Source organism: Syngnathus leptorhynchus, chromosome 14, assembly GCF_054491065.1.
Source record: "Syngnathus leptorhynchus isolate UIUO chromosome 14, UIUO_Slep, whole genome shotgun sequence".
Lineage (NCBI taxonomy): Eukaryota > Metazoa > Chordata > Actinopteri > Syngnathiformes > Syngnathidae > Syngnathus > Syngnathus leptorhynchus.
This window is the reverse complement of record NC_141208.1, coordinates 8,701,454-8,806,025: the sequence shown is the minus strand read 5'-3', so window position 1 is coordinate 8,806,025 and position 104,572 is coordinate 8,701,454. Positions and strand designations below refer to the sequence as shown.

General features: G+C 40.7%; 11 protein-coding genes and 1 non-coding gene across 18 annotated transcripts; 4 read left to right on the top strand and 8 right to left on the bottom strand.

The window, feature by feature from the left end:
- The first annotated feature begins 2,541 nt into the window (after positions 1 to 2,541).
- On the top strand, positions 2,542 to 8,505 carry angptl4 (angiopoietin-like 4). Its single transcript, XM_085929817.1, has 7 exons — positions 2,542 to 3,140; positions 3,956 to 4,066; positions 4,464 to 4,548; positions 6,159 to 6,272; positions 6,362 to 6,457; positions 6,577 to 6,858; positions 7,135 to 8,505. The coding sequence occupies exons 1-7, from the start codon at positions 2,655 to 2,657 to the stop codon at positions 7,317 to 7,319; spliced, it is 1,359 nt and encodes a 452-aa protein (XP_085785943.1). The 5' UTR covers positions 2,542 to 2,654; the 3' UTR covers positions 7,320 to 8,505.
- Positions 8,506 to 9,716: 1,211 nt separating this feature from the next.
- LOC147046479 (dipeptidyl peptidase 9-like) lies at positions 9,717 to 20,320 on the bottom strand. 2 transcript variants are annotated; one of them, XM_085929815.1, is made up of 21 exons: positions 20,085 to 20,320; positions 18,139 to 18,220; positions 17,321 to 17,559; positions 16,983 to 17,095; positions 16,215 to 16,388; positions 15,882 to 16,050; positions 15,444 to 15,554; positions 15,197 to 15,325; positions 15,047 to 15,108; positions 14,860 to 14,960; positions 14,089 to 14,266; positions 13,481 to 13,640; positions 13,310 to 13,389; positions 12,986 to 13,138; positions 12,765 to 12,900; positions 12,213 to 12,358; positions 11,980 to 12,126; positions 11,712 to 11,864; positions 10,942 to 11,084; positions 10,696 to 10,807; positions 9,717 to 10,617 (listed from the first exon to the last, which is right to left on the bottom strand). In XM_085929815.1, the coding sequence occupies exons 2-21, from the start codon at positions 18,192 to 18,194 to the stop codon at positions 10,525 to 10,527; spliced, it is 2,655 nt and encodes an 884-aa protein (XP_085785941.1). In that variant the 5' UTR covers positions 18,195 to 18,220; positions 20,085 to 20,320; the 3' UTR covers positions 9,717 to 10,524. The 2 variants fall into 2 exon arrangements, with proteins under 2 accessions (XP_085785941.1, XP_085785940.1); XM_085929814.1 differs by having other exon boundaries at positions 15,882 to 16,053; positions 20,085 to 20,318.
- Positions 20,321 to 20,675: 355 nt separating this feature from the next.
- On the bottom strand, positions 20,676 to 22,272 carry rps15 (ribosomal protein S15). The gene is made up of 4 exons (XM_085929974.1): positions 22,181 to 22,272; positions 21,751 to 21,836; positions 20,982 to 21,216; positions 20,676 to 20,840 (listed from the first exon to the last, which is right to left on the bottom strand). The coding sequence occupies exons 1-4, from the start codon at positions 22,181 to 22,183 to the stop codon at positions 20,727 to 20,729; spliced, it is 438 nt and encodes a 145-aa protein (XP_085786100.1). The 5' UTR covers positions 22,184 to 22,272; the 3' UTR covers positions 20,676 to 20,726.
- A 1,101-nt stretch (positions 22,273 to 23,373) lies between these two features.
- On the bottom strand, positions 23,374 to 29,527 carry cnn2 (calponin 2). The gene is made up of 7 exons (XM_085930391.1): positions 29,384 to 29,527; positions 26,923 to 27,044; positions 26,779 to 26,845; positions 26,175 to 26,312; positions 25,943 to 26,059; positions 25,341 to 25,487; positions 23,374 to 24,722 (listed from the first exon to the last, which is right to left on the bottom strand). Exons 1-7 carry the CDS (start codon positions 29,435 to 29,437, stop codon positions 24,423 to 24,425), a joined length of 945 nt encoding a protein of 314 aa, XP_085786517.1. The 5' UTR covers positions 29,438 to 29,527; the 3' UTR covers positions 23,374 to 24,422.
- Positions 29,528 to 33,753: 4,226 nt separating this feature from the next.
- On the bottom strand, positions 33,754 to 40,842 carry crsp7 (cofactor required for Sp1 transcriptional activation, subunit 7). 4 transcript variants are annotated; one of them, XM_085930078.1, is made up of 5 exons: positions 40,733 to 40,842; positions 40,539 to 40,591; positions 37,701 to 37,884; positions 36,551 to 36,625; positions 33,754 to 35,637 (listed from the first exon to the last, which is right to left on the bottom strand). In XM_085930078.1, the coding sequence occupies exons 3-5, from the start codon at positions 37,770 to 37,772 to the stop codon at positions 33,967 to 33,969; spliced, it is 1,818 nt and encodes a 605-aa protein (XP_085786204.1). In that variant the 5' UTR covers positions 37,773 to 37,884; positions 40,539 to 40,591; positions 40,733 to 40,842; the 3' UTR covers positions 33,754 to 33,966. The 4 variants fall into 4 exon arrangements, with proteins under 4 accessions (XP_085786204.1, XP_085786206.1, XP_085786205.1 ...); XM_085930080.1 differs by lacking the exon at positions 40,539 to 40,591 and having other exon boundaries at positions 40,733 to 40,749; XM_085930079.1 differs by lacking the exons at positions 40,539 to 40,591; positions 40,733 to 40,842 and adding an exon at positions 38,034 to 38,187.
- LOC147046474 (homer protein homolog 3-like) lies at positions 40,058 to 48,731 on the top strand. The gene is made up of 11 exons (XM_085930081.1): positions 40,058 to 40,090; positions 41,613 to 41,940; positions 42,039 to 42,087; positions 43,271 to 43,427; positions 44,591 to 44,722; positions 44,819 to 44,923; positions 45,897 to 46,030; positions 46,130 to 46,286; positions 47,115 to 47,222; positions 47,303 to 47,383; positions 47,549 to 48,731. The coding sequence occupies exons 3-11, from the start codon at positions 42,065 to 42,067 to the stop codon at positions 47,732 to 47,734; spliced, it is 1,083 nt and encodes a 360-aa protein (XP_085786207.1). The 5' UTR covers positions 40,058 to 40,090; positions 41,613 to 41,940; positions 42,039 to 42,064; the 3' UTR covers positions 47,735 to 48,731.
- Positions 41,092 to 41,165, top strand: trnan-guu (transfer RNA asparagine (anticodon GUU)). Its single transcript has one exon. It is a non-coding gene; the product is annotated as a tRNA-Asn (tRNA).
- Positions 48,732 to 49,645: 914 nt separating the features above from the next.
- Positions 49,646 to 52,081, bottom strand: LOC147046473 (pyroglutamyl-peptidase 1-like). Its single transcript, XM_085930060.1, has 5 exons — positions 51,944 to 52,081; positions 51,637 to 51,689; positions 51,390 to 51,506; positions 50,854 to 51,086; positions 49,646 to 50,623 (listed from the first exon to the last, which is right to left on the bottom strand). Exons 1-5 carry the CDS (start codon positions 51,972 to 51,974, stop codon positions 50,407 to 50,409), a joined length of 651 nt encoding a protein of 216 aa, XP_085786186.1. The 5' UTR covers positions 51,975 to 52,081; the 3' UTR covers positions 49,646 to 50,406.
- A 2,498-nt stretch (positions 52,082 to 54,579) lies between these two features.
- On the top strand, positions 54,580 to 56,343 carry LOC147046472 (transcription factor JunD-like). Its single transcript, XM_085930707.1, has one exon. The coding sequence runs from the start codon at positions 54,949 to 54,951 to the stop codon at positions 55,822 to 55,824; it is 876 nt and encodes a 291-aa protein (XP_085786833.1). The 5' UTR covers positions 54,580 to 54,948; the 3' UTR covers positions 55,825 to 56,343.
- A 932-nt stretch (positions 56,344 to 57,275) lies between these two features.
- On the bottom strand, positions 57,276 to 64,080 carry LOC147046471 (ras-related protein Rab-3A-like). Its single transcript, XM_085930479.1, has 5 exons — positions 63,980 to 64,080; positions 61,489 to 61,713; positions 61,192 to 61,310; positions 60,534 to 60,658; positions 57,276 to 60,163 (listed from the first exon to the last, which is right to left on the bottom strand). The coding sequence occupies exons 2-5, from the start codon at positions 61,711 to 61,713 to the stop codon at positions 59,973 to 59,975; spliced, it is 660 nt and encodes a 219-aa protein (XP_085786605.1). The 5' UTR covers positions 63,980 to 64,080; the 3' UTR covers positions 57,276 to 59,972.
- A 276-nt stretch (positions 64,081 to 64,356) lies between these two features.
- pde4ca (phosphodiesterase 4C, cAMP-specific a) lies at positions 64,357 to 97,629 on the bottom strand. Of its 2 annotated transcripts, XM_085929512.1 has the most exons (18): positions 97,561 to 97,629; positions 96,463 to 96,517; positions 96,309 to 96,373; positions 95,533 to 95,750; positions 73,761 to 73,955; positions 72,688 to 72,724; positions 72,449 to 72,522; positions 72,335 to 72,387; positions 71,960 to 72,072; positions 69,868 to 69,961; positions 69,581 to 69,750; positions 69,407 to 69,505; positions 68,990 to 69,154; positions 68,794 to 68,893; positions 68,571 to 68,725; positions 68,365 to 68,487; positions 67,860 to 68,042; positions 64,357 to 67,743 (listed from the first exon to the last, which is right to left on the bottom strand). In XM_085929512.1, exons 3-18 carry the CDS (start codon positions 96,348 to 96,350, stop codon positions 67,270 to 67,272), a joined length of 2,295 nt encoding a protein of 764 aa, XP_085785638.1. In that variant the 5' UTR covers positions 96,351 to 96,373; positions 96,463 to 96,517; positions 97,561 to 97,629; the 3' UTR covers positions 64,357 to 67,269. The 2 variants fall into 2 exon arrangements, with proteins under 2 accessions (XP_085785638.1, XP_085785639.1); XM_085929513.1 differs by lacking the exons at positions 95,533 to 95,750; positions 96,309 to 96,373; positions 96,463 to 96,517; positions 97,561 to 97,629 and adding an exon at positions 83,223 to 83,724.
- Positions 96,464 to 100,189, bottom strand: ifi30a (IFI30 lysosomal thiol reductase a). 2 transcript variants are annotated; one of them, XM_085929515.1, is made up of 8 exons: positions 99,965 to 100,189; positions 99,270 to 99,458; positions 98,669 to 98,743; positions 98,466 to 98,552; positions 98,243 to 98,395; positions 97,733 to 97,801; positions 97,561 to 97,643; positions 96,464 to 96,517 (listed from the first exon to the last, which is right to left on the bottom strand). In XM_085929515.1, exons 1-8 carry the CDS (start codon positions 100,097 to 100,099, stop codon positions 96,505 to 96,507), a joined length of 804 nt encoding a protein of 267 aa, XP_085785641.1. In that variant the 5' UTR covers positions 100,100 to 100,189; the 3' UTR covers positions 96,464 to 96,504. The 2 variants fall into 2 exon arrangements, with proteins under 2 accessions (XP_085785641.1, XP_085785640.1); XM_085929514.1 differs by lacking the exon at positions 96,464 to 96,517 and having other exon boundaries at positions 96,721 to 97,643.
- Positions 100,190 to 104,572: the final 4,383 nt, after the last annotated feature.

Genomic DNA, 104,572 nt, shown 5'->3' with positions numbered 1-104,572 from the left:
GTGAACAAACACATCCCCACCACCTTTAAAAGTACCTCTGATTAACCCTAAATAAAGTTCAGGCGTTCCAGTAGGCTGTTTTGGGCGGTGCATCATTCATCATTATGCATCATCATACATCACTTTGCACTAATTGTACAAATATTCTGGCAGAATTTCAGATTATTACTTACCACCTAGCAACATGTAATTAATTCTTAATTATTTTAAACCCTTCTTTGTGCTGGTCTTTGTCTGCCTGTCTGTCAAAAGTAATCCAGATCTCTGCAGAGTCACGCTAATAAATCAATAGCATGTAATTAGCGCAAGTAACATAATCAACACTGCCTTTCATTCATATCGAGTAATAGGCGAGGATAAATGGGTCATTAATAGAAGGAAGGAAGCATGAAGATTTTGTAACAGAGGTTTTTAAGCAATGTCAAATAGTTGTTTTATAGCCATTTCACTTTTTGTTGTTTTTTGCCATTTTATCACCTTATTTCAGGTACTTCCTTACACTTAAACCATTATTTACACATTTCCTTGGCATGCTATTTTATTGCGTCGGGCCCCGCAGAGGCCTTGGCTGCCTCTGATTGAAGATACGACTTCTATTAATGTAATACGTTATATGTAATATTCATAAAATGGATAAGTTGTCTTTCACATGTTCTAGCACTCTTTTGTTCCACCCACTTTTCGTCCCCTGCTACATGACTAAGAAAAAGGGGGTGGGGGGTGCTGGGGATTTACAGATGTTCCTTGCTTGGAATCTGTGTAAAAGGTCAGCATGCCGGTTGCGATGGGAGCGGCCATTTTGGGAAATTGAATAAGCAGCTGTGCTGAGGTGTAGATCAGTCACTGATTATTAACCACGCCACAAAAATTCCTGACTATTTCCATTCACATTACTGAGGGTTTTTTTTTTTTAATACACTGTTCCTCAACCATGCTGATTCTTGAGATAAAACTTGGGATTCATAATGGATATTGATGATTCAATCCATGATGGAAGGATTGATCTGACCAATCAATACTTGACATTAGCCTCATTTCTATACGATTCGTTTGTTGGCTGGATCAAAAACGGCATTTTACAGATACGACAATGTATTTCCATTGGCAATTTTATCATAAAAACAAAACAAAAATAACCTTTTTCTCTAATTGGCTCATATGCATCAAATGTTTCTTGTAAATGGGTAAGAACAGAGAGAAGATTTTATTTTTCTGCCAGGAAATCAGCAGCTTTTAGCTATCCTGGCGGAAAAAAAACACACACGCTTTTCCGAGGCTTTTGTGAGCATAAAGTGTATTTATCACATTCCAGACACATAAGCAAGGGCCCTATAATTCCTCTGCTGCTCCGATTTTCCCCCGCAGGCACAGTCAGCAGTCAGCGGTTACCTTTCACCTACTTTGTCTGCTCAGTCTTTGTGCTGTGGTCCTGCATCACACAAAACTCCCAGCAGAGGTTGTGTAAAAAAAAAAGTGCGTGTAATGTGGCCCTAGCTTTTTTTGTGCTGTGAACTTTCCCCTAATTCTCACACTGGTTCAGCTTCCCAGCAGACTTTGTTTTAAACACATTAAAACTTAAAAGAAAGGGAATGTCATTCAAATATTCTCTCGAAGCAGCAAATTTTGTGTTTGTTTTTTTGGGTGTGAAACCCACTAATTGGAAAATGTTTTCCATTTCCATCATTGTTATCTTGATTTAAGTGGCAATCAATTGACGCAGATTTTTAAAAAATTCTCTTATTGGTTGATGACAATTGAATGTAATTTCTCTGGTGATAGAAGTTGAACAATTTGATTTTTTTTGTACGAGACTATAATGCAATGAAATTTTTCATCCCAGTGTACGACTCCCCAACCCTTGAACAACCTTTCTGTGTTGTTTGTTCTTGGTTGAGGCCTGTGAACAACTAACATTTTTTGTAACATTACGTAATGATTTTACTTTCCTTAAGAAATTTCAGTCCACTTGATCCAAAGTGTATTAGAAAGCAGAGCTAATCGGATGCAGCTATTAGTTTAGGGAATAGAAATTTACAGGGTGATTCCATAATTGTATTCCTCAAAATTGAATGATTCCATATTTAGTCTAAAAATGTAACTGTCCCTGACTACCACTTTTTTTTTAATTCCTGATTGTTAAAGGTAGAAAGTTGCCATTTGAAATTAGTTTTTTGTCATTTATATGATCTGCTGTTTTTTCTTCTTCTAATTGAAACACCTGAATGAACATCCTCTTAGAATGGACATGGCATAAGTGTTGCCAAGGATTGTACAACACTGAATTTGGTCTTCCTTGTATACTGTAAAAAAAAAAAAAAGCATATAGGACATATGAACTTTGAACTTCCCTGTAGATTTTGATACGGGTAAATCAATCCCACATTGTACAATGAACCTACAGGATATCTCTCACGAGACGATGGGTTCATACAATCATGATCCCCCTCCGCCTGGCTAACAGAGAGGTGGAGGAGGGACAGAAATCTGAGCGAGGGTGCGGCCCTCCTTCTCCTGAGGGAACCAATGACGAGCCGCTTGCAGCTTAGACACGAGGGCTGTGGAAGTATATAACATCTGAGCTTTGACTGTCCGGCCAGGAGCCACAGCTCGAACATCCAAAGCCAAAAGAGAGAAGAGACAGACACTTGGAGACAATGAAGACCACGCTAGCCACTCTGACTCTGTGCCTGGTGCTCATCATGGCCACGGGCTTTCCACTGGAGAAGAAAGGGAGCACGGAGAAGGAGAAACGTGTGTCGTTCGCAGCCTGGGACGATGTCAATGTCATTGCCCACGGCCTCCTGCAGCTGGGCCAGGGTCTCAAGGAGCATGTGGACAAAACCAAAGTCCAGATGAGGGACATCTTCACCAAGCTCAAGGTCTACAACCGCACCGTCGGCGAGCTGGGCAAGGAGAGCCAGAGGCTGAGGGCCGAGGGGGAGGCCCTGAAGGCTCGGGCCCGGGGGCTGGAGGACAGAGAGGGGCAGCTGCTCAATGTCACGGCCGAGCTGAGGGAGACCACGGACGAGATGCGGCAGGAGAGGGCGGCATTGAAGGACAGGTTGAGCCGGCTGGAGGAGAGTCTGGAAAATTCGGTACAGGGGGACATGAAGAATGGGACAGATGCACACAGCATCCAGGTAAGAAGACTTTTACCATTGAGAACTTTTCATAGACGGGACTCACAAGGTGCTTCACAAAATTCAATAAGGGAAAGCTACACAGTCCCTGTCGTGACACAGATAAAATTTGTGGAAAAATCTATGATATGACGTCACGTGCGCATAAAATACCCATTTGAGTGTTTAGTATTCTTCCAAACTCAGGACAGCTTGCCAAACAAATGAAGCGCACCTCCATTAGAACCAGGATGTCCTGCACGAAGGTGCGCTTGATTTGTTTACCTATTTGTCCAGGAATGATAAGAATACTATAAATTTTTTATTTTGTGAACACATTGCAATACTTGGCGGCTAATATTTACGAGTATTTTGTGTGCATGCTATATTCATCCATGGCTAGAATTGAATAACTTGTGGTTACAGATTATTAAATTGTGACCACAAAATATTTTGGGCACAAATGATCCATAATGTGGCTAGAAATATACGTGTGTAGAAGTGTAGAAGCGCTGGAGTGGGGGTTGGGTCTCCAGCGTCTCGCGATGTACGTGTTATACGTGTTGTACGTGCATGGAAACAAGGCAGTGTAGCCGACTGAAACTTTTCTAAGCAGTGTGTATTGGACACATCCGCACTCTCTATTACATAACCACCCGTGGGCCGGGTGGAGGGAAAATGGTACAGTTTCACTTTGTTGCAATGAACAAATGCCGGTGTCTGCAGATTAAGCCAATTTTACGCAAAGGTGCAATAAAAAAAATATAAAGGAAAAAGGCTTATTGATTATGATCAAATGCCAATTTTTGAATTAATGCATGTATTGTTTCTTTTAGATAATGCTGGAGGCTCAAAACAGACGCATCGACGATCTGATGGCACGAATGAAACTGCAGCAGGAGAAGCTCGACAAGCAGAACGTGCGCATTAGAACCCTGCAAAGTCAGGTGAGCACGTTGATGCCAGTTTAGCACTTTGCCTGCTAAATGTATCAATTTTTCCGACTACCCAAGCAACTTTCACACCATTAAAATTTATTGTATTATTATTGTATTGTTTTCACAAATAAAAACGTGATGATAAAAAAACTAATCTTCAAATTGATTAGTTAAATGGCAGCAAACTATTTCTGTCTAATTGAAGTTACTCAACTAATTTTAAAAGATTGTTGGCATCAAGATGCCACCAAATTGTGTACATAGACAGTAAATAAGTGAGTTTTCAAGGGCCCAAAAATAAATTGCACATTTGAAACTGTAATTACATTAAAAAAATTATATTATCACCTGGAAAGTAACAACACTGGGAGATCAAAATATCAAATGTGTGTTTTTTTCCTTCCAGATTCAACAGTCAAGGCAAAGGTCGTTCACCAACACCGAAGGCTTCATTCCAAGCGGCGGCGCAGAGCAACGCGACTCACCAGTCGGTAAGTAAAAGCCAAAAGGCGTCCGAAATCAGTTCTGACTCGCCGCCTTAAGTGGCACACAATCTGACGCCAAATGTGGCTGACCATCTGTTGAGTGAAGCCACCAAAGAAGCTTAAGTCACTCGCAATTACGATCAAGGAACAGAATCAATTTGAAAACACGCTCCTTTGCCCAGCTTGACTCCAACACTTGGCAGACCTAATTTGAGCGCCTTAATTAGGACAGGACAATAGAAGATTAAAAGAGGTTAAGCAAGTTTATTTTTGGAGCACCAGCAAACAAATACTACAACACGTTCAGTAATGACACTTGTGTATTTATTTTGTTCTCTTTTTATGTAATACAGTGCAGTGCAGTGCTATATTTCTTTGCTAAAAATCTCTCTGGCAAAATGTCAAGTGGGGGAAAGTTCTTCGGTCTCAAGAACAGTCATTCGGGGTCACGCACGGAAAGCGGATTATACTCCCGCTGATTATTGTATACAAGACTTCCCTGGAATACAATTTGTTCTTACGCCTGCCTGTACACATATCTGTGAACTTTGTACACATATCTTCAGTACATTATTGGCAACATCCCGCTTGCTATCATGTGCATCCCTGAACAACAAGCAACCTTTCACCCAGTTCTGTCAGGGAGTCAGACATCCCTCCTCCTCCTCCCCCATTCTCGCAAACAACACCCACCTCCTCCTCCTCCGGTGCTCTCATCTTAATGACTAAGAAGTATGCTAAAGTTCATAAGAACCCCCTGCCCTGAAGCGCCACACAGTCACAGCTCGCCAAGGGTTCATGCTTCTGGGGTAAAGGTCGATAAATGTAAATGAGGCCTGCACTTAAACAATAAACAAGAGGATAACCGAGACGATTGACATGTAATTGGATAGGCGCTTCGTATGTTGTGTCTGGTAACTTGAGACATGAAATCACATCAAGTACAAAACATGGAAATTAAGTAGGAATTAAACAATTAACATCAATTAATTTAAAAAATATAACAATTATTTTTATAAAAAGTTTTATAAGAAAAATAAATTGCATACCAATATAAGAGGTGAATGATACAAAGTTGTAAATTTCAATCAATGTATTGATTAGACACGTGACAGGCCTAAAAGACGCCTCACTACAAATACAACTGTAGGCCCATAACTCGCCGAGCATGCACAAAGCATGTGTCGGCCATGTACAAAGCATGCACCAGCCATGCACGCCTACGTCACCAACAGGCTGCTTCGCACGTGGAGAAGGCATTCCTGTGGGATGGGGGGGCGGGGGGAATTGCCTAGGATGGCGGTTCGAGGAATTTAAAGGAGAGTGGCAATTGACTTAGGGAAGCATGCTTGGGAACTGGGAGAAAGGTCATATTGATAGCCACGGGACAAGTTCTCACACAATCTCTGCAGTGGTTGTTACAGGGTCAAAGACCATGTCAGACATTGTGTTCTATTGCCAAGATAAGACAACTTGGAAGGATAGTTTTATTTGCCAACACTACTTTCAGTGACCTACTTATGAGTACAAAAAAAATATTATTATTTGATGTGTGTAAGAAGCATTTTGGAATTTAGTAAAAATTTATTGACCTGTTATTTTTCTCCCTCTTCCAGAGATGGCATCAGACTGCCATGAGCTGTTCCTGCGAGGGGAGACCACCAGCGGGGTCTATACCATCCAGCCAGAAAACATGGACCCCTTCCCAGTCTTCTGTGAGATGACAGCTGGTGAGTGGAGGGGGAACATTTATTGCGCTTAAGTTTCCAGTTGAAATTCTATGTTAGTCTTGAAAATGACACAATTTTTTTCTACCCAGATGGCGGATGGACTGTGGTCCAAAAGCGACAGGATGGTTCTGTGGATTTTGACCAGCTGTGGTCTGCCTATGAGAAAGGCTTTGGCAGCCTCAATGGTAAATTTGCACCTCGTCACATTTTCATTCCTGTGGTTCCTCAATCCTTAAAGTCTTAAAGCTGTGACGACCTTGGCTGCCATTCCACTGACCACCGTTTTTTTTGTTTGCTTTTTTAGGCGAGTTCTGGTTAGGATTGGAAAAGATCTACTCCATCGCCAAGAACGGCGGCTACATCCTGAAAATCAAGCTGTCCGACTGGGGGGATGACTTAGCGTCCATCCGCCTACCTTTCCAACTGGGTGGAGCGGAGAGCAAGTACTCGCTCCAGATCCAGGACGACACATTCAGTCCTCTAGAAAGCTCGCTGGGCTCCGACACCGCTTCCGGTCTGCCTTTCTCCACCCGCGACCATGACAACGACCAAAAAATGGACTCCAACTGCGCCAAGCATCTTTCCGGTGAGATTTTTGAAGGACACCTATGCTTGTTAATAGCAACAAAATGATATTTTTTTTTCATGCTGTTTATTGCCACTTCCAGTTAAAGTTTAAACATAAGATAAAGAAAATGACATTTGGTGTGTTTAGCTACCTCCACTAGCGTAATGCCAATGCAAAAGGCAATCGATGGGCTAAAAGACACTATCACTGATGCCAGTGCTGAACACAAACGGAGTAGCAACACGTGGACTTTCAGTTCTCATCTAACCTGCTTCCCCTTTTTTTCAATCGTAGGTGGCTGGTGGTTCAGTAGCTGTGGTCAGTCCAACCTCAATGGGCGATTCTTCCAGAGCCCGCCACCCAAACAGCGGCACCAGAGAAAGCAGGGAATCTTCTGGAAGACCTGGAGGGGGCGTTACTACCCTCTCAAATCCAGCATGATGATGATCGCCCCTGCTGTGATCGAGGGGAAATCTTAAAGCAAAAGACACATGGCAAGGTCAAGACAAAAGAGGGGGGAGAAAGATGTAGATTTGGGACTATTCTTTCTCTATTGTTAAACTTGGTTCATGTGGTGGAGGTTTTCACCCTCACTCCTCAGCCAAGGCCCTCAACATAGATGCGGGAAAAGAGGGCGCGTATTCCTTTCCCTGCATTCCCGAGTCACAGATGGGAAATCGGCAACAAGTGGGAAGGTTTTGACTACTGCGAGTCGCAGCACGTCCGCTGCACCGCCAACCCGACCAGAATTTCCCAACAAGTCAAAGCTCATCAGCAGTTGTTTGGAGGCTGAGAATCTGCAACGTTAATGCAAAGCCAGCTAAAAAAAAGCTGGTCTATAGTTTTTTTTCAGGCAAATTTAACCTATCTGGGCTTTTTAAGTACAATTTGCTTCCTTTTATTTTATTTTAGCTGTGTTACTGCAAAACATCCCAAGGATTGGAGGTATTTGTCTGATTTTCTGATTTCCAACTTCAGCTCTTTAATATATATATATATCAATAATGTACTGTACTGTTTACATCAAATTGAACCTTTTGGCTCAATCGTGGACACATTTGGCCAATGAAAACCCATGAAGATGAAAATGGGTTTTATTCTTGACTCTTGACAATTGCTGGGGTTGTTTATATTTTCCACCAGATTGCATCAGGCATTAGATCGCTATACAGATGATCAATTCCAGCAAGGAAATTTGTTTATTTTTTTAAGAGGCCAGTGATATGGACCAAGATGTGACTTTTTGATAACCAAAAAAGCACCCTCTTGCATGAACATGACGAAATAGAAGTATAGAAAACTATGATGTAAAGTTGAAATCACTGTACACTGACGCTTGATGATGTTTAAAGATGTTCTTCGCTTCCTTTATGAGCTTCACACAACGTCATTGAAAACCATTCCACCTACTCAATCACATAATGTATATTCTTCATTATTTTTAAGGGTGGAGATTTGCACAATTTTAAGTCATATTGACTTCTTTACCAATATTGTACCACAGTGTAACAAGGAATAATGTCATTTGTCTTATGTTACTTTTTCTTATTTAAATGCTGTCAAAAGAAAGATCTTATATTTGTAATTTATATTGTCTTGTTTAATCTGTGTTTTTTAAGAGACCTTTTTGGCCTTCAGTAGCCAATAAAATAGGGTTAAACCATTGCTGCCTTGTGTGTGTTATCTGAATATTTTCTTTTAAAACCAATTAACACTTCAAAAACAAAATTTCACAACTGGGACTGTTCGCCAATCAGTAAGGACGAATCACTTCAACTAACCTAACAATCATGGTCAGAGAGTAAATGTTAAATGTGATTTAAAAAGTCTACACTCTACACACATTTGTTCAAATGCCATTTTTTATATTATAAGATTAGACCAAGATACATTTTAATATTAATAATTTTAATAGATAACCCATCCATTTTAATTAATTGAATATAATTAACATTAGCGTGTCTTGTACAACTAAGATAGATAGATAGATAGATAGATAGATAGATAGATAGATAGATAGATAGATAGTACTGACAAATTTATTTAAGTACAGCAGAACAAAGTGTTTGTACTTAGCTCCTTTCGCCAATTACAACTAATTAACCTTGAAGTAAGCAACTTCTTAACTGTGTCTACTTGAATTTTCTTGATCTTGATCACCTCTACATCAAGTTTACGGTTAACATGCTTGGAGAGGGATCAACCTCTGCAACAGCTGATCTGAAGGCTCTCAGTTAACCTGGCAGGACACTTGGCACACCAGCGTCAAGTCCAGGCAGTCACGTGCCACATTTAATCGGACCTGGCCAGAGAAACTGAAGAGCACCGTGCTTACCTGAGCTGGTTAGCGATCAATGGATTTTGCTGCTCATATTCCATAAACACAATGTTACTGGGTTTAGACTAATAAGGGCGGATAGAACGTTTTTGACTTGAACTCCCCTTTAAAAGTTATACATAACTGCAAACTTGCACCTAAAAAAATAAATAAAATAAAACATTCAATAAATAAATTCATTTTAAATTTGATTGAATTTTATGTTTTAAATTGATATTTTATTTGTTATTGATCATCATAATTTCACTCCTTTGATCATAAAAGTGTCTCATCGTAAGAGTAGCACGCAGTTTACAGATGAGAGCAGCAGATTGCCTGCATTTGTATGCTTTTGTATTTGTAAGATCAACAGGTTGCCATGGCAACTGTCCTCTCCACAAGATAACAAACATCTGCGATGTGAATCGAGTGCTGAAAAGCCATTTTCTGAACAGGTGTTCACCGAGGTAGACAAGGTCATGAGTAAATACAATCTATTAAGTGGCATAGTTCAATAGTACACATATTTTAGACAACAGATTGTGATTGAAGCTTGTGATTGATTCATCCATTTATTTATTGTCATGTACAAATTGTATTCTGGTGGTACAAAGCTGTTTGTAAGCCTCCAGTGCTCAACCTTCTGCCGGCTGTATTGCAGTAAAAAAAAAAAAAAAAAAAAAAGCAAATACCGAATGATCAAAGTCAAAAGAAACTTTGGCCAATATAAATTATGTGTTGAGAAGGCAAGCAGATATCTTGAACGATGTAATGTAAGGGGACAAAAAACAGCAATGAGTTGGCCTCTGTCAGATTTCATTTAAAATAATAATAAAAATTCATAAAAATATTTTATTTTAAACACGCTTAAAACAAGTGGACATGGGAAGAGACTTTCTTCCGATTCTTGTTACATACACCGACTCACATTAGGTATGGAGATTTCTGCTCGTCTGCAATAAACTGTATTTAACACATATATTATGTACTGTATAAGGTGTGCAACTATGTATGTAGATTTCCATTTTAATATCCGTGAACTGCTCTTTCCTACTACTGACACAAGTGGGTAAAAGACACAATTTCAAAGCGGGCAGGGTGGCAAAGATGAGGAGGAAGAAGAAGAAGAGAGTGAATATGATCACTCTGTGTGACACAGTCTGCACATACAATTCCAAATGTCCTTGTTCACCAAATCGCTGCATTGGTGAACGACAGCATACACTGCACACGAAAGAGAAAAAAAGGTGAAACAGCAACAGACAAATGAGGGGTCACGGGATTTAAGTTTGTGATCTGAGAAGGCGGACAGCAAGTGTCCAGTCGGGCACTGAGCTGAAGAGAGGAGGAGGACATTTTGTATCATCTCAGAGGTATTGTTGTAGAAAGTGCAACAGCATTATCTCATAGTGTTCTCCAGACTCTGGGCAACGGATACTGTGTCGCTCGTTTGGGTAGACCTGCAATGCAGACAGGTACAAATAAGATATCATTCACGATTGTTCTATTGTCAATGTCTTAGTGTGTGTAATAGTTACCTGAAGTTGATAGGGCTTCCCAGCACGAATGATCTGTGACACCAAGAAATTGGTGTGGAAAAAGTGCACATTCTCATCTAGAAATCCGTGTAGAATCAGCAAACGGTTGGGCCTGGAATGACAGTAACGGTCAATAATGCTCAATTCGTATACACTATGTAAGTAAGATTTACAGTCACGTCAATCTTTGACATGCTGATTTAAAAAAGGACAGACATGAAGCGCTACAGAAACAATTAAACTGACTCGCTGGGCAGCTTGTCCACGTGCAGAGCCACAGAGCCTTCCTCGTAGCCCTGCTGGTTGTTTTCGGGCACGTCCATGTAGCGTTCCGTGTAGCCCGTGTCATACGCCATCCATACAGTCACCGGGGCACCTGCAATGGCCAGCTGACAGAGGCACCAAGCGGTACAAGAAATCAAATCAAATCAAGCAAAATGACTTTCTTATATAGCATAATGGTATGGGACAGCATGATTGTACATTTGGTGGTGCTCAGCTTCACAAACTCCTTGGCGTCTTCATTGGACTTTCCTGTGTTTCGATGCCTTGTCAAACACTGACACCATGTGGGCAGAAATTGAAACTACAACTATTCTAACATTCACTAATCAAAAAACTGGATATTGAGGGTGAAAGTTCAGAATGAACTTAATATTTACTCAAATCTTTAGAGTTCATTTGACCTGTTTCAAACTTTTGAAAGCACATCTTCAACTGTTCAATGTTTCAGAACGTTTTGCACAACTTCACCACAAAAAGCTGAATGGCAAAATTTATAACGGGTTTGGACATCCACATCTATGTGACTTTCAAAAGTAAATGACTTCTTGAAAAAAATCTTGAAAAGAGACGTTTTAGAGGCATCCTTCTCTTCAAAGTTACAACTTTAATCTTGTTTAATCTAATACTACTGTACTTGACACCCAACATGCAGACAAGCTGTGGTCTGCATTAAATTTTGTTGTTTTGTCTAGACAAAACAGCATCAGCACAAAATATTTAGGCCTTCTAACCTTGAATACGTTAGGTCGCTGGATGAGGCCCATGAGAGACAGGAAGCCGCCATAAGACCAACCATGGATGGCCACACGGCTGAGGTCTACAAAGTTAAACTTCTCGGCCACATACTGCAGGCCCTCCACCTGGTCTTCGATTTCCACTTGTCCCTGAGGAAAACAATTCATTGTGCTCCTTAAATTGGCATTAATGGCCACGAAGCTTACATTGGCAGTCCTAAAAAGTCGTAAAAAAAAAAAAAAAGTAACTTTAAATTTACGTTACCATTTTGTTTTTAAGAGCGCCTTCAAATTCAAGGCCCCTCTGACATGACCCCCTTCCATCAATGACAACTACAGCATAGCCCAATGAGGCCAGCGTGTTCAGGCGGAGGTACTTCATCCCCTTGAAGGAGTTGTTGACCAACTGCATCTGAGAAAACAAACACAACACAGCAGATCTACAGTAAGTGAGTGCGTGACGGCATGGCCCAACAAAGAACGCTTCTAGACACAAACCTGTGGGCCCCCATACACAAAGAGCACAGTCGGATGCTTCCTGCCGGGCTGCAGGTTGTGAGGCTTGTAAACCATGCCGTAAAGCCGGAAGCCAGACTTACTGGGAAAGTCAAAAATCTCAGGCGGGTTGTAATCTCCTGGGCAACCTGACAGACACACAAATGCACCGTCAAATGTCTGTTTCTGTAGTTGCGCCAGTGAATTACACAAACATCAACTTTGACACAAAGCACTCAATATGGTCCAAATTGTTTGCTGGGCGCTTATGAGACTAAAAATAGCTTTTCATAGTCCTTGATATAATCAACTACACTTTGCCCCAGTTGTAGTGATTGCTTTGAAATTTAAGTGACGAACTAGTACGCGACCTTCACACTTAACCAGACAGCTACTGAAGAAAATGTGTGAATATTTGAGTCTTGTCTATTGAGCGTACCACCAAACTGCAACCATGAAATATTCACATATTTATTGGATATTAAATCATAAAAGAAGTGGAAAAGTTCAAGTTTCTGAAACAGGGTGACTAAGTTGAAAGAAGCCATTATTTACCTGGCGACTCCATCATGCTGGCCCAGACTTCAGGTGTGGTGTGAAAGGAATCACCTTCTGGGCTGGTCAATTTGTAGACATGAACACAGGGAGGTGTACTCACATTACTGTAGTGGCTGACAAAAAAGTCAAAGTTCTGCCAAACGAGAGAGGAGATACAGCGGAGGAAGTCAGATAGGCAGCAACAAAGAACTCGGTTAATAATAACAATAATATCTCACTTGACTAACGGAGCAGCTATGAGAAAAGCCAGGCTTGGTTAGTCTGACCACATCCCCTGGTGAGTCATAGCTGACCACATACAGGTGATGCTCCAGTGGAGTGTCTCTGGTGCCTTGGAAATACACCAATTTTGTAATCTCATTTACCCAGATCTAATAAAGAGGGAAAACGTGGTAAACTCGAGTCAAACTCCAAATTAAAATGAAAAGAAAATTGCAGCCATAGTGGATTCTTTTTAGGAGAAAGTTGGATGGGTTCAGTCAATCAAACATGTGAAATTGTATTTGTATGTATCATACCAGGATGTATGTAGATTATTTTACCTTTGACCCATGCCGGGCAAGCACTTCCCATTCTCCGCAGGTCAACGCAACTTCCTCCTTGATCGCACATTTAAATTGTCCTAGTCATTAAAAACAAACAGACAAAAAAAAACCTTTTCAATAAAAGTTCCCGGCTTAACAATGAGCAAACACAGAAGCACTCATCCTCACCTTCTATGTGCTGGTAATCCTCTGTCCATTTGGAGCAACTAGGTTGTAACAGGGATGTGATTTTATACAGATGACTGAAACCCGTTTTAGTCTCATTAATCCAAATGAAACTAAACTCTTCATCTGACGTTTGAATTAATGAATAAAATGTATCATGGACCTGAAAAAAGAAAAAAAAAAATACACAAATGGTTCATTTACAGACATGGTAACATTTCAATAACAATCAAATATAATAAAAAAAAAAAAAAAAATAAAAGAGTCAAAGGGACACTTTAGCACTTTAACAGACATTTCTGAAAAAACTCACAATGCTACTATTAGGTCTAAAATGATGAATTCAATCAAATTAATCAAATAGTCACAGATATTAGTGTAAAAAGTTAAATTTGGGACCCCTAGTGAACAACAACAATACTTTCATCTCACGTGCACATTTTGTAGTTCATCACTGAATAAATTGTTATGCCAATTACTTGACTAATTGGTGGGATAACTGTTAGATAATTGATTCTAAAAATATTCATCTCTTTGCTTGTGCTACTTTTGTTCCGTATCTAAAGAAAAGCCTCACACAGAAGGTAAATATAAATACATAAAGGACGTACATTAATCCAGATGTCGGTGGTCTCTTCATAGACTATATATGGTTGTGCGTTAGCAGGGACTCCTTCCAGACTGGCCTGCCTCTGAGCTGGATCATCTGAAACCGGGATGAAGAGAGATGGAGGGAGCAGGACAAGCTGCAGTTTTCTCTGACTGCGGTCCAGCAAAACTGCCCAGCCACTAGGAGGAAGGAGGATATATCGTTAGGACTTCATTATAATCAAAATTATTTATAGCGTCATTATTTTCCCAAATGTAGAGAAAGAAAATCAACTTCATTTATTTCAGTTGTTTACTTAAAGAAGTGCAAGAATGTTGCTAAACACAAAACATATATATTTTGCAGAAGGACCATTCCTGGCTGATTTCTATTAAATTACTTTGATTACTTGTTATGTAACACTATCATTCCTTAAGATTAAGGGGTTTTGTTAGTTGCAAGCTATCATCACCAGTCATACAAAATTGTGACTCTATATAGTTTCACTTTTTGAAATCAATTACCAAAATAATTCGTTTTCCATGATTATCTAATCACCACGACCAAAATCAAAATATAGCAATACCTAAAAACTACATTTAATATGATTGGAAAAATGTAATAAAAATGGTTCGTAAATTTATTTTTGCAATTAACAGTTCTGAAGCTTGAAAATATTTAGTTTAAAAGTTAATACAACCGAACTGTACTTAGGTAGTGATTCTTTCACATACCACAAAAGGAAACCAGCGTACCACACTGAATCTCTTGATATAACAGAATCAACACCTACTATTTGCCGTCACTTGTCCATCCTACCCTGGCGATGTATTCTGTCCCTGGAAATAAGGAGGTGAAGGGGACGGCCAGCTCTTTATCTTGCATGCTCACAATCTGCAGATCCAAACAGATATACATTATTAGAAGTGCGTGGTGATGACATTGAAGAGAAGAGAATAACAAGTCACTCTCTGACTCACTCTGCCTTGACGGTCTGTCTTGATCTCTGCAAGTTTGAGTGTGGCCTGGGGATTTTTGCTACCTAAAAATCCCAAAATAAAAGATCAATTAAGTAACACTAAATACAGTTTGGTGTTGTACTCCATAGTTGTGTATATGACTGCAAGAACCTGTGCGGGGGTATCTGTATGCATCTGCTTTGCGCTCTTCCAGTGCTGGAGATGGCACATGAATAATTTCTACCTCCGTCTCGTCTACCTCCTCATACAGTAAATACACTGTTTTCACTCCGCTCGAATCTAGCAGGAAAAACAAAAAATCACATTGGACGTGTGCGACTTTTAAAGATAACATAAAAAAATACAAAAGATTAGCAACAAAAGACAAATGTTGCTGTCTGAACTTGAATGTGCTGACCTTCCTCTGCTGAGGGATTCCACCAGTAGCCAGTAAAACGATCAAACTCTTCTTGGATGACAAATGTTGCTACACCAGCTGACTTGGGGTCTTCTTTGACGTTATCCACACCTGGAGTTAGGGAAAGGGTAAATTAAGATGAGGATGATTGACACCTAAACAAGACCCTACATAAACACAAGATGATCAGAAGAGAACTGACCAAGACTTGCGTGCCCAAACTAAGAAAATTAGATTTAAGTGAGTGAAATTTGAATCAAGAGTGGGAATAAAAGTAAACACCCAAGAAAACCTTGGTTTCACCGGATCATAATTTGGATTCTTTCAAACGCGTGTGAAAATGTGTTCCGGTAACCATGACGAAAATGCTAGAGTGTCAAAACCCGTCCACTCGCAAATAGAGTCATGCTGTAAACAAAAATAAATGTCATTGTCCACCTTTGTGACAGTAGGTGAGTCTCTTTTCCTCTCCAGTCTTAATGTTAGCTATCCACAGGTCATTATTGTTAATGAACGCTATGAAGTCGGGGTTTCCCGGGCAGATCTTTGGATCCATCCGGGTGCCTGAGCACTGGGTCTTGATCTCCACGGGCTTTACAGGTGCGGACTGCTAAAACCAGAAGACAGGAAAAGAAGTGGGATATTTGAACGTGGAGATAAAGAAACGACAAAAATGAGTTTAGCCTGATTTGAAATGAACACCATTTCTGAATATCTTACAGGATAAATGAGATATTAAGGAAGATGTCAAACTGAATAACATCTACTCACAATGAGGCCATTGTTGCCTCCGTCGCGACAGTAAAACAGACTATTGCTAGCCTGGAAGAGGAACAGGCCCGTCTGTGTGTGGTAGTCATAAGAGGTGATTCCAAATGCGCCGAGGCGTTTACGCTCCCTCAGCAGTTCTTCTTCTCGTGAGTAGGCTCCTTGGTGTGGCGTCGCCTTCAAGCAACAGCATATGCTCAATTAATATCAACACAAAGACAGATTCCAAGTTGATATAAAATGCTCATGTTCAAATGCCAGTTTTTTGTGATTAAAAAAATGAGACAACTGGAGTTGTCACCATTGGATTTTTTTTCACAATCGATTACAGTATTCTATCGATTAATCAATAGAATCGATTAAGTAGATATCATTTTTCATTCAACTGTAGCACAAAACCATTTCTTCCGATTACTGTTTATCCACCAATTATTGTTGCTTATGTGAGGAGGGATTGATGCTGTACTCAACAACCTCTTTGACACTGGTTCAACGGATTCAGTCCTTGTTTTCCAAAGTAAAAGCAAATGTTTGCAAACTCCCCTGCGCACCATTTGTAACCTAGGGACTGTCGTAAACTTATAAACATGCATTTACAGTTCAACATTGACACACAAGTAGATACAAACATTATGCAGATTATAGTGGTGCCTTGAGATACAAGTGAGCCGACTTAAGAGTCTGTGAGTGGCCATAGAACGAATTATACTCATAATCAATATATCAGAATTGCTACCAATGCTAAACAAACCAAGTTTAGTAGGAACTCACCTGGAAATGATCAAGCATTTGCTTCCACGACAAGACTAAGAGCGCCTCTTTGCGGATCTTCTTTGGGATTTCTGAGTAGAGCAAAGAGTTCTCTCTGCTTCCGTAAGGCATTCCTGATAAAATACACAGAAAAAGACACTAAGGCTCTTTCAACTCAAAACAGAGACAAGGGGAATTTTAATGATGTGATTGTTTTCGTGTCATGAGTTCATATTTGTGCTGCACAGGGAGAGAGAAGAGCATGACTTGGGGTCAATAGGTTTAAAAAATAAAAATAAAAAAACAGCACAAGGGAGCAATTGAAAGAAAGCACAACTTAAAAACGGCATGAAACCAACCGAGGTAATATAACCGGTGGGAATGGGGAGCGTTTTCATCCTTCTTCTGCACAAACTGGAAGTCATGTGGAGCCTTGTTGGCGATCATGCCCGAGTACTTCCTGCTACAATGGATGATGTCACGGAGTCCTTCCCACGTGTGTTTCTCCACAAAGAACTGAGAGGGCACGTCCTCCATCTCCACCACCTCTGTGCTGTCCGATAGGCCGTCCACAGCCGTCATCTTAACTGTAACACAGCTGAACGTTCAACATGACACATTCAGGATTAGTGAGGCCCAAACTAATTTGAACTCACTTAATCTTTGTAATCAATCTCCTCCATATTTTGGTCCAAGGTGAAACTATCACCACCGTGAAATCTCTCGTCATTATTCTTTGCATTTGCATTGAGTAGTCAATAAAATAGATATGTAATTACTTGCATATGGAGCAGCCAGACCCTTTTCATATATAATAGGTTCTATTTATTATTTACAATTTACATTATATTTTGTTTGACTCCTGGGAAATATTTACTAGGGATGGGCGAGTACAGATACCAAGTGTTAGTATCAGGCCAATGGCGGCCTGATTTCAAGGTATTGAGTACTCGCAAAAGCAGCCGATAGCAGTCACTAATACTAGTCACTGGCACACCCTTGTGGCTTTACTACTATTCAGAAGTAAATGTCATGCATGTCTGACAAAGTGCTTTTCTAAATGATATACATTGTTAAACACCCAAAATTTTGAGTGCTTGTCTTTGGAGGTTCCACTGTAACTACATCAATTAGACCAACTATGTTCATCGGCATGAGTAAAAATGAGACACTATACCTTTTCCAGATACCCTCTTTAGTCTCGCAAATCTTGACCTTCTTGACTCTATGCATTCACCAGTCAACGCGCCTCCCGAAGCCTGCAAAATGTGAGCAGCAGGTACAGCTGTGTAATTCCTCAAATAGTATTCACAATCACACAATTGTCTGCTTTTTTTTTTTCCAAGTAGATAAGTCAAGCTTTTAAAAATAGCGTGTTTTTCCCCTGTTTGTTTTCTGCTACATCAGTCCAAAGAACATGCCTCGAACAAAAATGAAAGGCACAAAGTAAAGCCTTCACCAAGATTTTCTGCATCACAGTGGATCAGAAACAGTAAATATTGAGACTAAAAGTCATTTTCAAATAAGGTTATGAGACTAGAGTATTTGTCTTCAGCTTTGCTAGAAGCAAAGTACACTGTCAAGGCAATTCTCTGCATTCCTTTCTTCATAATCTGAGTTGGCAAAGGAATGGAATTAGTGAGAAAAACTGTAGAAAAAAATGTACTGAATACTCTGGAAAAGTGCATTAGCAAGTGTTAGCAAGGTGGTTCTCAAAATGTGAGACACAAAAGAATCACTTAATGAAATGTGCAAACTGTACATAATAAAATAAAAATAATTACATAATTGTTTAACCCAGGATGAAATATTTATATTGTTGTATTTAATACAATACATGTGTAGTTAATGCTTTAACTGTCAGTTTCAAACATTTACTTAGATGTGTTTTGCATAACTTGCACATGCAATGTATAGTTATTTACAGATATTTTCTAATATATGTTCAAATTGTATGTTTTGTTAAAGTATATTATTTTTATAACATAAATATGCCCGCTATCACATCACATGCTATCACTATTACATGCCCGCAGTTCAAAAAGATTCATTATGCAACATGCCATGATAGGTAAGTGATAGAAAGAATTACAGTGTCCTGTAGCCACTAGTTAATGCTGTAAACCAAAACGTGCAGCTCAGCCTCTGTCTAACAAAGGTCATGGCTGAGAATATGCTTTTGGGGCTATGTCAAACTAATTTCACATTCAGGTACTGTTTCATATCAAAAATGTTCTTAATTGTTTTCAACATCTTTAAAGGTGGGTAGGAAAATAAGGGTGCCAGGGTCACACTAGTCGAGATCCGTTGGTTGAAAGCCCGCTTTAAGAACAAAAAGTTTACCCTGTTTGTTTACCTATGTTTGTTGGATATTATGAAGATTATTAAAAGTCACTGTGCTGGGTTATGACAGTCTCTTCAATTGTGACGGGGTAATTTCAATATGTGCTATACCCAACATCAAATAACTCAAATTCTTTAATAAAACCGGTGAACAACCAAATGTTCACACCCAATGTCTATAAAAGGACCAAACGAATGAATGTACACCTGTACTATTACTTCACAACTTCTGATCAAATCACTTTCTACAATGTGTCATAGAATATTATGGTTAATATGAATGACAATAAACATGAACATCAAACGACAATCATCATTATTATAAACGCACGATTTTTTTTTCTTTACGTAGAACTAAATATTTGTGGTCAAATTGTCAAACCACTACTGGCGGTCCTAAATTGCAGCAATAATGCTAATTTGAGGAAGCTGTGGAGCAAATATCTTTGTTCTCTGGTTTTATTTACTGACACATCGGGAGAACACCGGTTAATTCAGATCCCGGTGTTGAACATTAGGCACTGGAAACAATCAGATTAATCTGGCAACGGGTGGTAAAACTGCAATTTGGTTTTAAAACGGAGTAGAGAATGAATCTCTGTTTCTTTTCCTTTGACATCGCCGTTCTCTTCTGTTATTTGCGCTACGAAGCTATCTTGCTAACGATCGCTTTAGCCCCAAGCTAGATGGCCGATTGCTAAAGCTAGCGGGTTCGGGTTTGCATTAAAATAAAACGTACACCGTCTGTTATGAAACAAACCATAAAATGTAATTACTTACCAAACCACCTACTGTTTGTTATGCAGAGTAGGAGGCTTTCCTAGCTTGTTGTCAATATTTTAAACCAGCTAAAGGTTGTGGCCATTGCCCAAAGTGGCCACACAAAATTGGAGCTTGCTTTCGGAGTGGAAATGGGGCGGAACCATGGGTGGGAATGGCACTGTACACACCCGGGACACTTTCAAGATAGACACTTTGCCACTCCCGACGGGTCATCATCGTCGGCGTTACTAATCCCACCCGTGACTCTTCATTCAATAGCTTCGCCGTGGCGCTACACCGTTTAGGACGTCAATTGAACAAATGTTCAGCGGCATTTAAAAAAAATGTTAAGTCTAACAGCAAAATTGGGAGTTTACCACTTGGGAGTTTACCACTCAGTCCGATGAACTGATTATTTAAAATGTGAGATAGCATGCAGCTGAATGACACCACAGTGCTTCAATTTGTGCACATTTAACATGTCAGATTATATGCAAAACATCTAGTTTGTTCCCAAGTATTTTTTTAAGGGTAGGGGGAATTCTCAAAAAAAGACAGGAAATCAATGAATATGTCAAACATCATGGATTAAAAAGTCAAGCAGACAGGTTTCATGGAGTACCCATTTTTGTTTTTATTTATACAAAGTGTACAGCCATTTTACTTCAGAGGGATGAAACGGGAAGAGTGTGTGGCTCCAATACCGGGACGACCGTGCTTGACTGGCTTGTAGGTGATGGAGAACTCACCCAAGTAGTGGCCACACATCTCAGGCTGTTGGCACAGAAAGCTTTATTTAGTAATGTGGCAAATGTCATATCAATGAACGTTTGCACAATACAATGTCATAAAACTAAACAAAGACCACGCAACCAGTTCTACGCATTTGCCCACTGCCGGTTGCCAAAAACTCACTTTGATTTCAACCTGGTTGAAGGTCTTTCCGTTGTAGACACCAACCATGGAGCCGACCATCTCGGGCAGGATGACCATGTCTCTCAGGTGGGTCTTCACCACCTCTGGCTTCTCCATGGGTGGAGCTTCCTTCTTAGCCTTGCGCAGACGCTTCAGGAGGGACTGCTGCTTACGGCGCAAGCCGCGGTTCAGTCTCCTCCTCTGGCGGGCGCAGTACAGCTGCATCAGCTGCTCACTACACAGGCAAAAAGAACTAGACTTTTACCATTTGTGCTTGTATTTAAAAAAAAAAATAATTGCATGGTCCTGCAAGTCACTGGTAAAACATTGTACTACTTGTCAAGACTATGTCCTGTAGTATTTGTGTTGTCAAATGTCAACAGAAGAGAATAAGCGTAAGAAATCAGGAGTCATTATTTTTGTTTTTTGGTGTAATGTGTTAGCAAAAAAAAAAAAAGGTATAATTTTAAACAGCTACTGTCAGCCAGGCCCTAGTATTGACAATCATAATGCAAAACCAATGCTTTGAGCATTGTAAGCAGAGTTTGCTGACATTGTCTAGTGCTATTTGTTTTCTCCAATTCTCACTGCAAATAAAATCCAGCGAGGGTAGCCTCACATTTCTTGGAAGTTTATCTATCTCTTCTTTCTTTCCATGGAGGAAATCATGCGGACACAGTTGGTCTAAAGGCCTAAATTGCAGCCGTGACACAAATCAAAACAAGCGAAGATAAATACAGAAAAAAAGTCCTTGCAGTGTCCAACTTACTAGGACATGTCCAGAAGCTGATCCAGATCAACACCCCTGTAGGTGAATTTCCTGAAGGTACGCTTCTTCTTGATTTCTGCATCCGCCTGGAAAGGCAAACACATGTATTGAAAATTTAGACATACAAGAAAATAATACAAGTAGCTGTTTCATTTATAGATTAAAGTAAGCTGGAAATGAAATGTAAACATAATGCGGATACATTACAGTTACAAACGATCGATGCTAGCACTTAGCCTAGCACAGCCCGTAACGTAACCACAGAGCCAGTGAACACATCTCGCCAATATGAATAATCAACATCTAGGACTGGGGGGTTGTCAACAGTAACAAACAACCGAACGCTACATTCGTTTGACCCCAACATTGTTAGAAAAGGTCAGATGCATTCAGATGGATTTTAGAAATTTAGCGGTGAGTTACTACCTACCATCTTGCCGAAGGTTCCGGGGGAAAGGGAGGCGCGAAATCTCGTTCGTCCTCATATCGCGCGATGTCAGTCACATGCGGCCGTCTTTTTTTTATGGTGGCTAAACCAGCAGGTGGCAGCAAAGCTCTATAAACAAAGTTGACATGGCAACGAATGTGCAATTTATTTATTATTATATAAATAAGGGGGGTTATTTATCGAACAGTGGTGTCTACAAAAGAATTGTACTGAGAATATATGTCTCTATCAATAGATGGAATAGAACTTTAATGGATATACATTTTACAGTGACAGTTTCATATACTAATGGCTGCATTGTATTGCAGTTAATATTTCTGTTGATGTTGTATTTTCAACTCAGCACTAATTATCCAAATGTTGCAGTAGCATTAGTAGACTAAACTTTTAATTTGCCATATGCCAATAAGCACTTCATGATCTGATTTTTCCATTGTTTAATGTCTTTAATTGCACCTGAAGGCTGCTGTTTGTTTGTACCTTGTCAATTCTACATTATTACAAGTCTATTTCCACATAAGATGAATAAAGTATATATTTATCAAATAAGAAGTCCATCCATCCATTTTCTGAACCGCTTCGTCCCCACGGGGGTCGCGGGCATGCTGGAGCCTATCCCAGCCATCATCGGGCAGTAGGCGGGGGACACCCTGAACTGGTTGCCAGCCAATCGCAGGTTACACAGAGACAAACAACCATTCGCACTCGCACTCACACCTAGGGCCTACCAAGCATGTTTTTGGGATGTGGGAGGAAACCGGAGTGCCCGGAGAAAACCCACGCGGACACGGGGAGAACATGCAAACTCCACACAGGGAGGGCCAGAGGTGGGATCGAACCCACACCCTCCTAACTGTGAGGCAGACGTGCTACCTCAAATAAGACGTGTAGTATAAAATTGACTGCAGTTTAAGAGCTCAAGTTCTTACAGAAGACATCTGACACATGCTGGACATTACAATCACTTAAGTGTTCATGTCTAAAAAAAGTAATTCGAATTTTGTCAAAGTGAGAACATATTTTGCTGTTTTCCAGTACAACTGTAACGTAGAATGCAACGACAACAAAAATGACTTGCAAGTCACTTCTGATAAGTATTACTGCAAGTTTCATGAGTCATGACTGAAGACCATTCCAATAGAAGAGTGATAAATAGTACACTAAACCACACTAGATAATGAATAATTATTTATTACATTGTATCAACAAAACAACTACACTTGCTAATTTATTCTGTACACTTAGGTAAAACTAAAAAGCATCATAATACAGGTTCAATTAACAGGAATTACAATGCTCATATTCTCTCAGATTTACTAAAACAATGAAAACAAATTAAGAGCTGTTGTAGTTTTGTTTTTGTTCTAGGTGTACTTTATAAATTAGCAGGTAAGTTCATAGGTCAATTAGTTTTTCCACCGGTAATAATAACTCGAGGTAAAACAAAACAACCATTTTATACTTCAAATGTTATTCAGAACATGTAGAAAAACAGGCCAGATTCAATTCACTATTGTGTATAAATAGCAGAACTGACCACTTGGTTTACACTCCAACCAATGTAAAAGGAATGTTTGAGCTGATATACAAAATATCCAGTAATTCATACTTGGAATGTTCAAAAAAATGGATTGATTCATATTCAATCACCACCCCCTTCTTTTGTCAAACAGGTTGGACTGGTTACATAGCCAATGAAAATGTATACTGTACTGTAATTTAAGAAAACTAAAACCGTGTGAACAAAAGCCCCATTTGTCTCTTAGAGAACTGATTACTGTCTGACATGACACCTGTAACATCTCTAGAAATATAATTTTGTAGGCGTTTTAATCTAAAGTACAGATATCCGAGAACAATATGGTGCCCTTAAAATTTCCCTAAACACAACTAAGATGTGGTACAACACTGGTGAAAAGGAAATTTGGCACATCAAAAAATTCCCTGCGATACAAAACTACTTACAAAGAGCCAAATTGGCTTTTGTAGTCACTTTCCAGATACAACTAAAATCACACAAATACAGTTAATTTTGATATGTGTAACAACCATGGGGTAAGAGAAACTCAAATACTATAAGGATATGACCACCATCCTTGGGATATAAAACTAAAAACATCTGCCTTAAGTATTTTTCCTTTCTTTCTTTTTTTTGCAGGGCATGACTCGGTTTACACGAACTCTCTCCCCCCCTTTTAGCAAACTTCTTCTTTCTCAACCCCCTTCAGTAATCAGTCCCGTCATCCCTGTACACCTGCTCCTCCTCATGGTAACCCTGGTAACCCTCATCTTGGTAATCTGGAATGTAGGCTCCGCTTGCTCCATTAGTTTCATCTGTGACGTCGCCGCCCTTGGTACAGTATTTGGCGTCATAAATCTGCCGGCCCAGGCCAAAGTTCTGGCCGCTCTGATTGGCTCCCTGGCTGTAGCCCATCTGGAGGGACATGGTGCTGTTGTCGCACTTATCCGTGGCCATTTTGTGGTCATAAATGGCGCGTCTTGTTCCCGGAGCGGTCATCCCGGCCTAGAAACAAACGCATCAGTAAGCTTCTCAAGAACACCAACGTCATTTTTTCCATTTCCTGGATTGTGTTGCTCACTGATGACAAGTGTGCGCTTCTCCCACCGCCCCAAAAAAAGCACATCTCTTTATTCAAGACCCAACATGACATCTACAGCTCATGGCAGAGGAATGACCGCCTCAGAGCATTTTCCAATTGCAGTCTCACAATTCTCTTTTTATGACATGCTGCGTCTTCTCTCCCAGTCAGTCACAAACAGAAGCACTGACCTACATTTACAAACTAACTTCTAATTTAGTGGACCAGGGTAGGACCAGGCTGGCCCGTAAATAGAAAAGAAAAAAAATTGCACGTATAACTGACGCCCATTGGGCGACAAAACTTGTTCCATCCATCTTCAACTAGCAAATACACATCCGTAGCTATCTACCTGCATTATTACATTAAATAAATCATAATCATGACATATTTTATTTACATGTTTTTGTGTTCATATTATTGGCTAAAAATAAATTCTGCTACAACTGTGGCAGTTTATATTGTATTTTTGCATAGCATTGATTGTTTCTATAATGATGGATTAACTTGGGGAAGTCGCCACCTACTGCATCTTTCCATACCTGGCTTGCCCCTTTGTTGGTTCCCATTTGCAGACTGATTGTAGTGTTGTCCATAGGGGGCAGCATTTGACTTTTGGGGTCATACAAATGCCTCCTGGTGCCATATGCATTCATACCTGCCTGGCTGGCACATTTGTTGGTCCCCATCTAAAAAGAACAAACAAAAATAGACATAAGTTTACCATGAAGGTTTTTCTAAAGTTAAGCTCAATATGAGCCTTGGCTCAAAAAAAAGTTAGGAACAGATTTCCGCAGTGTATACACATCACCTAAACTAAAAAAAAATATATATATATTTTTTCCTCTGTAAAAATGTCGGTCAGGTTTCACAGCATATCAAGTCCGGAGAGCCCTCTTACATGCTTCTTAGCGCCTAAAGCAATGATAACAAAGAAAGCCTTAAGAAGCAATACAATGAGGAGCTCTGACAGACAACTATGCAGTGACATGAGATCATGACGATCTGTGCTTTCGCAACAGTTTCACACATACGGGGAACATTTAATAGCTTGAACGCAGTGTTGGTGTTGTTGAAGGAATACTATATCAGTTGTTAGTATCGTAAACAGGAAAAAAAAAAAAGGTTATTAAATCATTTGTACCTGGAGGCCAATAACACACTGTCCAGCCTTCATCTTCTCCTCATCAAATGTCCTCTTCTGCTTGGCTGCATATTTTACGCCAATATCAACCCGGGACTGGGCGCCGTTGGTCTTGGCCTGTCCAAAGAAAACAAGGTCACGGTGCATCATTCAGCAAGTTATCGCTTCAGTTGTGTTGAGAATTGCTTGCCAGTATGGAATGTTGTTCCAATGTCAAAATGGCAACACTTACCATACTTGCCAGTGCCAGCAGTGTGGTCTGTAACTGCGTCTTATTGCCGTTCTCATACACATCGTTGGCCTCAAAGGTGTCATGCGGCTTAAGGCCGTACGCTTTGATCGCCGTGATGAAGTTGGTCAAGTTCTCGAGCTAAACAAAACAAAATCAAATTAAAGAAAAAAGATTAGTGAAAATGTTCCTCTATCATTTGGCACCCTTTAGATCCATGGGCGTTTCTAACCCATTTTTGGGGGGGGTGCTCAAGCGCCCCAAATTGAATCCCAGCTCTCCTAAAATTTAAGGGATTTGGTTCATTTTTTAATATATAATGCATCCTTTCAAAACAAGTGACAGAAGTGTATTACCACATAGTACAAAAGTAAAAGATTCATTGAAATATACTAATGCAAAGTTGGTGTAACAAAATGTGAGTTACCGCCAAAATGTTGATCCTATGACTTTATGAATATGTTTGTGGTCTTTTTTTTTTTTTTTTTTATCCTCCTTTAAAATAAAGAGAGTACAATGGTGCTCTAGATAGTTCCAGGTCACAAGACGCAATTATGTAATTAACATCATCGCACTGAATATAAAAATGCATCATACACCCGCTCACCTGGTGCCAGTTGTGAGACGAGTTGTTGATTGTTTTCACAGAACCAGGCCGGAGTTTGTTAATAAGCCTGTGAGAGAATGAAATAGCAGTTGAAGCATCTCAAAAGCCGGCGACGACAAGGGAGGTTTTGTCATCTCTGCTTACTGGCACAGAATGACTCCATTTTTGAGGCCATTATGGAAGTCAGGGCCAATGGTGGCCCCGGTCAGATCCTCAATCCAGATCCTCAGCTCCTCCTCCTTCTGGAGGTCGTATTTCAGTGCAATCTGTCCAGGAAGACGGGTCAAGAGGCCATTAGAATTCCTTGGGAAGTGATTCCCCCCCCCCCCTCTCTCCCTCATTTATAATTGTTTCTTGCCACTGAGTTGGTTTCCTATGTCAAGGCGGTCAAAAGGACGTATTTGATGTAATAAAAGTTTATTATGACTGAATATCGTGCTTCACGGTCATCTCCTCTATTCCCCTTAGCCTCAGTAACAGTATGCCTAAACATAGATTTGTCATTTTTTTAAGAGCTGAACATTAAAAAAAAAAAAGATAACCGTTGACGCACGCGCGCGCACGCGCACACGCGCGCACACGCGCACACGCGCGCACACGCGCACACACGCGCGCACACACGCGCACGCGCACGCGCACGCGCACGCGCACACGCACACGCACGCACACGCACACACACGCACACACACACACACACACACACACACACACACACACACACACACACACACACACACACACACACACACACACACACACACACACACACACACACACACACACACACACACAAGGATATCCTGTTTACGAAACTGCTAAACTCACCCCAGAGTAAAAGTAGAGAGGGTGTGTACGAATGGCTTCATAGTACACAAGGTTTTGTTTTTATTGCAAGTTAAAAGCAAAACGTGTTGTGTAGACATACGGGAGCAATTCAAGGGAAGCATTATAAACATAGAACAGGTATCCTTTTCTGCTTTCCACACCCACCTCTATAGTGAAGGATAAAACAAATGGTCAATTTCCCTCGGAGAACCAAAGTAAATGAAAGCATGAGCTAGAAAATAACCACAAAAGCACATATTTTGCTGCTTAAATTACAATTTACTAATCCCCTGAGAAGAAAACTAACATTGGTTATTTTAATTACACTCAAAAAGCCCTATAGATGTGATTTCCACAGACATGTTGAATGCCAAGAATGCAATCAACATGGGGTCCTAATAGCATTTTGAAGCTGTTGGAAACTTGTCAGAAGTGGCTTTAAGACAAAAAAAAAGCAGAAAGGGAGTATGGAAGAGTTGAATTCCTGACACTTTACAGCGTAGCTGCTATGTCATTGATGGCAGGAAATACCAAAGTCGGCGGCTATAGGCCTCCTCCCTTCAAGGTTGCCTGCCGTTTAAAGGTCTTTGAGTCTGTCCACATTTGGGGAGGACGCAAGATTTAGTTTCTCCAGCATGATGCACATAAGGAGTAAAATTGAATTTCTGTTTTGGATGAATTAAGTATTTAACTATATGCATTTAATCAAGACTTCAAGGAGTATAATTGAAATGATTTAAAATTGCCATTAATACACCCCCCCGTTGGGAGGGGGGGGGGGGGTAATTTTGTTAGTTGCTATTGATTGTGGCAACTAAATTGATCCAACGTATCTACTAAATGGTCTATTGATCTTTGTTATCTATAGTATTGATCCATCAACTGTATCTTGTAGATTATATTTATCTAGCCAAGGTACTGTATTGATCTTTTACCAACCATATCATTAGAGCCATCTTAAATGTATATGATCGGTATTATGCAGTAAGAACATATAACATATGGTGGTAAAGAAATATTATCTCCAGCATCAGGTTTGGTATTTTAAGTGGATCCGGATGGTCAGGGGGGAACTTTAGCACACTTTCTCCACACAAACGCACTATTTCACTCCAGAAGTTTCCAACAAGGAAGGTCACTTGGGAGACACATTCCACACCGGGCCTTCTTTGAAATGCGTGAGCCGAAGAGAAAAAAAAACAAGTAATCGAAAAGGACCAGGCTCTCCAAGAAAAGTAAAGAGTAGGACCTCTGAATGTGACATGGTAGAAGTTTTCATGTTTATTTCATATTTATTTAACAAATAAATAAATTGGTCATGTCTAATGGCTGAATTGCGCGATGCGCTAATAGGAGTCACAATGCGGACGTGCAATATGCAAACAGGTTCGAAAATGCTCAAAACTGATTTTAAATCTGCCACAGCGACACTTTTGCCAGAGACAACGCCCAAATGCTACTTTGTACACACTTCTGCGCGACTGATTTTTTTAGTTTAAGGGTACTATTTTAATGATAGATGCGTCATCAAATTGAATGAATTTTCCAACATATCCGCACATTTCTAGTCAACTACGTTTATAAGGGAATACTTTTTAATTGCGTGTAGACTTTAGTTTCCCATCTACCTCAACCAAAGACACGCATCAAAATGGAGGCTCCGCAGACGTACGTACGGAGAAAAGCGCAAAAAGAAAGAAGGTGCGCAAAAACTTTCATGCAATTCACACTGGTTTCATTTTTACAGCAAAAGAAAATAAAAAGCAACAACTTTACGCACCTTGTTTCTTACTTCCGCGGTTAAGCCGTAAGCAGGACCTTTGTTGAAGCTCATTGTGAGGGTTTATTTGTCAAACCGAGTCAAAACCGAGCCGTTTGCAATTTTTAAAGTGAAGAAAATAACTCGGCCGTGGCAGGAGGTTGGACTAAATACTTCCTTTCTTTTTGACGGCAGCCAATTAGAAACCGCTCATGGTTTCGTCCAAAGAGTAAGACTGAGCAACAAGAGAACTCCCCATTATGCTTAGACTTTTTGGCATTTTAGGAGGACAATTTCGGGACCAACTTTCTTTAAAAAAATAAAATAAAATAAAAAAAACAAATTATTCAATGATTTTATGTTTTTGTTTACAAGAAATATAGCCAATTTATCATCATCATCATCATCATCATCATCATCATCATCATCATCATCATCATCATATCATCATCATCATCATCATCATCATCATCATCATCATCATAATTTGATTCATCCAGCTCCCTTGATTTTACCCAGTAGTTCCAAAATATACTGCTGTCACTGTGAAATGAAGTTGCCTAAAGTGCAAGTGTCGATCCTGTGTAGTGATTACAGTTCATTTCACCGAGTTGTGGTAGGCTCATGTTTACTTTGTCATACCTCATATGACATGCATTTGGGAGACGGTGGTGTTTGCATTTGACACGAAGTGTGAAATGATCCCAAATTTTGGACATTCTCTTTCTTTCAAACACTAGCTTTGCGCTAACCGTGTGTGTGTGTGTGTGTGTGTGTGGGGGGGGGGGGGGGGGCTTTGGAAAACGCCACGATACAATATTTAATGTAATAACCGCAATACAGTTAAACCTCAAAACCGATAAACGTGCACGTACCTATCTTATCTTATCACATTGTCTTTGACAATCGATCCCAAACTCCTCCTATACCCCGCCCCCTTTCCATTCGTTAGGCGCCGATTGATATGAAAAAAGTCCATATATGGAAGGAAACTTTCCGAATTCCTGAAGGGTAGGAGTGCTCCAGGGGTCCTTCCCTGCATACCAGAAAGCACTATACCTTAGTCGACCCTTTTTTTTTGTCGCACGTTCTTGACTCACTGTTGTAAAAAAAAAAAAACAAGCGCGCCGAGCTACTGAGGTGACGTAATGTCGCCCCCCCACATCCCACACTACCCAAGTACATTATGCTACAAAATGACGACTTCCTTCACACAAGTCCGAACAAAAGTAACAAAGTACTTACAGTCTTACATTTGACTTATATGGAAGTACATCCACATACTTGCGTGAAAAAAGAAACAAGACTTGTAAAAATTGAAGTACTGAACTCCTGTACTTTGAATGATAACTGATAACTTTGCAAACTGGGGGAAAAAACGTAGCAATTATTACCTAAATTCCCTTGATTATTTTGACTGTTTATTTACAACAAATATGTATCCAGGCCAGAGGTGCAGCCCAAAAAAAAAAAATCAAGGTGATGGGTCGGGTGAGAATGATTTCCAGGAGTGGTCAACCTATTCAGAAAGCAGGACAAGGTCATTAATTAAAGATTTGCTAAGCACAGTTTTTCCCCGGGCACCTCTCCTTCCCGCCGTCCGTCAACATTTATTTTTAAGGGGTTTCTTACACTTGTGCTCACCCTGGGTATAAAATACTAACATTGCATTGCATACTGAACATATCTCTTTTCATCTGTCTTTGCTAGCTACATAGAGTGTCAGGCAGAGTTCAAACTCTCTCACTAAATGCCAGAAAGAACTTAATTAACCTGTTCATCAACCTTTGTGCTATTGTGCTTTGTTTACCTAACCCTAACCTCTGATGACTAAACAGGAACTGGTCTTTTTTTTTTTTTTTTTTATATCATGTTGCAAAATTACACATCATTACACATCAACACGTCAATGGTCTCGCATGAGTCGAGCTTCACTAAAAACTGCCTGTTGAAATGTTTATGTGCACACACAGCTGCTGGTGACATCACCCAGGTGTGCACAGACCTGATTCAGAGTAAACACCTGAGTGAAAATCACGACTCATCCTGCTGAGTGTCTGTGAGAAGGCGACGTCATTGACTAATTGACTAATAGCTGGGAGTGACACACAAGCAACTTTACATTCTGACTGCTGACATTTTGGATGGTGAAAGTAGCCTATAGACTCTGAAGTTGTGAAACCCAAATACTGGTCCAGTCTCATCCGTTCTAGAAAATTCTGAGTACTAGTGGAGCAACTGCCTTACTAGTAAAATGAATAAATAAATCACTACTCATGCCACTTTTGGCCTACTCGCTCAAAATCACATTACAACCTTTCACTCTTTAAGTACTCATCTAAAAGTACCCAATAGGTAACAATAAGGCACTAGAAGTACAAGTAATTACTGCACTATATTGTCTGATGACTGAGTACAAAGGTAAATGGATTTTAAGAGGGACAAAAAAAAATCAAAGTTTTATGGGTCATTTGACATCCTTGGTATTATCCAGCTTAAAGTCATAATAGGTCAAAAGCAGCACTAGTAATAAAAAGCCTTTCAGCTAGTGCAATCGTGTTACTAGCGAGGTCAAAGATCATAGTACTAGTAAAGAGACCTGATGCTGGGACCTCAAGGCTACCAATAAATGTTCAAACGGGCCAAGTGCACCCCCTTCTGGACGAGTTTATAACGACACTTTTCAGGAGAAAAAGTGATTCACAGAATCAATTCAATCAAGTAGCCGAGATTAAGAATTAGATCATTTTATTTGTCAAACAATTGAGAGATGTTAAACACTGAACAAAGATACCCCAGTCAAAACTCCTGAAAACATTCTTATCAACCAGTTGTAGCACTTTTATTGCCAGCTGTGGTGTGCACTTCTTCTGCCTTCCGCACTTGCACCCTCACAAAAATTCTGTGTACAAAAAAGAAAAAAAGAAAAGACAGAAAATAATGCATATACCAGCTTCATACTGATCACAGGATTTGGAGCTTTCTTGACAAACTACCCGGCCACGACGACAGGGCCTCACACGTGGAAGCAAATGCAGATTTACAATTTACCAAAGGCACATTGGTAGGGAAGAATGAGCAAGTGCACTATCCAATCTGACGTCTAGTGGGATGATGGTGACGGGTGAGCGGAAAGGAAACGCAAAATCAAAAATGCATGCTCACACAAAAATGATGTGACTGACACTGGGCTCTCTTCTCTGTGTCTCCAATTTGTTTGGCTTGACAATTGAAAAATACTAACGTTGAGTGAGTTGAAGTTGGAATCTCAAAAACTGAACAATCAGTAACTGTTTGTGTTGATTAACGTACCTCTGGAGCTTCTAAAAATAAAGAAATGGAATGGGCTCCGTATGAACCAATACACTGGTGCCTTGAAATTCTATCTTCCGATTGAAATGACTGGAAATGGCTCTTTGAACCACCGAAACCTACGCAAGACATTTTTTGCAATGTGTAAAATTGTACTTTATAGAAGCATCTTGAAATATAATGTATGGAATTTGTTTTTGTCAATCATGCTGCTCCTTCTGGTGTTAGCCTGGAGGTGATGGTATACTTGGAGAAGTCCAAAAACCTTCCAATAAAATTACCGAATTTTAAAAGAAATGGGTTAACACCTTAATCAACACGTAAATTGGGAACACTCGTCTCAAGGCACCAATGTACCGAAATTAGGATACATTACAATAACTGCAAAATACAGAACTAACTTTTGTGTAACACAGGATTACTATTCCAATTAGACTTTCATTTACACAGTTGGAGTTTTTGTTGTTTGAAATCCTCTTGAGCACACTTTTTATTTCTGGGTGTTGGAGACAATGCATTACGGTGAAGGACTATGGAATGTTAAATCCAAATGAATTTATGGAACAGGGCGAGGTGGGGGGGGGGGTCTTCTTGAAACATAAAAGTGAGACTGACAACAGTGACAACACAAAAAATGTTATGGAAGAAAAAAAACAAACAATCAAAGTCCTGTAAAATGTACTAGCCAAAATAAATAGATGTGTACATGACAAGAACTCTATAATTTACTCTTTTATAATTCACATAAAGCTTCTGGTAACCGCCAGTATTTCAGACTCATATAGTTGAACATGGCAGATGAACACCAGTATGACGGCCTGAACAGGACAGCTAAACACCAGCCCACCCTCATATTGAGCCATGTATCACAGGATTCAAAAAAGTAAAAAAAAAAAAAAAAAAAAAAAAAAAAAAAAAAAGTAGTATCAACCCTGTGAGCCTAAAATATTGGTGACCTTTTCTGCTAGCAGAACTTATTCTGCCCTCTTCTGACTGCTAGTAGCTGCGCTCTGCAACGTGGAGCCTCCATCCTTCCTGTGACTTTCAGCTTGAAAAATGAACACAAAATCAGCCCTTGGTATCACAAACTCAAATATTCTTTTTAATTTCTCATCTTTTTTTTAATACCAAAATCTCAATCACAGATAGAGGAGGCGGCACGGGAGGGATGAGGGAGTTTAGCAGGCCTGGATTTTGCAACAAACAAAATCCTATATGATCTTATCTGTGTGGGGAGACAGAAAAACAAAAAAACAACAAAAAACAGGAGGGGGGGGGGGGGGAACGAGCCCTCAGTCGAGGCAAACGTACGGCAGGATATTCAGCTTGCTTTCATCCCCGTGAGGGTCCAACGATATGCACTCTGTCCAGTCATACCAGGTGTCCTTGGTGTCCAAACACCCATTGACGCCGGGCCAGTGCTGGTTGTGTATCCTGTCCAGGTCCTCGTCATTGACGTCCCGACTCACGCCCGGTAAATCCAACGCCGGGCTATCAACCTGCAAAACGTGCATTTGCCTCAACTCTTTCACTTCGCGTTCTTCCCTTTTCAGATACTGGGACATGAAAAAGTGTGCGCTCGGGGCCTGCACCCCGGACGAGGTGAGCACGTTGCTCTGAAGGTTCAAGTAGGACTGGATGATTTCGTTTCTGGACAGCTCCTTCCAGTTTGTCTGGTGAAAAGGATTGGGATTGGCGACGACGGGGTTGGGCCCCGGCACCGTGGCCTGCGGGACACCCATTTCAGTTCTCTGCTTGGGCTCGACGGGCTCGGGAGTGGGGGCTTCCTCGGACTGAGAAGGCTCTTTATGTATGAGGGGCTTAATCTGACGAGTGACGGGGTCAAACGTTAGCCTGCGTTCTTTTAACCGTACTGGCTTAGTGGTGTCCTCTATTTTCTGGCCATCTAAGTTAACAGAATAGTCTCTAGAGCGGTACTTCCTCCTCTTACACTCCGAGGCCGAAGTCAGCGAGCTGTCCGTGTCGTCCCAAACAGCTGGGGCTGCTTCGGGCGCGGGCCGATGGAGTTCTGAATTGTTTTGCGGGCGAGGGGGCGTGGGGGAAACCGAGGGGGATTCCAGTGTCATGGATAAGTCTTGTGGGGGCCAATGGGAGGGGGCCTCTGGTGGGGTTGTCCACGGAGTTGAAGACCTATGAGAAGAGTGAGCGCTTTGAGCCAAGGGGGATGCAGGTCGGGGTAAAGGCAAGGGTGAATCCCTGGGCGAAGGGCTGGGGACAGATGTTAGCATTTGTGCATATACCCCAGAGCGCTTGGTCGCGGCGTCTTGTTTTGTGCTCCTTGGACTGGTGGAAAGGCCACGGGGACTTCTGGCTTGATAATGCCCGCCACCGCCGCCACCACCACCGTCATCCATTCTTGCCTGCTGCTGCATTACAGCAACCTTGATTAAAGACGAAGTGCTCGGGAGTTTGGCCACACCGGGGGAGCTGGGCCGAGGCTTGACGGCATTGACAGGAATTCTGTTGATTTTGTCGTTGTCAAGGTGCTCTATCCGAGATCGGTCGGGAGACGGGACGACCTCCTGGTCGAGCAGGGTGTCTGGACTGGCCGCGATCCCATTGGTGGGCGGCGGCGAAACAGAGTTATCGTAAGGAGACAACTTGGACATTTTTTCCGGTAAGTGTACTCCACTGTCTCTGTGTTCCGCCCGGCGCTTGCGGCTGCTTGATTTTTCAGCCTTTGGCGAATACGTGTTGTGAACGTCATTTCGGACTTTGACTTCGGGGACTCCCTTCGCCGGCAAAGAGATGTCAGGTGGCGAGGCTTCCGTCCTGCAGGGATGTGAGCTGCCATTGGTGGAACCGGGAGCGCTCGCGGCGACCGCTGGTCCAGGTTCAATCAGCTTTTGCCAGTTTCGCAAGAGCTTCTTGGCCCGCTTGGCGAGGTCTTCATCCTTGGTCTTCTTCCGTACATCGTTGATCAGCTTTCCGAGTCGGGTTTCCTAATGCAAACGTGTGTTAGGGAGAACTTAAATGCAAGAATGCCACTTTTCCACTGCACGGCCTCATCTCTCCTCATTTCAGTTTGGAGCTATATATTATTGCATCAGCTGGAACAAGGCATGCTAACAAACAACAATATAAGGTGAAAAAGAGTTAATTGGCAACTTTTTTTTAATCCAATGCATTTTTATGCTCTTCTAAAACACCAATGGTGCCATAAGATGGAGCCCTAATGTTTATAGACATTAGGCGAGTTTTTCCAAAGGGGAGGCCGGAGGAGGGTCTGGCGGAAGAAGCTTGTTAATTATAATGACAAACGAATCCCTGAAGATGGTGGCAATGCAGTGCATTTGGATTGGGTATTAGCACACCGAGTTTAGAATTTTTTAATTTCTTTTAAATTAGCTTTCATTTGTGTGGTGCTTTTCTAGTTTCAAAGTAATCAAATAGCTTTAACAGTCTCTTTATCCCCTTTTATGGTTTTAAGTATTCCAAAGACAAAAAATATTTGGTAGTTACACAGACAAAACAAAATACATTCAGCAGGTCTTGAAAGATGAGAATAAAGGGCTCTAAAACTGGCTGACTTATTGGGTCTTCTGGATAGTTGGCAGAGAATATAGGAATGCATACAACTTTGGGGACAATGTCAATTACTCACTGTGTTTCAATAATGGAAGCTGAATATTGAGGAATGTATCCTCAAATTTGGAGGCGCAATGCACAACTACGAGCCACTGGTATGGAACTTGGGTCACCTAGAACCCTGAAATTCTAGGGCATTAAAAACCTGAGTATGTGTACGTATAAGAAAAACTGTTCATAGCGAGTACAGACATGCCAAGGGGATTGGGTACTGTGCAGTGGAAAATGGGCAAAATTCGACATCCAAATAGAGTCAAATTCTCTCACCTCAAGTGCTTCTTTGGTGATAGGATACTTCTCAAGACAGGTAATCACCTCAAGTACAACCACCATATTGCATATCTGCAACAGAAACAAATCATTTGCCTTGTGTGAGATGTGTAATGATCACGAGTGGGGCCAGGGTTTATGGTGAATCGAATGCCATTTATTTTGTGAATCGAATTTATTTTCAGGATAGACAGATATCTGTGAAATCCTGAGAGAAATCTCCCCTATCCAATTGATGTGATATATAATAATGATTCCCCAGATGTATGCTATGCAACTAATACTAAAGATAGACAGACAGATACGTTGTCGCGGTGCAAACTAGCATGAGTGTAACGGGGCAAGTTAGCAACGAGCTACGGACATTAGCTTCAAAGCAAAGAGAATCGTTGAAAAGTACTCAGCAATGTGTCAACTCGGAGAAAAACTTGACTGAGGCAAACATAAAGTCGAACTTGCGTCACTGGGGCGTTTAAAACAACAGTCAATGCGTCGTTTATTTAAAAGAAAGAAGACATTCGGTTTTAGTAAGCCAAAGTCAGTGTGTGTGACCATTTACTTGCGTTAACGTTAGCCGAAAATGCTAATGCTACCGAGTTGAGTCGGAAGGCTCGCTCGCTCGTTTCCAGCTAGCTTCCCCAAGCTATGAGTTGGCTAGCCGCATCCGACACTTGTTTCACGGGGACATGTGAGCGTTTTGCGGTCGGCAGCCAACCTCTTGCCCATTAGATGTACGTGGACGACGTTTCCAAGACGTTTAGCGCGCGTTTATTTGTGTTATTCCGGTGTAAATGTTAAAAATGCTACTTCCCTGCTTTGGTGTTAGGTGCTAGCACGCTAACGGAGAGGGCTAACGGACTACGAGGGTTCAAGCAGGCAAGGGGGGAAAGAGAAACAGCCACTGTTGCTAAATTAGCTTCCAAGCTGTCAACTCTGTTACCCCCAGGGAGCCTCTCCTCCCTTTTTTGACACATTTGCTATTGTCAGTGACAACCGACGACCGCGGGCCACAGATTTTCAAAGAAATGGCCACTAAATGCATACACGAGACTCGGGCGCCTTAAGTTGGGAGTTTGCCGGACTTGCATGTAAACAGGATGGCGTTAGCAGCCCCCAGCCCCGTGATAGCCACTTTAGCTTTACTCACATTGCTCTGACTGTCGATGGCCTGCAGCAGCCGGTCCCTCATCTGCTGCGGGGTTGCCGAGACCGTTGTCATTGCCCGGAGGATGGAGGGAGGAATCCTCCAAAATGGAAACCGACAGACAATCGTGACTCAAACGCCGCCGCGGTGACTCGACTGGCGTCCGCACAGCATTTTTCTCCGTCGCCTGGAAGGTAGACAAGTCAGCCTTTTCCCCTTGCTCACATGGAGCCCCCCCTCCCGAGTGGGATAATGTATGTGCTGTGTTGTGTTGTGTGGAGCATAGAAGAAATGCTGCCTGCCTTGCTCGGCGTTGGGGCGACTGGCGAGACTCACTAGCAGCTGCTGGAGCTCTCAACGGCCTCGCAGTGCATGCTGGGCGCTCGCTCACTCGCTAGCTCTGACGTCCGCGCCGCCGACGCCGAGTAAACATCCACTGCGCGTGCACTCTCACTACCCGGCCTGCCTCCTTTGTACGCCACGGTACCTGTTGCTCCCCCCCCACCCCCATGTGGCTTAAGTACACACACTATATTTAAGTAGTTATTCGTGTAGAAATGAAGTCAGAGGTGGCAAACGTATTCAATCTCTACTTAAGTAAAAGCACAAATAGTTGTGGAAATAAAAAAACAACTGGTGAAATGAGAAGTACTCATTTGATTCCTTAAGAGGTTACAAAAAAGTATACATATGTATACTTAAGAAGAAGATGCCTGTATAAAAAAAAAACACTGAGCGACTCCACTGAAAGTAAAACTACTGATTCACCATGGCAATCATGGCCTGGCTATGGCCTCTGTACTTAAGTAGAAGTACAGATAAAAAAAAAAAAAAGAGAGACAAAGGAGAAGTAGGGATTTGACCTCTTATGAGGTGGTTAAAGTATTCACATTCTGTCCTTGTCTTGAGTAGTAATAGATAGCTGTGCAAAACAAACAGACACACTAGTAAATGTAGAAGTAGAGGTTCAGGTCCTTCAGAGGTGGCGAAAGACGTATTTTCATAAAAACTGCCTTGAATGTATTGCATGTAGTATTGCTCGTGTTGCCTTTTGATAGTGTACACTTTTTTTCTGTGACTATCACAAGAAGAGAATCACACTCATGCATGTCAATGAGCGGTATGACTTTGGTCAGACAAGGAATGAGGAAGAGTGCAATGAGGTCACATACAGCTCTTGCTAGCAGTTTTAAAATCATAAACATTACGCTCATAAAATTCAAAATATTGAAGCCAATTCTTCCATTTGCAGCGGGCGTTTGAAGTTGAGAAGTTTACGTGAACTTTGAAGAATGAATGCAGTTAGTTCTATGACATTGAGTAATGAGAAGCTTGTTTACAAGAAGTGTGCCGGTCATGTGGTCAACCATACAGTTTGACTTTTTTAAGCCAAATAAGACTGTCCACCCTTTTAACAAAACCAACTTTATTACTTTGTACGTATAGATGGGCTTCAGAGCTTTTCAAATTTCTTACGACTGAAGCGACAGAGTTCGGAATGTAGTTAGAAATATGCTTTTTTTATGTCAGTCTCCTAGCCTGTTACAGTAGAAAATGGAGTAGCACAAACGGTTCCCATTGCAATAAAATGCTGGTTTTGCTATAATGGACGTCCTTCCCATTTTTTGCCCAAAGGCTCATAGCACGTAGAAATAAGGTGGTTTGAGTACCTCTCCTAAACTTGGCACAACAAGAACGAAACTATATAGAAATTCATTTGCCAATTAAACAGGAATGACTTGAAAACCTTTTTTTTTTTTTTTACAAGCTTTTGAGCATGTTTTGAAGCCTCTTTAAATTACTGTAATCAAAAGGATTAACTGGACATAACTTTACAGCCTTTTTTGTCACAGCCTCCACGTTTTTATCCAGTCTATAAAATTGATATACAACAAATACACGGTGGCCACAAATGTAATCTAGTTCTAATGGGTGAATGTGGAGCATTGTAAAACGCTTTGAGCACCTTGTATAAAGAGCTATGTAAGTCCAGTCCATTTACTACATTGGCCACAAATTGCCAATACTGTAGTATCTTTTAGTTGACTATATTAATTATTCATTGTAATGAATAGGAATGGTTTTATATTATTTTCCAGCAGAGGGCGACAACGACTATGTGGAATTTTCAGACAAACTACATTGTAGCAGTTAAAATAAATTAACGTTCTACAATTCGCAAAAACACACATAAGATTCCATTCTACATTTTCGTCTGTGCATAAAAACACAATTATGATCGCATCTATTAATCAGGACAGTTTTTTATGGCGTCAGAATCGTTGCACATGACTTTCAAGTGCATATGATTGATGATCACTTAACGCAAAACTGTATCTGCTTGGAGAAATAAATGTGCATTTACGCATCTCTTTCATGCCTTCTGTCGTACAGTACGTATAGTTTTGTGTTGTTTCTTTGTGTATGTTGGGCATGTTTTTACCAAGTGTAGCAAATTTTAATATGTTCACCCCTCCCAAGCAAAATTAATTTGCTCCCAGTAGAGGCTGTTTTATCCCCGTGTCGTCTTTGGGGTGTTTTCACTAAGTGTAGCAAATTTGAACAGGTTCCTCCCTACCCAAGCAAAATTCCAAAGGGGGTACTAATTTGTTAGAATAAGTACCTCACCTACCATTTTAAAACGGTGAGCCGGAGCCATCAGTTTACTTTTTCTGTGTCTTCCTGGGACTACTCATTGTGATATACTTTTTGTAATATAGTATCATGAATATACAGGGCAAGTGGCAGTTCTAGCAGGGCCACCACAACATTGCACACCGCCTAAAAAGTTTGAACGTAGAACCCTATTTTACAAAGGGTACAAAAACAAATTGCACGCACCATATAGGGCATTCCATTCATTGCAGCCGCTCTGTGCCATAGAAGATGGATGCCTGAAATTTTAAGAAGTCATCTCACATTCAATTCACCTCGTAGTATTGCCTATATGTATTGGGTTTACGGTGTTTAAAATAACTCACGGACGGAGTAACCCAAAAAAATAATTAAAAATCGTCATTCAAGACAAAACCTACCATCAAATCTCGTTGACAAAAGATATTTAGGTTGAAAACTCCCAAAAGTGCAAAAAGTGGCATCGCGGACTAGCGACAGAGATTATTTTTTAAATGAGCCGCCTCCTGGTATCGACAACTTCCTGTTCAAAACGTGCCTGCAGCGCTATATCCGGACACAGTGGCCAAAAAAACTATTGCATCAGTAGTTATTTTAGCGATTGGTATGGGTATCGGTTTAGGGCCGTTTTAGCGAAATTATTCACGTCCACCGTCTGCGCAAGTCATCCGGCGCGGCCCACCGCGGCCCGTATAATTTTTCGGTCCAGGACTTGTGTAAAGTCTTTAAATAGTATAATTTTAACGTGGTGTGCATAACCGTCTCTGTGGCGCAATCGGTTAGCGCGTTCGGCTGTTAACCGAAAGGTTGGTGGTTCGAGCCCACCCAGGGACGCACGTTTTATGTATTTTTCTTGTATTTTTATGAAGCGTGCCTTTGTCTCGCCATTGTTTGATTGGTGGAAAAAATACCATGTGTATTTTTGTTTTATATAAAAAAAAAGGCCATGTTTAGTCAGCAGTGTTGGGAAAGTTCATTTTCTTCACGAATTAGTTCAAATCTCAGTTCACATGTGTTAAAATGAATTTGTTCAGAATGAAAAACCTAGCTATTGGTCTTTTACTTAGTCTTTCCAGACAATAAATAAGAATATTAAACGGCATTTCAATTTGGGTATTTCTATATCAAAACTAAATTTAAACGAGGCGGTTTTCTATTTGTATTAACGGCCTTAGTATCCAATGGCCAAATGAGATACAGTGAGTTCATTTTGATTTTTGTACTCTTGAGTCTTTTAAGAGCAAATGGGGTCGAATTCCGCTTTCTATCGTCGTCATAAAGCTGCAGTTCCTGCTGCCTCCAGTAAGTGTCGCTCATCAGCGTGTGAAGCCGACGAGTGAAGGGAGAGCAGTGAGAGGCTGTCAAGTTGAGCAGATCACCCAGCAAGCACTGAGGCTCAGGACGAAGCTTGTGGAGAAGCCAAAGAGAAGACGCTTCTTTTGCAAAAAATGCTCACCACTTCTGGGCTTTGACACTGCAGAGGTGACATATCACAGTGCCACAGCTGCGACCTCCTGAATTCTTGAAGGACAGCAGGAAGAAAGCACCTTTAGTCCTGGATAGAAAGTAAAGACAGAGACAGACTCATCAGTTACAATAACGACATGGGGTGAGTTTTGCATTCATTGATTTAGAATAAAAACAAAACATTTTGATTAGAAAAATTAATTAAAAAAAAACTTATTTTGCTGCCTAATCTCTCCCTAGAAAAGAAACACCCAACACTTTGTAAGATGTTTCCTCATCATAGAGAAAGGTAAGATCTTGCTTTCCAGTAAGCAGTTGTCAATTGATAATCATGAAAATACATGGACATGAATGCTAGAGGGACTAACACAATAGAAGATCAGGGAGTAATTTTTGCATATGTTAATCAGTCAGTGCTTCTAAAGCTGCAGCTTAAGAAAGCTGAGCTTTGAGGGTGACAGGAGAGAGCAGATTGCGATTCCAGTGCTGTCGCTTAAATGACCTCACTAATTTCTGAGGTGCAGCCTGGACCCCTCAACTTTCACTATGTGGCTTAGTTCTGCTTTGAGACCCCTTGTTAAATTCCCACATCTATTAAAGCAGGGTTAGGCAAGTCTGGTCCTATAGGAATCCCCTGTCCTGTCCGTTATCTGCGGCTCTAGAACTGGACTTGCTCACCTCCGTACTAATGGGTCAAGGATTGTACGGCTAGTTAGCTCCAACAGTGTTAATCATCAAAGTCCTTTATTGAGTTTGCAGACAATCTGCATCTTAGCAATCAATGACATACAGTAAGCATTGAAAACTATCATTCAGGAGAAAGGAGAAAGTATGGGCACTGTTCCTTATTCCAAGCAACCCGCCACTTTAAAATATGAGGACGGATTAGTGTGGGATGAGAAGGAGAATTATCACATGTCTCATCTGACTGGAGAGAGTCAGCTGTTAAAAGCCCAACATTCACGAGTGCACTTTATGTGAGGGAGCGCTTGTAAATATTGTGAGCTCCCCACAAAAAGAACTACACAATTGGATGTGTGTGTCACTAACGGGGTCAGATAGAAATGTGCTATTATGACTGGACAGAAAAAAACAATACCTCTACCGCGATTAACACAGCAATTCAAAAAGGAAGACGTGGCCTGGTTTTTTCATGGTGGTCTTCCTTGCCCCTCTTTCCAGCAACATGATAATGTTAATGATGAACAGAAATGGTGAGATTACGTCAGAGCAGCATCTTCAAGTGCTACATGCTGCTGAAACAACTGTCATAATGGAGTTGCACAAGTGCACACACCCTCTTATAATTGATGTGGCAGTGGTCCGAATAAACAAATCACGATTAAACCCGTTAAAAAGGAGTCAGCACACATCTGCCACCATTTAAAATATCTGATTCGTCAGATAAAACACAATAAGGCCCACATTTATTTTTTTTATTTGAGTCTTCACTTTTTGTTGTTTTCCTCCAGAGAGCAGCCGATCTTCAGCACGCGGGCTCACGTCTTCCAGATCGACCCAGCCACTAAGAGGAACTGGATACCGGCAAGCAAGCATGCGGTCAGCGTGTCTTTCTTCTTTGACTCTAATCGCAATGTCTACCGCATCATCAGCGTGGGCGGCACCAAGGTGAAATAAATGGTGGCTTAAAGTTGCATGAAAACAAACCCTTTACAATTAGCTGGATTTTTGCAGCAAATCCAACCTGTTTGGAAAGAACACACACATATGCACATATGGGATGATTCAAGGACGGTATATTTCAAATGGAACAATTCCAATTTGATTGGACATCTTTGAAATAAAAACAAATGTTTGGATTAAAAGTCCTTCGCCAAATAGTTTGTCATATTTGAACATTTTCAAAAGTAAGAAATGGTCAATAAAGCAACAATACTGCAGAGCAATCTGTGGCCGCTCTCTGGATTTAGATTACGGACGACACATCAAGTACTGAGGGGGCAGGGGGGCTTTATCTGATCTGCTTGCACCTCGAGTCTGACCCACATTCCTGCCTGCCAGAAAGCCGTCCGTCCAGTCCGTTCGTAGCGGCAGTTGTGCGGTCAACGGACCAATCTTGCCCAGGCACATGTTTTTGCCTTGAAGTGTAATCTTCACTGTCGCCTGCATCTAGCATGTCAACTGTGTCATTGCATCCAACACGTTATGTCATCCATGGCAAAGGAGAGAAGACAGACGACAGTCAGACAGCAGCCCATGTAATCTTTTTTTTTTTTTTTTGGGGGGGCAGGAAAATAAGGACACAAACGCAAACAGCTTCCTTTCAAGCCCCCACCCTGATGCACAGTTCCAGGATTTTCATTCAGTGCCATTATTATAACACACGGAGATGACGTCACAAGCTTTATAAATAGTTTTGAGCTCATGTCTTTTTATGAATTGGTTTTATGCACTGAGACCGGTGAAAGTTTGTAAGCAGATAAGATTTTTTATTTATTTTTTTGCTGGGGGAGTTGGAACAGATTAATAGCATTCCATTGATTTGTTCAACAAGTAAATTTAGTTACAAGCTTGCTCATGCAATAAATTAAACTCTCTCGTCAAGGTATAAATCAATAGATCTTGGTGTGACACAATAAAAATTAAGGGAGAAAAAAAAACCCCGACCTGAATCTCTTTGAAGGAAACTTTATCCATCCAAATCAAATTGTTCCACTTTAAAATAAACTGTCCTTGAATTGTATCACACATCGAGATATGCATCAAATCGGTTTATTTCAGATCATTTTTTTTATTTTATTTGAATCCTCTTGTAATCTGTTTGTTGGTAGGCAATTATCAACTGCATTGTTACACCCAGCATGACATTTACAAAGACATCGCAGAAGTTTGGTCAGTGGGCTGACAGCAGGGCCAACACGGTCTACGGTTTGGGCTTTGCGACAGAGCAACAGCTGCAGCAGGTAACGGAGACATGAGTTCTTTTGAAATAACAATGGTGACTAATTTCCCCATATTGATTTCATTGCCATTCCAATATTTTGCTTCTGTTTGACAAGTTCTCAGAGAAGTTTAAAGAAGTGAAAGATGCAGCTCGTCTGGCTCGAGAAAGGTCCCAAGATAAAGAACTGGCAAATACAGCCCTCAGCATCGCTGCACCGCAGGTGAGCGCAAAGTCGTTGAAGATGAAGTTCATCATAAATGAATTCTGTATGCAAAGTGCCATTTTGAAGGTTGCTATTTTGAATGGAGACACTTTTGTTTGCTGAGACTGTACAATATTATTTATTTGATTCTTTCTGTAGCACAATTTAGTAAGGCTGTGGCTGTTGTGAAAGCACAATAAAAATAAATCCAGTTGAGTTCATAAGATGTACCAAGAATAGTTGCACACTGTGGCCAGTTATTAGATGGGACCGCGCTGTGACAGAATGGAAGGAGGAAGAAATGGAGGAAGTAAAGGGAAAAAAAGATGAAGTGGGTCACTTATCTCAGAGGGGCGCGACAGTGAGGAATGTTGGACGATGGTAAAATTATCCCAACAGCTTCCTCTTCGGCCCTCATGGCGTCACCTCAGACCTACGAGATCAATTAGGAATAATTAACAATCAGTTCCATCGACCCATTTTAGTGTGACTCACACCAACTGTGCTGTTTGTTATTCCGTCTTTTGGATTTTTCATTGCTAGCATTAAGCTAAACAAACTTTACCAAGGCAAAGCAATGTGGTTGTTTTGAATATACAACATGTGAAATTCACTTTGTTTTATATTTAGTTGGCTTTTTTTTTAATGCAACTCCTGAACTGCTGCTCCAGCATACAGTGCTCATATTTATTTTTTTGCTCACATTCAAAGCAAAGAATACAAATAAAAACACCAGTGGGCATATTTTAAGCACTAGCCCCAGTGCTAATATTACTGTTAAGAGTTGCATGGTTAGCTAAGTAAGATTGACAATTTTTCTGTTAATATTCTATTTGTTGTCTTTGGTTTTTTGTTTTATTTCTGAATTGCGATGGATTTCATCTGTAGTTCTCACAGGTAAGTAGTTTTACTTTTGCCTGTATCTGGTCATTTGAAATAATTGGAAAACAAAAAAAAGAATTATGGAAACATTTACTGATTTGTTCTTCAGGACCTCTCCGATGACCTCCAGTCCCCTCCAGTCATGTGTGTGAATGGACCTGAGGACAAGCTGTATCGCAGTCAAAGCGCAGACATCACGCTGTCCTCTGAAAAAGAGCGCATCAAGAAGATGCTCTCTGAGGGGTAACCTAAGTCCTCTGCACACAAAAGACAGTAAACACAAAAAAAGGAATGTTTATAAGAAATGTTGGTTTTCATGAATAGTCATTTGTTTTGCGACAGGTCGATTTGCGAGTTGAACCTGGAGGCGGAGTTCTTCACGCTACAAGACAGTAACTCTAAATTAGTGGCGGCGTTGCACGAGGCTAATGCTAACGTGGCGCAGTGGAAGAAGCAGCTGGTTGCTTATCAAGAGGAAACCGAAAGGCTCAGAGAACAAGTGAGCAGAGCAGCAAATTCACATCATATCCTACATAAATGAATTCTGTATACATTTGCAGAGTCCCTGAGAGGCTTTCAAAATTCAATTACATAATCATGTTCCAATCCAAAGAGAACAGACTCATCAATAACATCTACACAGAGTTTGAGCTTTCTATTAAAGCTCAGCTCCACACTATCGATCTCCTAAACGTTCATTTCCAGCACTCAGTTCAGGCTACATTCAGATTTTAGTGAGTTTTTTTGCTCCTTCTCAGGATGACAGGGCCAATTGGCTGAAAGTAAAATGGCTCATGTCTCAGTGGTGGTGATGTGTGAGGAGGAAGAGTTTGTAGGACAGCCATATCCTACTTTCATTGGCCCACTTAGGACAAAAAAAGACAGCGATCACCAGAGGGAGATGGCATCTGCTCATTTCTTTCTCTTGCTCGCTTCTGCAGCTTCTCTTAAGCGGTGGATTTTAGGAACCTCTTAACTCTTTTTCAGTCCTCTACTGTAAAATGCATGCTACATTGTTCAGATTCAGGAACTTGCTATCTGTTCCACAATTGAATGTGAGGACATGAAAATTGAAGTTTTCATGAATAGCAAAACATTTTCTGTTTGTGTATTGTGGCACATACAATGAATAAATAAGAGCGATGAATATTTATTTATTATTTATTCATCGCTCTTATTTATTTATTGTATGTGCCTTCTTGTTTTTTACTTTTTGTGTTGTTACTTGAATGTTTGTCCGTGATGTAATATGTCTTGGCATCGTGGGACAGTTGGAAACAAAATTTCGGTCAAAGCAGACTTTGACTTTGACTTTGTGTCTGTTGAGGTGGCTGACCTGGAGGCCCACGGGGGTCACGGCCCCAGTGACCTGTTGAAGAACGAGCTGACTCAGTCTCTAGAGGAACTGGAGGCTCTGTTGAAGGCCAAAGATGAGGTCTGCATACGTACACCTTGACGTTAAAAAAAAAAAAAAAAAAGTTCAGTTTAAGTACATGCTTTGTTGTTTTTTGGCAGGAAATTCACATTTTGCAAAGCAAGAAGACAGACTATCATGAGATAGAGCGGGACAGAGATCAGGCTATACATAGATTACGGGTAAGGCTAAATTTAAGAATATACATTTATGCAGTATTCAGCAATTATACAGCTCGCATTGATATTACATGGCGGAGGTGTACCTAATGAAGTGACCGGTGAGTGTCTATCTTTTCTACATAGCAACAAAGCAGCAGTTTTAAAATGTTTGAATCTCCTCAACAGGAAGTGGAGATGCGCAATTCCGAGCTAGAGCGCCGCATCCAGAACACGGAGCAGAACTTGAGCATCTCTCTGGAGGACCGAGACCGCATTGACACTGAGCTCCAGAGGGCCATTGAAATTCTAGACATCAAGATCTTTGACCTCAATGACCTCCGGCAGAGCCTGGTTAAACTCATGGACAAATAAAACGTGAAAATGCGGAAGTAAATAAATAAAGTTCCACGATGGACAATGGAGCCCGCCCACAGTTGCGTCTGGAGCACAAGCAGCATCTCGTCTGTCGGCATTTTACATGGTTTTACTTGTCTGCTAATGTAGCGCTTCATGTTGCTTAGCAGGGAAACAATGCAATAACTTCAAGGTAACTGCTTATGAGTGCAGAGTGCAAGATGTTTATTAAGGACAATTGGTGCTCGGTTTTTCATTGAGTATGACCATTGAAATTGAAATGGCATATTATGACTGATAAGAGGCCTTGTTTTACTGTACATAAACTGCCTTGTTAAAGATTCTGCAAACAAAACAACCATTTAATACTGCATTAACAGCCACAAAACATAATGCAGATGAGTAGCTCGCTATGCACTACATAGCAGCAGTAAAACGAGTGAGTGAATTAGGTCACATTCTTCAAGGTCGAGTAAGAAAAAGAAGTCCGCTATCGTATCTAATATTGTATTTGGTGAGGCACAGATGAAATAAAGACACCAAAGATCAATGTTTTATCAACATTGCTGTTAAGGAATGATAGCAGCTTGCTCTTCTGTGCTGACTCACAATTAGAGAAATGAAGTACACATTAATAGAAAGTATAAAATATAGACGTAAATGATGCAATCTGCAATGCCATATAGTCATACTGCCATACTTTAAACATTTTATTCATAAAAACTTGGTCTTTATGAATAACGATAAACTTAAAGTGCTTGTGATAATGCCACATCTGAATGGACCTCTGCTGTGATGCATTCAAGGACATTTGGGACACTTCAGGCCTTTCTCCATGTTACCTCCATCTGTGGACAAAATGACATTTGCCTGCTCAACAGTGGAAATACAATGTATTTTTCACTAGCTTGTTTTTATCATGTTCTTTCAAGCCTTACTGTGGAAACTTTTAAGGGTTGTTGCAGAAAGTAATGGTGGGTGTTTCACAGCTGTTGCGATGGAAAATAAAAGCAAAGAATACTAACAAACTTGTACCATACAGGTTATACCATTATTATACATTATGTCACATTCCTCATGTATTTTTTTTTTTACCACACTTCATACCTTCCATTACTATGCTACTTAGTGAGTAGCCAATATAAATACCGCTGTCCAATATTGGAGAAAAAGGACCACCAAACAAAATATAATTATAATTGCCAATAACAGTGTTCCCCAAACTTTTTATACGGGCTAAAGGGAGCTACTTTATTTGAAAACAAATGATACAGCAACATATGTAGACATAATATTACAATACTCAAAACTATGTATCCCTTATCCTCTGCTTACTAAGAAGTTATGATTTACTTTGTATAAAGGCATGTATGATACTGCCCTCTGGTGGCCATTGTGTCCGCAGCAGATTCTACTCGGCGTATAGAAGTGACTTTTTGAACTGGATTACGTTTGTGTACATTATTATAAATCATTGCTTTTTATAGTATTCTGCCACGGCGCCTCACCTGCACCGTAACACCACCACAGAGTCGGCCTTTGCAGGGATGGAGCCCAGCAGAAAGCCATTGCGACAGGCGCAGTTGTAGCATTCCAATACCGTTTGCCCCAGAAGGCAGTCTTTATGCAGACCACCTCCTTGGACTTTGCCCTCACCAGATGGTGAGGCTATCTAGCGATGTAATTGCGTAAAAGAGGTCAAGAAATGCAGGGAAAAAGGTAAATATGTAAAATATCATCTGGGAACTTTACTGCCAAAATTGAGGAATCAGTCACGAAATATTAAAGGTGTAGATAAAATGTAAAACATTTTTTCATTTGGTTGTGTTATAGTGGGGGAAAAAAAAATCATGTGTGTCCGGAATGAGAGCTGAACAAGGTGGAATTGTGTCATTCAAATGAGGAAGGAGGCAAATACTGCATGTAAAGTGTCTCCTTTTATTTGGGGATCTATTCATCAAAAACGTGGAATAGTTACAAAATGGGACATTTGGGAAGATGAAAATTGTAGGGGTTGTGTCACGCCTCGTACCCAGCCGTTCCTCCATGTTGTCTGTTGTCATGGTTTCGCCCGTGTGCTCGCCCCTCCCCTCCTGTGTGCCCCTGATTAGTTTGATTATGCTCACCTGCCTCTTGTTACCATGTCATGTATATAAGTCCTGTCTGCCCCCCCATGCCCTGTCGGATCATTGTCTTTCTGTCTTTCTGTTGCTGTTGTCTTGTTGCCGTAATGTCTTCACATCTTTTGTCTCACGTCCCTGTCGGTCAGTCATCTTGTTGGTTTTGGTTAGGAAGTCATGTTAGTTTGTTAAGTCATGTCAGTTTTGCCGAGTCTGTTTTTGAGTTCCTCAAATAAACCCTGGTCCAAGCTGCACTTGGTCGCCCTGCTCCATTCCTCAATCCTGACAGGTTGGACAGTTTCAACAATACAATTCCAATTTTTTAATTTAGTTACCAAGCAGAAATCTAAATATTAAACATCATCCTTAATATACAGTAAAAATGTTCAGTAGCTGTTTTGGTCATTTTGACTACTTCTTACTTATGCAAGACTATTATGGTCACCAGTGGGGGTATACTGGCATTGGAGAAAAGCAACTCCAAGTACCAATTTCAAGTTCTTTGACAATCAATGTACATTTCATAAAACATGTCTATGTAGTATGTATGAGAGGAATGACACCAGCGAGTCAGAGGAGGTCATGCTGATGTTGATGTACATGTTTGCCATGCTGCTCTTCAGTGTTGGCCACCTCCAGTAGTGTCAGCATCTCCCGCACTACAGCCTGAAGGCCTCGGCCCAGCTGCTGGCTGCTGTAGGGTTTTCCCAGCGGAGGCACATGGATGAAAGCAGAACGGCCGTGGCCGAGGACCAGAGACAAATAGTAGGTGTAGTCGCACAGGTATCTGTCAAACCATTGTTGAAAATAGTTACTACCAGATTTAGTGACGTTTTGAAGAGATTTACCATACATTTAATTGCACAACTTTACAAAACAAACTGTATGGAGAAAGCATCTATGCCCATGAATGTTGTTGTATTAGGTCTGCATGAGTTGCTCCACAACAAGATTGTGTTCAAACTAAAGAATGCAATTTTTGTGTAAATTACAATGTGGGAGAATTTCATCACACACCTTCCAGCATCTTTGGACACTGACACAGTGACCCCTACATCGGTGTCATTAACCCTTTCGCAGACTGTGTCCATGTCTACCAGAGAGCTGATGCAATCGGGCCCATCTTCTATGCAACATTGGGAAGCTGGGCAGAAGCGGCTGTTGTCCAAGCGTTTATAGCCCTTGTTGTGGCCACACTGCTCCAGAGTCACTGTGGTTGCCAAACCTGACACACCTACATGAACCACTAACTGCATGTCGGACCCCCCCAAAACACAAAAGAGAATCAACCTGATTTATGAAATCAGCAGCATTTTATAGTGTAATGCAGTGATTCCTAACCATTGTCCATGCAATTATCCAATTTTATCTAATTAGATGGAAAATTACTTTTTACAATGAACTGTCATTCAACGGAGTAGCAGGTAAGCCTTGCCGTGAGTAACAAAAAATATTTTAACATTAAGAGGTTGTAACTGTCTATAAATGCCATATGATGACAGCAAAGCGCTTAAAACAGCTGACCAAAAGTCCCAACATCATCTAGAATGTACCTGTGGTCGGTGCTTTTCCCACAGAGATGGGAGTAGACTCGTCACTGCCTGATATTCTACAGGCACCTCACACACATAAAGATCTATCGCCTCACCGAGCCCCAAACACTCCAGTTCCTATGAGGGAGAAAAACAGTACTCAAATAATTAATCCAACCACATTTTTGAATTAAGTGGCATAGCCCTTGCTAAACACAGTGTAAAGACACTTCAACGTGTTAATAGGAACCAGCAAGTAAGGTCTTACCTGTACTGCCACCCAGCTGGAGTTCACAGCATGTTCTCCAAAAGGCTCAAAACCTGAAGAGCAAATAATAATTCCTAACCCGAATTTTATTGGCTGACCACACTTTTAGGCACAAATTGTGACTAGTTCAAGGAAATGTAAAAGAGTTAAGAAAATAACAAAGCTCATCGATGTAAAGAGAAAATAATTTGGATTTAACCGATCGTTTAAATTGCCACTCGTACTAGTCACAACTAGTCTCGATAAAACTATCACAATAACAAATTACATTAACAGCCGAGTCGTTCATTCGGCGAAATTGTCTCACCCGTTACTATCACTTTCTTCTTGTTGCCCATTCTTGTTATTGGTTACCGCTCATCTTGAGCGCATTAGGAGAAAGGTGCCCCCACCCCCCGCCTCAAGGGAGCTGTCAAGCGTCAACTAAACACCTGATCAAAACGGGTAGTGGCCAGGAAATGACGCATTTTAGGCAAAAGTCCGTGGCCGTGCCTACAACGCCATCCACTGTACCGGAAGTGTACTACAACTAACAGAGGGCGAGAGCGAAAGGCAGAGAGATATGGAAAGAGAGCGACACACACACACACACACACACACACACACACACACACACACACACACACACACACACACACACACACACACACACACACACACACACAGATCCCCATAAAACATTTTAAAGCACTGAATGCACATACACTTCATTTATAGATGATTTGAAATCCCTAGTAGATGTTTGTTATTTTTATCTCCTCCTTTGCACGTTTTCAGCAATAATCTTCAAACATTTAAAAAGTAATTATAAACCTATTTTTGCAATTCATTTACAGGATCTATAAGCTGTTAAAACTGTAGGTGTGTAGCCCACTTGAGAGGCCATTTCCCAACCAAGCCATTTCTTTCTTAATGAAAACTGTTTTGAGTGAGTGTGCGTGTGACCGCCCACCATTTGTTATAGTGGCGCAACTCAGCTAAGAACATGTTCTAGTGTAACACAGGGCGTTGGTGACAACACGCATGGCTTGTTCCACTCCCAAGGGAGGGTAGAGAAGTCAAAGGCCACCTTAAAGGTAGTGGGAGGGTGACTGTGTGGTACATAAAGTGACATTCACCATTGTACCATTTATAGGACAAATCTGCTCAGTATGTTGTCTTTAAGGGAGAGCTAATCTCAGTTGTTGTTTTTTTTTACAGGAAAGGCAGTTTTTTCCTCCCTCTCCACTTTCAGTACAATCCACACCCATTTGGTTTCGAAATGAGTCACTCTGGATACTGTGAGCCTGTGGAAGGGCATTATGGAGATATTCTTCATGTAGCATGGAGGAGTGTTTTTTTTTCTTCTTCTGAATATTCACGGCTTTATTCAAATTCCGGCTTCTTTAATGTTACTAATGACAAGACTGATTCATACTTATGAATGACAGGCCTCCCACTCATACGCCAAAACACCATCCCATCCCAACCGCCGCCTACACTAGCTGCAATGCAGAACCCATTCACCTTTCTCCGTCTCCTCTGCGTCACTCGCTATGTCAGTGTTGCCGTGGAAACTAATGATGCCCTTTCTGCTCACTGGTGGTGCCGATGCAGACAGTCTGCTGACGTCGTCGGCCGTGTATGGGCAGAATAACAACATGCAAAACCACAGGTTCCACCTCATGGTCCTTGTGCTAGTCTGTACAGTTCTCATTCAATTTCATTCTGCTTTTATTTAGCACGTTTTCCCATGAATTTTACTTGACTTTCTTATTCCTGGGAAATGTCTGAAATTACATTCAGTAAAACATATGGATTCATCTCTGCTGTCTCCTTCCCATATTTATATTTCACTCTGTTATGCAAATGTGACTTTATGATACTTAAATAGGCACGGATTCTGCTGTGTAGCATTCTTTGCTGGGGAAAAGCAAACATCAAATCTGCTTTATATTACGCTGTACCAAACGGTTCCATGTGGTTGTTCCAGCCTTCACCTCTCACACTGTCCCAATGGGCGGAAAAGACTAATTCAAAATACTTTGTTGCTGTTATTCAAGTGATTTTTCAGGTCTGTCTAATTTTCTGTCTTTTGATCTCTGTACAAAAATGTATCTATACACTCGACTCATTATTTGGTCAAAATAGGCATGTTACTTTTTTCAACCTGTGTGGACTATGAAATAACAAAAAAGACAAACAGAGAGAGGTGAAGTTAATTGCAATTGAGGTTTTGATCGATTGTGATCTGGGGGAATTATGAGGCAGAACGTAAACCACAACGACAATGCAACGGATTCTGAGAATATTTTTGTCGAACTCTGCTTCAAGAATGAATTGTGGCAATTTTATTGTGTCACGTGCCAGCCTATAAAAAATGTGCTTATTTAAGAGAATCGCTTGCTGTCGTCAAATCCGAGAAGGATTTGTGGCGAATGCCTTGGGTCTTGTGCAAACCTAAAAAACACAACCTTCCGGCAATCAAAGATTATCCATCTAATCTGCAAAAATACACGGTACAGCTAAAGTATTTTTTTTTCAGTTGTTCTTGTTAACCTTTTTTTTTTTGATAGACAGTTCACAACATTAACAGATATAGCATCTCGTGATCCCCCCCCCTTCACTCTTCATTCAGCAAGACAGGGAAATTATTTTGTGAAAAGTGGCAATGTATCAACATAAGTATTTACAGAAAAAAAAAACTCAGTTTGAGAGTTTAAAACGATGCACATTCCGCCGTGTAATACTGTGCTTGAGAATAGCAAAGCTTTCCCTCTAAATGTGCTTTAAATTAGGGCCGTTTTCTAATGGTTGCTTGCGGTTCCTCCAGCCCTCGTCTCTCACACCTTCCCCGCCCATGCAGTCTCTCTCCCTCGCTCTGCTCTCTTTTGGCGTCCCTGAGCTTTTTTATGCTATGACATCAAACCACAATGCATTGCACTGTTTAGAGTTTACCTAGAGTCTCCATGGCAACAAAGGCCGGCACTGCCCCTTATTCAAATGTAACCGGAAATGCACGTCATTTTGGGCCAATCTGAGCGCTCTGGGGTGACATAATGGAATTTTTAGGGCTAGAAAGCGAGCAGTGCATAGCAGACGTGCCACAAGGAAGAGACAACGAGAACAGGAGCGCCCCCACGTCTGAACCCCTTCAAGGAAAGAGGGTGGTGGTTTACGGGAAATATCCGCCGGTTTCCTCCATGTTCTGGACACTAGAATCCGCGAGTGCGCGCCCTCATGTGAGGGCGTAGAATCAAGGAGCCTCTACCCTGGCACCGCGCTCAACTCTCCGAGGGGCACCGCATCAACACTACCTCTTGCCACAGCACCATGATGAAGAAGGACATTAATCTCAACCTGGACACGCAGACCTCCGAGCTCAAGGCCAATCCGCTGCGCGACGCCGACGTGCTACTCAACTCGCCGGACTTGGGTCTTCTCAAACTGGCCTCCCCCGACCTGGAGCGTCTCATCATCCAGTCCAACGGGTTGGTGGGCGCCGCCAACCCGGCGTCCCAGTTCCTCTACCCAAAATCGGCCAGTGACGAGCAGGAGTTTGCGGAAGGCTTCGTCAAGGCTCTGGAGGATCTGCACAAGCAGAACCAGTTGAGCGAGGCCGGCTGCGTCTCGATGGACAGGCTAGAGCTCCTCGGAGCCGCCAACGCGGTGGGCTCGACGGGGCTCCAGACGTCGGATCTGCCCGTCTACACCACACTGAACGGCTATGCAGCCAGCCCTCTGGGCGGCACTACTATCAACTACTCCACCGACACCATCCCTTTCCCACCGCCTCCTTCCCACCTCAGCCCGCAGCAGCAACAGCAGCAGCAGGGGACCACCGCGGCAGCTCTGTCCCGGCTGCAGTCCGCCGGCGGGGCCGTGAAGGACGAGCCGCAGACGGTCCCGGACATGCAGAGCCTCGGGGACAGCCCACCTCTCTCCCCAATTGACATGGACAACCAGGAGCGCATTAAGGCTGAGAGAAAAAAGCTGCGCAACCGGATAGCTGCCTCCAAGTGCCGCAAACGGAAACTGGAGAGGATCTCTCGGCTGGAAGACAAGGTAAAGAGCCTGAAGACGCAGAACACCGAGCTGGCGTCCACGGCCAGCGTGCTACGGGAGCAGGTGGCCCAGCTCAAGCAGAAGGTGATGAATCACGTCAGCAGCGGATGCCAACTTTTACCAAACCAGGTCCAAGTTTACTAATTTCACCAATGCCAAATGACTTTGGAGGCATGTTTTAAAAATGCAGCGTGCAGGTGAACTGAAAAGTTCATTGACCAGAAGGTGTGAGCCACAAACCCGATGCTGATAGTCAATGGAAGCGGATTGTTGGTAAACAGCCATGTAGCAAAGTGCCATGCAGCACCGTGAGAGAGACGAGTGTACACTAAAGGGTGTCAAACTCATTTTTGTCATTAGTTTTCCCTGACAAGGCCGTTATGGCCATCAAAACATTTGTAGTCAAATGCATAATCACCTCATCGTGTTATTTATTGCATATAAGCTAGAGGTTGATCAACTATTGTTCAATTTACAGCGGTACTTTCACTTGATTTGTATTGCCAACATCACAGTTCATTTGTTTTCTGGGTTTGGTCAAGTCAAATTTATTCATGTAGCCCTTAATCATTCTGCCCTCTTCATTTGTGTTACCATTTGAAGTTGCTTTTACCCCTGATTTGATTAAAGCAGTAAATAAATCTAACACGTGGTTGCCCATAACACCTGACAAAACTTGTGGATTGATCTGCATCATAAGTGAAGGAGCCACTGTAATAATAATCATTTTAAAAAAAGGTTAAAAAGACAAGATGTTTTTTTTTTTTTTAACCAAGAAAGATAAAATAGATGCACCTGATTTGTTTTATTGGGCCACATCAAAAATTGTGGCAGGCTGTATTTGGTCCCTGGGCCTTGAGTTTGACACCTGTGGTGTACAGGATAGTATGGATGGAAAATCAACAGCCAAATGTAAGGGTGTCAGTCACCAAGTGCTGTCATCCAATTGTACATATACTGCCTTACTTGTTTACAAGCACTTAGCTATGACAAATATCTATTTTTTAATTTACTGAAGCATTTCTTTCTTTTTCTTTCTTTTTTTTTTCCAAAAAGGCACACTGCATGTTTTGTAGCCGTCGTGTCTGTAAACTAGCGTATTCCATTGTGTTTGTCTTCATGGTGGCTGCTTAGAAGACTTTAGACACCAAACTTATTTGAATGTACGTTCATGTATTGGAATGGACTCTCATCTCTCTGACATTATATTCACTACATGACTACAGCAAAAGTGTTTTCGCCCATATTGTAAATTAAAAACAATTGCTTTTCTTATCATTTGTGATCTTGTCTTGATTGTCCCTTCTGTGGACAATGAGGGGCGGGGAACCTATGGCCTCTGGGCCATATATTATTCGGGAGTGCAATTCATCAAGGATAGCCGGAAATTCTAAAAACAAAAAAGTTATAAAAAAAAAAAAACACAACGTTTGTAACAATAATAAACGTGTGTTCAGAATGTTCATGAATGCAATAAGGCCCTTTATAGAAACTAAAATGGGCCTGGTAGGAAAAAGATCCCCACCCTGTAAAAAAGGTTGGAAATTACGACATAACAGCATTATGACGCCCTCTGTTGGTCATTAGCTGAAAAAGCAGTCCACGTCACAAGTACACATTGATTAAATTACTGTACAGTACTAAACATTTGGGAGTAATTGTAGCATTCCAACAACATTCAGCTGCTAGCATTTATTTATTGATCCTTCATTTGAGCAAATCTGGCATCACAATATTACAGCACAATTCACACAACTAATACCAGACGGGCAGAAAACAGCTATTTACAAGTTGTTCTTGAGTCATATGCACGTTTACAGCCATAGCAAAAGAATAATTGGGAGAGGAAGGTGAATAAGATTTCAGATTCAATGTATTCAGTTTACAGACTTTTGGAAAGAATTGCCACTGCAAGACAAACTACTTTTATTTAGATTCTTTAGAGCTCGGTACACATTGCTTACACCCTCGTATTTTAGGGCACGTGTGAAACCCATCAGCAGACTCGTGTTGCTGATTATTTGGGTGTCGATGAGATAAAACAGGACCTCTTATTGCTCTGTGAGAACAGTCTGCTGTTACACTAGCATGTCTTTAAAAGTTACATAACTGATATGGAGAAGAGAAATAGGCTGCCCACCAAACGACTGGAATGTTTTACTCTCCTTATGAGGTTGTAAACACCGACATGTTTCACCAGAAAAAGCTCAGAGGGTGAGAAAGGAGATGCAGACTAGAACACAGTAAAAATAAATAGTTATAAATAATACAAAAGTAGAATAAAAGTATCACCATAGTCTTATATACCTCAGCACATCAATGAACGCATGTATAGTAAACACACAGAGGGCATTCAAGTTTCAACAGTGAACATGCTGGGGAAAAAAAAACAAAAACATATCACATCCCCAAATAAACACTTAGTGGAATCTGACGGTGCTGGAAGGTCCATAGTGAAAGATGAAAATTATCAAAGCACTAACAACTGACACGTGGGTCAGATGTCAAACCCAAGAACAACCCGGTCAACCAGCAAAACCAACAACATGCACCTCTAAGCACGGTGTGCGACAGAAACCGTTAGAAATCTTTTGGATCTTATTTCTGTTTATATGCACCTTGAAAAGCGCAGCTATGTTTACTTTTAAAAGATCCACATACTCATTTTATAAACTACTCACAAAAAGTTAGGGATATTGGGATTTCAGGAGATTGAGACCTTTCTGTGAGTTTTCCTGCGGTAACCCATCGATGACATAAAGCAAAAGTGGCCACAATAGCAGGCTGAAAGACTGGAAGAGTCACAGAAAGGATTTGAAAGGCCAATTTCCTTAGTTTGGTGTGAGGAGGATATCCTTTACCATGTAAGCATGGGCCGGTATAGAGGTCAAAGTATACCGCGGTTGGAAAGATCATTATTTCAAAACCAATAAAACTGTCCATCACCAATATTAACCATACATACTTATATATTTTTTTCTGAGTTATATCACAGGCAAAGTGACTCCACCCTTTCGTGTCCCACTGTCATGAGAAATAAGTATCTTTGCATTATACCGATATTTTATTTAGTAAAAAAAATCTTTCTTTTTTTTCACGAAGCATGTACATTATATTTCCCTAAACATTTCATAATAATAAATTGCAAAGCAGGACCTGCAATACTGTGATCCTGCAGTTTTATGTTATCTCAGAATCTGATACCGGGCCATGCCTGGTACCATTCCTTCTGTAGTGTTAAAACTCTGGAAAAATTCGATGACGCTAAACAGGTCAGCACGAAGCACCGAAAACAAACTAACGCTGCTGTGCCCTTCACAAGTAGTGTTTTTTTTTTCTTCCCCTTGTTCAGTTAAAAAGCTTGCAACACAAATGTGAAATGACATTTGACTAGCCAGGATTCAATGTCTCTTCCGTTAAATACAAGTAAGTTTCCATCATAGAGTTTCATAATTCTAGAAACACTTGGACCAATGACTTGGAAATAAAACTATACTCAATGGGATAATGCCAACAAGTTGAACGCTTTGCATTCATTTGTACTTAAGGTGAGAATGTAAATTGCGAGTCCGGATGTGAGCGATTTAGACAACAGTGAGGACAGACTCTTGTATTCTACGTGCGCACACTCGTGATCTACATGTATTGATGGGGTCGGCATGGAAATGTTTACATGTTGAAGGGCCCGTCACTCATTTAGCACTATGCCGTGAGAATAATGTAGATCACGTGACAAAATCAAGTCCCGGGGGCCAGATACGGCCCGTCACATCATTTTATGAGGCCCGTGAAGACAAATTGTGCATCAAATTCGTGTGTCATTACTAGATTTGCAAATTCTCTTCACTTTTAATATCTTTTTTAAAAATATTTGAACAGTTTTTACTCATCTGATTTGAAAACGAGTTATTTGTCAGTTTGTTTTGTAGCTTTAACTGTATATAATATGAGGTGCTCAGACATTTATTTGGGTTGACAGTCATAATGGCCCTCCGAAAGAAGCTATGACTACAATGCGGCCCGTGAAAAAAAAAAACGTGTTTGACACTCCTGATATAGATTGAAAAGAGCAAATCTTTGGGAATTGACTGTTTACGACAAGGAAGTGGGGTTGATAATCAGTCAGCTCTTGTGTATGTGTGCAGATGTGTGTGTCTCTCTCTCTCTCTCTCATTCTGTGCATGCTTACGTGACATCAACTGATATGAGAAATCAAAACATGTACCGTACCATATATGGATTCCCCGACAGTGGATGTAGTGCATGAGTGTGTGTGTGTGTGTGAAAAGCATTTAGCAAGCACAGTCCTGATGGGACCTTTGCGGCTGCTCGGTGAGCTGTGGCCCTTGTTTGGCTGCGGTGACAGTGGGGTCGTTGTTGTCCAGAGTATCAGACATCCTCTCGCAGATGATGTCCACCAGCCTCTCAAAGGTTTGCTTCACGTTGATGTTGTCTTTGGCGCTTGCTTCAAAGTGCTCGAAACCTGTCGGTCGAAAGAGGGCAGCAGAGAGACGTCAGTGATGCTCATCATCAGTGAAATGCTGCCACAAAAGGTAAATTCTTTGTAAATTTATTCATAATTTAAAAAAACAAAAAACAAAACAAAAAACAGCTTGACAGACACAATTTGACAAAAAACGATCTGCTTAAGGCTGTTCCATATTTATGAATTCAACAACTTTTTTGTGTGTGCTGACTAATGCTCCAAGATGCTAAAATATGTCATCAATTCCCTGGCGAATAGGAAAGTAGTCAAAATCAAATTTACCTTCAACCAGGACTTCATAGAGAATGAATGATTCAATTCGACCTTAATTCATTTGTGAAAAGTAAAAATAGCCGCCTCCACTTACCAAGTTGTTCTGACAGTTGGCGGCCCCTATCTGTGGCCACCACCCGTTCATCTTCCATATCGACCTTGTTCCCCACCAGGAGTACCTGAGCATTGTCCCACGAGTAGGTCTTGATCTGAGTGGACCTGTGGAAGCACAAACATTTACTAAACTGTTCATGCACTAAATCATTACAGATGCATTAAAGGCCAAGGATTTTGAAACGATAATCTTAGAAAATGGCTTCAGTTTTAGGCATTAGTACATTCAACAATTACCCTTTTTTTACATTACAGCATAAAATGGTGTCATCTTGGAGAGGGGAAAAAAAACAACAACACATTTTTGAAAATGAGTCTCGAAATGTTGGCCGCAATATTGCTCATAACACTGAAATAAATGAGGGATTGGTTTCAAAATGTCCTCAGTATGCACCGTAAGTGATGTTTCACCAAGGCAAGCAGACAGGTTTTAAACAAATATTTAAACTTATTTGGCTGACAGTTGAAATAAAAGCAGTCCAATCTATTCAAATCACTGGTTCCATGATTATCTTTGTACAGTTTTTGCATAGCGTTGCTAAGGCATTTACCCGTCTTGTCACGAGCAGCCTAGTATTAGATAAACTAAGTAAACATCTTCGCGACAACTGTGAAAAATAACAAATGTGTCCCCTCACCAGTCTTGCACGGCATTAAAGGACTCCTCATTGGTGATGTCATACATGAGGATGAAGCCCATGGCACCTCTGTAATAGGCTGTAGTGATGGTCCTGTAGCGCTCCTGGCCGGCCGTGTCCTGGATCAACATACGTAACATACGTAATCAAACATCAAATATGGAGGCATACAACTCTGACATTCTGAAAATTGAAATCTTAAGCTAAGATTTGCAGCTATTGAAATGTTTTATAATATAATATTTGGCACATTATCCCATTGATTAATCCCCCCCCCCCAAAAAAAAAGCCCCTCACCCAGATCTGCAGCTTTATCCTCTTGTCGTTCCTGTAGATGGTCTTGACCTTGAAGTCGATGCCCACCGTGCTGACGAAGGCTGGCGTGAACGAGTCGTCCGCATAGCGGAAGAGGAAGGACGTCTTGCCTACGCTGCTGTTGCCGATGATGAGGATTTTAAACATGTAGTCAAAGTTCTGGTCCGAGGACTCCTTTTGTCCGTATGTGGCATTTGCAGACGCCATCTAGCCAGCGGGAAAACAGAACAAAACTGATCAGTGAGCCGGGAGGGAGTTGGCTTGGGAAAACAAAGTTCTTATTTACAAAGGGTGGCTCATCATATTCAATCTTTGGGAGACAATCTCATTCAAATTAATCACAGATGCAAGTTAAGAGAAATAATTTCTTCTCAAGCGTGGCAAGTTTAAGGTTGCAATTATGACACCTCCTTGTTCACAAAAAGGTCAGGGAGATTTGGCTTTCAGGTGAAATTTTAGGGTGAACGTAAAATGCCAGAGAAGCTTTATTTTCCTTGACATTCAGCAATTAATAGTCACTGTGGTCCAAACAAACAGTGCCAATGGGTACAAAAAGTAAATCACAAATATCAACCGTGCTACATTTCTATTAGACTGAGCAAAAAATTAAATCGATGATTTAGACCTAGCTTCCCCGTAAACCTGGCGATTGAGTCTCGTACATGGACCAACTCGCAATAATGAAAAACTGCGACCCCCTGGTGTTCTAAACTGAGAATGTTTGAAGTAGGGCTAAATTGTTAAATCCAATGTTATTGCTAATGTAATTAATACAAGTGTTAAAAAAAAAAATTGAAAAATAAAAAAATATATATATCAAGGTCCTCTTTCCGTGGTTTTTTTTAACAACGCCAATCAAGATATTAATTTACGTCACAATAAACAACATCAGAGTCATACATAAATGTTTTGGTCTTACAGGTTAACTTTATGTGAAAATCAAAGCAAATGAACCATGAATTATGACAAAATTTTATTTACTTACTTCAATTAGAGATGATAATTCACTTAACACTTTTGTCTGTGTTCAGGATAATATTACCAAACAATTGCAGCAAAAACACAATTCAGTAAGCCATGAGTCAGATAACAATATTGTAAATAAATTTATGGTGTTATGCTTTCAACTCTTCATGTTTCATGAACCTATACTGTATATAAAAAAAAAATACAGCCAGATCTAATTGAACCAGAATTGACTTAAAATAATTGTTTAGCTGCACATTTTTATGAACCACAAACATGATGAGAGAGAAAGGAAAAAAAACAGAGGCTGTCACCATGATAGCCCCATTCATTGACTGACTGCATATACACACACCTCAGATGGACGCTACAAGTTTTGCTTCGTAGCCACGGGTACACACTACAAAATTTAATTCTAAATGAAGTATTATGGTAAAACAATCTATCGATACAGTCTATATCACATTGGTACGATTTGGTGGTTGCCAGCTGGATCTCGCTTGCTCCCCAGAAACATAATTTTGTACCAAAAGATACGACACAATATCACATTTTTGCTTGTCAGTTACATCTGCAAGATTACGAGGCCCTTTAATTGCAATTCAAGTTGCTGATGATAGTGAAGACTAACTGCACATGTCAATTTAGTTCTGCTAGGCCGAGTGGCTTGTAATGTAGGGAACCTTTGGGTTTTACAGAAAAAGTAGTAAGGCTGTGACTAGGTTAGCTTTTCAGCGAATAGTCACAGATGGGTTCCCACATGGAAGGAGGGGGCGGGGACACTGTCACTACATCACACACTCCTGTTACACAGCCAAAGACTTACAGATCCACCGCACTGTATAGTCGTACAGTCTTACAACTTAAAAAAAAAAGATGTACAGTTTAAAGTGTGTGCCCTTGAATGCATCCCAACAACACCAGTACATCATGGCCAAATTGCAAGACGACAAAACGGAAGTAGCGAGGCTTAGCAAGGCTAAGCATCAGATAAACTGGCTGACTGGATACAAGCAAGCTCCTAGGGAGGCTGGGCTAGCCAAACATGGATAACCATATGGTTCACAAGACCCCCTTATCCTACTTAGTCACGGCCCAAAATAAATGGGAGTTGGAAAAAATACAAACCTCCACAAAACTGACCTAATACATTCCGAACATTTTTAGAGACTTTTTGCATCAGAGTTTAAAATGTCGCCGTCTCCAATTACCATAGATGTGTCCTTTCTAACACCGCATGCAACGGAATAAAATGTGAACGACGCTATTTATATGTAATACTTGCTATATTAGCTATATATAATGAACGTGACACAGCTTCATTGCTGCTAGTTATCAGTGACAGGAGGGACTAGCAAAGCATCCTTAGCTATGTCAAATGAAGGTTACTGTCCCTTATTTACGGCAACAAAAATCGTTTAAACAGACACACCGGCATTCGATAAACTATCAGTAGTACTTTTAATACAAACAGGGTAACGGGGTAACATATAGTCACGTGATTTACCTCGAAATGCTTGTTTTATTATCGGCTTCGCTGCAGTAGTGACTTAGCCCGGAGCCTGCCCAGCTTTGCACCTGCAGTAGTGCGTGCGCGTCTTGATTGACAGGCCGGGCCCAAGTGGGTGTGGTCAAATACATATAAGAATGACTGACAAGGGCGTACACCAATCAGAAATCAGGAATTAAAAAGCATGGGTAAGCAAAACAGTTTAAGACAGCAGATGGAAAGTAAACTTTATTAGCAGGTTAAATTATTTTCCCTATTTACAGTACTAAATTCCCTATTGTTCATATTAGTACTGTGAATTTTGATTCATCGCATTAGATAAAGGAACAAGCAGTGAATCCATACTGAATGAAATGTTTTTCTTTTATTGACAAGGCATACAGTTCTAGTTGGAGGGAGGGCACAAAAACCCGCAGTTAAACAACAGAGAGATTGTCAAAGCAGTGGTAATCATTCCTAATCCATAAATCATCAAGCAGAAGAGATTCTCATCTAAAATGACCCTTTTGGACCATAATCTTCACTGTGGATGACAATTTCGGTCCTTCGTGACTGTTAGAGTGCAATGACAACAAAGGAAGACAATAGACGGGAAAGGTTTCAGAAAAGTATTTTCATACCAACAAAACATGAAAATGAGTAATGATGCATGTTTATGTTATTTGCAGAGACAAAATAATGGAGGAGATAAAACAGAGTAACATTTGAAACCGGTCCCGTAAGTAACATCGTACTACAAATGAGAACTCAACCTTGGACTAACAAAGTCTTATTTTTTCCATTGTGTCTCATACCCAATATTGAAATAATAAATAAACTGTACATGGAGCAATGTGAGAAAAATGTACAAGATAAAACACACTGACCCCTTGCGCATGTTGTGCTGGTTACAAAGCTGTTCGATAGACCTTAGTTTTCAAGGCATCCTGTAGTGTTGGTCTTTGTGGTACTGTTAGGGGTGACACAGAAAGCATTGCACGTTTTCCTCCAGCATGTCGGTATTACGGCCAGAAAAATGAAAAGAAAATCCCAGGTGAGGAAAAAAAAAAAAAGGCTTATGAAACAAGAGAAAAGAACCATGACACATTGACACATTGGATGGGAGTAATTTGTGCTGAAACAATTCTATAGTGGTCTTTGTGGTTCATAGCTTGTTGTCAAAAATGTGCATCAAATACAGAAAAAAAAAAAAAAGAAATTCTTCCGTCCCAAAGTCCAATCTTTGACAGCTGTAGTGGTGTAGCCCGGGAATTCCACTCAACTATCAGCAACCCACCAAATAGTCACATTATACAAATCATGGAGGTACACAATTGTAAATTGTACTATACAAAGTGCTTTGGTTTTTATTGGCAAATACATCTTTTTTTTTCCTTTAAAAAGTCCACCCGGTCATTCACTCTCATATAGAAAAATACATCACCGCTTTAAGACAACATCAGTTACAGTTTGAAAAGAAATTGGAGGAGACACACGGGTCAGATTGGCACACGAGGTGCTACAATCAACCAACTTCATCAGTTTGGCGCTGGTGGAAAGTAGCCTGTGGCAAAATGGAAACTACAGTACGAGTTGTGTCACGCTTGCCTGGCACTTGTTTTGTCATTGACTTACGTGATGAAGAGCAAAATATTGATTAACAGTAGGGGGGGGGGGGGGGGGGGAAAGCCTCACTTGTTTGGATTTTACAGTTACAAAGATGCATCGTGCTTACTTAAAATAACGCAATTTAGATGCACCGTTGCAATAACAGTGGCTGACGGAATGTCGCCTTTTACTATGTGCAGGTAGCATTTCAGTCAAAAGCCTCCATGTGCTTGTGGTTTGAACCGAAGCCCTTTCAAATCACAATGAGGGCTACGAGCTAGGAACAAAAAAATAAATAAATTTGAAAGTGCTCGACTTGAAGGCAAACTAATTAAATGGGTGGTGTCCTATCAATGATGCAGACAAGTGACTTCAAATAAAACAAAATACAGTTTAAATAGTAACAAAGCAGAAACTTGTCTGATATTTTTGGAGGGGAGAGGGCAACAGTGGAACGTATTTTGAATGCACTTCCCATGCAGACCATGCAAATACCAGAGACTACCTTTCAACACTAGAGGGCGTCATGTACACAGGCCATATTTGCTGTTATTTCTTAGACACTCTTGATTTCTGACATTACGGCTTACAAGGATACCTGTGGTGAATGTTCTGGCTAACATTTACAACCTAAAATTTTTTGTGCCCATTTCTCTTTGCTGCACTGCTTCTAGGGTGTGTACAATGCATTTATTAAATTTTTGTCTGATCAGATTTTCACCTCTTTGAGTTGCTATAACAGTCTAATCTGCCCAGGGCCTTCGGAATCAAGTGCTGGCCTACGTCACTTAAATTATATTAGCAATGTAACAGCAATTAGCAATTTTTTTTTTTTTTAAACCAATCAATAACCAATCTAAACTGCTTCAGATGATGTAAGTGACAGTTATTGTGGTTTTGCACCATATTAAAGATGGCTGCAATTGTGATGTGATAGTGGTGGTATTATAAGGTGGTTTAGGTCAGTTACCAAATGCATAGCCCGCTAAAAAAAAACTACACAAATAAGTGCTAAAAAGCTGTAGGCAGCGGGCAATGTTAAAACTAAAATCACTAAAATCTCGACGACATTTCAGGCTCCGACAAGCTGGCACGGATTTGACAGTGATCTCAATTAAAAGACAACATTAGAAAGCAAGGATTTCAAAGGCAGGCCAAACAACAGTTAAATTGCTAGTTTGGCAAAATGTCTCGCAAGGTAGACTCGACTGTAGTTTGTCACAACCAAAAGAAACACACTTAAATGAGAGGCAAAACCTCTTCAAGTATCCTCAGCCAAGTTTAAGTCGAATCACTAATCACGTTTTTCATGCCATTCAGCACTTTCTCACCATCTTTACAAAAAAAAAAAAAACTTGAGGAAGACAATTTGCGAGTGGTGGAACCTAATCTGGCTACTATTTCTTATCAAATAGTCTCTGCAGAATATCCACAGTGTGTCTGACTGTCGGAACAGAAACCCGGATTCATGTCCATGACTGGACTCAGTTTCGCTTCAGTCATTAGTGCAAGCGCCTGCTTCAATTTGCAGGCCTCCTTCACAGCTGCACCCAAGTGCTCCTCATCCCGAGGCTCGCCGCCACCATGCCCGCGGAAACCAAGGGGAAGTTTGTGTGGACTCGGGGAAGTGGCGTGATGAGGCACTGAAATCAAGATGAAAAATCCCCCCCCCCCAAAAAAAAATAAAGTTGGGATGGACGCTATGTATCGAGTCGGATGTCTGATCCCGTGTCTGTCCCACTTTCTGCTGCCATGTCTTTATCGGACTGTGCAGACAACGTCCTTGTTGCATCAGCAGTGATGGGTTTAGGGGTTAGGTGAGCAGATATGGCATCTAATCCTCTGCCAGAATCAGTTCTGGATGCTTCATTGCCTCTATTACCTTCCTCTTCATCAGGCAGGCTCCCCGTATCAGATTCTCCTTCCTCCTCCTCCAAGGTCAGCTCGAACTGGAACTTGTCGGTGGACGCTAAGCCCGCACGTAACCCCGAAGCTTCTCCAGTGATGCCCCTTTCTTCTGGGCCTTCAGGATTGGGTGAAGGACTTCGGGGGATCATGCTCTGGTACCACTCTCTGTTATCCTCCAAGGTGTCTAGGATCTCTTGTGCATCGGGGTGAACGAGGTCGGCCCACGTTTCCCACAGAGGATGGACGATGTAATCGATGAAGCCCACCTGAAACGAAAACACTACATGAAAGGGATCCCTCGCCATTCCACGGGATGGCTGTCAAGTCAGGCGAATCGGTCTATAACAGTCGTGTCCCGATTGACGATGCGGACACACTTTACCTGCGTCTTTTCGATGGAGGCGTTGTGTTTGTCACACATGGGGCTGATCTCCATGCCCTTGTCTCGCTCCCTGTCCCCTTGGGTGAAAAACTCCACCATGATCCGATCAGTCCACTGCCGGTACAACTCGAGTGGCTTGGTGGGGTTGCTCAGGTCTGCACAGTGCACCATATTCTGAAGAACCTGCAGTGATTTTATTGGCATTATTAATGTGTTGAATAAAAGCAGGGGTTAGTAAATATTTGGAGTCCAAGGGGAGACAAATGGATCTTCACACAATCCTTAAGGCAATCAAACTTTAGGATTGAATTTAATGCCAAGAAAATAAACACGGTCATTTCAAGAAACAGGATGAATTCAGACTTTGTATTTGAATAATAAAAACAAAATCTTTATCAAGAACAAGTTTCTTAATAATAATACTGAGTATTACTAACAAGTATTTTGCTCAGGAAAAAAAAAAAATAATCAAAAATTTAAGATAAAAATCATAAAACATTCTCACCTGTATGCGATCTGAGTAATTGTCCAGAAGGAGAACACCTAAACTTGTAACTTTCTTGGTCTCCACCATGGTTTTTAGGTCTGCCAGCAGGTTCATGTGTTTGGACATATCAGTGGCTAGCACCTGTGATCACAACAATCGCATCAATGCAGTCAGGAATTCTCACATGAAGACAATTTAGATGCCACTGGCTGAAGTTAACTCACCATGTCAATGACCAATTTGCGTAGTGAGTGTCTCTGTTTCGTGCTGAGGTTTTGAAAGATGTCACAGTTGTCCTCTTGCAGAAGCTTAAAGCCGACAGCCAGGTGGTGATTCTCTAACACCGATGAGTCGTTGTACATCAAGGCGAGCTCCGAATCTAAGAGGGATAGAGTTTCATGAATTTAAAGTGGCGCTTAATACACAAATGTACAGTGGCAAACTCACTTGTGTTGATGAGAAACTGATTGGAAACACCAGGGTGGTCCACATCATGGATGGCGCTGGCAAAGAGAGCGGCGAGGATCTCCAGATCGGTGAACACAGCCTTCACCAACGCACAAAGACAATATAATCGATTCAAAACAAATCAATAGTGACGTTTCTCCATAATACATTTTGGAGCTTGGCAATGCTCATCTACCTCGAGCGCAGGTGTGGAAAGTAGCACGTGGGTGGACTGGACGACATCTGCGGCGTGGATGTTGTTGTGATACGCTACGTCTGCGTGGTAGTGATCCTCCAAAGTCATCATGAAGGTGATGAAAGTGTCTACTGGAATCTTGAAAGACTTGAGCAGGTCGCGTTCCTGAAACGGAAGGGCCAAGTTTAATTTCTTGAGTACTGAATTTATCTCGACACGATATATAGAAAAATTAATATATAGCCATGAAAAAAACATAAATAATTTTGACCAGACATTAAAGTGAAAAAGAAATTGATAAAAACATGGCGGTTTGATTATTTTGACCAGCAGATCAAAATTTAGCCAAAAATTGTGTTGCAATTTTAATTGGATTAATTATTCAGATCTACCCTCAAGATGTTTGCCACACATTACCTGGAAAATGGTATACATGGTGACCGTGAGTGGACGATTCCCAGAATGCTCAGAGACCTTAAAGATGTCAATTCCCCATCTATTGATATCCTCCAATTCCTGCACACAAGCATACACAATTGTCAAAACAATGCATAGAAACTTCTCAAAGCATCCCTAAAGCTGTCCTTGTACCTTGGCCAGAAGTCCTTCCTGGGTGGCGTTGACCCCAAAGCGAGGGATGGTGGAGGGTGCCAAACTAGGGCTGTGAGTGGGCTTCTTCACGCCACTGATCTGGGACATGGGTCGCTTCTTCTTCTCCTCCTTGGTGGGCGGAGCCATGATGTCCATGTCATGTTGCTTCTCTGTCAGATGGCCACAGGCAAAATAAAGGGATCATTTTTGCATGCCATTTTGCAACATTCTAACTCCCATGATGAATAAGCAAACACGCAATTCAATGCAAAGGCCAAGTAAATTACCTAGGAAGGTACTTGAGATGAACTCAGAGACCTGGTTCCCTGAGCGGCTGGTCTCCGACAGCTGAGTGAGTTCTCGGTTCAACATCCTCTTGAACTGGACGCAGCAAACAGACCGTCAGCTTGTTTCGAAGACGGCATACAGTAACGCGGTATCTCCCAATTTAAGCCATTGCCACGTTTCGCAGCACACCACAAAACCAAAACAACAAAACAACTAAAAATCTGTACTGAAATAACGAGCTTGTTTCAATTGAATCACACGTGGAATCAAAAGTATCCCTCACATTCCTCAACTTCAGTAGTTCTTTATTCACAAAGCCAGCAACATGTGAGCCTCAATCAGCCCCCCCCCGCCTCCCTCCCTCACCATCCTCAAAGCGTCTTCATCAGTTAAGTCCTCTTACCTGAATGAACATCCACGACTCCGAGATGAAAGGATCCACTTCTGGCATTTCAGCGCAAAATCAAGCATGGAAGCAAGAATTAAAACGTGAGCGATATGAGTTTTGTGGTCATCGTCTGCCACTGCCCTGTCCTTCTTCACTGCTTCTCTGAGCAGAATCTACTGCAAGCGGGAAATCCACTGGTGGTAAACCCTGGGAATGCCTTGATCAATACAAGCGGAGGTCCAAGAGATGGGATCTATGAGAATAGATCTTCCTTCCCGACTCTCCCTCATTCACTCTGTTACTGCTTGCTGTGTGTGTAAACAGTCGGAGAACGAGTTACTCTAATCCACGCCTCCCTCCAAAAAATATCTTAGAATAGCAGCCAATACGGCGAGTGCTGCAGTAGAGGTCGGGAGAGCCGCAGGCTCTCATTGGTCGAAATCTACACAAACTGGGAGGGGCTGAGTGTGTCGGAGCTGGAGGTTGTGAGATGCACCATGTGCACCAAGTTTGAAGATGATATGAAGAAAATTGTTGAAAGGGAGGAGTACGGGAAAGGGACAGGGGGGAGGTTAATTCATGAAGCCAAAAATAAAAATAGTACATCATGTACCAGAATAATGTGAGGACACTGACCATCATGAGCATCATCTACAGGAAAGGTGGGATATATATAAAGCATAATTAAATATTACTTATATTTTAAAACTACATTTCCAAACTTACATTTGAAAAATTTCACAGCACACAAGGGGGGGGGGACCAATCCTCACATGAATTGAGTTCTCCAAACTACAACTTTAGGGGTCACTTGCAATGTATCCACATTCATTTTCTATATGGAAATTGTTTGACAAAGTTGTCAATGATGCAGAAACAACTCTCGTTTAGCCGACCGTATTCCCACCCTTGATCTTAATGTCTTCATCTCCATCATTGACTGATGCTGTTCATTGACCAAGAGAGACTTGCCTTATGTATCCGGGCAGACAATTTAAGTATGCGACAATGTAGTATGTTTCCGTGCATCCCTGTGCGTGATAGTATGAAGAGCACGTGAATGCTGAGTGGGCGGTCTAATCGTGGAATCACGCGAACATTGGGCTTCGGTGTGGGAAAAAGAAGATGTTGATGGAGAGGCGGGGGTAAGTGGAGGAGAGGGATGCAAGGGGGTTGGGGAAAGGATGGATGGGGATGCCGTTTCATCCTCATTCACATTTTTTTGCACGAGTGGGGGGAAGGGTGTGTCTTGTCTTGGTTGGCATGCACGAAAAACCCTCACGCTCATTCATGGAGGAAACCGCTTCTCAATGAGTCTATTTTTATCGGACATGGATGGATGCTCTAATAGCTGTGTTTAGGCAACAGTGAACATCACATGACTTTCCTGGAGTCTGAATCACAGGAATTTGGCCGTTACATTGAAATATGTAAAGGTGAAACATTGAAAACAGTGATCATTTATTGCTATAAGGGGAGTGCTCACTTTCTGATGCCGCAACAATGCTTCCCAAAGTCCAAAACAACCAGCATCTAATGTTGAAGCCATCAATCTAAAAGGCAATACCCATCAGGCGCATGTTCCAATACTTTTGCTCACTTGAAAAGTGGGTGACGAAAACAAATGAATGGTCCTTGCCAGCCATTCCAATACCGGAAATGACTCCACTCCAAATGCCCGGACGTGTCGCTCTTACAATTACCTTGTTAGAGGCCATTTCGCTGACAGAGTGTCGGGTTTTCAGGGTCTCCAGTTGTTCCAGACACCAGTCCAGCTCATCCAGAGTTTCGATGGCGAGCTGCTGGTGAGGCTCCTCTGTTCCAAGACAACATAGCAGGGTTATTATGGGATAGACTCAAATCCCCAAAAGATTCCATATACTGTGAAGGCCTGTTTGTCACAAGTGTGGGATTACTGTATTAATGATATACCATATTGTGTACATAGGCAGTCATTACAGAAAAAAAAATGCATATGCATGATCATCAGCTTGAATGTGGCCATCGTTGTCTTGTAGGTGTTTCAAACATGGATGCAACTTGATACTGCCACTAACCAATCAAATACAAGCACTGACCTGCCAGACTTGTGTTGCACATGGATGGTGGGTTGCTGCCAGAAGATCGAGTCCTGCAGACACAGATCATCCATTTATTTCTTGACAATGAGATTGTATAATGATGTCACCTACTTGCTGGCTGGCCGATCTTGTTGGCCAGTTATTACAGCAAAATTGCTCCGGACTGTCCTCAGGCTGGCGAGGACCTGCAGATGAAAAAAAAAAAATCGTTAAACTATATCAACATTTGTTTTTCACTTTATTCAAGGAGCACTAATCTATAATCTTAATCTTGCTGTGTACTCAGAGCCCATTATGCATTTTGTCTCTCTTCTTTAATGTCTTTAATCATAGGGATGGAGTGGATTTACCTGTGCAAACGGTGTGACAATCATGTCTTCTGTGTGTCTGCATGAGAGGAAAAATCAAACAGGAAATGGATGAATACAAAACATAACAGTGCTTTGTAAAATAAGGTACATTTGTTCTATATATACTGTTTGATAACAGTACAGTATAACAGTATACAACTCACACAATGTACAAAACTAAGCAAGATTGGAAAGTGTGATGGAATGCAGTCATAAACAGTTACCGCAATATTTAATCTTTTTTTTTTTTTTTTTTTTTACACGTGTTCCTAATGTAGTGTCTAGAGGGTAAAAATCTGTTCATAATTATTCCATATTATCAGTATGTAAAAAACAAAAACAAAATAACAGTAAGCAAAAATAACAGTAAGCAAAATAAACTCATTTAATGTCATTACAAAAACATTAGTGAGTAATGGAGGGAGTATTTTTTGTGACACCCTGTAGTATCAAGAACAATGTACATGCACTGCTAAAGTTTAGTGAGGGAACAAAACAGGGTGGATGCAACACGAGGATGGAATACTAATAAGAGAAACAAAGTGTGGTTCTTTTTTCATGCACACACATAAAGAAAAAATAACATGGTGTTCAGGGAACCAAAGGGATCGAAGGTGAATTAAATTTTATTCAGTTAATATTTCAGTCACTTTTGGTGGGAGGAAAGTGGGAGTGGGTTGGCCATGAAGCTAACAGGGAAGACACTAGGAGGGTTTGAGGGACGCAAATCAGTGATTTAATTGGATTATTATCATGTTGGTCTCACCGAGATGACAACCAGTTGACCTCCCAGTGCTTCAAGCTTTCTTCCCTTTAAAAACAAACAGCCATGAGGTGCCATTGTTCGATTTTATCTGTCACTGTTTTAGGGGGAGGCACAATCCATGTGGAGAAAAAGGGAGCTTTTTTTTCCTGATTGTGAATGTGAAATGGATACACAGCACGTTTATTCTGATATTCAGCTACAAGTTGAATGAAAGGCGGCAATTTTAGCTGTACAATCCAAAGAGTTGGGGAAACAAATTTCATAAATGTTTAGCTTGTAATCAGATAAAGTGAACAAATGAACTTACAAGTCGCTCGCAGCGGAGGCATTTTTCAAAGGACCTTTGGGTGACAGGTCAAAGTCGGAGTCGGAGCGGTAGAGGAAAGATTCCCGCCGCTGGCTGTGAGGAAAGTTGGCCTGTAGGACCAGACCACCGGAGCTCGGGCTGGTCTGAGCGTCCAGGGGACTACGCCCCACTGACAATCCATTTTCCACATCAAAACTGTAGAGAGACAGAGTGACAAATATATGAGTTGCATGACTTCACATCAAGTTCATAATACTACATCATCTGCAGACTGTTTGCTCAGTTCTGGATAGTGGGGGGAACAAAAGGTGAACAGCAATATAACGGGGGAATACTCTAATGAGTGAAACATGAAGCAAAAGACAACAGCTGCCCAAAGTCCACTCAACAAAGTTGAAGGTGTGAAACTTAATGCCAGAAAGGGGAAGTATAAAAATATCTGCAGATCATTAGGTTTGCGTGCACAAACTGAGTTCATACGAGAGTGAGAGTCTAAAAATAGGCAAGTGTTCAGGCGAGGGGGACTTCCTTCTGATCGCACACGACGAGGCCTTTCTTCACATGCTGGGCACGTTGCTAGCATTGATCCACATTGATCCACTTTGAAGGGCAATGCAATTCTTGACCAAACAATCGCAAATGTGTTGCCGCTCCATGTGGGTTAAAAAGCAGTTGTGTTTTTTTAAGGTTTGGAATTACCCTAACAGCTATGCTATTGTGTTTAGCATCTGCAAACATTCATCAAATAAAATTAAGTTTTGTTGAGTTGTATTTTGTTGTTTCCTGTGTCTTAAAATAGCATTTTTAAGGTATACGTATAATAACTGCAACATCAACAGAATGGCATTTTGCATTACATGTTAGCATTAAGCTAGCAGACTTTGATTTGATTATGTTATTATGGATTGGTTGAACATTTTATTTATACTTATTTATGAATGCCTTTGTTTATTTCTCAGTGTCTAAGCCATTGATGAAACATAAAATTTCAAATGCATGTTATCTACCATAAATGTGTGTTGTGATAGTTTAAGTAGAAACCTACGGTATCCATAAAGATACATTTTCTACCATTGCATTTTAATGAAGAGCTTGTAGCAACTGCAGTATGCAGAAAAAAAAAAAAAAAAAGAAATCTTCCTCTCTTCCCATCCTCCCTCTTCTGGGCCTGCTACCCAATGAGGGTGCTGCATGAGGACAAGACGCTGGTGTGTTACTGGATATTACATAACAACAGCCTTTGCTGCTCCATTCATGTGACAGCTTCAGCTACACTAACTGCAATATATGTAGCAGGAGTCAGAGGGAGGACAGTATGGGGAGGGGGCAGAGAAGAGAGCAAGACAAAGTAAAGTTGATTTTGCTGAGTTTTCAAGGTGCATTCACACCAAAATGTCCAAAAGTTTGTGAAGGATTAATCACATATTAATCACACCATTGCCCATGGGACACACAACCAGAACACGGATACTACAGAACATACAGTAATTACATTTTAGAAAACCAGATTATCTTTCTGCATTGCACAGTTTGTTTTGAGAAAATACCGTGTTGTGCTGTGTTTAACAAATGTTTTCCTCAATATTGCAATATTGTATACAATCATTTTTTTCAAGGTCCTCTTCTCATGTATTTTTTTAATAAACAGTTTATTGATCTTTTTGTGTGAGACTGGCTAACTTACTACTTAGGCTTGTAGACTTTTAAATGTTCATTATGTTTTGTATACATTGTATATATAAAAATAAAGTCAACCGCTTGACCCAAATCCCCCCTCCCCACACTCACATTTAAAAATTGCATTCATTTAGTACAGTAAATTGAGTTTAGCTTGGTCACAGTAGGAATTCAACTCAAAAGTCACTGCACTGTGATCTGTAGGAATTATCTCTGACTCGCCACTCTCCATCTTTCCTATTTTTCTCCATCTGTCACATTCTGTCCTTACAAATGATGCGACACCCCTCGCTGTGCCTGCGTGCTGACCATAAACTTGCTTCTATTTTTGTCCTCTCATCACGCTTCTGTCTCCAAGCAGCTAAATTTAGCATCTCCTCACATGGGGGAATAGACCGAGAGCGGAATCGTTGGAGCTAAAAATAGGATTTCAGGTAGAGTACACAGAACACCCCCCCTCCTTTCCTCTATCTGCTCTGCTCTCCTGCTGCACCACAGAGTGCCCCCCCCTCGACCCATTCATGCATATTTATGATGGGGTTTCTATTTGAAACTGAAGCTGAGATAAAATTAGCCCGCAGATGAAAACATCGCCCACGACTTTTCCTCACTGCCTCGCTTCCAGTTATTTTGCTCGTGCTTATTTGAGTTGAGCACAGGCGAGGGGACTAAGGCTTGGCACAACATTGGACTAAACACTAAACACAGAACGTTTCTATAAGGGGCCAGTATGGTAGGATGATTTCAAAATGATGAAAACGGAATGTTGTTTCACTTTGTTTTTAGGCTATCGATTATGGCAAAATGACAAAAAAATGTGTTAAATAGCATAGGAGCACAGTGAGATCCAATCCAGGGAGTCACATCAATAAGTTTGTCTTTAGAGTTACACATTTTGTCAAGATAGTAACACTCAATTCATATCCTACTGAGTTGACATCTAAACCATGCTTAAACGTACACACAACAAATACATTAACTGGGTGATTTCATGTGTCTAAAAGGTCAAAACATCAGTGCACATTCATTATGTTTTCTGAACAAGCAGTTCCCATAGATACAATGTGTCCCAAATGTGACTCCATTGTTTTTGTATTTTCTAAAATACCCACTGGTCACACCCACCCACTTCTTCTCTCCTTTCCCTCACTTTCTCAGGCACGGTGCTAAAAATTCAGAGAACTATGTTTAATTACTTCAAAAAATAACCCTGTTGGGTGTGAGGCTTGTTGTAATTTCTGTGAAGTGATTCTCAGTTGAAGTAGCTGCTGCAGCCTTGAAAATTGTCAATGAGGATAGGATCCCTCTGCTGGGTATATGGGACACTGCATGAGAGGTCACATCGGACTGAGATGTGAATACTAGGCAGAGAAAGGTCAGAAAGTATACAATCTAATGAGAAAAGCGTATTTAAAAGGAAAAAAGGTGCTTCTATGAACAACTTAGAGGCTTCAGTGAAGCGGCCACGGATGTTTTTGGAATATGGGAGGGAGCCAGACTAGCTGAAGAAAATCTATGAAAGTTCGGGGAGAGTTGACGAATCATCTTCAGTTGTTTCTAAAGAAGGTGCGCTCCATTTTTGTATGTAGGTGTTCTAATTTATTCATGTTCATGATAGTAGCCTCACAAACTAACCTCTTTGTGTGCACCTAATACCAACTTTATGGCCATTTTGTTACATAAGAGGCTGACCAGTAAAAAATGAGATTGATGGCACCCTGTCAGCGGCCCTGATATTGGACACCCCGCCTGCGTCACCGCCTGTCACGTCAATGCCAGTCCCATCTGGGGGGGGGAGCTAAAAGTACAAGAGAGACCAAGTGAGAGGGTGAGGGGATAGGTCGCTTAAGCAGGGCGAGCTGTCACCTGAACCTTCATTCATTATTCCGGGGCCTTTTGCTCCTGACACCCAGCTCTGACAATTGTTCACTGTGTGTAAGAACTTGACACTTGAATACATCAGCTTCTTGACTGAAATGTAAAAGTATTTTTTGATTCTGATTTATGTAGTTAGCACGTCTGGAATCTCGGCTCCGGCCTTTGTGTGTAAAGTTCGTATGTTTTCCCATTGTGACCGTGTGAGTTTGCTTAAGTACTCTAATTGAATATTTGAAATGATTATTTTGAATGTTTTTAAATCGTATAAAACAACACTTTTGCATTGACAATTAAGATTTTGAATCAGGTAAGCTCCATTGGTCCTTTTCTGACTGCATGTCTTTTATAGTTGTGGTGTAGCTAACGCATTGCTTATTTGAACAATAATTATTCAGCCAAACAGATCGCGAGAGAACATTTAGCAAAGGGGCTTCGTGTTCATCTGCCCTTTTCTCCCTACTGACTAATCCGCCATGTTCAATAAAACAGAACAGAAACCAAAAGGGAGGTTTCACCCTGCTACAAAATCAGAGGCAGCGGAGCAACCTACTCATGTTTAAATGGCCGCTGCGCACAGTCACACCTTATGCAACTGCGACTGTATATTCATTGTTCAGAAAGAGGGTGTCAACTATAGTTTGAAAAAAATGTCAACCGGTGTAGCGTTAGACAGCCACCTCACTGACCTTCTGGTGATCACTGCTGATGTGTGTGAATAAGACCAGGAGTGTTCCTCCGCTGTACTGTGATTCATTGTTCACTCCCCCGTTTAGGCATTTATAAAAAAACAAACAAAAAATACCCTTATTTTTACAATACGCAGGTAATTCTCAAATAACAGAAAGTTTTGTGCCTTTAGTGAGGCAGGGAATTATGAACAGTTAGAAATTGCAAAGTAAAAAAGAAACCTGCAGGCTTCTATAAGAAAAAAGAGCAAGCAACATATTAAAACACATACATTTAGCCATGTTTTGCTTTGCTAAATGTTTTATAAACATGTAGCAGGGGTAAAATAAATGATTTAAAATATTTGATTTAGTCTTTCTATATTACATATTTTAAAATGGGTCTGAAATGTACCCCACCGTAAAAAGACTGCATTGAACTTTTTTAATCCGTGTTCAACCAATTTACCAATTTTAGGTAAGTCATATGATCGAAAAAGAAACAAAAGTCAATAAATAGCTTCAGTTCAAAAGTAAAAATGTTTTGCCAGCAGGTAATCAAATTGTGACGCACGCACATAAAATGAGCAGCTGATCTGTAAAGGCCGCAAGCGTGTTTGCGTGTGTGATCGGTGCACTGTGATTAAAGTGGCGCCCCAAACCACGTCGGGTGTGTGTGTGTGTGTGTGTGTATGTACAATTATTATTGTATGCGGACGGCTGTAATCAACGTCAGAGGCCAGCCTCAGATCTTTCCTTGGGAAAACAACACCATGCTGCTATGACGCCTGCCCTCCTGCGCATGAAGCGCGCCGTGACCTCTGATACACTTTACTATATAAGCATGCTGAAGGATTTAGAGGGTGGAATATTATCCAGTCCATATGGAGTTTAGATCTTCGATCTGATTATTTTTTTTACAAAAGAAGTTCATGCTTCTTATCTTGGCAAAAAGTATGTTGACCTCGCTGTAAAATTCCAGTTCTCAAATTGTATTTCCAAGGCCGATCATTGCTGTTTTGTTTTTTGTAGAGCAGACAGAATCCCACAAAAAAATGACCCACTAGTTTCCACAAAATGTATACGCAGATGGGCAATGTCCATAGAATATATTAAATGGTGGGGATACAGATTAAGGTGATTGTTCAAAGATGTTAAAAAAGATACAATTGTGCCAAATGCAGGTGGTTGGTTTCTGCTAGCTAATCTGTTCCACACAGACATGAAATGACATCATCATGGCTCAAAAACGTCTTTTCTGAGTCATCACCCTCAACGTCCAATACGCACAGGCAGACTGCTGTCCTGTGGAATGGTCTGGCACCACAGAGAACAAAATGAGACAAGTGAGAGGAGAAGACTTGGAAGGTTTGGAGGTGAGGTGAGACGTAAGGAGAGGAAGTGAGACCGGGACAAATGAGATGAGGTTGAGAAAAGTTCAACATTTGCTCAGTAAAGCTGACATATTGTGGTGTGAGAAATTACACTAATAATCTTTGCTCATTTATCAATGCCAGCGACTTCTAGTGACAAAAATCATGTTTTGGCGTCAACTCAACAGATTTAGATTTTACACCGAACAAATAAATGTGTTAAGATGACATCATCATCTACCTTTTTTCGAGTGTATAGTAATATTGAAATATTCATACAACTGTGATAATATGTATTAAAAAAAAAAGAAAAAAAAAAAGCTCACATTTCTAATATTGTGTAGTTGCTTGATCATAATGTGGTGAGGAAAATTCACTATGCAATGTTGTATGACCATATTGTATGACCATTAAAGTCTACTCAATGTTTATTTACAAGAGTAAATTGTTTGATCAGTGCAAAGACAAGACAAGAACATTGGGATGAGTCATGTGTCCCGCCCTATCTATGAGCCAGATAAATGCGTGACTCGACATGCTCTCTGTTGGGCTATCTCCCATTAGGCACCGATAATTCAAGAAACTAACATCCAAAGACATATTTATGATGACAAAATGTACTTTGGCTTTGATGCCATGGTCAGCTGAAGGCATGCGATGACTTCATTGTTGCTACAAACAAAAAGATTCATGTGGTGCGGAATGCCTGATGGAGCCCATCCTGGCCGCATGGACCTGGAAAGCGGAGCTAGCAATTTTTTCCCAATTTCTTCCTCATCGATACGCTTTCATGCAAGTAAATGACGCCTTTAAGCGCTTTGGCATCGGACATATTAGATGACATCCAACTTTCGCACTTTAGGGGAGTCTGATAAATCAAAGAGGGTGATTTATCTTTCTCCTCTTTGTCCGGATTCTCTGATGAACGGACAGAGGAGGATTGGATTTCAGTGAAATGCGCTCAGAGCGCGTAACCTCGGTTACCTCATTCACATGCGATGTGCCAGATCTGCCATCTTTTCAGAGCTCTTACTTCATATTCATTTTCTGCTCGCATAAATCACACTGGCTCCCTCCAACATTGTTTGTTGTCAGTGTGGTTCAGTCCGAATGCCTCCTAAAGTCTCTGGGGTTTTTCCATCCGGCTCCCGGCTGTCTTGATGCGCCATTTCATCACTACTTTGTTTGAAACTTGGCTCATATCAGATGCTGTTGATGGGAACCGGATCAATCAATTCATTTTAAATGGTTATGTTGTACACCGTATGCTTCTGGATGAGAACCCATGATGAAATAAATTACACTGGTGAATAGCAAATTCTAATCGGATTTGCAATCGTGCGTCCCTAAATGTATTTCTGATGGGGATTTCAAAAATCGAATCTACTTTTTTTTTTTTTTTTCTAGCGCATTAGCTTTTTCAGATATTTTTATGGTTTCTTTTTAAATTTGACCTAAAAGGTGATTACGTGATACATATTTTACCATGAGTTGCAAGTTACAGCTAAGATGTTTTGCCCCTGTTGGTTCTGTCTATTGTATGTTATTTTAGTTATTAGCATTTACATTATTAGCATTGACTTAATTTAGTGTTTTGAGTTTGTTGATTTGATGATGGAAGACAAAGTCCTAACTATCATGTTAGAGTTTAGCTTCAAGCATAGCTGTGTACAGTGAGTTTTTTTTTTTACCTTAGTAGAAGAATTATTGAAGTTAATGAGGGAAACTACTTAGTGTGCATAATTATCATTTGATTGCTGTGTCAACTTATCAAAACAGGTATTGCTACATGTGGCTAGCAATATTTCATGTTTTAGTTTTCTTAAATTCAGCTCAATGTGGAATATATAGTATATGTAGCAAACATATATCATTTTTTAGGGTCAAAAATATTTGGCCCTAATGATGGGTATTACATTTTAAAAGAAGAAATATTTATTATGTGAAAAAGATGCAGTGTCTAAAAGGTCAGTTTAGACATGAATCACTATTGGTTGTGTCATGAGTGAATTAAACATGGGGTTTGACAAGGCTGTTTATCTCACATGTCACTTCTCCATGCAATTCCTCGGGAGAATTATGGAGACGGAGACCTTTGCTCATCAGCATTCGCTCGTTCCCTTCCATCAGTGGATGCATTTGCAAAGGTCAAAATCATGGCTCAACAAGACAAGCTCCAGACGATTTGACATATGAAGCAATGTTCGGGCCCTGCTGTTCACAAGTTCATGTGTGAAATCTCTAGTTGGTGTCCAAATGAGTGTCTTAAAATGTGTCCACACACCAACAAAACAATAAGCCTTTAAGCAATTTGAAATATATGTCAACCAGTACACAGACAGGTTGGTAAGTGAATCAATGATAAATGCTATCAAGCTAATGTTGCTAAGTGAAGGTCTTATTTTGCTATTTGCATGTAGGCTACATTGTCTGCATGCAATTAATCTATTTAAAAAAACAAAAAACCATGCGTACTGGACCAAATTGGATTTATAACAACATCTGTGTGATGGAATAAATATGAAGTTCAATGGAAAATCTAAACGATTTTGGGAAAGTTTCATGATTCTGACTCAGACGTGATTTGTAAAATACTCCCAAATGTTACACGTGTATTCCATGTGCACCTCGTACATGACACACCACAGAATATCATGACGTAAACAGGATTTGATCTCAGCGTCTCCCCATATATTCTCCTTGGAGAAGCGCAGTTAAGCAAAAGTAACGTGTTTGACTTTTATGCTGTGGTGACAAAAAGGATGAGAACGCTTTGTATGTTTTTTTTCCCCAACATGTTCTTAAACCACTTAAATGTAGTAAATGTAGTTCCAAGATGCTCTCCTGCTAACTTACAGGTAAAGTAATGCTCATAGTAAGATGTAGTAAAAGATAATAATTACTTGGTGGTGCTCCTCTGGGACCTTTATGATAAATTTGGAATCTTATGACAAAAAACACTGCTTCCTTTATGTGAGTTAAAAACAAATAGCAACCGAATAGAGCCAATAAGACCCGAGGAGTGTTTTTGAAAATATCTCAGAGCTCGGTAACCGCAACAAAAAGCTGACACTAATATTAAGTATTTTTTCAAAATATATTTTCATGACTCTCTAAACACACTTTAAACACATTTAAACTGATTAAAAGCAGAACACATAATTGAAGACAAATTATAAGCATAAAATGTACAGGTGCCTGTGTATTGGGACGTGGCGGGGCTTGATCGGGTGACGTATGACGTCAATAAGACAACGTGTGAGTGTCTGAATGTGAGCTGTGGCCAACAGCAGGTCTTGCCTAAGTTGTGTTTTGCGGTTCAATAACCATCGGAAAAAGCATCAGTGACTGTGGCTCTCCTTTCTCACATGCAAGGGCATTCAAGTTAGGAAATATACCGTACAAACTCATTCAAAAAGAAAAGTGAATAGCTCTGCTACAAAAAGCAAAAATCCATGTGTAGTTGACGCCCATCCAATGAGGCTTTTAATTGCCTACAGATGTCACAAGATACGGCCAAAGGACTACTTTTGCATAACAAAGCTCCCTAAACTTACCTAAAATGTCTTTTGTGGGGATCACCCCAAATGGCACCAAAGCAAGACAGTCTTTCAGAGAAGAACAGAGGTCAAGTTCCCAAAAATCTGCGATTAGGTGAATGCCGAACGGCAAATATGTGCAGGTTCAATATAAGCAACATTTACAGTCAAATTATCCGCCATATGAAAATAATTGTTAGTGGTGAGGGCTACCTGGGGAGAATGATCACTTTTAGATGTCCTAGATTTCAAATTTGACACAAGGAACATAAGACACGTTTCAGACACATGAAAACAGAATTGAAGAGAAATGAGAAGGCTCTTAATTACCGCCTGCGTTTCTGAATGATGTCAATGGGCCTGTTGACAGCACAGGGCGATCCCCATTTGTTCCCAGCGCGCACCGTGACCGTCCGCTCCATGGAAAAACAGAACCCGCAGCTGCTCGGCACACTCATGATCCCTCTCGCTGACCCGTCGTCGGGCGCCTCTTCTGGACAGCTTGCTTCTCCTCAACTCGGGTGGACTCTCATCCCTGGAAACAGCGACCCGCTTTCTGGTCTGCCTCTCTCTGTCGGACCGTCCGGCTCTCCCGGGAGTTGTCATGCCCCACGGCGTGAGTGGTGGACGCCGGTTCTAGGAGCAGTGGTCAGCTGGCAGAGGTAGACCGGATGAGGTGATGCAATCCATCCTTAAGTGTATTCTTGTGAATGAGTTGGATTCCCTCTTTGGATGAGGTGAGGAGATTGGAATGACTGTCTTCCCTAGCACCTCAATTCCTCGTATTGTTTTTGTCCTAAGGACAAAAGGACGTCTCCCCCTCTCAGTAGAGCTGCATTTAACAGATCCCCAACGTGGATCTTAGCTTCAGGTCTAAATGCGGCGCCCCCCCCCCCAAGCCCCCTCTGTTGCCTTCGGATGTGACTACTCTCTCGCCTGCTCTTCTTCTGTTTCACTCTGTGCTTCCTCCGCTCCCATTTGGGCTACTGCACCTTTTAATCGTACAGCAAACAAAAACAAGACCTTCCTCTTCCCTCCGCTAACTTCAGCCACTCACACCAGCCCTCTGCTCATGTCTTTGTCTTTTTTTTTGGGTCTGTTTGTCCAAGTGCCCCTGCAGAATGTCCATGTGAGTTATGTGTATGTGTGTGTGTGTGTGTGTGCGCATGTGTCAATGAGCAAATGTGTGTGTGGGCATGTGACCCAGCAAGTGTGTATGTGTATCACACACACAAGAGGAACACATTTAAGAGTGAGGTCAGAGTTAAGAAAGGGGGCGGGATCTTAGCCAGCATGGGTTCAGCCTTCCCCAAATGTTTGAGCCATTTTAACTCCTTGCTTTTCTTTCGCCTACACATTGAATCCTGATACAATCACAGGACGGGGATCTCCCTTTGGACACTATTATGCTTTGACTATGTTAGGTAAAGCAGACAGGCATACACACACACATAAAAACAATATGTTCACATCCATGAGCACATAAGGTCACCCATGGCCAGAGGTAATGTATTTTTGAAGACCAGAAACATGTAAAGTAAATATGAAACTGTAGCTGGTCGACCTTCCGTGCGCTCCTGCTGAAAACTTAAACAGGAAATATTTGGACATAAGATCAGGAAGATGAGGAGCCGAGAACCGACGGGCTATGTTCCCACAGTTATTAGTTTTATTAGTATTAGGTTTTGAAGAATCATATGTTTTAATGAATCGGGCTGCCACGAGAGCAATATTTGCTATTTTAGGGATTGAAAGGGGGAAGATTTAAAGAATGGATAATCCCTGCTGCCTCCTCTACTGTAGCTTTCTTTTCACACAAATGGAGATGGCGGCTGGGGAAAGCAAAGTGGCCAACATGTGTAAAAAAAAAAAAAAAAAAAAAAAAAAGATGGCTAAATTTAGCTGTTGCCATTTTTAATCAGGTGCGCCTTGCGGTCTGGAAATAACAGTACTATTTATTTTTATAATGTACAATATTATATCGTTTTTCTTTTAATATTTCAAAAAACACAATTTGACAATTTGTCTTTTTGAACAAACTGAGCTTGTATCTCAAGGTACAGTAACATTTTATGACATTTATGTTGTTAGGTTGTGTTCTGTGATTTCTAATGTAAAATGCATGCCTTGGCCCAAAAGTAGTTGTGAAACACTATTTTAAACGGACAAGTGTTTTTATGCAAAGTTACTGCCCAAAAAAAAAAAAAAAACAGTCAACAGTCTTACAAGCCTTTGACAACTGTTGGCACATAGACGAGCCAGCAACTAACCAGATGATTTCCCAGTTTTTCATGAGCTGCGTGCGTCACCAGGGTGGAAGAAAATGGACATTTGAAACAAGACAGACGCCAAGTGTTTGCTTCTGCTTAGTATCATCTCGTCAAACACTTGAAATGGAGGCTGAGATGAGGGGAGGCAACCAATGAAGGGCGCACCATCCGTTGCCCCTAATGCGAGGTTATCAAAGCCATCGTGTCCATTATTAATTACAAAAGGGGCCTCATGACATCATATGTTGGCTACACATAGGCATGGCCAGCATTCCTGGATAACAAGCAAGCTCTTTTCAAGTGTGTAAAAAGCACTGTTGAAGCTGCTGCCTGTCAAACGTCATCATGTCTGTTTGCTAAGCTCTGTTAAATTGTGCAACAAAACCACAATTGCTAAATAGAAAGGACGCAAACAGACTGTTGGCACTTTTCACAGCAACGGCCTCCACTAACAACTAATCATCCTCAATTGTCTAAGGCTTTTCCTGCAAAAAGACACATTGCTACCTTGACTTACGAGTTTAATTCATTCCAAATCAAGGTTGTAAATCAATTTAGCGCCCCCCCCCCAACAAAATCTCCATTCAAATGAGTTGAAAAGACATTTAACTGTTCCAGCTATGTATGTTAACACCTGTCACATATATTTGGAATACTGAACTGTAGAAATTACAATGTTGCAGAATAACGACATCTAGTGGTCACAATTTAGAACTGTTGAGGCATCAAAACAAATGGAGCTATTCAAAAACCACTCAGACAAACGGCACAAAGTAATACTATTGATGCTCAGAAGCATGAACTCAAACTCCGCCAAATGGGATTCTTTACAAATTATAATTAAAATGCAGCAAACTTTGAAAGGTTGCATCTTCCTCAAAGCAGCCACAGCAGGTGTCAGCATTGGGCTCTTCTATTTGTCTCTGTTATGTGAAACGTCATTCACTACAGTAAAGTGTGTCATCTCATGATTCATTAGTGTGCCATCTGGCAACAACATTCATTTTAGTATTTATATTTTAAAAAGTGTAAGACACAGCATAAAGCCTCATCTCTAGTCATTTTTTACATTAGCTCAATAAAAGAGTTTCAAATATACTACATGACAATGCCGAAAATGTAATATTACAACAAATGTTACAAATTTAAACAAGAACAAAAAAAGTCCATGTATTACCTAGTAGAAAGTTAAAACCTGTTCTATTTAATGATGATAAAATCTGGAAAGGGAGGGGATAAAAAGGTAAGAGAAACCATTGTTGCTGTAAATCAGCCCAAGGCATGACAGTCAGCTCTCCCCTCTAGTGGCTACATCCAACAGTCATCTGACACTGTTGCATCAGAGCAGAGGCTACTGAGATAAAATGTTCTTTTCTGAAATACACGTTTGTCTCCCCTTTGCCCCTCCCATCATTAGATACTACAAAGGTAGCAGCTGTTGTATGAACAAGATGTCCCGCCCGCAGGAGAGGTGTTGCTGGTGATTTGGGGCTATGTTGGAGTTGTCACGGGCTGCTGCTCCCCTCGGGGATCGATGAAGCTCTCGAGGCGATTGGGGAAATCAGTCATGCTGAAACTATAGAGTACAGCAGTGACGCACAGAGTAGTCACACAGGCCATATTGACAAATATGTGTGTGCGTTTGGGTAAGGGGGTGTAGTGTCAGCAGACCTCTGACATTGACACTATCGCCCTTTAGTTGAATGGCCTCACTTGACATGTTTGTTTTGCTAAAAATTCTTTGGATCTGAAATCATATCTGACCCTCGCCTCTCTTTGTCTAATTCACAAATGTACTTTTTTACCCTTTGACCCTTATACCAATCTCCATCTATTGTCTGCAAAAATAAAAACTGCATACACATCCTCTCAATCATCTTTTCTCCTCCCTGTCGTCTGTGCATTTAACCTCTTTATTGAAATGATCTCGCTTTGATGGAGTGGAGTCACTTTAAACTTTTTGCACACAACACCGACTGTCCTTTTCAGGATTTGGAGCTCTCGTTCAAACCACAGCAAGAAGGTTTGGTGTGTGTGTGTGTGTGTGTGTGTGGGGCACAACAGAGACAGAAAGTCAGAAAGAGAAAGCAGAACTGAATAGTGTCCTGGTACTCTTGGTACACTTCAGAATAAAGCCATCTGTTGTAATGTGGCGCACAACAAACTTCTTTGTGATGTAGTACATACATTTTCACAACTAATTTAGGGGACATCAGTTAAATAATCGACATAGTTGACTGGATAAAAATACCCAAAATGCAAGTTGTGCATGAAATTCCTGAAAGATCCTAGCTCCCACAAACTAGCTTAGTGTGCATGAAGGACACAGCTGTGCACTCCTGATCTTAACTCGGGTGGATGAAACAGACCCGCACAAGACTGGAATTGGTTAAAAAAACCATTAACATAAGGAAACTACAGATATCGTTATTCAAAATCGGAAGGCACACAAAATGACAATAATCAGTAATCTTAATGTCCAAACTTTGGCAACTCGTAAATGACTCAGTGAAGACTTGGGAGAAAGTGCTATGGTAGAATGAAACCAAAGATGAGTTATTTGACTCCAACTTGACCTGGCATGTTTGGAAGATCAAAAAATATGAACGTGCCCCAAAGAACCCGATAGTCAAGCATGAAAGCGGAAAACTGTCCGCAAAGAGCGACTTCACTACATTGGATCAAAATCTGCTTTCCTCTTAAAAAAACACTGAAGACTTGGTTATGAATTAGTCGACAGGCCTCAAGCCAATAGAAAATCTGTGAAGGGAGCTGAAGACCAGTTTCTAATAGGACTGAGGAATAAGTAAATAAGTAAATAAGTAAGTAAGTAAGTAAATAAATAAATAAATAAATAAATAAATAAATAAAGTACTATTATGTTTCATCCAGAATTCTGTAACCATGAAAGAGCCATCCTTTTTTTTTGTAAGCAAACAAATATTCTTCTGAGATATTACATAATTATTTCTCCCATTGTGTGGGCTCGTGTCCTGCAATTCCAGTTAAGGATATTTTTGTTGCAATCAGGAAATTGTCCTAATAGACAAAATCTTCTTACTTTGTATCACCTAAGAGAATAAACAGTTTGTTCTGCTCACATCTGTACTTCTGACTGTGGCTTCCAATCTCATGCTTTGATCTTCTCATATGATTCAAACATGCTTCAGGAGATTTTATGACACTCTCGAGCACATGTCTTATGCCCAGAGTGCAGAAAGGTTTGCTGAACACTTGCAATGCAGCTCGTCTTTCATAATGTCTGATCCCGAGTGTTACTAATACTTGTATTTCTGGACAGTACCTAGACGAACAACAGGTTGAGATTTTTAGAAATCATATAGACTGATAATTTTATACTTTGAATTTACACAAGTCTTAGATTTACATTAAAAATAATAACAAAAAAAAAAGAGTATGTCTAACGCAGAATCATTGATTCAACAAGTGTAATATTTGGTTAGTCCTCTAATGAGATCCAAACTGTCCTTGACCACACAATGATCATACTGTGCCCAACAGACACAACAGCTTGGCTCTTGTCCAATTACCCGAAGGAGGAACATCAATGGACAAAGACATTGATCCACATTGCGTCCCCCCCCCCCCCCCCCTCCACGGCAAACAGCCTACCCAAAGTACCGACCAATTGTTGGCAGACATGGCATGAGAGGTATGCAATAGTTCAAGATATTGGTGGAACGTCAAGGTCACTCAAGTCCCTGAGAATTAAAAACGCCCTAAGATCCGGATACAGAAACTATAATACAACGCAAAAGATCTTTGTCAACATAAGTATATCCCAACAAGCATCACCGTATCGGTAAAACTGACAACCAAGATATGGATACATACCCAATGCATGAGTGTCTGCGGGTTGAAAAGCCGCCATGCATCTTCCGTTGGAAGCGAGAGTCTTTGTTCATCATCTTGTTGCGAAGTTGAAAAACAGCGATTTGAAATAGAAATTGTCAAATGTGAAGGAGAAATCAAGTCTCTGCTGGGAGAAACCATACCACGCGGGAAAAAGTTGTGAAAAAAAATGTCACTTTGCCATTTAGTCGAGATTGGATGGAAAACAAAAGCGTGAAGCCCACTGGTAAAGTCCGTCAGGATTTTGTGAGCTGATTGCTACATCAAGTCAGGCCTTGTTGAGTCCCTCTTGGTATTTCCTAGGTTCGCTGGAAGCGCTTTGCTTCCATCTCCATGCAGAATCAACGGCTCAACAGTTCAACAAGGTGGAAATTCAATTTATGATCCAGCTTCTGAGTCCGGCATTATGTTCAAGTCCGCTTGTTTGTATGGAAAGGACGGAAGCAGACATGCTCAGCACATGCCTAAAAAGGCAAAGAGTGTTGGATGGTAGAGCCCTCGCATCACAGAGCTTGAGCGTCTCATCTCGGAAAAAAGTTCAGGAGGTCGAAACGAGCCAAGTGCGTAACCCAGGAAACTGTCAGTCGTCAGTATTCGAGTTGACTCGACTAATTCTTCAGTTGACACGATTTTGTTCGAAAATCACACATCTCATTTAGGTCTGATTGCTGTTCTTCTGAGACTCCGAGACTGAGATCATCCAAATCAACAGAGAAGCAATAAAATGGATTTCCTTAATAAAAGGTCCCAGAACAAGTTCTGCTCTCCAATAACCATAATACAGAGGTGATCATTTGATCAAAAGTGTTCACCGAGAAGCTGCTTAGAATTAACCTTAGTGAGGAGGGGGGGAAAAAAAAAAAGAGAGCTGGATTTATAGTCCCATCGGATGCTCCCTGGAGAGGACCGTCCCACGTAGTCCTTGTCAGAAGGACGTCTGCTCCCTCTTCTGTTCTCTCTTGAGAGTGGTGGGATTGAACTTGGTCTTGTAACAAACAAACAACACTATCTCCCTGGAGTATGAGAGACAGAGAGAGACGATGCAGTGGATGAGGAGGGGAGGGGTGCAGCACATCATCCCAGAGAGGCAGTGCGAGAAAGTCCCAATGAGAGACACGGGACAGAGAAGGCAGAGACTTGCACAGGCATCGCTGGAAATTTGCGTGCTACTGCAAAATAACGGTAAGACGGTTCTGAAAAAAGAAAAAAAAAAAAAAACCACGAGCGTGCGTTCCACTACGCTTTCTCTTTTCGTGTGAGCGACCTGCCTCCAAGCCAGCGGTAATAACAGTGCACTGGTTAATCAATATTTCAATATTGCATCTGTGTGGACTTTTTTTTTTTTTTTTTTTCTCTCAAAGTTGATTCCGTTTTCCTCTTTAATATTGAACTCTGCTCTCATGCAATCATATACTCGGACCGGTTAGCGTATTACCGCCTTCGGTCAAACAAATAAATGAACATACAATGCATGTTTTGTGTAGGAGAGTGAAGCACGGGACTTAAATGAAGCTGGCTGGAGTCAAATAAAATAATGTGAGCCAAAATTCACAAACTAGGGAACATTGTGCCTTTCACGAGCAAACTATTTTCAACTGAGTCCAACCCCATTGGATTTTTTTTTTTTTCGCATCATGCAGAATTTCACAATCGTCGCACTATATAAAAATAATCAATTGCTATCTTCTTGTTTCAGTGGCATTTGTCTGGCAACAAATAAATAAATTCTCATACCGCAGAGTGAATTTGGATTTCTGAGGGAGTTGCTATCGCATTTCCAATATGTCATCTAATCACAAATATTACATAACTCTGAAAGCACATTCCCACAGTACTTCGACCGGTGCAGTGGCGGTTTCTGGCATGTGCACCATGTGTGGCTACAAAGGGTGACCCCCAGAACAACAACTTAAAAAATAAACAAAATATGTGTGAAATGTTTTTTCATTGTGTAACGAGAGCTACAAGTTAATAAAAACCCACTTGAATGCTCCAATGGGCCAGTAATGTTTTACTGGCCTTAGCCCCATGAGTGTCAAGTTGAGGAGGAGCAAATACCAAACAAGGACATCGTAGATGATTTGACATCAAGGAAGGCCAGGAGGTAACCAAATGAGCCATTAAACAAAGGATGATGGTGTTTCCATCAATTGTCAACAAAGTCGGGAGTGTTGTCTGTTTACTTTGCTAAATGAGTCATTTGTTTTGTCTTATAATGTAACTTGTCATTGCGCTAAGCAGACATGAGACATTTTATTTTCATTGGAACTGTGCCCATGTATGAGCAGACTTCTTTACCCTGACTCAAGAGCCAGTGGAAAAAGGGTTCTTAATCAACTTGGACATTGAGTGAAAATAAAGTATGGTAAGCTTGTGCTCCCTGCGACATTCATTTTCCGCTGGATCCTCTCTTTGTTTAATTTATCCTCCTTGCGAGCCATCCGGCAATAAATTTTCTTCCTCAATTCAGCCGTGACATTAGGAGACACTCCACATATCCTCGCAAATGACTACTTTGCTGAACAGATCCATTAAAACGCCACAGTTTGACGTAGCTTTTCCAGAGTGAACCTTGAAATTTTGTTCCAATAAACCCGACCCGAGTCTAATCTCAATTTTCTGTAGACACTAAAATCTAGGAAGACGTTTGTTTTTTCAATCATATTGGGTTTGCAGTACATATTGGAGAAGGGTAATCATTGACAAAGAGGAAGGCGGCGCCTTTTGGTGTGAGGGCACTGTTTCCTTCACAAGTTTTACCGCCATACTATATATAACAGTCTGTTTCTTTGTGACTGAACATCAAGTGAGTACTCTCGATTAGGCATCAAGTGACCACGAGTCTTGAGTTCACCCAGTAAATGTTTGATCTGCATTCAAATCCTCAATCGGAGCTCATACAAAGTAGAGTTCACAGGCACAAACGCTTAAGAGTTTGCCGACAGCCAACGCAGCAGTGTTCTCGGGGTGTCCGTACCAAATAACAACCAAGATAAGATAATATGAAAACCAGTGGCGGAGTAAAGACTTAACTTTTTCTACCTGTAATGAAAACAAAGACAAAATCAGACTCCATAATGGAGATTTTGTTTTCCAGCCACGTGGATGCTATCTGTCTGAAATATTTGCCCAACACAGAGGAACAACAAACTCAGCTGATCCGGCGACAAGCAGGGATGTCGTATGTTGACTAAGGTGGATCCAGTCGAGTGGACAAAGCTTTGGAAAAACACTCACACCTTGAGGAAATTGAGCACTAAAACTGACAGCTGCGGCAAACATTCAATACAATCAAGTCAAAAGTCAAAGAAGTAAATCCAGATACAAATGCGCAAAAAAAGTGTAAAATCCGCAGACTCTGCTAATTTCACCATCCTTGGACAGTGCATAATGTTAAAGCAAAACAAAAGTGTGAATTCCATGACACCACAGGACTTGATAATCCGGGAGCCAAAAATAAACGAACAAGAGCAGCTGAGAAGAGGGATTCTCACAAGTTACACCAACACAATCTAGCCTTGCAACAATCAGCAGAAGGGTGAAAACACTATTCTGTGATTATTATTTGAGGGGAATTGTTGGCTCAGGACATTTGTAAATATGGACTTTTGGATTTGTAAGAGGAAAAACTGGCTAGTGGTATATTTTGGGCTAAATTGTAAAGTACTCATCGCCAAGTATTTTTTGTATCCATACAAAAAATCTTGACACAGGAGCTAATAACTAGGCCTTTGAGAAACAGACTCTACCTGGGCGTGTGTGCCAAAGTGAAGCGGCGCCTCTGGAGGTTGATGCTCCTGGCCATCATCATCTTTCTGAAGAACATGGGGGAATTTCGAGGAGACCCACGTGGGGAGTCCCTAGGCGAGTTCTTTGGAGATCCACCAGATGATCCTGTCTTTGTCCTCGGTAGGACCTGAATAATCGGCAGCCTGTGCCTTCTTCTTTGTCCCTGAATTTCAACCTGCTCTTCTTCAGAACTCTCCGAGCAAAAATCACTCATGGTTAATTAGATAGACTGCCTGCTCTGTAATAGTATGAGGCACTATTTTCCAATTCCTCGATGGTTTACTTCAACAGAATGTGTGGTGACATAACCACATAGCAGAATTTTGCCAGTCCAAATTCTGGTAGAGCCAATGCCTCTGGTCATTTAAAATCTTTTTAGATGGAATCCAAAAAGAGATAAGTTTCTTTCTCGTCCCTTGCTGAAGGAGGACGGACGGGTACATCAACATAGAGTTGATGTACTCCCCTCCCTCCTACTCTGAGGCTTTGTTTACATTACAGCTAAGCCGTCCCCTTGCTCCAACTAAATATGGACGTCTGATTTACAGGGCAGCAGAATCATGACAGATCCCCTTCAGGTTTTGTCCCTCAACCGACTTTCATTCAATCCTAAAATAGAATTCAGCTCTTCAACTTGATAACTGCGCTCCAAAATTACTACCCTCTGAAGTCCAAACATTCAGCTGTTGCTTGCCTTGAGCCTCCAGGTCGCTTCGTAGTCATGTCAAGTGATTTTGCATACTCAGGATTTACAATTTGTTGGGGAAATTGCCTATTTCCATGCAGACAGCCTCTTTGCATTTCACATGCTCTGAGATTACCAAGACAAGTCACATGAAGCTCCTCTGACTAAATCAGCAATACAGCATGGGTGCTGTCACAACGGCGCTCTCTATCTGTGACCAGAGGCAACATCATCTCCACCCGCCATCCCCGACCCAACCCGTCAGTTTATTGCTGGGGAGTAAGCAAGGGAACCTCGTGATTAAAAGACTCGCAGATGAATCCAGTTTTTGTGTATACACAGTCAAATAACCTAAGGAGCTCAGGCATCTGACACCAGGCTCAACAGTTGGGAGAAAGCTATAATAAAAAAAATAAAAATAAAAGGCTTTCAGGCTTTGACACTTTCTTGCTCCTGTACATTCTGTATTCTTAAGTAATGTTTGAAACAGAGGCAGTCCCAGGTCAAGAAAAGCAACTATTGGGTGGAAAGCGTTGCAAGACACCAATTTCAAATGCCTCACTCAGCACCCACTATTTGAGAATTTATTTATGACATATTTGACATTTCATGGCACACGTTAGTGAACATTAGCGGCTTTGTTTACATGCCATTTGCCATTCGTCATCTTTCACGATCACGACCACACTTTTTACTACCTACCGCATCACAATCAAGATTGGCTTCTAAGAAATTCACAAGGCAAAGAAAAGGTCATCAGAGCTTTTGTTCTAACCACCATAATGTAGCAGGAAAATTCAGCAGTGAGCAGAAGCAAGACCGACACCAAGGAGCAGCAAGGCAGAGCAAAGGTTTTGATTTGGTTGCTCAATGTTACATAACAAACTTGTAAAATGTCATCTGACCCATACGGTATCATCAATAATAACAGTTGCTATAAAACGATTTCAAATACTTTTGGATAGAAGTCATCAAATAAAACAATAAGTTATGTTCTTGCTTTTATACTTTTTACGTTAGTCACTTTTTTGCCAAGGTGCGCAAATCGAAGTGACCGTTTTAGAAATGGAGTCGAATGTTCATAGCAGCACTCTCTTCTTCTGTTGCTTAGTAAACTGAGATTCACAGTTCTTAGTTTATGTGTCACTCGATGCAAAACATCTGGAAGACCTGAAGGCATTATCTGGGCTGCCAAAATTCCCCAAAGGAGGATACAGTGTGTTACGACCATGGTAGGATTTGTATATTTAGAACAAAGCAACTGACCAAATATAGAGGCAAAGACTCACAGCAATATTTTGATGTTGAATTTCTCTGAGTACTTCAATGCCTAAATATCTTGGTGGTCTTAGACAGGACTTTGAGTTGTTTTGCACAAAACAACTCAGAAATTGGGTCACATTGACCCAAATAGTGGCTCAGTCCAAGAATGGATTAAAATTGGGTTATTTTGGACTGTAATTATAATTTACACACTGTAGCGACTGAATGTTGCAGGCGTACCTTGAAGGAGCGTGGCCTCATGAGTCTCCAGGCCATTTTATATTTGTATGTTTGTCCTCCTCAAACTCTAAACATTTATCAGTTACACTCTTCAAACTGCTGGGTCAATTTTTTTGATCGTACGAGATCTTAACACTACCCATACTGATGAGTTACAGCTACTCAGGAAAAAAATGACCAGGTTGTCAGTATAGCTGTAGTGAAACATAATATTAATTTATGACAAACATTTTCTAAGACACATCTTTTCACTGTCAGCGGTCACCACAGCAAGTCACTTGCATGAAACAGTATGGTTAGCAGTAGCCTCTTTAGACCAGAAGCCTTTTCCTGACACAAACCACCCATTTTCCATGGGTGGTCCATCTACCTTGCCTTACTTCAACTGTCTAAAATGGCACCCATCTTCAGCTTAAAGAGTTGGACTTGAGTAGGTGAAGCTTACTACCTTTTTTTTTTTTGTGAGGATCGTGTATATTGTTGAAAGTACTGACAACAAAAAAGAGAATTGCAGACTCACAAGGCTTTGGAGATACGACTAGTCAGTGACCAAAGGGTCCCAGGAGATCCAGAACCCGAATCCGACAGGGCATCCTCAAGTCTGTCCAGCACAGCGGGTCTGCATGACAGCCTGGGTAGATGCAGGGTGCCAGAGAAGAGCCTCTTGACTGCATATTTGACGTAAGAACTTTGGAGGGGCTCGGTACAAGGGGTCTGGTGCGAAGACCCCCACTCTCGCTGAAAAGTCACAGAACACAGTGTTAAGACAGAGAACAGAAGGCTATGAAAGTAAAAGGATTCAAATTTTCATTTTAATAAGGTCATTCATTTTATGTAGAGACCCTTTGGAAGGTCAACCGACCACTCCAAATTATCTATAGGTGTACTTGTAAGAATGACTGTCTGTGATTGGCTGGCGACCAATTCAGGGTATACTCCCCATGCCGCCCAAAGACTCCTGCGATAGGCTCGAAATACAACTGCGACCCTCGTGAGGATAAGCGGTTCGGAAAATGGATGGATGGAAAGAAGTTCTCACGATGAATTAGGCTCTAAGGCTCATTGGACCTGCTGTGACATTATTTTAAAACCGACACAAAAAGAGATTCTTTTCACAAGTATCTCGTGACAACACAATCACCCCCAAGCTACACAGCATGTCATGACATTTGCCATTACAAAAATTATCTTTACAAAAACAGTTTACAGTATGAAAGCATAATGTATTCAAAATGACTCAAATTCTAAAAATATATTTTTACTTGAATACCATTAGCCTTAATCTGTTTTTCTTACCTCAGTGACATTAAAACATTTTGATGAGTTATTTCTCTTCATACTGTATCAGTGTAGCAAGACAACTGGAAAGGTGATGGAAAACTTGAGTTATTACATTTAAGATCATGATAATGTCATAGGCTGTCACTTCCTCAGGCACCTATTTCTTTACCTTCACAGTCCTCCGCTTGTACAAAGTCCAGTGTCACATAAATCACTTTTCTTCTCTAAACAGGGGGGGAGGAATGAATCAGTATGGGAAAAAGTAAAATGGCAACAACAAAAAAAATCCTCCGTAAAGCAGAGCTGGTGAAAAATTTGCGTGCGTATCAGGATAGTGCGAATTGTGTGTCTTTATCTGGTTGGACAATCAGGGGACGTCATGTATGTAGAAGTTCTGGTTGGGCCACAATGTGCTGCCTAAAAACTTCCATGACAGATCAACAAAGCTTCATATGACATTTTTATTCCAATAGAATACTTTCATACTTTTGATTGGTACAATCTCACAGTTCATCTGAAAGTGCATTTGACTTCTTCCATGTTTTTCTTTAACAGAACATATTCCCCAAGATGACATGAAAATTATACAGGACTGTGTTTTTTGAATATTGTATATTCTGACAGCCATTGGTGAATATTCCATAATTCTGTTTCAGAGATGTGCATGCACAGAGGGCAGCAATGCTGGAGCTGGCAATGCTGGAGGTCAACCATGTCCCAGGAATGTTACCATAAAGGAATGCAAGCAGGCTGATGCATAACCAAAATGATTGCAATAAAGTTCACTTATATTTTTCCATTTGTGCAATGCAATGCAATATTTCGGTGTGGTTTGTTTTTGCTGTTGCTTATTCAATATACATGGAGGAAAATACAAAGGCACTCCCAGCTTGGGCCATCACTGCCATTAATATTCACACTATAAATTTAGAAGGGGTAAATGTTTGTAGCGCCTGGCTCTTTTCAGGTGCTAAAGCTGTATGAATGAGTAAGGGCCCCATCTTAAGGCCAAAGAGACAAGACAATTTTATACATTCAAAGGCTAGACATTTATTCAGGGCAAAATGTTATCAAGGTAAGCCCTGTTATTTGGGTTTAGACAGCTAACTATTGAAATCCTAAAGGATTTCATGACATTTGTGTCCATAGAACAAGTAGCAAACCTCTTGAGTTCACACCTCATGAAACATGGGAGCAAAAACAAAAGTAAAAGCAATGTTGATGTTTTTCTCATAAATGCTCAAACAACTTGCCAGAGTGGCCACACCTGAAGCAGGGTCGGCATCGAGCCGCTGATCGTGAAGAGCCGGTAGATGCTTCTGTGTCTCCACAGACCACGGGCTTGATGCCCTGCAAACACATAGTTAAGAGGTCAAAGGGCAAAACCTTGAGTCAAGAACTGTTAGTGCTGCGGATATAAAGAGCCAATAAGTGTCTACCTTGTACATGCTGCAGATAAATGAGAAGAGAGAAGTCGTGGCTTTCTTCTGCAGGTCATCTGTGTGCACCTGGAAGTTTGTTGTTGCCAAATGAAAAAGGGTTTGCAAAAAAAAACAAAAAAACAGCATGGCTAAACACAGGTTGGGCTGTTCAATTTTGAAACATTGCCAGCGATAAGGTTAAATAGTCCATCAAATAATTAGTGTTCACCCCCAAACACTGTATGAATTAATTATATTATTTAAAAAAAAAAAGCATAATCCCAACTTTCACTACTCAATGTTACGCTTTGACGCCATGCATAGAAGGCACTACACTGCCCCCAAGAGGCTAAGGGAGCACACATCAAGAACAGCCAGTATTTCTTTTGATTTATTATTTTGATTGTAATTATTTTAAGATGATATCATATTAACGGTGTACTGAAAGTTGAGTTATACTGAATTTCCCCTCAGGGATCAATAAAGTCCCCGTGAGGAAGTGATGTAAGAAGCAGCAACAAAGCTCACCCCATTAATGGTCACCCAGGGTACAAACGTATGCGGAGGATCCAAAGCATTGGTCCTCAAAGCGTTCTGATGCATCAGCTGGTTTCCGACGTTTCCATCCACACAGCTCATGAGGCGCTCCCAGCTCAGTTGAGGACTGTACAGACTAACACACTAGGCACAAATAAGATATTTAAAGGACACATTCGAGGTGAAAAGATGGAAGAAACCAAAACTTTCTTACACTCTTGGCAGCTGCGATAACATCAGTGGAGGCCTCCATGCAGTAGATAATGAGAAAGGCATTGTCGGTCATGTTCAACAAACATGTCTGAAAAAAAACACACAATATACTTCATAAAACTGCACAGATGAGACTTAGAAAATGTCACAATTTTCTGTTACAAATATGGTCAGTGACAGCAGTTGAGTGATGTGAAACTTTACCTGAATCATATTGCCAAGGCACTCCTGTTCTCCATGTTGGCACTTAAATACATACTTGCTACCACTGGATGATTCCTATTGGCCAAAAACATCAAAAGTCTAAAACAAAATCAACAATTACACAAACGTTGTCAATTCATTATTAACCCATTAACTATTCAAACTGTTATTTTATTAAAAAAATATATCCACATTTCCATGTGCGCACTTTTACAAACACTATCTCGGTTGTCTATTTTTATTTCCCCTAAAAAAATGTCAGTTTCGTTTCAATTGAATATTAACGGTCACTTTAATGGTGGAAAACATTTTCAAAAGTTTTGTTGTCACAAAAAAATTGGCATTTAAACAGTGGTGTTTACACTTTTTATATTCTATGAATGCAGCGTCTTTAAAGAATGCTTTATAAATTTTAAGATTTGACTGTTATTGAGTTGCGGAACATACTGTGTTCAACCTTTGAGGTGGTATGCCTGTATATGAAATTAAGCTGCTGTTCCATAATCAACAGGTTGCCTATAGAAGTTCCCTTTCAGGGCCGTGATAATCCTCCCATGACAACGCTATAGTGGAAATAAAACTAGATCATAGCCATATATACCTGTGCATTGCCAAAGGGGACCAGGTGGACAGAAAGGATGTCCTGAAGCAACACCCATGTGGGGTACAGGACCTGCGTGAGATACAGTATGCAGTCGGGACATAGACTCTCATAGTAGACATCCAACTGGACAGGTTCCCCTGCCTGGCGTGCCTTGGTCAAGCTGCCGTGGAGACACTGTTTCAAAACCTGCATGAAGAAGGGCAACCATTTTCTTTAATATTTTGGGGAACATTGACGTGTGTGTAGTGATTATAAAAAAATGTATGCGGAGGATCCCAGAAAAATCACAGAAATCTCTTCTGGGGTGCATTCAGATATGCTGGTTTCTATGACGGATGAAAACAAGGTAGAACCCTTGTAAATTTCAAACTACAAAGTTGTACTTTTGTTTTTTCATTTTGTTTTTAAGTACAAGAGTTCTAACAGCAGTTTTTACTAGACCGAGTATCGATAGTATTTGATTTCATATAATGACTTTTAGGGTGGAAACTTGGTTGAAAAAAAATCTTGGAATCATGTTTTTTTTACACACAATTGAAAAGTTTAATAGGACGTTTTACCTGTGTAGAACCAGACCGAATATAATGTTTTTATCGTTACACATGACGCAAAGATTTAATACAGTGTTTTACCTTAGAATAACCAGACCCAATATAAAGTTTATACGGTTAAAAAAATCTCATCAATCTCACCCCGCACCGGACGGCTGACTCTCGAGATAAACACCACTGTGACGGAGTGTAAGGACATGGCAAAGACAGAGAAGTATAACATTTAGACTTAAAGCTTACGATAAAATTCAACATAAGCAGCAAAGCCACCTTCATTATACGACAATAAATTTAGTATAATATTCGAAGCTCAATCTATAAGCACACCATGAAAACGTACGGACGCTCTCGCCCAGCGTTTCCTGGTTAAAGTGCCGCGTCATTTTTGATTGGCTGGCGGCCTGGTGACGTATTCAGCGTCACCTGTAGCTAACTGAAATGCGTACAAAGCGGCTGTAAAGAACAGGAGCGATATCTAATGGCGTCATTTGAGAAAACAACCACGTCAAAAAGATGTAGAACGTATTGTAATCAGAAACATGAGGAGCTCCACATATCCTTTATGTTTATTGTTGTCTTTGATTTTTGTTGTTGTAGTAAAGACAAACTATTGAATGGCAGGTCTTCCCATCTTGATCGAATGCCAAGACCACCATTTGCAGTGACTTGTATAATAGGATTGATGTTGCATCACAATTTTCACCAGACAGCATCAGACCATATTTTATATACTGTATATTTTATTGTCTTTTAAAATCATTGCATCAGGCTAGAGAGAACCATATAGATGAAAGAGTACCTGTGTGAATGAATAAAACTACAGACTGTACATGAAAATGGAAATAGGTTGTATGTAAAGTATGTCAGACCAACAGACTGAGGGTGAATACAAGGATTGTTTTTTTTTTTTTTTTGTGCACAGGAGTTACATAGGAGTGATTCCCAACCAGTGTGCTGTGGCAATTGAGTGACAAATATTTTATTGATTTCAAAAACATTTGTATTATTTTATTTATGCCAACAATGTATAGTACCAGGCAGACCAATTAAAGGTCTTTCCACAAGATGACAGAGGAATTAAGCACCTTTTTGTGAAATCTGTGTTCAGTGGTGTGCTGTGAGATTTTTTTTCCAATATGAAATATGTACCTTGGCTCAAAGGTTGGGAAACATTGGTTAAACCCAAAGCAACCAAGAGGCTGAAACAACAGTGCTCCCTCTCAGTTCAATTGTACTTTGGTGTGGCTTTGTGTGATTGCTTCATTCAATTCCACTGTTCAATAGCATAGACCTGCAGATTATATATATTAAATATATTATTACGGAATTCTTATTATTTTTGACCATTTTTATTTAGTTGAGCCTATTGATACAATTGTAGCATGACAACCAATCATTTCTTCAACACTTGAATGTTAATATTCAATTGTGTGAGACAACTGGATATTGAGTATTTTGTGACATTAAAAACGGGACTAAGATTCATCATTTAAGAGGGTGTGTACACTTGTGCAACTACAGTAAGTATCTCAGTTTTTTTTTTTTTGTTTCAACTGAATTGTAGAGCATATGGGCTAGACTCATGGTCCAAAAAAGAATTTTACTATTTATCTTGGTCTCATTTCTAATACCGCAAAATCTGGCATTTGTGTGTGGACTTTATCTCTATAGAGCCAAATTTAGGAAATGAAAAAAGCAATCAAACAAGCTTTTAGACAAATGAAGAAATTGACTCACCATGCCCTTTTCTTCAAATAGTGCAAAAAAAAAAAAAAAAAGCATGATTTCTTGAATTGTCATTTATAGTGTTGGTGTAATTTAATATTTTACTGTTATGTTTCGTTATTTACAATGAAATTGCCACCCCATGAAATATCTGAGTCATGAACGTACTATAATACAAACAATAAAAAGATGCAAGACACAAGGCTCAGTGTTTTCTGAAGCAGGTTAGGGTCAAAACAAATGTGGTAAATAGAGGGAGCACTGTTCTGACAAGTCAAACAAAATCAAGGAACGTTAACTGGAAAAAAACAACAACAAGCAATATATTCAAGTTTATAACAACAGGAAAAAAAAGAAATGCAAATCAATCATGGCCACTTTGAGGGATAGATTGATTCTTAAATGGGTATTTACTATTTGGTTAATTACATATTGTAAACATTTGTATTTCTTTCTGTATTGAGCAAAAAACAAAATTCACGCTAGCTTATCTTTTTCTGTATAGGCTCTGTAAGGTTATCATAAATCAAAGAAACAAAAATCAAGACACAGACAAACAATTCTAACAGACCCCCCCCCAAAAAAAAGCTAAAAAAAAAACAAAACAAAAAAACAATATAGTCAGGCACCATAAAGGAACACTTCCAATCATCATTGTTTCATTTTGCGAAGATCTGCAGGAAAGGATTGAACGTGAGTAGGAAAACAGCATAGGTGTTTTTTCCAATTGTAGCCGACACCCTCAATCAAGTCAACCAATTTTTATGTTTAAATTCAGGCTCCACTCCACTTTTTGTCTGTGGTGGACCTTTTACAATAACCACTCGCCCACATTTGGTGGTTTTTTTTTTTTCGTGGTCACAGAACTCTCAAATCTTCCGAATCACAATGACAGATTCTGAGTTCAAGAAGAAAAAAAACAAAACCCCATTGAATATTAAAAAAAAAAAAAAGCAAAGCAGCCAAGATGCATTGAACATACTGTATAGCCTTGGTTCTGTAAAATATCAACACATGTACATGAGCTTGCTTCATCATCTGAATGCACCCGATTATCAAGTTGAATATAGTGTAGTTGACGAGAAGTACGCTGAAGCTTACGGCAGCTGATTAGTAAAATTGCGTGCGTTTTACGAACTGCTCGCCCTGATTTCCAAGCCGCAACCGCAGAGCGCGAAGATAAACCCCCAACGCCTCGTTCCGATTTGTTTCAAGCACAATCCAAATGATAATTACATCATCCAAAAATATAGATATCTAAGTATATACTTCAAAATAGTTATTCTGTATTACGTCTCTCACATTTCAAACTTGTACAGACACCAATTTGCATGTTCCTCGTCGTCAGTGAAAAATGTGCTTGGGGCGTGAGGCCTTTTCAAGAAAGATCATATACAGTGTACCAAAGCTGATGAAAAAATATCGTATTCTTTAAATGATTATTTGCCGTATAGAAAAACGTGTTTCAAGATACACGGACACAAAATGCATATCTAATACACGAGCAGGAAGAAAAGCCAAGCGTGCAGAGTCCTGGACGCATGCCTGCGTCGTGTCTATCTGCTACCAAAATTGCTTTACCTCTCACAAAATATGGCAGCTGTAAGCGTTTACCTCACTGAGCTACGTGGACTACAAAAAGCTGAGAGCCTAAAAGGAAGCAGATCCAAAGTCACCTGAACATCCCTGAAACAACTGAAAATCGCACGATTTCAATTAACGCGACGCCTTTATGTTCACTGGCTAAGATTCATTAACGGCTCAAAGCACTCAAACTCCGATCCGTAACTCTTGACACAGACCGCTCGGTGACAATGACAATAAAGTTTCTATAATAATGCTAAACTGGCCCGTGTAAGAAATTGTGGTCTCGGTGCAATTTAGCAGCGCCGACCGACTGTGCTTCGACGCACATTGTGGGTACAGTTTAATAGACTACTTCCAGTATTGTCAAAAATTGGAGATATTAAACTTTCGGGCCAAATTTCGCAGATGAGCCTAAAATGCACTTTACAGATGTTTTAATATACTATTTTCGAACCAGGAGAGTAACGACAAAATATCATGCTGACTGAAGCCTTGAGACTGGAAGAGTCACAGAAAGAAATAAAAGTCAAATGTGAATTTTTGCCATTCATCTTCTTGTTGCAAAACAACGCCAAACACTTCAAAAGTCAAAGGAGGTTTCTCCCTCCAATGCATTTTGAATTCTTCCAAAAATTTCACCCGCAAGCCTAAAATCCCCAAGTAGTGACTTTCTGTGTGGAACAGACAAAAAAAAAAAAAAGTGCTGTTCAAAATAAGTGTTGGTCCAACAAACAAGATGATGGATGTTAGCAATGGCAGATAATTTGACCTAGTAATTCACACGGAACGAGTTTTCCATCAATTCCGCATGCAAGTAACTCTCCGAGCGGCGACACTTGGCCACTGATGTTCACACTGTCATCTGAATCTTATTGAAACATAAACAAGACAAATCTGAACTGAAAAACAAAAAGAGCTTGTGTGCAAAGTGAGAGTGCACCACATTGGAGCAAGAACTTGTAATAATTCAAAAATACATCTAAAGAACAAGGCACAACTAAAGCCAAATTGACATGTAAAACACACACACACACACACACACACACACACACACACACACACACACACACACACACACACACACACACACATATTTCTTGTTGAGAAAGATAAAAATCATGGCGGGCGTCGAATGTGGCTCCAACAACAAGACAGAGAGGATGCGCTCATCATTATTAACGCAAGGCACTTCTAATCTTTCACTTGCTTTTTTTTAAGCCCTCTGAGCAGAAGCGCTGACCTCACCTCTATGATCCACTCTGCCAAAGAAGTGCGTGCAAAGTACAGTACAACTGAAGAGACCTGGATAAGATGGCAGAAATGAATATTTGGAAAGTCGCTCTCATTTATATATAAAAACAAAAACAAAAAAAACAAAAACAAACAAAACAAAAAAAAACATTTGGGCCGCTCCAAGTCAAAAATTTAAATGTTAGT

Bases quoted from the DNA above. Each gene is read 5' to 3' on its own strand.
- LOC147046472 (XM_085930707.1), top strand. From the start codon at position 54,949: ATGATGAAGAAGGACATTAATCTCAACCTGGACACGCAGACCTCCGAG.
- LOC147046471 (XM_085930479.1), bottom strand. From the start codon at position 61,713: ATGGCGTCTGCAAATGCCACATACGGACAAAAGGAGTCCTCGGACCAG. The intron at 60,659-61,191 runs GTGAGGGGACAC...GTGCTTCCACAG, and splicing joins TTTAATGCCGTGCAAGACTG to GTCCACTCAGATCAAGACCT. The intron at 60,164-60,533 runs GTAAGTGGAGGC...TTCGACCGACAG, and splicing joins CCAACTGTCAGAACAACTTG to GTTTCGAGCACTTTGAAGCA.
- ifi30a (XM_085929514.1), bottom strand. From the start codon at position 100,099: ATGAAGGTGGCTTTGCTGCTTATGTTGAATTTTATCGTAAGCTTTAAG. The intron at 99,459-99,964 runs GTGAGATTGATG...TTCTTCATGCAG, and splicing joins AGTCAGCCGTCCGGTGCGGG to GTTTTGAAACAGTGTCTCCA. The intron at 98,553-98,668 runs GTAAAGTTTCAC...GTTTTTTTTCAG, and splicing joins GCCTTGGCAATATGATTCAG to ACATGTTTGTTGAACATGAC.
- LOC147046479 (XM_085929814.1), bottom strand. From the start codon at position 18,194: ATGCATAGAGTCAAGAAGGTCAAGATTTGCGAGACTAAAGAGGGTATC. The intron at 15,555-15,881 runs GTGGACAATGAC...CCCTAACTCCAG, and splicing joins ACTCACCTACTGTCACAAAG to GTGTGGATAACGTCAAAGAA. The intron at 12,901-12,985 runs GTGAGATATTAT...CTCGTTTGGCAG, and splicing joins ATAGCTGCTCCGTTAGTCAA to AACTTTGACTTTTTTGTCAG.
- LOC147046473 (XM_085930060.1), bottom strand. From the start codon at position 51,974: ATGGGCAACAAGAAGAAAGTGATAGTAACGG. The intron at 51,507-51,636 runs GTAAGACCTTAC...TCTCCCTCATAG, and splicing joins CCAGCTGGGTGGCAGTACAG to GAACTGGAGTGTTTGGGGCT. The intron at 51,087-51,389 runs GTACATTCTAGA...TCCGACATGCAG, and splicing joins GGGAAAAGCACCGACCACAG to TTAGTGGTTCATGTAGGTGT.
- cnn2 (XM_085930391.1), bottom strand. From the start codon at position 29,437: ATGAGCTTCAACAAAGGTCCTGCTTACGGCTTAACCGCGGAAGTAAGA. The intron at 27,045-29,383 runs GTGCGTAAAGTT...CTTCCTGGACAG, and splicing joins CCGCGGAAGTAAGAAACAAG to ATTGCACTGAAATACGACCT. The intron at 26,846-26,922 runs GTAAGCAGAGAT...ATTCTCTCACAG, and splicing joins AATGGAGTCATTCTGTGCCA to GCTTATTAACAAACTCCGGC.
- pde4ca (XM_085929512.1), bottom strand. From the start codon at position 96,350: ATGAAGAGAAATAACTCATCAAAATGTTTTAATGTCACTGAG. The intron at 72,523-72,687 runs GTAAATCCACTC...TTTCATCTGCAG, and splicing joins TTGTCACACCGTTTGCACAG to GTCCTCGCCAGCCTGAGGAC. The intron at 72,073-72,334 runs GTCAGTGCTTGT...GTCTTGGAACAG, and splicing joins GTGCAACACAAGTCTGGCAG to AGGAGCCTCACCAGCAGCTC.
- rps15 (XM_085929974.1), bottom strand. The intron at 21,217-21,750 runs GTAAGTTGGACA...TTGCCTGTGTAG, and splicing joins CAGCTTCTGGACATGTCCTA to TGAGCAGCTGATGCAGCTGT. The intron at 20,841-20,981 runs GTGAGTTTTTGG...CTGTGCCAACAG, and splicing joins TCAACCAGGTTGAAATCAAA to CCTGAGATGTGTGGCCACTA.
- crsp7 (XM_085930078.1), bottom strand. From the start codon at position 37,772: ATGACAACGGTCTCGGCAACCCCGCAGCAGATGAGGGACCGGCTGCTG. The intron at 36,626-37,700 runs GTGAGTAAAGCT...TTTCTGTTGCAG, and splicing joins CCATCGACAGTCAGAGCAAT to ATATGCAATATGGTGGTTGT. The intron at 35,638-36,550 runs GTGAGAGAATTT...CGTTTGCATTAG, and splicing joins TCACCAAAGAAGCACTTGAG to GAAACCCGACTCGGAAAGCT.
- LOC147046474 (XM_085930081.1), top strand. From the start codon at position 42,065: ATGTTTCCTCATCATAGAGAAAG. The intron at 46,287-47,114 runs GTGAGCAGAGCA...GTGTCTGTTGAG, and splicing joins CCGAAAGGCTCAGAGAACAA to GTGGCTGACCTGGAGGCCCA. The intron at 47,384-47,548 runs GTAAGGCTAAAT...TCTCCTCAACAG, and splicing joins AGGCTATACATAGATTACGG to GAAGTGGAGATGCGCAATTC.
- angptl4 (XM_085929817.1), top strand. From the start codon at position 2,655: ATGAAGACCACGCTAGCCACTCTGACTCTGTGCCTGGTGCTCATCATG. The intron at 4,067-4,463 runs GTGAGCACGTTG...TTTTCCTTCCAG, and splicing joins TTAGAACCCTGCAAAGTCAG to ATTCAACAGTCAAGGCAAAG. The intron at 4,549-6,158 runs GTAAGTAAAAGC...TCCCTCTTCCAG, and splicing joins GCAACGCGACTCACCAGTCG to AGATGGCATCAGACTGCCAT.